At 42.8% G+C, this 140,000-nt stretch overlaps 8 protein-coding genes and 2 long non-coding RNA genes across 13 annotated transcripts in view; 4 read left to right on the top strand and 6 right to left on the bottom strand.

The window, feature by feature from the left end:
* Positions 1-175: 175 nt before the first annotated feature.
* sec63 (SEC63 homolog, protein translocation regulator) lies at positions 176-17,791 on the bottom strand. The gene is made up of 20 exons (XM_071918992.2): positions 17,588-17,791; positions 16,323-16,422; positions 14,242-14,356; positions 14,009-14,121; positions 13,828-13,889; positions 13,680-13,738; positions 13,359-13,409; positions 13,107-13,215; positions 12,010-12,104; positions 11,693-11,825; positions 11,333-11,425; positions 10,715-10,860; positions 10,356-10,503; positions 9,848-9,930; positions 9,549-9,617; positions 9,129-9,284; positions 8,708-8,872; positions 6,805-7,005; positions 4,507-4,611; positions 176-2,914 (listed from the first exon to the last, which is right to left on the bottom strand). The coding sequence occupies exons 1-20, from the start codon at positions 17,709-17,711 to the stop codon at positions 2,777-2,779; spliced, it is 2,265 nt and encodes a 754-aa protein (XP_071775093.1). The 5' UTR covers positions 17,712-17,791; the 3' UTR covers positions 176-2,776.
* Positions 17,792-18,831: 1,040 nt separating this feature from the next.
* On the bottom strand, positions 18,832-23,634 carry LOC144542797 (complement C1r subcomponent-like protein). The gene is made up of 7 exons (XM_078290091.1): positions 23,549-23,634; positions 22,568-22,766; positions 22,224-22,410; positions 21,755-21,846; positions 20,704-20,901; positions 20,492-20,547; positions 18,832-19,192 (listed from the first exon to the last, which is right to left on the bottom strand). Exons 1-7 carry the CDS (start codon positions 23,632-23,634, stop codon positions 18,832-18,834), a joined length of 1,179 nt encoding a protein of 392 aa, XP_078146217.1.
* Positions 23,635-26,120: 2,486 nt separating this feature from the next.
* Positions 26,121-31,883, bottom strand: iyd (iodotyrosine deiodinase). Of its 2 annotated transcripts, none has more exons than XM_071918994.2 (5): positions 31,683-31,883; positions 28,189-28,384; positions 26,939-27,098; positions 26,605-26,761; positions 26,121-26,358 (listed from the first exon to the last, which is right to left on the bottom strand). In XM_071918994.2, the coding sequence occupies exons 1-5, from the start codon at positions 31,881-31,883 to the stop codon at positions 26,176-26,178; spliced, it is 897 nt and encodes a 298-aa protein (XP_071775095.2). In that variant the 3' UTR covers positions 26,121-26,175. The 2 variants fall into 2 exon arrangements, with proteins under 2 accessions (XP_071775095.2, XP_071775094.2); XM_071918993.2 differs by having other exon boundaries at positions 28,189-28,386; positions 31,694-31,883.
* A 2,355-nt stretch (positions 31,884-34,238) lies between these two features.
* Positions 34,239-57,880, top strand: ppp1r14c (protein phosphatase 1, regulatory (inhibitor) subunit 14C). The gene is made up of 4 exons (XM_071919016.2): positions 34,239-34,534; positions 52,518-52,601; positions 53,483-53,515; positions 55,158-57,880. The coding sequence occupies exons 1-4, from the start codon at positions 34,301-34,303 to the stop codon at positions 55,230-55,232; spliced, it is 426 nt and encodes a 141-aa protein (XP_071775117.1). The 5' UTR covers positions 34,239-34,300; the 3' UTR covers positions 55,233-57,880.
* A 10,266-nt stretch (positions 57,881-68,146) lies between these two features.
* On the top strand, positions 68,147-98,725 carry map7b (microtubule-associated protein 7b). The gene is made up of 18 exons (XM_078290043.1): positions 68,147-68,192; positions 83,900-84,025; positions 84,240-84,317; positions 85,073-85,236; positions 86,060-86,177; positions 87,417-87,527; positions 89,439-89,558; positions 91,316-91,464; positions 92,690-92,829; positions 93,200-93,447; positions 94,032-94,182; positions 94,318-94,489; positions 94,628-94,732; positions 94,830-94,880; positions 94,986-95,019; positions 95,172-95,304; positions 95,831-96,018; positions 96,397-98,725. Exons 1-18 carry the CDS (start codon positions 68,147-68,149, stop codon positions 96,405-96,407), a joined length of 2,145 nt encoding a protein of 714 aa, XP_078146169.1. The 3' UTR covers positions 96,408-98,725.
* Positions 98,726-99,116: 391 nt separating this feature from the next.
* armc1l (armadillo repeat containing 1, like) lies at positions 99,117-102,128 on the bottom strand. The gene is made up of 7 exons (XM_071919019.2): positions 102,096-102,128; positions 101,470-101,639; positions 101,230-101,321; positions 100,667-100,850; positions 100,000-100,116; positions 99,718-99,792; positions 99,117-99,522 (listed from the first exon to the last, which is right to left on the bottom strand). The coding sequence occupies exons 2-7, from the start codon at positions 101,620-101,622 to the stop codon at positions 99,328-99,330; spliced, it is 816 nt and encodes a 271-aa protein (XP_071775120.1). The 5' UTR covers positions 101,623-101,639; positions 102,096-102,128; the 3' UTR covers positions 99,117-99,327.
* Positions 102,129-102,305: 177 nt separating this feature from the next.
* mtfr2 (mitochondrial fission regulator 2) lies at positions 102,306-107,740 on the top strand. Its single transcript, XM_071919025.2, has 8 exons — positions 102,306-102,431; positions 102,682-102,862; positions 103,152-103,256; positions 103,973-104,097; positions 104,549-104,757; positions 104,914-105,262; positions 106,282-106,465; positions 106,821-107,740. Exons 2-8 carry the CDS (start codon positions 102,791-102,793, stop codon positions 106,863-106,865), a joined length of 1,089 nt encoding a protein of 362 aa, XP_071775126.2. The 5' UTR covers positions 102,306-102,431; positions 102,682-102,790; the 3' UTR covers positions 106,866-107,740.
* A 531-nt stretch (positions 107,741-108,271) lies between these two features.
* LOC139927030 (uncharacterized) lies at positions 108,272-111,138 on the bottom strand. 2 transcript variants are annotated; one of them, XR_013507438.1, is made up of 6 exons: positions 110,998-111,138; positions 110,052-110,138; positions 109,891-109,931; positions 109,490-109,582; positions 108,563-108,632; positions 108,272-108,355 (listed from the first exon to the last, which is right to left on the bottom strand). It is a non-coding gene; the product is annotated as an uncharacterized LOC139927030 (long non-coding RNA). The 2 variants fall into 2 exon arrangements; XR_011785334.2 differs by lacking the exon at positions 108,272-108,355 and having other exon boundaries at positions 108,367-108,632.
* Positions 111,139-116,658: 5,520 nt separating this feature from the next.
* On the bottom strand, positions 116,659-119,425 carry LOC144542749 (uncharacterized). The gene is made up of 6 exons (XR_013507437.1): positions 119,235-119,425; positions 118,080-118,166; positions 117,920-117,960; positions 117,501-117,593; positions 116,968-117,037; positions 116,659-116,761 (listed from the first exon to the last, which is right to left on the bottom strand). It is a non-coding gene; the product is annotated as an uncharacterized LOC144542749 (long non-coding RNA).
* Positions 119,426-135,631: 16,206 nt separating this feature from the next.
* LOC139927041 (3',5'-cyclic-AMP phosphodiesterase 7B-like) overlaps positions 135,632-140,000 on the top strand; it is a 16,371-nt gene continuing 12,002 nt past the window's right edge. Inside the window, exon 1 of one of the 2 annotated variants that reach the window (XM_071919018.2) lies at positions 135,632-135,688. In XM_071919018.2, coding sequence (XP_071775119.1) covers positions 135,682-135,688 — 7 coding nt within the window. In that variant the 5' untranslated portion in view covers positions 135,632-135,681. Of the gene's footprint in view, positions 135,689-139,869 lie in introns of those variants that run through there. The other variant, XM_071919017.2, reaches the window with a different exon arrangement.

Below are 140,000 nucleotides of genomic sequence, written 5' to 3'. Positions count from 1 at the left end.
AACTTGTGGTTGACTGGCTGTTTACAGAAATCCATATCATTTCTGTTTTGGGTGGTGTAATGGAGGATATTCCCAACATTAATTTTTTCTAAACAAATTTGCACCAACATCCAGTGTACTAGGCCTGTCTGTGTTCACCTACCTTGCCTACTTGGGTGGAAAAAATGAGACCATCTCATTTAAAAGTTTTTATTTGAAATGATTTTAAATACAAATAATATATTTTTTTTCCATTTACAATGACAGTTCCTTTGTAAACAAAAGTGGCAGATAGATAGTCATTGGGTAGTTTGTCCAAACTGAAGCGGCCTGCCGGCCAGTTGCCTGGACCAGGTCTGTCACGGGAGAGATGGCGTTGTATTTAACCTCACTGCAGTTATTTTCCACACAGCGTAAATCACTGATGCTACATTCTATTGCAGAGCGATAAATACTCGGAGTACAATATTACCTGTTAGCATACACCTGCTTTGAACACAATTACAGGAGGGAAGTGCGCGCATGTGGGGGTGCGTGTGTGTCGATGTGGTGTTGGGAGAGCATGCACCCAGATATTCAAACCCTTTCTCTCCCACACATAACGCACTAATGTATATCGCAATAAAAACTATTAACTTTTGAGTGTGGATATTCACTGTGAAAGATTAGTCATTTCTTTCCAAACAGAATTATCAAGTCATCTACATACAGTGAGAGTCCACAGAGCTCTGCAGGGAAGCTCTGAATTGTTTTTCCACTCATACGAGATCAACAGATGTAAAAATGAGGTTAAAATGGAACAAAAAAAAAAAAAGACAAAGACTTATGGTTACATTTGTTACAACTAGAACTTAACTGAGACAAAATCCAAAATTTAAAAGGGTGGAGATCCTCTGGGTTAGCCCAAACCGCTCTGTATTCACCAGATAGAAAGGCAAAGGAAAAAAAAAAAAAAAAAAAAAAAAAACCTCCAGGAGATTTGGTGGAAAAACTTTCCATGACATGAAAGTTGTATTCATAAAACTAAGTTTGCTCTGCTCTAAATGACCAAAAAACAAGAAATTAATCCAAGGTGCTGGACAGAATATGCTTAGTCTTACACTACGAGTAACTTCCAACAGGCGGTTTCTGTTCGCGACACTTGTCAGGATGGGTGCTGTATCTGTCAGGGACTTCATACTCAAGTGCTCCAGCCCCTTCAACACAAGGTCCCAACGCCGAAGCCCGTCCACGGTCACGTTTCACATAGGACTGCTCTGTCAGAAGATCGAGAAACAAAAGCACTCTCTTTACACACTTATTAGAGGCTTTGTCTGTCATGGCATGATGAGTAGTATGTGTCCTAAGACTGAGGATCTATCAGTTACTAGGAAGAGACTATTTTAACTCTAAAACCGACTGAAATGAAGGCCAAAAATACGGTAGATTTTCTTACAAAGACAAAGGAAGAAAAAAAAAAAAAAACATTTAACTGCTCTCCCAAGAACCGTTGGTGCATAGCACCCAAGGACTTCCTCTATAAAAGTCTAAGTTGTGGTATTCAGTTGTATTCATAAGGCCTTTTTGGACAATGAGTATACACTGGAATGTGCTACAACTGTAAAAAACAAGGATGAAGAGAAAGGAAAATACACTTCTCTGAAAAAGCCATCAGAAGTTTGTATACATGTCAGCATCTGAACCCCTTCAAAGACTGAAAAACTCACAACCCTTATGTAGTATGGACAACAACAAGAGTACTTATAATACAACCAAAACGAAACACTGCAAGTTTTGTCATTTTCACCCATTATATTGGGTTGATAATTCATTTGTAGATCCACCTGCTTTCAACCAGCAATTTAATTGTTGGTTTCAGAAAAATACACTAATGTGGATCAAAGGGGGCAGAACAGGCATGATTAGTAAAACTGGCTGGAGATCAGTATCTATCGGTAGATTTACTGCATCTCCTTCAACAAAAAGTAAGTGACTGGCTGGTGTGACAACAGAAAATGAAAACTGACGAGACTCAACTGTGCCCCCCTGTGTTGAAAAGAGCAAACCTCCCAATGGTTGACTTGGTTGTGATCCCCAGTGAACCGGGCTAAAGCTTACACTGCTGCAGTTAAGTGTACAATAGAAAATATCATTGGTGTGGAAAACATTGGTGTTGAGTGATTTCAAAATTATGAGCAAGAATGATGTAATGATTTCCATATGGAGGTCATGTGTTTTGTTTATTTTGTGAACGGAATTTGTTGTTATACATCCCCCTCCCCCGGAAGAAAAGAAAAAGGAAAAAAGAGCCCAGATAATTAGGTCCTCCAGTCCACAGTGTGCCAATCTTTCATACCTGTACAAACACACACACGCTTACAAACACACACACGACATACACCCATATACAAGCGCACACACTGGCTCGCATATTGACACACACACATGCACGCACGCACGCACACACACACACACACACACACACACACTTGGGCCTGGGTAAATATTCACAGAATTCTCTTCCGCTTGCAACGGAAAGCGAATGAATAAGTCTATAAGAGGTCTCTGTAGAAAAGGGAGGGGTGGGGTCACAGTCCATGTCATTGTATAGGTGAAGAGGGGGTGGGGGGGCTCTGTGTGTATAAATTCTCCATGGTGTGTCTGTGTGTGTGTGTGTGGAGGGCACGGCTTGGCGGTTTCCTCGTTCGCTGCTCTCGAGTGCTGTTGTGGGGTAAAGGAGTGGGTGGGTGGTGAGTCCATGGGGGCCGAGTGTGTGCGCGTGCGTCGTTTTCTTGTGTGTGTGTGTGTGTGTACGCGCTCAGTCGTTGTCCTCGTCGTCGTCTTCGCTCTCCTCGATGCCGTCGCTGTCCTCCTGCTCCTCGTCCTCCTCCTCCGTGTCCGGGATGTCCCACTGGGGGTGGTTGTCCAGCATGGCCTTGGCCTCGTGGACCTCCAGCTAGGAAGAACAGAGACACTCGCATTTTAGCCAGAGGTGTGACTGAGTCAGCTTTGCTCCGAGTCCCAAGTCGGTATCAAGTCTTGAGGCACAAATCTCAAGTCAAGTCCCAAGTCTAAATGTAGATTACAGAGTCAAGTCCAAGAAAAGTCCAAGTCATTAATGTCAAGTCTCAAGTCAAGTCTGACTTGAGACTTGACTATTGAGGTTCCTGTCGGTGGAGAAATTGGTATCTCTGCCTCTATGATTTCTCTTGATTGTAAGAAAGAAAGCCGTTGCTCTTTGATTCTGAGGGAATACGATGTTTACTTTTAATGTTTTAGATTGCTGAAAATCTTTTTGCTATTAAATTTCATTGTAGCTGCAGTGGAAATATCTTGACGTGATGTCACATTGTCAACATGCGGCCAGTTATTCAGTGGAATAAGAAAAATACACCACTAAATAACAACATGGACCTAGAAGAACAAGGTACATCACTAACAGCTGCTTTTCAACAGTGTTGAAGTGTTTAAGTGTGGATTTTTTTGCCTTTAAAACTGCTGTATAGACTTAGTCACTGCAGTTTCCAGCGGCACACTGGCTCCACAATTTAGACCATTACAAAGTAACATGTATCAATATTAGCTGATCTGTAGACTGTTAGAATAGGAATAGAATCAAAACGTAAGAGCGAATACAAAACACAAAACTGCCATAAAGAGCGCTCCATTGAGAGAAAGCTGGGCTCATCGATGATGGTTCAACCTGCTGCAAAAAGATTTGTTTTCCAGCAGCTCCAGCTCCACCGGCCACTAGGAGGAAGACACTTAGGTCCGAGTGCACAGTTTACTGACGCACGATACGTGATTTCCAGGCAGTGAAGTCCTTTTATCCGTCCAATTATCAACTTCAGTTATCTCCTGTTGCCACTTGAGGCCACCAAAGTACAAGGTTGTCAAGTGCAGCTTTTAAATAAACATGAAAATGAAAATAACTGTTGACCCTTAAGAATCTAAGCCTACGCACACAGAGAACACTATATTTTCAAGACATCTAAAACTAAATTTAAGACGTACAATGCTTTATTTACTGTATTCAGGACCTTTTAAGGCCTTGAGTTTGATAATATAACTTAAGACATTCTAAGACTTTTTCAGGACCTGCAGACACTCTAAATGCTATTGAGGGCACCATTACGCTTTTGCAGCCAAAACTTATTGATTCTTGACAGGTGGCAGCAACGCAGAACCCGTACTGCAACCTGGCTTAACTCCTTAAACAGGTGCTAGAATTATAGGCTTTTGTATTAACAGATCCACATATTCTCTACACCGTGTGGGAATTAACACCATTGATCAGCCAACTGCTGGTAAATTCTGGCTATGGCCGTTACATCTATTGTTCCAACCACTTTGGCAGGTTAAGTGCCATTATTTTCAGGACAATTAACGTCGATTTGGCTGAAGAAATACTGAAAGTGGTTAGTGGATTCTGGGATGCACCAACTAGTCTGGCCAGTGGCAGGAAAAGTAAGTTTTCTTGCCCTGCTACGCACATGAGCATACACACACACACACACACACACACACACACAAAAGATTTCTTGTCACCTTGAGTGGCTTGATCTGGTCCAGTCCCAGGTAGGAGTCAGAGCGGAGGATGACAGAATATTGGTAGTTGCCTGTTTTGGAGGGGGCAGGGAACTTCAGCTCCACCTGAGGAATACCACACACACACACACACACACACACACACACACACACACACACACACACACACACAATACTGTTAAACAGGATCACAATAGCACCCACTCAGCATTCCGACCATGAGCAATCATATCGTCTGATGGCAGATTTGAACTAGATGATTGCTTGATGTGATGAGTATTGTGTTGCAGCACTAGGCAGGACATACAGCAATGCTCAACCTTGACTGGATCATTATGCTCGATGTTGCCCAAAAGTTCTTTTCTATGCCACCACATGAGGAAACAAGATGGTTGCGGTTAACATCAGTTCATGCTTCCGGAGAGGGGGCAATCCACTCGCCTTTAGTATTTTTATTTGTTATTTAAACAGTGGGAAAGTACAGAGGGAGACAAAGTAGGGAAGGCGCAGGAGAGAAAAGTCGATTCTAGGCCAGTATGGGTGCACACATGGTTCCAGAAATGGGGAACTTAACAACTCAACTGTCTTTGGAAATGACTTTTTTGTTCTTGTGTTCTTTGTAAAACGTGTGTGTACACATGGCCCTGCTATGGACTCCAGCAAAAGACAGGTGTGTCTTCTGTAAAAATCTAAAAAACCTCATCCTGCCACCAAACTCACTCTGCTGGTGATTGTACTAGCTAGCAATGTTCCCTCTAAGCCAGTGGCATCCAACCCTGTGCCATGGAAGAGTCTGCAGGTTTTCATTCCAGTCAAACACTACAGCAGCCGATTTCACTAATTTAGTTACTCCCCTCTGGCTGAAAGTGCTCATCAGTGAAATCAGCTGCTGTAGTATTTGGCTGGAATGAAAACCTGCAGACTCTTCCATGGCACAGGAACGGACACCACTGGGAACACTGTCAAGTACATCTCTTAAAAAAACAGTCAGTGAAAACCCACTGTGACAATGCTGAAATGACATTAAAACAGAAGTCTGCAGAAAATAAATTGGCCAACTGTTGAGAGGTTCCAACAACTTTGGGGTCGCAACTCTCCCGCCATGTAGAGACGAAGCTTCATAACTCCAGGTACAACAACAAGAGAAGACAACAAAACGGAAAACGCAACATCAATACAACATACCAAAACAAGGCAAACTCCTAAAGGATGAAAGCCTTAACAGCAGTCCTGAATAACTCATACATAAAAAAACCCCCAATCAACTGTGACTGATGATGCACAATTACCTAGCTGCAGCCAGAGAGGGACGCGATGCGGTAGGTAATTACAAATGAACGACCACATGATGATTGGGTCCAACTGTAAATATTAGACCAGCATTAACTAAGCCTGTGATTACCATGTTGCGCAATTACACATGGCAAACACCTAATTATCAGCACAATGAGGCTAATTATTATCCAGCATGTGAGTGGAGAATGAGCCATGAACACAGCAACAATTTACTGCCTTGCCTTGTTGATGAAAGCAGCCCCCTCCCCCGGCGCCCCCCGGCCCCAAAAACATGTCTATCACACACACACACAGTTTATGAGCAATCACACAGGCACAAACAACAGCAGCAATTGTTAAAGTGACAGACTAATTGATTACTAGACAGTGAACCGTTATGGAAGACCAGCCTCCCTTATGCATGGCTGCGCCACCTCTTGTCATTACATTCCTTTAGAGCGGGGACAGCTGGTCATGCAGACTTAACACGGGCCTCGTTAAGCTTTTACCTTGCTGTCAATCCTTATTGTGTGGTAGAATACCAGGATCAGAGGTGCAAATCCTTAAGACAAACACACACACACACACACACATACACACACTCCTCCAAGGGAATAATGACACCAGTGCAAAGGGTTGCCTAGCAACAGGATGTCTGAGAGGCTGCGGTGCACGGGAAACAGAAGAAACGCGAACATGCACACTTTTACTTAGCGAGACCTTTCTTCTCCAGACAGATTATACTCTAAGCCACTGTATACCCTCACAGCAATTTAAAACACACACACACACACGCAAACTACCTAACCCGGTCTTGACCATCCCGTACATCACAAGTGCACAAATTGAACACTTCCGTTCCGACAAAGTAGATATTCAATGCACACTCTCACATTTGGTTCTTCCCCTTCTCCCTCTATTTTAACACGTGCACACATTCACCCCGTGTGGCAGCCAACACCCACGTGTGTACGCACGCACTCATCCGTCCATAAGCACGCACACCCTCACGCACGACCTCACCTCTTCTGTGTCTTTGAGCGTGCAGACGTGGTAGGGCATGGAGACGAGGGTCTGCTCTCGGCGGTCAGCGATGTAGAGCCACCACCACTCCTGCTTCTCCTCGGGGAAGTAGAGGCTGTAGACCGGGTGCGTCACCTTAGACTTGGTCTCGAGCAGGGCCCGCTCTCGCCGCTGGATGCTTTGCTGCAACGCCTCCCACTCCTGCCCGGGAGGTGCGGAGAGGGGGAGGATTAGGTTAGGTACAGGCAGTGTTTCCTGTCCATTCATTGCAAAAAAAAAAAGTTCACATATATCATGATAGAAATATCCAAGCATCTCTATCTACTGGAGATGTTGGACGTTAGCTGGGCTGAGCCAAACACGTCCAGTCGAGGATGTCTAGCTTCTCAATGAAAAGTAGAATGTACCCCTGTAGATCTTCTTAAAAACTGGTGCTGAACATACAAATAAACAGTATTAAAGGCAAAAGTTGAATCGGTTGTAAAGAAGCTCACAGACTACTGCAATCACTACATATGGCCCTTAAACAATAGGCTTCTATTGTAAGTAAGTAAGTAAAGTTTATTTATATAGCACCTTTCACAGAACAAAGTCACAAAGTGCTTCACAGGAGTAAAATAGTTAAAATAAGACCATCAAATAGTAAGAAACAATAAAACATAAAAACAAAGGACATAAAAACACACAGAAATACAGACACAAGAGGCTAGACAAAGGCCAGTCTGAACAGATGAGTCTTCAGCTGCTTTTTAAAAGTGTCAACAGAGACCGCAGATCTTAAGTCCAGTGGAAGAGCGTTCCATAGTTTAGGTGCTACAATTTCAAAGGCTCCATCATCTTTTGTTTTGAGTCTGGAGCGAGGGACGACCAGTAAGCCCTGGTCAGAAGACCTAAGTGACCTGCTGGTAATGTAGGGATGGAGTAAGTCGCAGATGTACACAGGTGCCTGACCATGCAGGGCTCTATATGTGATTACAAGAACCTTAAATTGAATCCTAAGCTTGATGGGAAGCCAATGTAAGGAAGCTAAGATGGGAGTGATGTGAGACGTCCTGCTGGACCTGGTCAACAGCCTTGCAGCAGCGTTCTGGACCATTTGTAGACGATCCAGGGATGACTTACTGAGGCAGGTGAAAAGGGAATTACAGTAGTCCAGGCGGGATGATATAAAGGCATGAATAATCATCTCCAACTCAGCTTGTGCGCTAAATGTGAGATCCTTCGTTTATGCATAGTTTTTCATCTCAACCTGATTAATTCAGTAGACTGTGCATAAAGGAAACATGCCGTTTTTTTTACTCTGATTGAGCTAATACACAATTATGCAAGACATATGCCTCAGCACACATTACTGCACCTTGCCACCGACAATGGCAGTACTGTGTGCTGAGGCATATGTCTTGCATAATTGTGTAAAAGCTCAATCAGGGTAAATTTGCAAACTCTGCTAGATTGGGTTTGGCATCGGTCGAGATCCATCAGCGGTGGAAATTCCACTGCCAATTTAAAAGGTTTTGTTCCTTGATTTTTTTTATTAGTATAAAATGCAGCTTCCTCTCTCAGTCAAAGTCATGTTTCTGAAGCAAGTAGCCTAATTAACCCCCCCACCCTCTTTTTTTCCCTCTCTCTCTCTCCCCTTCTTTCTCGCAATTTCACTCTCTCTTGCTCAATAAAATACAAACACTAAATGCTGCTGTGGAAGTTAAGTCTAGTGAAAACTGTCCTGTAACACTGTTCAGCCTGGAGTAATATTTGCCATGTTTATCGTGGTATTATCATGGCAGAGTGACAAGTATTATTGTGGCCTCCCAATATCATGCTGAATGATGATGTCGTTATATCGCCCAAGCTTAATCCTGGTTAGGGTTACACACACACACACACACACACACAGCTGCCTGACCTCCTCGTCGTCGCCGGCGATCTCATCCACCTCTGTGTCGCTCTGTTTGTCGCTCTCCTCGTCTCTCTCGCTGGGAGAGTCCTTGTTGGCCTCGCCCTCGTCCGACTCGCTGCCCTTGTCCGAGCCCTCCTCCTCTTCCTCCTTCGCCGCTGCCGCTACCACTTCCTGCAACGCCAACACAAATATTTGGCATTCAGGATGTAAACAGTGTATTCCTGAGAAAGCTGGATATGCTAAGAAGCAGATGGTGTAGTTTTTTTTAAATGGGATGACAAACTGATAGAGGTGGATATGGACGTAAATTAAATAGATTTTATATGGATTCATGGAAATGAAAACTATGCAGTTCATAAGGTTAAGGTAATTCAGGCATGATAATCGTTTATACCAAGCAGCCGCTCAGCTCTGATTGGATGCTTACGTTTCCTGCCACGTTGCCATTGGCCTGCTTGGCTTTGGTGGGTGCAGGAGTGGCCTTCTTCTTGGTTAATTTCTTCTTCTTGGACTTGGCTGTCTTCTTGGCCCCTTTACTCTTGTTCTGCCACACTTTGGTTTTGGTTTTACTCAAGTCTCCTTGCTGTACACACAGAAACACGCAACATAAGGGATGGGCAGATACTACTTGATTTCTTGAACCAATTCCTGCTGAATAATGCCTATCCCAATCAAATTCCATGACTATTGCATGCCATATAGCACAATTTCAATGCCTAGGACAGTTATGAGTGTCTTCTAAGATTAGGTGGGCTACTCTAATTGTGGCTAAACCTGATCCAAATAGAGTGTGTGTGTTTTATAAATGAGTCTTAGTTGACATGTGTTGTGTGAAGGTCATCCGTACTCCTTCCTCTGTATTGGCAGCCTCCTCTCCTGGACAAGGTGTCGCCTCCTGCTCTTTCTCAAACACCTCCTACACACACACACACACACACACACACACACCCCAAGGAAATCCACATACACTTAATTCATATTTTCCAACCATAAGTACAGTCAATAGTACACTCTAGTGGCCATCCATGGAAGTGTGGGACCAAGGCAATAACAAAACAAATCCATTTAAACCACTTAAAGCTGCTTTCTAGTAACTCAGTGTCATGTCAACTCAAGTCAGTCTCACCAAATACAATCATTACTTACCGCCATCCTTTTTCTGGTTAAGGTGACAGTAACTGTGACAATAGACCCTGCTGTGATGTTATTGCTGTCTTCATCATCAAGGACTACAACGACAGGGGGAGAGAAAGAAAGGAACTGTAAATACATGCACATGACAAATAAACAAGTACAGATTCTATACAGCCCCACAGTGCATCTGTGGTAATGACTTATGAACCAAATTGAGTTTATTTGAATGTGATCTCAGCTCTATGGCTCCCTGGCTGATCATCACTGTATCACAGCAATCCACACAAACTAATAGATCAAAACCCAATGTTCTCCCATTGTGTGACGACATCAAAATTGAACTGTATATGAAAGAGGATTATGGGAGTTGCTAAGCTGCAAAGATTTATGGCTTTAGTAAAATTTTCACAACAGTACAACTTTTCCTTCCTTCCTTCTGAGATTTGGATTGGCCATGCTTAGGCGTTGCTCGCAGGACTACAACATTGTATTGGGTGTGTGTATGCGTTTCAGGACTGACCTTGCAATTTGGTTTCCATGGTGATGTGAGGGAAGCTGCCCAACACAGCCATGACTTCGTCGTACTTCTCCTCCCCCAAGAATCGCAGCATGCTGCGTCTGTCTGAGTCCTTAAGACTCACCAGGTCCTGTAGGCTCCGCACCTTATACTGGAGGAGAGGAGAGGAGCGGAGAGGAGAGGAGAGGAGAGGAGAGGAGAGGAGAGGAGAGGAGGAAACAGAAGGAGAAGGAGAGGGAGTTAAGTAGAGGTGGTAGGATATATGACGCATCACTGCAACTGAGCAAACTTTCTTCATCCCCTTCTCTTTGGGCAGCTCACACTAAATCATGTACACACACACACACACACACAGTAGATACCTTCTTAGAGATGCAGTAGCGGAGGTGCTCCTCCTCAAAGTGGGGCAGCTGGAGCAGTGGTGACTTGGACTCCTGCAGACCCTGCACTATCATCTGGGTCAACTTCATACAATTCTCTATGGACACCAGCCGAGGAGCATGGAAACCTGGGCACATGCATGCACAACACACAGACACGCACATAGATTAGTATTCATACAAATACAATTTTGACTTCAATAACAAGCCCAGACATCATGGTTTTTTATTCGAAAACACTGATGCACAACTTCCTCTGTTGTTGTATATTCACAAAGGAGCACATAGTAATCTTAAATAATCTGGAGCATGATTGTCTGATAAACTGTAAAGCAAACTTAATCTGTGTGTAAAAAAAAGTTCTCTTGAGGATTTGGGCTTGTAAGTGAGAATTTTATGAAAACTGATGACTCCTGCGCACAGTAAATGTGACATGAAACAACACAATATATAGTTCCAATTTCTGAAAAAATAGAGTTAATAGTTTCTCAAGTCAGGCAGTGAGCTACTTTTTCAGCCCTGGCACACCATGCAATTTGGGTCAGCATCCAACATTATTTATGATAGCGGCTGTGTGTGTGTGTGTGTGTGTGTGTGTACCTCCTCTGCTGTTGGCCATCATGGTGAGCTGACAGCCAACGTTGACCATCTCCTGGAGTAGAGCTGGACTCTTCCTCACCACAAACCTCTGGTCTGGGAAAGGAACACACACAGTGCGCATACTTAATCTGTACAACACTAGTTCCTGACTTCCCATGTTTCTTACCAAATAACATTCATGGTCAGAGAATTAAAATGAATGAATACTAGATCAACTGGCCAAAGTGGCTTGTAGTGTTGATGAAAGTTTAACATGCAAACTTTCCATAACCTTTCCAATACCAACTTCCAAACTCTATGTCTTTTCCAGGTTTTCTAAGAAGAAACAGTGAACAGAGTATATGACTGTGAGTGTCCTACCTTCCTCTAAGTCCTCAGACACCTCCATGCGTGCGAGGTGAGCAAGTACTAGGACCCTGGCCTTCAGACTGTAGGGGTAGCAGAAAGGAGGCTCCTTCTTCTTCACATTGATGTTGCCCAACTCACGGATCAACTGCAAGAGGGAGAGGAGAGGTTACACATGATGTTTCTGTGTTTCCCTTTGAATTCTGCCTGATCTCTCTCTCTTCCAGTCACACAGATACAAACATACACACTCAAGCACACGTTTCTTCTGCGTTGAGGTTGACCGCACACATGTGGACACACAAGCACATGATGTTGATGACTAGTACTACCTGTGGCACTTCAATGTTGTCTGTGGGTCGTATGGTGGCTTCTTTATTGCTGCGAGGGTCGAACTCAAAAGCCGCCGTCAGCACCATGGCTAACCCTGGAGGTCACAAAGGTCACTTATAAGTCAAAATATGACCAAGCCGCAACCAACAACTTTGAGACGCGAAACAGATTCATAAATACTCAGGTATCTGTCATTTATAATTACTGGACCATGATGACCTGATGGCCATAACATGGGAAACTATGCTCAATACTACAGAAAGGAAGACACGTAAAGTGGGAGTCAAGCTTGTTTACCTTTTCCATCAATCTAATCTTAATAATATAATAATCACACAATATAGTTTTGTTTTTTTTAATTTGGAAAAATTTTAGCATTGTAAATCAGAATGGGAGTCTATGAGAATTATACCAGATGTGAGATCATGGTTTCTTCCGAATTGAGAAACAGCTGAAAATGGTCACTGTAGAGCATGAGTACAACTACTAGTGTCTGTAACTGGAAAGTTGGCAAACTCAAATTATTTCTTTCGTGCCATTGCAAACCATGACTTTGCACTTCCTCGCTGTATTTACCGGTATACTTCATTAGCCAACAGGTAAGCTGATACGAATTTGACTTGCAATGCAATGCATTCAAATTGAATCAAGTTTATTTACTCTTGCATATTAAATAGAAATGGCAAATAGAAAACATTATGTGTGTGTGGTATTTATTCAGGTATTAAAGTTAGTCAGCCATGGCAACTTTCTTTTCCCACAGGAAATTACCTGAAATGGGAAAGCACATGCAGGAACCAAAATTATGCTCAAGTTGATTTCAAATTTGATACTTGTTCTTGACTGCGAGGACGAACACTAGAGTTTAAAATATAAAATTGCAATTCCTTGCACATCCAAAATCTTGTGTGTGTGTGTGTCTGTCCCGTCTCTCTGTGATAGAAGGATGTACACTATCGCACAACCCAAACCATAACAACCACATGAAGTCTATGGTATGGCTATTTCAAGTTTGTTGTTTGACATGGCTTAACTGGGGCAAAATTTGGTTGTTGTACATTGTGAGTGACACTGCAGTGTGGGAAGGGAGACTTACGCTTCATGTTCATGTTGGGCGTCTTGTACATGAAGTGCATGAAGAGCTGGGTGGTGTTGATGAGGATCTGGTCTCCACTGTAGCGGATGGAGCGGTACCACCATGTGCCCTAAGAGACAAGGCAGCAAAAGAGGGATGGAAGGAAAAGACAGAGGAGTCAGAAATCAGGGGTATAATAGAAAACGAACAGAAGGAACTTTTGGACAAGCTTTATTGCACAGAATCTTATCTCATGTCATTGTCAAGACTTACCACAACAACAGGAAGGATGACCATGAAGGCTAGTCCATACACCAACAGCACCTAAAGAGACAAAAGAGACTGTCAGTCCCTATCAAATCGTAGATGAGACCTACAAAACTATAACCTAGGGTGACACACTATAAAATTTGAGTCTTAGACAGAAAAGGTTTGAGAAGCCTTGCACTAAACAGCATGCTTTTGGCCAGGCCACCCTTGAAGAACGGGTTACTAGTCACAGTGACTCAAAACTAGCTAAATACAATAAATATAAATCAAATCAAAGTAGATTAATCAATGAAATCAACAATGAAATAATCAATAAAAATATACCAGCATAGAGTTCTTCTGGTCCACAATCCAGGCGGGCAGGGCAATACCAAAGCTGGTTGCTAGAGAGCAAGAGAAGGAGATAAATGAGGCAGTGGGCCAAATGGTAGAAATGGATTGTGTTATTTGGCCCAGGGTTTTCTTAACTCACCTCCTGGACCATCCGGGTTGCCGTACATTTCCCAGTTCTGTCGCGACTGTTCATTGGTCAGACTGTGGGAAAAAGGCAGGTAAGCAGGAAGTGAATGAATGGCACAGATGGCAATCAACCAGAATGCACATGTTGTTCGGCTGTAGTTGGATTGTAAAGGTTAAACTGGAATGACACTTACGCAGCATAGGCTTTGGCAATCCTCATGAACGTGGCCTCGTCTCCACCTTTGTCAGGGTGGAATTTGAGCGACAGCACGCGGTATTGCTTCTTGATTTCTGACAGCGATGCACCCTGGACACAGAAATATAAATTACAGAAACTCCATATCACACCACATACCTCTGGTCAAGTCTAACTTAATGAAGAATACAGCAGACTGTGTGTTTTGTGTGTGTAAGTGTGTGTGTTTACCGGATCTAAGTTGAGGACTTCATAGGGATTGTACTCCTGGTACTCCCTATCTAGCTTAGACACCTTGTAGGCTAGCAGCAGGAACACAGCCCACCCAAATAACAAGGCCGCTTTTCTGCAAATGTCAACACACAAACAAGAAAAAAAAAAAGTCACACACATGCAACTGCAATACTTCCGTGTTGTCTGGAGACATCATCTAATTAGGCCTATCTTATCTCTGTGAGACATTTTCGGATGAACAGGTATTTCACGATCACAATCAAAGGGTACTACAGTTTGTAATTATTATAATTTTTGCAATTTTTCCAATCCTGCAATACAAACTAACTTTCAGCATTTTAGGCTACAATCATTATCCTGTAGGAGACAACTGCAAGCTAAGCTTAAACCATTGCATATAAGTAGAGGGGCAAGACAGGTTTGTGACATTGTTGTTGTTATTTTGTATTGGTGCATGCAAGTTGGACTTCATGTTTCCATGACAATGGCAAAACCCTATGGCCTACTCTGCAGCATCTGTTGCCATGACAACCACTCACTAGCCTGAGTTGTCTGAGTGGCTGAACCAGAGAAATACTTGATGCGTTCCTATAATTTCCTATAACAAGGGAAGAAATGCAATGTGGCACAGTAATGCTGATTCATTCCTCTTAATAACCATGTTTTATGCTTCCGGTAGCTTCAATTACAAGTGGCCTCACCATATAAATAAAGGATTCATGAGTTTTGAGAGCAAAACATGGGATGTAGCACAGTCCTAGTGTCTGTCTAGAAATGCAGGAAGGAGGGAACAGGAGTGGAAGAATGAAGACAAACAGCTGGGGAAGCAGAGATGGAACAAGGAAGAGATAGTGAGACAGCAAAGCTGTGACAAGGAGGCAAGTGAGTGAGGGGCGCTATGGGAGGGCAAGTGTAAAAGGAGGGAGAGAAGCAGAGTGAGTTCACAGCACTCCAACAGCAGACCTTCCATTACACACGCACACAGAGTGAATAAACAATGTTGAGATAACTGGGTCACGTTAAAAGAAATGTTAACAGTGCTGGACAATGTTTAGACGAACAGCACAAGCTACTGAGAGGTTTATACACGAAAACAGCAAAATGGAAGACTTGCACGGAAAATCAACCAAAACAGGCAGTTCCACATATGCATAGCTAGAGTATGCCTACACCATGGACAGTGTGCCCCATGCCTAATCTTGACACCACAGTGAGCATATCCCTGTCCAATTGGAAATACATGGGGTGAAGCAGTGAGATATCAGTAGAGCAGCTCCCAATGAGCTCAGTGCTGGGGGGGTGACAGCGCATTCCCAACGCAAGCAGCTCAGCAAACTGACATCCAAACAACAGAGGTGAAGTGACAGCTGGCAACAAAGTGGAAGGGAGCAAACAGCCGCTGAACAAAGTGCTGGAACCCATCATAATACCTCCAAGCGGGTGATTGCCAATCATGTGTCAACGCGGCGCTATGAGCCTCATCCAACTGAAGCTGTGCTAATTAGTTTAGGTGTAGTACATAGCACAGTTCCATAGCCACATAGCCACCAATGGGCAGTGAATGATCCAGGGATATCATCAACTCAAGTTGTTTCAGGTAAATTTTGAGTGAGAATGAGCCTCTCTCAGAGAAGTTGCAGGGTATGGATGCTGTGGGATAATTTGGGGCGCAGGGTGGCCTAGTAGTTAGAGAGGCCATCCTTAAAGCGGATCACCCACTTTCAAGCTCCATGTCAGCAAGCATTCGCTGCTGATTTGTCCTTGAGCAAGACACTGAATCCTTACAGCTGTGTGGACACTGTTCTGTAGCTGACCTCTGACCTCTCTGTGGAGAGGGGCAAACGGAAATACTATTTCCCTGTGGGGATCAATAAAGTATCAAATAACTCTTAATTGATTGTCAGGTATAAGTGACAGTACACAAGGAGCACATGTGAAAGCCCATCACTTATGCATCATGTGTAGATTTGGGTACCTCACATTTATTTTCACCATAAAGAAAACACAACACCTAGTCAAATTCATTTTGCATGCTATGTGTTTGAAAAATCTTGTTCTTATTCAGGAGGGGGACTCACTTTAGTGTTGGGACGATGCTCTGCTGTGACTTCATCAGCCTGAGCCGGTACCACAGACACCTGCCATGGACCCTCCGCTGGCTCTTCAGACGCAGTTGTTCTGGGGGAGAGGGGGAAAAGAGAGAGAGAGACAGAGATAGAGAGAGAGATGGTTAGGGGTCTCACACACCTGCTATGCTACAAGCTACATGCCATCACACATGCATGTATGAGTACAAGTACACACACACAGCACATACTCAAACACAAAAAGAGCATACACAAAGTCACAGTGTTACACTATGCTCTTTGCATACTATTTTCTTCCTCGCAAAACAGTGTCAAAAAACACAAAATTCACATTCTAATATTAAAGAAAATAGCACATGGCTATGTGTCAATATCTGATGCTCAGGCTAGAGGTATTGCCATAAGATTAGGGCAGTACATAGTTAACAATGGACAGTCTTGGACCAAGCATCCACAGTCACACTGGGCCAGTATCGAGCAATACTCTTCTTATATAATTGGTTAAGCCATCTTTTTAAAGATGTGTCATTGTGCACCTCCTTCACTTTACAAAGAACATTTGGCTACCTGGCAAGATGTTGTAGGATCTGGTGCAAGCTTCCTCAAAAGACCTCTAAGGCTTTTACACTGGAGGAAATTCACCGTCCCCTTTGATGATGCTTCACAATTCTCATACTGTGTCAATCATGTACTCTACAGCCAACTTCAATATCCCTAAGAAGTCAACCATGGGGACTATCAACATTTAAAGTAGCTAACGAACGTCTTATCACGCAAGTTAGATATGGCTTGCTGTTGACAAAACAGATTAGTTGCATCAGGATAAGGTCAATAAAAGCACAAGGGGAGCATTCTGAGCCACCGTGGGTGACGTTGGCTTTTGGTGCTGAGCGTTGTAGCTAGCGCTTAGCGAAGTGTTGGCCGAATGAAGTAGGTTAGGTAACATAGATTACTAGATAGCTAATGATATTTGTTAATTAGTAACGCTTGGAAAGTAACACTGACTGACTTGAGTTTAGGTAGCTCTAAACAGCGAAAGAGTCGTGAACATCATCTATGTAGCTAGCAGCTAACATGAACATGTTGGTTAGGTTATAGAACCTTCACTAACGTTATTTAGTTAGCAAGCTAGCCAGCTAAGATTCGCACACTGCCAACTGGTGAGTGTTTACTACTAGCCAAGATGCTAGCTAAACAGTTCACGTTAGATTAGCTGGCGTTAGTTAGCTAGCACTAAACCAGACATTGGGCCTTACCAGCATTCTGATCTCGGGGCCAGAGGTAATATGTGGCTGGGATCACAATAAGTCCGACGAAGGACGTTAGGAAATAGAAAAATGTATTGCCGCTGTCATCGTACTGGAACTGTTGCCCGGCCATTTCGTAGCGGCGCTTGGGTCTCCCTTCTTCTCCACCGCTATGCTTTCCCTATCAAGCCCAATGTGTATGACTTGACAGACCGTCAGCTAACCAGCTAGCATTCAGCCAAAACAGCTCCGATCGGTGTACGTGGTTTACGCCTGCGCAATGTGACCTTTCTTCTTCTTCAGTGTCATTCAACATTTTTGCTTGACTTTGCTGACACCTACAGGTGGCAGATGCAAATACAATACCAGGGTGAGACAGCTGTGCCTGAAATTACTACCTAAAACCTACCTAATACCTAAAAAACAGCCTCCGTTTCTCCAAATATGCAGTAGGCCGGGGGCACAGAGAGGACTAAGCTTGTCAGTTGGCCAAAGCGATGGACCTCCTCTTTAGTGAGTAATGGTTAGCAAAAACTCAAAGAAGAAAATCTAAAAAAAAAAAAAGACATTTGTACTGGTATTGAAATGCCTTTTCTATCTGGTGGCTCGGGAGAGAGAGATGAATTGCCTTAACAGAGAGGAAACCAACAGTGTGTATAATGCCATTGAAGTGCACAGGGGCTGACAATGCACCATCAATTTAATGAGGGATAGGAAACTTGGAGTAGTGTACAGCGATATCTTCATCCAACCTAAATTGGCTCAGTATATTTTCAAGTGTGGGATAAGAGAAAAAAACAACAACTTTGAACCTCAGACTATGTAGCAGTAAGCTTGCAGCTACCGGTGGCTGAATGCAAGCCTAACAAGCTGTTTTTAAATGTAACTGATAAATGTAGAAGAATAAAAACTCCAAATATCAACAAATCCCTTTAACCCTAACAACCAAAACCCCAAAAGATGAATACAGGCAGCACTGAAAGATAATGTCAGGGATTTGTACATTATGAACTATAATGATATCACAGTTATATGGCTGCACACAATCTACCCACAGCCCCTGAGGTCTGTATACATGAGGCTGGTATTGCATTGTTGTTGTTTTTTAACAAGAGGCAAGTTTAAAGAGTAACTAAAGCACAAACCCAAAGCCTGACATCTAATGGTTAAAATCATGCCACTGAAATTGTCATCTGCTATTGGCTGATCTTTGGTGCCAGGTGATGTTACCACCTGTTGTACTTAGTTACTGTTTAATTCTCTCTCATTGTCTTTTTGATCCAGTCTAAGTATCTAGACACTTGTGTGTAGACTCCGTATTTGGGTTTGTCGTCCGTGTCACATCTGCCGTGGATCCAGCTGTAAATCCCCGCCGCCACGAAGTTCCCGTCTCCATCCTTCAGAACGTAGGGCACTCCACTTTCTCCACCGCATGCGTCAGCCTTGCCATCTGACCACCCGGCACAGAACATATTGACTATAAATCTGCCTGCGTCAGCCTCTACATCCCTGTCTGTGTAGCGGTCTATGGATTTCCTACACTGTTGCTGGTCCTCGATTGGGAAGGGGAAATACACAAGCTGCTCGGAGTCCAAAGGGATGCTTGAGAGGAACCTATTCGGACAGAAAAGGAACAGAATGCAAACGAAATATGTGACGCTACTGGCTGAATAGATGTACAGTAATAGGAGACATTGCTACATTTGGTCTGTGGACAATGTAAAGCAGACACTAAATTCACCTTTCAAGTAATTGAAAATCTATAGATATAAAATTGCTCTTGGTCTGACTGTGTTGTAAACATCCTTTACAACATTTGTCCTGCGGTGTACTTGGTTCCCTCTGTAGGCAGGCATGCAGGCAGGACAGAGATGCTGAATGTGAGTGGCGTCGTGAGTTTGATTAAAGCAATGTTATGGTTTTGCTCAGTAGGATGGCTTGGATCGTACTGGGGGTGAACATGGAGAGAGGCCCCTTGATAAGGAGTAGATGCCTTCAGGTCCTCAAACATGACTTTTCCAACAAATGCCTTTAGAGAGAAAAGAGGGGGTTTCAAATGAATGTTGTGTTTCATAAAACATCTCAGAGCAAAGCATCATTATCAGACAAAAACCTCATAACTCCAATTTTTGGTGATTTCCATGTTTTAACAGTTTTACAAGCCTTGGCCTTATGAAACCCTTTCAAAACCTATTGGATAATGTCACAAATGCATGGTGCAAGGCTGTTTTTCTTACTGCAGTTCCAGAAAAGCTGACATTTTGGAGATACAAGGTTATATTCTGTCAACAGCAATAGGTTATCCTCCACTGAGCCACTGACAGCAAATGGGCAATATTGTATATACTGTATATAGCAACAACAAAACAAATCTTATCTGATAACAGGTGCAAATCTTGATCTTCATCACCAAAGTCTGCAAACTTTCAAATTGCCTTTCTAGCTATGCTCCTCCTGGTCACATCATTTTTCAGTGCAACTTAAATAGTGGTTTCCAATTGTTATTATCATCATTATCGGCATCATTATCATCATCAGTCATCTGTCCTACCTTAACTGAATCCTCTGTGGGTTTTACACTTTTTCCTTGGACGGCGTCCCACTCCTCTGTCAACAGAATGGAAGCCGTGGTTAACAGCCACCTGTCTCCGATCACCACAGCAGAAAAATCCTCTTCACCAACTTCCAGCGCAGCAAACCAGGGGAAAGCCTTTTCTGGGGCGTCCTTCCTTCCCGGGGTCGTTTGGTTTCCCTTCAAGGTTTCTACAGGACGGCCACACACTGACAGTGGAGGACAGACAGTAACACAGCAAAGGAAACCAGACAGTGAAATGCTTTGTGCGATTTGGAATGGTCTACTGTTTACTATTACTATTATTACTATTTATATAATTATATAGAAAGTAGATGTACCATACCCGCTCTATAGTCCAACTCTTTAGGTAGTCCTTGTGAGGAGTTGTCCCTTTCTGGAAAAGATGTAGTGACACACTGTCACTAAATTGATTGCAAATAATCTACTGCAGTTCTATCTTACACACACACTCACACACTTCTGCACACATACCAAATATGAAAAGATCGGAGCTTCACTCTTCGGTGTCAGCAGTCCCTTCTGAACGTACAGTGACAGGGAAATACGCGTACTGACACGTGTATTTCCCTTCATCTGTCTTTTTCACACCCTTGATCTGGATGGAGGGGTTGGTCGGGAACACAGGGCTGCTGGAGAAGGTCACCCGTCCTTTCAGGGGGGACTCGGGGTAGAATGTCCCGTGGATAGGGTGGAAAACAGCTACGGTGATTCCCTCTCCTTCCGTCGACTTCCAGATCCAGGATATCTTTCAAATAATATGTGGACTGTCCTTAAGGTTGGCGTGCATGTTCTCAGACAAACTCATAAACACACACACTCCCAAGCTAACAGTAAGTGAACAGAGTTTAATCCTTCTGTCCATAACGCCATAGAAGAGAAACACATGGAAAGGGCTGGAATACAGCCACTGTCCCCTTTAATTCCCTTTGTCTGGGATTAAAGCAAAAACCTTCAGACATCCATTCTAAATCCATTCTACCTCTTTGAATACACAGCTTAAGTGGGACTGACCTGTGTTATTTTGCTGCGAGTGGCTTCCTTTACACACCGTAATTCCACCGTCTCTCCCGGATGGGACAGCACAACCTTGTCGACCAGCATCCTGGACGATGTTTCTGAAAAGCATATGTCTAGTCAGAAAGTTGGACTTTCAACCCTGGTTCTGCCACAGCTCTGTCATCTGAACCACTCTTACCCAGTATGACGAGAGAGGTGGTGAACTGTTGCTTGCCACTGGGAAAGGTGTTGTATTCACAGATGTATTTGCCTTCATCAGTTCTCTCCAGATCTGAAATCTGCATGGAGGCGTTGCTCAGGGAAGGGAAATGCAGTCGTTGCCGGTGGGAAGCTAGGTGACGTGTTCCATACATAGGATGGATCATTGCAATAGTTGTTTTTTCCCCTTCCCCTGACACCTTTATCCAGGACACCTTTCAGATAAGCACAGTCAACTGTATATAGTACTTCACACAGAGATTAGACAGACTTATGTTTTAGTATAAAAGCCTTTTCAGTTGCATCGCAAAACAAACAGATAGATAGATAGATAGATTAATTCCATGCTTACACTACTAACTAACCTCTGGCAGCGGACCCTCAGGTGTTGTACATGGCAGTATGACACTCTGACCAGGCCATGCCAGTTTGATTTCATCAACTTTCACCGTTTTACCTAGAGGGGGAGGAAGAGACCTTTGACAAACCTCAACGTACAGCTGTCTTCAAAGAGTTGATGAGACAGCAAATGTACTTAGATACTTAGATTATACTTACACAGCACAACATAAACACCATCAAATATCTGGTTATAGCCTGCTTTGAGTGACAGGGCAGGCAGTTTTTTTTTGTATGCATACTTTGATTTGTTTCAGTTTATTAGACAAACTAAAATCACTCACCTTTATATATAAATGGCATTGAAATATACACAAATTATGATAAAACAATATTATACTATTATTATTATTACATTTCTAATATATTATTATTATTATTACATTTCTAATTGACCCAAGTTAGCTCTCTAAGAGAAAACATGACACACCATACCTATGGCTCGGTATAAGGCAGAGAAGCCTTTAAACTGCTGCAGCTCATCAGGTCTGATTTCGCCCAATTGGAAGACAAGGCGGAGCTTGTTGCCAGGTGACAGAATGGGTGTGTTGCCAGGGTGACAAACATTATTATAGGTCGCATCTCCACAGAACTTTCCCAGGACTCTTTGCTCATAAACCACCTGAAATGGAGCAAATGGTGTCAACTAAAACCATTGGCAGGTCAATTGGAAACACCTTTTTTGTGTGTTTTACAAATGGTGTAAACAATAATTCATGAGTCATTTGTAAGCACAATTATAAATGCACATGGTACACTTTTTCGCACAGTGTCATCACCGTGAGGGAGTCCTGGCCACAGTTTTTGGAGGGTCTGATGTGCAGCAGGGTGAAGGTGAGCTGAAGCTGGTAGCCTTCAGGCACACTGAGGTCCCACATCTCCAGCTGTTCAGCGAGGTACGGCTGAGGAAACCGAGGCGACTGGACCATCCCACTTAAAGCCGATGGAGACACAAGCCATGGGAACACACACAGCAACCTAGAAACAGGGAAAGATGCAAATACACATTTGAATTAAGACATTTCTTCACTGTTTTCATGATGAATTGATTCCAAATGAATGTTTGAAACTTAACTTACCCAACAATGGCAAAAAAGCAGCCCATACTTCAGTTATGGGAGATATCAGCAAGCAGCAAGAGTGAAAGGCAGAGAACTCTCAACTTACAGCAAACAGATATCCCCCTTTGTTTACTCTGAGGGACAAAATCCAGTGTGTGTGTGTGTGTGTGTGTGTGTGTGTGTGTGTGTGTTTGTGTGTGTATGTGTGTGCGTGCTTGCATGCATGCATGTGTATCGGGGCATATTTGCTCTTTAGTAAGCCTCACACTGCTTTTGGACAAAATGACAGGGTTCATACACATCACACAGGTTATGATAAGATAACCCTTTATTGATCCCAGTGGGGACATTAGGTCATTGGAGCAGCAAAGGTAATAGAAGCCAATAGACAAATTGAGTATGAGCAGAATATTAAAAAAAAAAAACAGCAGTGTCACGCCCTCCACTTCTAACTCCGCCTAGCCTGCAGTCTCTCTTCCCCCTCCCCTTGTGTTCTGTGTGCTTTATTGCAGGAGTGGAGACAGGTGTGCGGGAGTCAGGATACCAGCTGCTTCTTATCATCTCATCAGCCACAGTATATATTCCCTGGTTTGCCATCCACTCATCGCCAGTTTGTAAACTCTGCTGCCAGTCAGTGTTCTATGCCTTGAGCCATTTAGTCATAGCATTTGGTTATCTATTTTCAGTCCTTTGCCTTACCCGTCTCTCTGTGTCCCTGCAGTTCCGCCTGCCAGCCTGACTCCTGCACCTGTCTCCAGTCGTCTCGCCTCGTCGGACTTCCTCATCGTCTCGGCTCCTCTTCCCGCTATCTGGAGCCCACTCTGCCTGGCTTGCCTCCGCCCTTGACCTGCCTGACTCGGCTCCGAGCCCTAAAATAAATAATCTTTGTCTTTACCTACCGCCTCTTGTATCTGTGTTCTGCACTTGGGTTCACTAGCCTAGCCTTAACAAGCAGTATATCACATAAGCAATTAAAAGCAGTAAGAGACTATAAAGCAATAAAGTAATCAAATAGATTGGAAACACACAGTATAATGTGCAAATGTGCCTTAACTTTACATTAACAGCCAGCAGAGAGGGCCATATAAAGTACTGGAAAAGAAACAATGCCCTCATCAAATATATGCAGTGTGCAAAACGCATGTTCATTACTATCTGTTCACTGTATCACTTCATTATTTGCATAATGAACAGGAAAAGCTTGCAGAGAGTGAGCAGATGCATGCAGAAGTGTGTCCACCTACAGTCCAGGTCTAAGAATGCAGAGAGCAGTCCAGGATAGTCTGCATAGTCAGTCATTTTTTAGCTCACTCCTAGTTGGCTGAAAGTGGGGCCGCTTCAGCATGAAGCACTCTACAGTTAGATACCAGTCAGTACAAGGGAGCGCCTTAAAGGCTCAGTGCTGCACCTGGGGGGATGAGGTTGAAGATGCTCCACAGCTGCAGGTTTTGTGGGTTATGTGGGTGGGTTGAGATTAGATCGATGTAACATTAATCGATATAAGCACTTACAGTCAACATGCTGCCAAGCTAAACAAGCCAACTGAGGTCAACAGATATGTACTTTTTCTTTATCTAAAAGTCCAACTGCTGCAGAGGGTTCCTAGCTGGAACAACCTATATGATGAGTTGCAGCATACAAAATGATTCTCTATTTCATATACAGTATACCTTGTGGCTCAGCAGCCTTTAGTTGAAGTTTTAAATAGCAACTGATGATAAAAGTTGTGCAATATAAATGTAGGAGTCACACTAGTCATCAGCGCAGTAAAAAACAAGCACATAACTCAAGATAAGCTGCGACCACCTTGGCACTAAATTGACTGACTCAAGATTAGAGCCTCTGCCATGGCAAACCTATGCTTTACCAAACAAGCTTATCTTAGTTATGCAACAGTCAGACTCATAGTCTTTATAGTTGTGTCCTGCAATGACATCTGTGCAGTACTCTGTCGACCAACAGAGTAACTTATACTAGCTGCTGGTTGCAGCTAACAAATGTAGCTGGTTTGGGTCAATGGAATTGAATTGGGAATATGCCAATAAATCACTTTGTGTAGCTGTGGTTTTTAGTTCCTTTGATAGCCTTGGCCTTACACATGGGTGAGAGTCATAGAATCCACGTTTCCTGTGTTTTTATACTTTTATTATACATATATATATATAAGTTTTTCCACAATAGATGATGAGTCAATGATTTAAATAGACTCCAGAAGAATTAACTTAAACTTCACAATCCCAACCACGGTAAGAAAACCATGTGGCTCCATGGCTCACAAAACTGAAACTAAAAACGTTCTCCTCGTAGAGCAGCCTACCTAATTAACAGTGCCCTATCTTTCTTAAAGCAACAGTCCCCCTAAGGCTACTGCTCCCACTGTTTCTACACTGTCCCAAAACAACACAAATTCTGGTGAACAAAATTCCAAATCTTAGCCACAAATATATATGCCTAAATAACATTATAATTCTAACATTACACAGTATATCCTCCACACAGCAAATATTCCCCACACCACATGCAAAACCCAATGTCCATGTCTTGGCTCCCACACTTTTTTTTAGACTCTTGGCCTTCATAATTCACATAGCTTCCATACAAAAAAATATACAGGTCATGAAATTATCTTGCAGCCAAGTGATTTTCATGTAGTTTTATTCTTTGTTTACATTTCAAACAAATATTCATTCAAACTAATTTTAAGGTGCTAATTTTGTAACAATCTGGCAAGCTCAGTCACCGCACAGCAACGTTGCCAGCCGTCTAGACCTTGGTTTGTTTGGTAAGTGACTAGAGCCTTCAGATGTCTGCACTGACTGTGGTCTAAACTTTAGGGGCCAGCTAGTGGCCCTGTTTGATTGATTTCATTCCCATACCACTGGCCTCTAAATGGCACTGATTGAATACTTGGGCTCCATATACTGTCAGTGAGACAGCACCCAAAGGATGTGCAAGGTTTATACACCCAATTTTTACTCACAATATCTTTTCATTAAGGTTTAGATAAAGGTGAGTTAGAATTAAACAGGAGTTATTTGTATTCCATGCGCTTGATGTTTGCAAGGAATCATGGGTAGTGTTACATAGAGAAACTCCTTGGGAGTGTCTACTTGTGTTCAGATTCCTAAACTGCATCAAGCCAGCTAGAGACACCTAGAATGAGACTATTTCTAGAATGAGACTACAAAGTAGGGCTATTTCACCTTCAAAATAAAAGCATAAACACGTTGAAATGCGTTTGTCAATTAGTTTTACTTTGAAGGCTGTGACCAGAAGTCCTATTTTTATTCTAGCTTTTACTCTATCTTCTTCGCAGATTAATTACATCATACACGCACAATAATGTCATCCAGGGGCTTGCGTTTCAAGTCAGGCACGGTGGCATCAGAGGCGGGGTAACCGACAGGAAGTAGCATCAGCAGCTTCTCATTGGCTGGCCGTTTGAGGAGGAGCCTGAGCTGGGGGCCACAGTTGAGGGGTGTCGACGTCACGGTAACAAGACCCACGTTCTGATGAGCAGATGGACAGAATGAGCACAAATTCAGTCGCTAGGCATAAGACAAACACAGTGGGCGTGTTTGGTTTAGCACTAATTGCATGCATTTTCAAGAGGCTGGCCAGCTGCATATATAGTTCAATATAAACTGTTTACTCTGTCTGACAGACTTTTGGCAGAGACACTCATCACCATTATGACCGAGAGAAAATGGGGATTGACTGGTCTGTGGTTCAGTGGGTGTGATGTGTTCCTTAACCTGTAATGCAGCCAACAGGATTCCACAGGATATGGAGACGCTGATTTCATTGTAGTAGTGAGTCTTTTTCTTGCCATTAGGTAGAATCCCGTAGGTCTGTTTGAAGATGAGGAGCAGGTATGGAGCAACATCCAAGTACTCTTTAATCCAGTTCGTCCTGGAGGAGAAAGGACGGGGTGACAAATGGTAGACACACAGGTTTGAATCAGGATTAGGTTTAGTTAGGTTAGTCTAAAGTTAGAAAGTTAAGGTTAGGGATTAGGGAATGAATGTTGTCAATGGGTTAGGGTTAGTATAGTAATACAAACGTGTGTGAGTGAGTGTAGGTGCTCACCTTAACCTGGCCAAATCGTTGACCCATTTGTCCCCCATCCTCTGGCGGTAGTTGACCTCCTCCTCCTCCTCCACTATCAGTCTGATCTGGTGCTTGGTCTCTGGGTCTGACACCACGACAAACGTCCAGGGCTCAGTGTGCGCTCCACTGGGGGCCGTGCCTGTCCAGGAGGAGGGAGAACACAGGAGGAGAGAGAGAGAGAGAGGGAAGGAGAGAGAGAGAGAGAGAGAGAGAGAGAGAGAGAGAGAGAGAGAGAGAGAGAGAGAGAGAGAGAGAGAGAGAGAGAGCGTATGACTGAAAATTCACAGTCAATATCCAGACGTGGGAACTCGAGTCACATGACCTGGACTCGGATCAGACTCGAGTCTCAATTCTAATTGCTTGAGACTTGACTTGATGCTTGAAGAGAAGACTTGAGACTCGACTTGGTTTCTGGTGACTTGGGACTTGACTTTGACTTGAAAAGGTTTCTAAAGTCTTGACAAAAGATCTTGTGTTTGTGTAAATGACTTAGATTGAAAGTGATGAGATTTGTTCCACCGGACGACTGAATTTAAATTCTGTTTTCTGAATTTGTATGGAATGATTGAATTTATTGAAGGTTAAACTGATTATAGAAATCAAACTCATGATGCTCTTACCAAGTTTTTATCCTATTAAAACCATATTCAGTGAAAAGTCCTAGATATTTAGTTTTCTTTAAGATATTAAATTGATACTGGACTCTTGATTTGTTTGTTCTGACTTGACTTGGTAATCTATATTTAGACTTGATACTTGACTTGAGGTTTGTGCCTCAAGATTTGAGACTGACTTGGGACTCGAGAAAACTTGACTTGGTCACACCTCTGTCAATATCCAATATAATTCATCCTGTTCTGTTTTCATTTAAGTTTCTTGTAAATGAATAAAGCTCTGATTGTCTCTTTTAAAGTTGAATCTCATTTTAACCTTATCTTGTAATGCTTTTTCTTCCAGTCCCTGTAAATGGATGATAGTGCACGAGTTTTGCACTGGAAAAGGCTTCTCCAGTTCCAGTTACTTAATTCAGTTCATGTCGACTTCGATTTTAACCCATCCTGCACCTTCAAAATGTCACGGATAGCTGTAGGAATTGTAGGCTACATACTAAAGGCTTTTTCTTTTATCAGCCAATGACGCCACTCACTGGATGTTTTTTTTAAATACTCATTTACAGATATATTCATTACTTAGTCACCACTGCTGCTGCTGCTGCCAACGCCACTTACCTGCCGTGCGGATGATGTTATCAATGACGTCCCGAGGAACCGGCTCGGAGCTGATGAATCGGACAGACCTGCGCTGGTTCATCACACTGTAGAAGTCCTGGGATCTCTCCAGCATCCTCTCCACAGGGTAACGCGGTGGTGAGTAGGGCACATGGGCAAGGTCCTCCTCCTCGGTGCTGTCCGCCCAATCATCATCCTCTAAAATGATGACAGACAAGTTCAAGTTTAAGTTCAAGTTCACTTGAAGGTGCCAATAGAAGAAATCTACTGCATCGACGGCATTCCACAGTCTATGGGCAACAACGGCAAAAGCAAGATCCCCTTTATGCTTCAGCCTAGACTGTGGAAAGGCTAAAAGCTTTAGGTCAGTAGACCTGAAAGACCTGCAGGAAACATGGGGGTGTAGGAGATCAGAGATATAAGAAGGGGAAAGACCAGTAAGGGCCTTAAAGACTATGACCACGATCATGTGTAGGACCCCTTACAGACTGAACAAGATCAAATGCTTCAACCAGATTAATAAAGTCATTAACAAAGTGGTTTAGACGGACAACAAACATGAATATTAAAGTTGCCAAGAATCAAAATATGTTCAGATTTAGACATGATAGTAGGAAGAAAATCTGCAAACTCAGTTAAAAATTCCACGTTCCGCTTAGGCGGTCTATAAATAAGGGCACAGAGCACAGGACGGGCCAACTCAATTTTTAACAGGTGAACCTTAAAGCTGCAGTACTCATCAACTGGCATAAGATAAGTTGCAGCTCACTGGGCAAAGTTCAACAGGAGGGACAACCTCTACAGTTAAAGAATATTAAAATGCTCTCTTTTCACCCAGAACAAGTGAGCAGCTCTCTGCGGTGCGCTATGACGCACAGCAGATGTGAAGGAGACCAGTGGAGAGAAACTGAATAAACACTTTCACCTCAACAAGACCTTTCCAGTGACTGTACCATCCAGCTACAGGGTGGCAACATCGTCCCTGCATCTGATACCATTTGCCACCAAAACTTCCAAATCCCGCTTATACCCTGTGGACTAAATTTCTGGGGAGAAAATGGAGCAATTATGGATGACTGACAGCTTAGGGGGAACCGGGGGTGGGTGTAGCCATAGACCATAAAAAAATAATGAGAATGAAAGGATGGGCAGATGATAAGGATTTAGATTTCTGTATTGTAAAAGCTACAAGCCATCTAATGTGGCAGGCACGTGACATTTATAATCAAGTTCATTATAAAACACACAGGTTTCTAAATCAACACCACTTCAGACACTTTAGACACTTGAGGCTAATAGTTTTATTTTTTTTTTATCTTCATACTTTTATAGTTTTATATTTATTTATATTGCATTAACTTATATAGCCCATTATATAGCCCATATATTTATTATATTTATATTTATTATATTTTTATATTGTTCTGACAATTGCTGCTGTGACACCTGAATTTACCCTTGGGGATCAATACATACAATCAAGGGCGTAGAATTGGGTAGGGACGGTAGGGACGTGTCCCTACCAATATCAAGCGACTCTGAAATGTCCCTAGCAATTACTTTGATTGACAATAAACGTTGTTTTGTCCGTCAGTGTCTAGTCAATGTTAACAGATCGCGTTCTCTACTACGAGTCCCGCTGCATTGGTGTAGTGCAGAGCCATATAGAGAGAAATATATGGCTCTGGTGTAGTGCATCGGTGTCCCGTGTCGGCATAGCAACGGACGCTTAACGAAACTTTAGTATAACAGCTGTTTTAGAATGTTATTGCGTCACCCGGATAAAAATTGGCGTGACACCGCCTCCCTAACCCCCCAAAAAATCGCTGATTGGCTTTGCCATTTCTTGCTAACGTATGAAATGCTGTGGGCTGTGTACAAGAAGAGCCAAAGCTCCGCCTACCGGCGAGCATGCAAGTGAAGACTCCATCCTATTTTATATTAGTAACAGTTGTGTTTAGCCATTAAAGTTAGTTTATTTAAGTACCATGTCGCGTGCGTCTGTGACGGGTGACGACCGTAAGTAGCCTACATGTCACAAGTGAGACTGAACAATGCTGATGTTGCCACACTGGACAACACTGATGTAAAACAAATATGCCAACAGTTCATTTCTGTTAATGACAGGCGTAGGCATGTGTTTGGCTCCTTCAAATAAGAGCAAGGCAGTGGACACTCAGCTGTTTGTATGTAGGGTTTGGATATAGTTTACAATATCTTATCATTATTATTATTATTATTATTATTATTATTATTTTAAATGTAAATACAGATCGTTGGTTTGAATAGGCAACAGTACTACAGTACCTGCCTTAAAACAAAATGTGCTCTTCAAAGTCCCATTCAGCTGGCAAATTTGAGTAAAGGATTCATTAATGTGCTACACCCCTGTGTCTGTGTGTCTGTTAATGAGTGTGTTGGCTACCATAACTATTTAGATCAGTGGTTCTCAACGTGGGGTCCGGGGACCACCAGCGGTCCTTGAGGGGGTTCCAGGGGGTCCCCAGCAAATTGATGAATTGTTAAACTTCAGCATTATTTAATTTACAAATAGTTAACACAATTACAGAATGTAGAAGAATGACTGTTTTGATCATAGTTTCACTGTTATCTCTCTACCTACAATACAGACAGTCATGGGATTCTGGATCAAAATCATATCTAACAATAAAAGTATTCTCAGATTTGGGTCCGAGAGACAAAATCTCATCAAATGGGGGTCCATGGCTCTAATGTGGACTAAACTAGGGGTCCTCGATATGAAAAAGGTTGAGAATCACTGATCTAGATGATATGAAATGTCGGTCAGAAGTCTATCATAAATGCAAAACGCCTCAGCTTCCAGTGGGGGTTACATCCCCTCCGGACCTCCCCCATTTGTGTCCCTACCAATGTCAAAATCAAACCTACGCCCTTGCATACAATAACATATCTTTGACATTTCTGCAGAATTACCTTACCATGGCCTGTAAAATGTAGTGGCCACTGCTTCCATGATATAGGCGAGTAGTTTCAGAATAAGAAATAGTAACATCTTTGTAATTTCTACAATATTACCTTACCATGGCCTGTAAAATGTAGAGGCTGGCCACTGCTTCCATGGAATATATTCGAATAGTTTCAGATAGGGAACTGAAGGCATGGTGACTGCTTAAAAATGTCATCATAATTTCCTCTGCATAGCCTGTAAAGTGTAGCGGGCGCGGTTTCCTGGAAATATTTGGGTAGTTTCCAAATAATTAATACATGGTGACTACTAGGATATTTCACCAGAATTACTTTACCATGGTCTGTAAAGTGTACTGGGCGCTGTTTCCACAATATAGCCGGGCTGTTTCTGAACAACTGTGTAGTGATATGTGCAGTGTTTCTGTGAAAAGCTCTGTTTGGGGGTATTAAGGTCAATGATCAAATTATCACATTACCTGCCAAGTTAGTCTACCCGGCTGACGATGAAGAAAAATTCAGCGAAACACAGTAAAGCTCTCTTCAGCTTTTGACCTACCGTCTCTTGGTGTGATTTCTGTATCGTCTTGCAAATCCTGGTCCACCCAAGGTCTGGACTCCACTTTCGACCCCCCTTTAGTTTCTGGCCGTGGTACCGTGTCCGTTTTGCGTGAATTGATAAATATGAGGGCTATCATCACGCACAGGACGGCCACGAAAACCGGCGTGAGGACGGACAGCAATGCCATGACCGCGACAGTGAAGCAGAGCAGAGATGCCCACTTGTTGCCAAGTTTGCTCCCGCAGACTTGATCTTACATAACAGTCCTGCTGGATCTGCTGTCGGTCTGGGGAGGAGACAACTTATCCGCTGAGTCACAGTCTATAGGCTACTCTGTGTTTTTTAAGGACATGTGCCTTAAAATTACGAAATATGGTTTGGCTTTCGTAGCCTACCAACTTCAATGGAATTGTGACTACCATGGAGTGAGTAAGCCTAGATATTGACTGAATGTTCATTTCCTCTGAACTATTCCCTTTATTTTAAACTGCCGATTAAAAAAAAAGTTATTTGACTCGTGCCTATAGGTCAGGCAGGACCAAACATCGAGGTGTTCAAAGCTGGCCCACTTTGAAATGTTGATGCACATACAGACGGAGGCACATCATGAAGGTGGGAACTGCTCTAATACATCCGCGGGATTGCTGATAGATGAGGAATTATCTGTGTAACTTTTTTTATTTGCAGTCTACGGTGTGAATGTGCCACACGGCGGCAGTGTAATCTTTCCAAAAACCTCATGACCGTTGAAGTGTGCGTGCGTGTGTGTGTGTGTGTGCGTGTGTGTGTGTGTGTGTGTGTGTGTGTGGTCGATACTGCAAAAATGTCACCATTAACAAGTAATTTAATCGAATATCTTAAAAAGCATTTTCTCTTAAAAATTTGAAAAAGAAAATATGCCACTAGGGTGAATTTCACTTGTTTTTCGGTGCAAATCAACACCTTTCAATAACAGCTTCCAAAGAACATGATCCTGATACTAGTGGGGTAAAATCTGCCTTATTTCAACATATTGCCACTGAGGCTGTTTGTGGAAAATCCCTGAAACCAGGCTGCCGTGTCCCAGCCATGCTGTGATGGATATTCATAGCTCTGCTGGAGAGGAAACATTGCTCAGCTCTCCCATTAGAGACGGGTCCACTTCATTAGTGCGTCTGATCATCTTATATAAGCTTCATTATTATGTAGTGCATCACGTTTCCCACTGCTTTTTTTCTCGCTCCCTCTGGTTCACTCTTGTCTTAAAAGGAGTGAGTCCCATGTGCGCATCTCCAGGCCTATGTTTTAGTTTAGGGTGAAAACTGAACGTTTTGACATTAATTGCCCCAAGAAGATTAACTAATGTCACAAATCAGTCCAAAGTCACCATGTCCAAATGTTGTCCGAGAATACGACTACTTTTAAAAAAAAAAGAAGTAGCCTAATCCTATACTATGCTATCATCATGTCATGTCTGTAAAATAGGTCAAGCAATCATGCCACAGAAAAGGCTAATAATTCAATAGGAGTTATAAAATACCATAAAGGAGATTAAAATACCACATGTTGCCAGACCCACCAGTAGCCTATTATACAGTACCTTAGCTTAGGTGAGTCCAAATTGTATCTTGTAGTTTTTGTTTTTCTAATGCTGAGCAATTAGCAAGCAACCTATGTCCTATACCTGCCATAAGAGATAAGATCACTATGAACTCACTGCCCTATAGGAATATCACAGGAATTTTCATTATAGTGTTATAGTGAGTTTTCGTTAGCCATTGAAACATCCCGAGCTCCTCTGGTCCCTCCTGAAATAATAATAAGATTCATAATGAAGCCAGAAATGTATTTGGGCCCTGATGCAGCAACTAAAAAGTCCCTCTCACCAAAAGTTTCGGCTTCATACAGTATGATCCTATCAGGTTATGACCAAATGATAACACTAGATGGCACACTGACTGAGGCTAGTGTCGGGAAAGATACAGTTAAGACTTCCATGGGAAAGACCCCCTGCTGTCGCTCTCCAGTAGCTCTGCTTGCTCTTCAATGCGCTCCGGCGCACAGCAAAAACACCATTGAGGGAATTTGGTTAGTACACTACAAAAAATGTTAACAAGTCATTTATTTATTTATTTATTTTTTATCTCGTATCGAGTCTTAAAATCTTCTTAAAAAGAGTGAAATAATTTGCCGGCGTGATATCATTTCATTTGTTTCCAATGCAAATCAGCTTGTTTTCAGAATTTTGTTCAATTAAGTGTGAAAGCCTATACTAGTGGAGGGATCTGCCTTATTCTATTGTTCCAAGTTATTGACAATTGTTGAAAACAGCGAAACTGCATTGGAAACAAGTGAATTCATGTCACCCCGCTGGCAGAGTTTCCCCACTTGTTTCAAGAAAAAATAGATTTAAGACTGAACATGAGACTAAATGCCTTGTTTCAGATGCGCATCTTTTGCAGCGTGGACGCTCCGCCCTCTCGGCTGTCTCCGGCGCTGCGCTTTAAATAGCAGCTGTTTAAAAGCTCCTCTCCATTCTCCTGTCCGCTGTGCAGCACCGCAGTCCCCTCTCAGCCCGCAGTCCCACTCATTCACACACATTTAATAAGCACTCAACATCCCGCAATGTCAGCCGCCAGCACCGAGACCAGTGCCCCGCTGCCCGCTGCCGGCGGCCGCGTCTTCTTCCAGGCTGCGCCCGGCGTGGGCTGCGCGGGGTCCGGCCCCATAACCAGGGACGACCCGGTCCAGAAGAAACAGGGCAAAGTGACGGTCAAGTACGATAGGAAGGAGCTGCGGAAAAGACTCGTCCTGGAGGAGTGGATCATTGAGCAGCTCAGCGAGTTGTACGACTGCGAGGTGAGTGGAGCATGGAGGCGTTAATTCACTAAAACCCTAGCGTCCCTGCATGTGACATCATTTGCCACCAAAACTTCCCAAACCTGCACATATGGGCTGAATTTCGGGGGTCAAGTGGAACAGTGACTGACTAGATATCTGGTCAATGATAGATTATTAGACGCAAGTCACCAAACTGTCTTGCACAGACACACTCAGAGGGAACACTGGTCCTTAACACTGACAATTTTACTGTGTGGTGTGATTTTTTTTCTATATGGCTTCCAAATGAATTTCTGTCTATTTTTGCTTGCTCTTTGCTCTCCATTGCATCGTTAAACCATACAAGATCAAATTTTGGACTCACCTAAGCTAAGGTACGGCAGGTGCTTATAGCCTGCCATTTTTTTGTCGCCCATGATCCCCCCTTCCCCCCTCCCCCTCTCCCTGACCGACTTTACTCTATGCCCTTGAGTTGCATCCATGGATGTATTCGACCAGAACTGCAGCTGAACTCAGGCTCTAGTGATTTCAAATGCTTGGAAGCCTTTTGTCATTGCAAAGGCGTCAGAATAACGCACAATCCGTATTTCCCCAGGACCCTTACCTCTTACAGTGAATAGCCTGTGTGTCCTTACTACTGCTGGCTTCTCGGTCTCTCTTTGTCCTCTGTAGCATGGACATTCACTGGCGTTTTGACTAAAAGCGAGGATGCAGCCGGAGCCGCTTTGCTTAAAAGCAACACAAAAGCTGGGTGGTTCATAATGTGGTTCTCCACTGAACCACCGGACCCTGTCTGCCTCCGACACGGTCTATTTTCTCCTCTCTTCTGCTCTCCGCCGCTGAGGCAGAGCAAAAGATGAATGGCTCAATGAGGTCGACAGGGAGTGCGGGAGAAACCGCACGGCTGCGCCTTTTACGCGTCAAGTCGCCACCGTCTATTTCTCCTTCAGCGAGCCTGTCCATCACCCAATAAAACGGGTAATTTGTTAAGATTGAGAAATTGCTACCGCGGGCATGTCATTTTTCCTGTCTTTGACATACATTATTAATGGTAGTGGACCTTTTACATCTGAGAGCAAAAAGGCATATTACATCGAAAACCAAATGAAAGAGCCTCCTGCAGCTACAGTATAGCATTAGATACTCCGTTTTTGTGTGAACCAACACATCATGTGGTGGAATTAATTCCTGCGTCGCTTCTATGGTAATTTTCTGACCTTTTAAACCCTTTTCACCCTTCGCGGGAGGGTCTTTCCGCAGACGATATTGACAACCCAATTATTTTGCGCGCTCACGTCCGCAAGACGCATTCTTTAACATTTAAGGAGGGAAGGAGAGCGCTATGGGGTGTCCTGTGTGTGTGTGTGTGTGTGTGTGTGTGTGTGTGTGTGTGTGTGTGAGAGAGAGAGAGAGAGATAGAGAGGCAGACAGACAGATAAAGAGAGAGACTCCATGGGGTGACTGTGAGTGCATGTGCGTTAGTGTGTGTGCACGCGCGTGCGTGTGCCGTGCCACACACAGTATGCTGCCAGAGCGAAGGGGGGGAGGGGAAGGAGCAGAGGAAAGAAGGGCAGTGGGTTAAAGGAGGATGTGCTGATGCTGTGACTTTCCTCACCAGCCAATCGCCTCCTGTGGCTCTGACCCCCTTCCTTACAGTGAGAGGGTCTGCACTGTACACACACACACATACATACAGTGGACACACACACACACACACACACATACGTCTGTCATCTCAGGCGTAACAGGCATACACACGTGCACGCACTCATTAACATGTCAGAAGGAGATGTATATGATGTGTGTGTGCCCGCTGACATGCATGTGTGTGCATGTAGTTATTCATTTATGCAATATGTGTATGTACACTGTCTCTGATTATCATAAATAGCCTATCTATGGCAATGCGAGCAGAGTTACAGAGGGAAAAAATCTGTACTGATGACTAACAAAGACAAATCACAACAGGACGCTGAATTTAGATCTCAAAGCGTTGTTGTCTGTCTATCGCTGACATCTTTTCTCTCACTGCTGACAAATATATTTTCATTATTGCCATGCAAATATTACTCCCTCCTACAAAGACTGCAGGCAAATAGACTATTCAAACTGCACACACATGAAAAGCTATCATGATCTCATACAGCCCAAAACCTTGATTTCACTATCTGTTACCTATTGAACCATCACTACGAGTTAGTCTGTTTGAAGCCATCTAGCCTTCAGTTGGTGTTTTTATGGCTGCCGTCTTGTTTGCAGACTGCTTCCTCTGTTAATAGTCGCGCTGTGGTTCAGTCCCAGCTTGAAAAGAGCTGCAGCCTGTCTGAGAGAGAGGGCTGGTTTGCATTTCAAAGGCAGCTGAGCTCTTGGCTGGGAGTCAGCCAGTCATCAGCAGGTGCACTTGATCTACAAGTCGTGTGATGCTTTGACACGGATCGACCGATCTATTTGATGTTCAGACGGAGGGCTGTAGTGTAGCGCAGGGCCCAGGGTTGATCTGAGCCAGGCTCGTCTTGGGCATGCAGTCATTCGCCTCGGTCTTGGTCTTCTAATAGATGGTGAGGTTTTGTATTTCTGCCTGAGATTTGTTCAATGCAAATGCTTATTTACATGAATAGTCAAAAACTTTGTGTAACAAAGTCACAAGATGCAATCTCTCCAGTGTGCTCCATTGTGATTGTGTTATATTCTGTGGACAAAAACACTTCAAAGTATCATTATCATTCCATTTTTTTCCCACTGTCTTGGTGTTGGTGTTGAATAAGACTTGACTCTCTGTAGTCTCTTAGTCTTGATGTGAATTTTAACCCTCCCTTCGGTCTTGACTTGGATTTGACTAGGCCTGATTTTGGTTCATCTTGAACTTAATCAAACTGTCATACTGCAGTCCTAGTTTAGATTACAGTCTAGATTTCCCCAGCAGCCTTACATTCATATTGTGTCTGTTACACAACGAATGAGCCAATAATGCATGATAATCCACTGGCTTTCTGGCATTATTTCTTAAACCTTTGCTAGTTTGATAACATACTGGCTGGAATAAGAAAGGTGTTGAATGGGTGTAGAAAGATACAGACTGTCTTTGTCACTTTGGTGCAGCTTTAAGTCTTTGTGTCTGTCATCCATCCATCTATATCTGTCCATCCATTGGGAATGATGACAGCGCAGTGTTTGAGCAGGTGGACTTTACTGCTTTAGTGTTTGGTCACATGACAGTAAACAGGAAGTCACACTCCCTTCATGCCTGTTAACACCTCCGTGCTCGGATGGGAGACAGACACAGGTGTGCGTTTTTGTGTGTGTGTGTGTGTGTGTGTGTGTGTGTGTGTGTAACTGCTGATGAGGCAGTGCTGGTCTGGCTTTAAGGTCAGCTTCTGTATCACTTTCATATGAAAACCTGATACCAGTGTAGAGAACATCACAGAGGTTTGTGTGTGTGTGTGTCTGTGTGTGTGTGTGTGCGTGTGCGTGCGTGTGTGTGTTGATACTGAAATTGTTCGAGTGAAGAAGGGGTCAAATCATATGAGAGGAATGGATTTCTTTTTCTTTCTATAATGTCGCTTTTGTTCAGAAAAATGCTGTGTGTGCATGCGCAACACAAGACCATGACAGTGATAATGCTGTGTTTCCATTTCAACTTCATGCATCATCATCACCATGCAAGTCAGTCCAAACATTATTCACTACACAAAAATCATCTAGCTATCTTAAGGAAGATCAGAATGACAGAATGACAAAATGAATCAGCCAATTTCAACATTTCTTTGTCCACTTTGTCCCGCCACATTTTCCTTTCCCCATCTCCTTTCTTTCTTTCATTAAAAAGGATTTTCTTTCAAGTATTCATTTTCTTTGTATTTGTCTTCGGTGTATAGCATTAAGTCTTCCCTTTACTATTTTCTCTCTCTCTCTCTCTCTTTCTCTCTCTCTCTCTCTGTCCCCCTCTCTCTCTCTCTCTTTCTCCCTCTCCCTTTCTGGGCTATAGGATAACAGAAGGTGAGTTCTGTCAGAGATGGATTTCTCTCTGCTCTCCTGGGAGATGTTGCCTCTGTTCATGTTTGCTGTTCAAAGGACAGAGAGGAGAGAGAGGAAAAGGAGAGAACAGAGGAAAGGGGCGAGTTTTATCTAGAGAGAGAGAGAGAGAGAGAGAGAGAGATACTCAAGTACATCCAGTACAGCCCTTAAGGCAGTGCAGGACAGGAACATTGGACTGGTATTTGCTGGCTTGTTTAGTTGTCAGCATCTCTCTCTCTCTCTTTCTCTCTCTCTCTCTACCTCTGTCTCTACCCCTCAGTCTCTCTCCCCTGTCTCTTCTCGCCCTTCCTCTGTTATGCTATTGACCAACCAAGTCATTGTTTTGGTTCTCCTCATTAGCTAGGTTTAAAGTAACAATCCGTGACATTTTCACATAAATAAATATCTGTTTTGCTACTGTATACCACCGATTGCTATAAAACAATAGTGATTCATCCTGTACCCAGGTCTTTCCCGGGAAAAATCATCTGGCACACAGGAAGTGATGCATTTTGGAATAAATAGAAGAAGAACTTGGTAGTTAACATGAGCAGCGGTAGCCACCATGGCTGAACAGACAAAGAAAAGTCCAAGGAAAAAAACGTCACAGTACCGGTCACACTTTTTTTGATTGATTTTGATTGGGGGTTTTTTGACACTGTTTGATAACCAGGTGATTCAAAAATAAAATTTGAATCGGTAAAAATGCAAAAAGCCTTTACACTACCCGTACATATATGCGACAAATGCGTTGACAAAAACTAAAAAACTAAAAATGTTTTTTTCACAATAGTGAGGCAATCTTATCAAAATTTGCTGTTTCCATTCAGCGCTTCTAGTTCGACACATCATAATTCCCATGAAAATTCTGGTTTGTAAACCCAGCTAATCTCTCACTCTACTGCAGGATAATCCTCATTTCCTCAACCTTCCCTACCTTATTCACTACCTCCAGAAATGGAAAAGGAGGCATATAAGCACACTCACTCATTTTTTTTTTTTTTTTTTTTCTAATTAACCCTACGTTCTCTCTCCATCCGTCCTCCAACCCAGAATGAGCCCATTATGAGAGACTGGGCTGAACTGGTTTAGAGTGGGATTTAATGCTGAGGTCAAGTTCAGGTGATTAAAAGGTAGAATGTGTCAGCATGGTGACGAATCTGTCTGTCTGCACCTCAACACAATCAATAGAGGCTGTTAAGAATAAGACAGCAGATTAGGGCTTCTCTTTATGTGTGTGTGTGTGTGTGTGTGTGTGTGTGTGTGTGTGTATGAGAGAGAGAATTGAGAGAGTGGTAAATCTATTGTAGGCTAGCAGACTCTGCAGTTTGTGTGTGTTGTGTGTGTGTGTGTGTGTGTGTGTGTGTGTGTGTGTGTGTTGCGCTGTCGGGGTGCTTGCTGCAGAATAAGGGGAGAGACACACTGTAATGTCCTACTTTTCCATGGCTCAGCGTCAATAGAGCCCCACTCAATGAAGCTTATTCATGTGTACAAGCACAGACACTGCCAGCAAACAGTGCTCTGCCCTAGGGCCGTGTGTGTGTGTGTGTGTGTGTACGTGTGTGTGTGTGTGTGTGTGTGTGTGTGTGTGTGTAGCCATACATGTGTGGTTTTTGAGCTGAATGAGATATTGCGCTGTTCTGTGGCAGATATGGGGTGGCAAGCAGTCGGGGGTACTTCCCATGAATGCATGAACACATGCACACACATGCAAGGATGCACACACCCACACACCCACACACACACACACACACACACACACACACACACACAGGGTCAGTGTACAGTGTGTTTGGACTAAATGGAGCAAGGGGAAGTGGGAGACACTAGCCCTCAGGCACAGAACATCTTCTCATGGATAATACTAACCTAACTCTAATTCTCCTCTGTCTGCTCTCTCTCTCTCTCTATTTATCTCTCTATTTCTCTATCTCTCTCTGTCTTTCTCTCTCTTTCTCCCTCCCTCTCTGTCTGTGGGCGATCAATGCAATAAGGGGGGTTGGTTTGGTTTCCACACTGATTCCTGTTTTGTGTAGGAGGGTCTGTCTCGGGGCAGATGTATGTGTGTGTGTGTGTGTGTGTGTGTGTGTGTGTGTGTGTGTGTGTGTGTGTGTGTGTGTGTGTGTGTGTGTGTTTGTAGCTAAGGGAGTCTGGGTTGTGTTTCTATGCGCCCCCTGGCATCAACACCAACTTCTAGGTGGAAAAAAACTGGAGCATCTTTGTCTCTTTCTCTCTTTCTCTCTTTCTCTCTGTATCTTTATTTCTCTTTGCATCTCTCTCTCTCTGCCTTTCTCTCTCTCTATCGCTCCCTCTCGCTCTCTCTGTCGCCTCCCTCCCTGCTTCTCTCCAATGACCTTGTCAATAACACTTCCCCCCCCTCTTGCCTGTCCTCTGTTCTTGTTGGGAAGGTGAACCAACATGTATCATGTGAACCTCGTAGGGCAGCGGAGGAAGAGACAACGCTGCAATTCAAGCCAAGTCATTAGCAACGCTCAATAGGGTCAAGAATAGCATGCTGGACCTTATGAGGCTGGCTAGCGCTGGGATACACACACACACACACACACACACCCACACATACACACACATATTGACATACACAGACATTATGTTATCATGTAGGTTACTGTTACACTGTATGCTATACATACCGTATATACTGCACATGCACACATTGACATACATGCACACACACACTCTCTCTCTCGCACACACACACACACACACACAGATTTATTCAGGTACACACACCCATTATTTTATCATCCAGGTTACTGTTACTCTACGGTTTATCAAGAAATTTTCCTCTTTCATTCCTTTTTTGTCCATACAGATGTGCGTTCGTCACCTCTGACAGCTGATGGATGTGATTCATCTCAGCGATCAATTGAACAACTCTCACTGTGACTGATGACAGGAAATGAGCTGACTTGATTACCTCATTATTTAGACAGTGGGTGTTCTCCGTTACACCGATCCTATAAGCTTTTAGTGAGCGTTACACCAATCCAATGTGCTTTAAAAATCCATGGAAGGCAGTGGGCGACTGCACAATTAAGGGAGAAGAGTAAGAAAATAGCAATGGAACAATGGGAGCGTTGGGACAGAGCAGAGAGAGAAGGTGAAAGAATGGGAATGAGAGAGAAGAAGGAGAGAGTAATACATGTAGGCATTAGAAACCAGGATCCAGAATTGCCACCATTAATTCAAGTATTACAAATTGATTGATAGATCCGCCTATTGGGAAACTGATTAATTGCACGGCTGTTTGAGTGACCCTAATGTGTTTATGGATCTGGAAGAAGAAGGTCATTGTTGTGCTTGTTATCTCTACTGCGAAAGGCAGACACTCATCTATCTGCCATTTAGATTGCACAGACAAGAATAGATACTTGCATAGTCAGTGGGAATTTGTGTGTGTGTGAGAGTGTGTGTGTGCATGCGCGTTGACACATTTCATATAGCACCTGCAGACACATGCATCTGCTGCTAAACAAATCAGAGGTGTTGACAAGAAGGCCTTTTAGTACTCCGATAGCTACCAGCTGTTAAAACAGATATAAACACACACACACACACACACACACACACAAAGGTGTCAAATATCTATCTCAAAACCAGGGGGAAAGGTTAGAATGTGTTTGTTCCCCATTTTGTCATCTCTCCAGCCCTCGCTCTCTCTCTCTCTCTCTTCATCCTGCTGTCAGCCTCTCTGCTCTTCCTCCTCTCTCTCCCAGACTGCGGACACCCACCTGTTTTTTTATCCTCCTCTGTGTGTCCTTTCCTGTGTTTCTTCCCTCCAGCATTTATTCTACCTTGACCCCTGATGCTTTCACGTACATTTAGATTTGACATTTTAAGCCTTGCTGTCATCTGCAGCTTACAATGAGTGCAACGGCATAAAAAGCTTCAGTTCCCAGTGTTCAGAGAAGAAATAAAAAAGGCAACATTAAACATGGCATCTCCCACGAATGATGCAGACCCCCGCTGGGCCAATCAGTAACACATATGCCACTTTGTTTTGATCTGTAATTGTAGCGCACACCCCTCGGGCCAATCAGTGTAATTTAGAAAATGAGCAAACACAGTGGGAAGACGCATCATTTCCCCAAGTTTCGTCAAAATCCGATCAACATCGTCTGAGATATCGTGTGTGATGGACGAGTGAAAAACAAGCAAATGGAAGGAAACCAATCCTTAGCCCCTAACCTCAATCTCACTGTGGGAGACAAAAATAAGAGCTAAGGAGAGAAGCAGGTTTTCCTTTTTTTTTTTTTTTTGCTGTCAACATCCCTTTCTCACTTCTTGCCTGTTCCATTTCTTCTCCGTCCACTGTGGCTCCCCAGTCTATTAACCCTGTGTTCTGTGTTTATGGGCTTGGCTGTGATAATATAATTCGGTCATGGTGGCTCTAGATTTCTCTACCGACCCTGGGGAGGCACGTCCTCTCTGTCTGCTGCACAGCGGAGAGAGAGAGGGAAAGAAAAGGAGAAGATAGAGAGACAACAAAATGTCTGCTGCTTGTTAAATTGAATTATCGGGCTTGCAAGTCTAAAATGAATAGCCTAAATACTGTTAAATATAGTCTTTAAGTCCTAAAATACAGATTTAAAGAAAAGGTCTTAAAACCAGAACAGCAACTGACAAGCCATTTCAAGTAATTGATATGAATTTAAAATTTTAATGATATTCAAATAATTTTGGCAAGAAATCAGCCCAGACAAACATAACTATTCAGTTTGAATTGATGTTTTTTTCTTTGTTTTGTCATTTTTATGTTTATTTTTGTTTAGAAAATTAGTCTTTAGATTCAATTCAGCTGGTGTTAAGAGGTCTTAAAAGGCATAAATTTAAATTTAAATTTAACGTGCTGTCAGCTGCAGAGAGATTGGAATTTAAAAAGACTGGAGATTGCCTGAAGATAGAATAAGGGGAAGAGTGGCTGTAAAGAGAAAGACCAGGGATAAAGAAATGGAAAGGCATTCAGAGGGTGAAAGGAAGAGACGCTGAGTTTCACAGGCTGACATTGACTTTCTTGTCTTTCTATGACATCTCCTCCCATCCCAAGGCGGTCCAACTAATCACTGGTTCCATTGTCAACAGACCTAGACCATTTATAAACTGGCTGTTTACAAACACTGACTCACTCTTTCTGCTTGGCTTAGGGAAAAGATTCATAACACGGTCGTCATTCACACGTGTGTGAGAGAGAGAGTGAGCGAGAGAGAGAGAGACTGAAAGAGAGAGCACATTATTGTTTTGACTTTCAAAGTCTGTGGGTGTGTGCATGTGGGTGTGCACCTTACTTGTATGTCTACCTTTGCATGTGCGGGCAGGCTATGCAGTGATATAATGGTAAATGAAAAGCTGGGTAAACCATGACCTGCAGTGATCATCATAAGGCAAACAACCACCATCATTAACCAAAATCAATTATATTTACATAGAAAACATTAATTTTAGACCCTTTCTTTGTATAATCAGTGTGAGGTATACTATGAATTTATATCATTAAGACTCATGTCATCTTAAAAAAAAAGAAAAGGTACTGAGTTTAGGTGGGCTTACCTTTCACTACATCCCTGCTTATACATCTTTATAATAAATTCCTTTCTAATTGTAGTGTGCCTCAGAATTTGAACAAATGTCTTGACTAGCTGGTTAGTACCCTGGCTGGCTGACTGAACAAATTTCGTGACTGGCTGGCTGCTAGTGACCCTGGTGCTATTGATGTTTTCAATCCGGTTTGGCTGGAAGCGTTACTCTGCACTGAGGGCAAAGGTCCCACTGGGCCCCAGCCATCAATACACCGGCCTCAGGGAGGAACCCTCTGCCTCATACAGTTAAATACAGTTAAAGGAATCATGAACCCCTGAATCACAAAAATGTGAAATAGTCTCACAAGTAAGGCGCTGACATTTTGAGGATTGAATCCAGAAGAGAGATCTAAATTAGAATTTTCACTAAATGAATTAATAAGAGGATGAACTGCTTTCTAGTATTTTTACTTTAATATAACACAGTGGCATATTTCACAGCATGGCACATGTACATCAGGAGGTGCTGTGGCAGCCAGTGAGAGCTGTTTTTACATTCTTGGCATTGAGTCAAGATCATTCAAAGCAGGCATCGGACTCCAAGAAGGGTGCACCTTGTCCCCTCTCCTGTTTGTGATATTCATGGACAGGATATCAAGGCACAACTGAGGTCTGGAGAGTGTCCAGTTTGGTGACATTAGGGTGGCATCTCTACTGTTTGCAGATGATGTCATTCTGCAACACCAAATGCATTGTATCAGACTGTGGTGGTGAAGAAAGAGCTGAGCCACAATGCAAATCTCTCGATTTACTGATCGATCTTCTTTCCGATCCTCATTATGGTCACAAGCTCTTGGTAGTGGCCGAAAGAATGAGATCGGGTATGCAAACAGCCAAAATGAGGTTTCTACGCAGGATGCCTGGCCTCACCGTGACAGGGTGAGCTCAGCGATCTGGAAGGACCTCAGAGTTGAACCCCTGCTCCTCCACGTTGAGAGGAGCCAGTTGGTTCAGGCACCTGGTAAGGATGCCACCCAGGTGAATCCCGCTGAAGGTGTAGCAGGCACGACCGACTGTAGGAAACCTGGAGCAGACCCAGGACACGCTGGAGGTACTACATGTCCCAGCTGGCCTGGGGGCACCAAGGGATTCCTCAGCAGCAACTGGGGGAAGTTGCTGGGGAAAAGGACATCTGGGTTGCTCTGCTTGCCTTGCTGCGACTGTGAACCTGACCTGGATAAGCGGCTAGAATATGGATGGACAAATGGGACATTCACCTCAGAATGATGTTCCAAAATTCAGCACATATATAGTGTTTTATTTTTCACTGACTTTGAGGATGAATTCTTCCTTCAAACCCCTCTCTTTCTACCAGTTCCGCTCTCTGATACAGGATGTCCTCTGGAGTATGGCTGAATCAGCTGCTAAAGTTTTTGCTGCGGCAGCTGACTTTATCCAGTGAAGTCACATCATCTGTGCTGTACGGGTTCAGCAAATTGCAGCGCTGGAGGGGGTGGGGGGTGGTGGGACGGTGCTCAAAGACTGTGGGAGGAGAGGCTGGGGAGGGATGGAGGGGAGGGGGAGGAGAAGAAGAGATGAGGGGATCCCTTTCTAGCATCCTACATCCTGTCAAGACTGAAGACTGTTCCAATGGGCATGTGGGAAAATACCTAAAGCGCCTTATAGATACAGCAAACCAGCGTTCCCACACATTTTCCATTTTAAAATCCCATATTTTCAAGACCTTCGTTTTTAGGCAATTGACACTTATCACTCTTTGTTTTATATATCTGACTATAAAGGGCGGATAATATTACTGATCCTTAATAATATACACCATTTGTCTCAAAGGCAAGCAATGTGCAGTTTGGGGGGTCAGTTTCTAGACATTTCCAGACCTTTTTGAGATATGGGAATTTTCTAAATCGTTTTCCATACATTTCCAGACTTTTCCAGACCTTTGTGGGAACCCCAGAAAACTCACTGCCTCTATTTGATCCTTTCTCTTCCTTCTCTCTACCTTTGTCCTCTTGCTCACCTTGAATCCACTCTTCTTCTCAGCTCTTTTACCTGTGTCATCTCCACCCTCCATCTCTCTCTCTATCTCTTTCTCACTGTCTCATAAGATGAATGCATCCCACCTTGAGCTCCCCCTCACTTTGATGTGACACAGCATGGCAGTGCAGAGAGAGAGAGAGAGAGAGAGAGAGAGAGGGAGAGAGAAAGCTGAGCTGTGAGATTTCCTCTGTTGCCTTCTCCTCCTCTTGCTTCCCCTCTGCCTCATCATCACCGTGACCCACTTATCCGTGCGCTCCCTCTCTCCCTCTCATTTTCTCATCTATCCATCCTAATTACTCCTCTCCTGCACACCTCTCTCCTTTCCTCTTCCCTTTTGCAGTCCTTCTATACCTCTCCCTTCACTCCCATGGCATTTCCCCTCTTTCTCTCTACATGCCGTCCCTCCTTTTATATTCCCCCTTTATTTCGTAACATCCACCTGATGAAATCCTTCATGCTGTCTTTTTTTTCTCTTTCTCTTTTACATCATACTCTTTCGTGACTTTCTTCCTGTGTACAATATTGTCTGCTGGGACATTTTTCTTCTTTATCATCTCACGCTGTTATCTATCGGCATTCTCCTTACTTTCTTCCTGTCCTACCATTTCTCTCTCTCTCCCTCCCTCTCTCACTCTCTCTCTCTTTCTCTCTCTCTCTCTCTCTTTTCTTTATCACTTGCATACAGAGCTGAGATGAAAGAAGAGTGGGCATATTTATTATCTTAATCACTGGATACCTTCCATTTGAAACTAAATCAGCCTCTATCTCTCCCTCTGTATGTGTGTGTGTGTGTGTGTGTGTGTGTGTGTGCGTGTGCGTGTGCGTGTGCGTGTGCGTGTGCGTGTGCGTGTTCTATATTCTCTATGCTATGTGGGGGATCTGTCGATGTCAGCCACACTGTGTGTATTATTGAGATAGTCAGTTTCAATGTACCAGTATAGGCAGAGACTGAATGTTCCTGTGCTCTTTGCACCACTGAAACATAAGCATACTCACACACACACACACACACACACACACACACACACACACACACACACACACACACACCTACATGGACACACACACACACACTCTTGAGACTGTCAGGAGAGAAAATCATAACTGACAGACAGCAGCGTCAATTGCCAAGCCTCCATCTGCAGGATCTTCACCTGACAGCTGTCATGATCCTGAGGACAAAACCAATCTTTTTGCTATAGCTACCACCCCACTCTGCAACTGTCTCACACTGATGCTAAACTAAACCTAATGCTACAATAAACTGCAGTACAATTTATCATTTATCATTTATTCAAACCTCAGACTTACTGGCTACCAAATAGTCACAAGGGGCAAAAAGTGTGTAAGTGCAAAAGTTGTATTGCTTCTGCATAAATATTAGAGTACATACGAGTAAAAGCAGATAGACGCTGTAGAGCGTTACAATACAAGCGTATGCATGTTTCATTTTGAATCAGGCCATTCCAGGCCATTCAGGCCATTCCAGGCCAACATTCATTAGCCTGGAATTTCATCTCTGTGCTCCCCTGAACATTTCATTTGCCCAAACAGACTTTATTTCCATGGTGAAACAAAGTTCTGTTGTGGCTTTGACAGCTTTTGTATCAAGCAGCGCAAGCTAGCTGCTAGCCGCTAGCTGCTAGCCGCTAGCTAACCAGTCATTAAATAGATTGTGGATCCTTTTGCATTAGTCCCACAACCTAAATTAGGACTATTTTAGGTAGCACACCTGCGTAATATAATCACCTTGCTATATAGCCCATGAGTAATAGCGCTATAGCAATTATCTCTTCAGATAGGCATCCATTATTAGCCGCTGTTCAAAAGAAAACTGGTAATTCTCGTTCGCAGGTAGGCAGGCTGTGAATAGGAATTAGCAGTGAATCACTCGGCTAAGTGAAGTGATTCTCTGTGACAAGGAGTTTGACTCTGTGTTCGTGTGGACTGTTTGAATAGACACTGCGGTGAGTCACGGGGTCGGGCCGCTTACATTAGGCTTGATTCACCTCATCGCAGACCAAGCAGACTGAAAACGCTGCCGGCTGCTTAGCAGTCGGTGAAAACAAGTCTGACACACGTGCACATATCCGCACACTTTCTTTACACACAACAGACACACTGTCTCTCTCGCTCCGCTGCTCTGAATCTCTCCTTTGCTTGCTCTCTCTCTCTCGCACATACACAAAGTTGCCTTCATTGCAACAAACACTCTTTCTTGTCCTCTCTCTTGCACACACACTTGCCTCTATACTTAAACACACTCGCTCTCTCATTCTCTTTCCTTCAATGTCTGTTTCTCTCAATCTCTTTCTCTTGAACACACACACACACACACACACACATACAAACACACAAAGTTGCCTTCATCCACAACAAATGGTCTTTCTCTCCTACTCCACACACACACACACACACACACACACACACACACACCCATGCCTTTACACAAAAGGACACTAACTCTCTGTTTTTCTCGCACACCTGTATACTGCCTGGCATAATTAGGTTGTTTCTTCATTTCTACCTGGCTTCTGTTTGTGTTTTTGAGATCACATTAAAGGAAAAACAAAACCATCTGCTGCTGTTACACACGTGGGAATATTTTGCTATCCTCCACACGATATATATATTTATTTAACATCGTTAATCCAGAGTTGAGCATGGCTTGTTAAGGATGAGGTTCTGTACGCCTGTATTCGAACCTGTGCCTCTATCTGCTGTATGTTACAAACTTGTGTATCGCACAAAAAGCAGACCTTTCTGTTGTATTTATTTGAATGTATTCCTGTGAGTGTGTGTGAGAGAGTTTGTGTGTGTGTGTGTGTGTGTGTGTGTGTGTGTGTGTCTGTCTGTCCGCCTGTCGCTTTCTCTCTCCTGGCAGTGTGTGCTGTCATTCTGTCACCCTCCACTGATGGCTAGATGGAAAATTGTTTTCCCCAGGGTTGTGGGTGTGACCAGGACTATTTTAGGCCCTCAATCACCAGCAGGCCAACAACACGATGTGTGTTTATCTGCATGTAAGTGTTTGAGTGTGTGTGTGTGTGTGTATGTTTGTCTCTCCATTCCTGTCATTTCACACAATATATTTAACACGCTTATGCACTCTGCCACAAGCCACAGAGAGAAACAAAGCCCTCTGCTCAGCGCTTCTCTCCGGAAGATTGATGGTGGCTAATAAGACGGGTGTGTGTGTGTGTGTGTGTGTGTGTGTGTGTGTGTGTGTGTGTGAGAGAGAGTGTGTGTGAGAGAGTGTGTGAGTGAAGTTTTGCATGTCGTCTGCGTTTGCCCGCAGCCTTGCTCCAAACACAGCCCATGCTTCCTCTAGTCATCACCAATCACTATGGCAGAGGGTGACGGACTGCCTGCTGACAACTGGAAAAGCCGGGGGTACACACACACACACACACACACACACACACATACAGGAGTCAGAATGAGTGATAGATAGATAGATAGATAGATAGATGGGTTTTTTTGCCCTTCACTGACCCAAGAAGTGGGTCAGTGTGCTACATTCCCTCCTGACAGACAGTCACTTCACTGTTAGTCATTCTAATTCACTTATTCATCTCTCTTATTGAGTTAGGCTACCATTTCTCTCCTTATGTAAACCACAGTGTGTGAGCAAGACACTAAATCACAGTCGATTTTCTGCATCTTCTTTCTTATCTCTCATTTTTTGCCATTTATCACCGAGGCGGTGATCTCTGTATTCTGCTCACACCTGCCTCGAGCTTGCAGGTCGCTGCTGTCAGGTGAAAACAAGTTGACTTTTCTGGAATTTAGAACAACAGCCTTCTTTTCTGACTGACAGGCCCATTCGTTCAAGAAATGCGAGTTTGGATTTTGAATGGGTTTCATGGGTCGTAGGTTCATGGGACTTGCTGAACCTATAAAGGTCAGAGGGGGGTGACGTATCCTGCTGACATACATTTTTTCTGAACCTCGTACCTCCAAAATATCAACTTTGCAGTAACAAAAAAAACAGGCGTTTTTAGCCTGTTTTAAGTATATTCATATAAGAGTTTATCTAATGGGGCTTTGAAAGGGTTTCTTAAACCCACGAGATGGGAGAATTTTCTCAACCCATATAGGAGCATGTAATCCTTTAATTGACGCGAAAATCACCAAAATTGGATTTACATGGTTTTCACATGACAAGAGCGATATGTTCCTCACTCTTAACTCTTTCCCTCCCTCTCTACCTGAAGAGTTCAGCTGTATAACTCGACATGGCCGTCTCCCTTTCTCTCTCCCTCCCTCCCTCTCTATCCATCCATTCATCTATCCGTCTTCTATACTCAATTTGAAACAGTGCATCTTTCCTCTGAGGTTTTTACATTAGCATGTAACCTCTGTCCTCTGGTTCCGCAGCACTGGTATGTTAATAGATGACAGGCTTTGATACGTTCCACCATATTCCCTCGTTTCTCTGCCTTCCTTTTCCTCCTTTTTGTTTTTGTTTTTTTAACGAGGGGGATTTCAGAGCGAGACCCTCTCACTAAGACGCGGAGAGAGATTTCTGAGAAAGAGGTCGAGGGGGGGACGCTCGTCTGCGGAAAGACTGACATGCTTAAAATGCTCGTCGTGTAAATGCCTCTTAACGGCTCAGGAATAAGGATGAAGCTGGGGTAGCGGGGTGTGTGTGTGTGTGTGTAGAGCATGTGTGTGTGTGTGCTTGTGTGTGTGTGTGTGTGTGAACGGATGTGTTTGAGCTATGCCAGAGCTAGATAGTGAGTTTTACTGATGTCAAGTGGGATTTTTGACTGCATAAACAAGAGCTGTAAGGTTAGCTGAAGGTGAGGAATCAACATTCTCCTGTTTATTGCTCAAGTGAAAAATGTACAAATGGCCAAAATCATTCTTCTTTGAATCATCCTGATGCAGATACAGCACACATGTATGGCGGACACACCTTGCACCTTGTCTCACGTACTGTAATATAATTGCAAAGATATAATTGTGAGCTAATTCCATATTCTGTGCACATCAACCCACCCACACATAACTGATGTTACAGTGACTGAGCGCTATTGCTGAGAGCTCAGATCAAATAATCCTTCTCTCGCTGCTCCTTTGAATGACAGACCTGAATGCCAACGCAGCCTCGCGGCTAAAACATACACACATACAGACACAAACACACACACACGAGTCCTTTGCACGCCTTGTGTCTGACGCAAAACACACACATATATACACACACGCACACAGACTCGCACAGATTATGTTTATTGTGACCCGTAGGTAACAATAAACCTACAACAACACAAAATCATAGTCATAATCATAATCATCAATTCTATATGAGGTAACATATAAGTTTAAGTAGTTTAAGTATATATATATACTAATAATAGAAAAAACTATATAAAAAACTAATAATAGAAATTTAATACATTTATTTGTACAGTATGCACATGGTTCTCTGGGTTAGAACCTGACTAATTGCACTGATGGAAAGCTACGGAAGTCAGTAATAGAGAAATAATGAAATAATGATAAACAGGAATATAAACAGGTCTAGAGAACTTTGCACTGGTATCCAGAGTATCATTAGGTGTAAACATATAACTATACAGCCAGAACAGAGTTGAATATTGACTATATGACAATATGACAGATGTTGGATACCAGCAGTAGTGCTATTGTCAATTTTGCTGCTATATAGAGCCACCACTCAGAGGAAGAAGCTGTTCTTGCGCCTGGTTGTTTTGGTTCAGACTGAAGAAGGCAGAGCTCGGAAGATGTGGTGACCGGGGTGGGAGGGGTCAGCGCTTCCTCTGCACAAGCCTTGTGGTGGAACAACAAGCTTCAGAGGCACAGGGAGACCTTTGAAGTGGCGTCGAGCAGAGCGCAGCGCCTAACCACCGAGCCGCTGAGCAGCCCAGCCCCGGCAGGGCTGGCGTGGCACGATGACATTTCCATATGATGTCTCCTCCGCTTAGGGCAAATATACGTTTGGGCCTTTTGCAGCTTGGAGACCAGCGTCATCGCTGTGGAAACAGTGTTTTGGATACAGACTTGGATTTGTGTTGATAGGTGGGATGGATTTAGAGAGTAGGATGCAGTGTGAGTAAGTGAAAGTGGGTGACTGTGTGTGTGTGTGTGAGTGCGATAGGAGGTGGTGTTGGTGAGTGTTTATACCTAAGTTGGAAAAAAGACTACATGACAATGGTGATATGTATCCAAATGATGTGTTTCTGACCTGTATGCATCTCTTTGTCATAAAGTTCATATCATTCCAGTCCAAAATATGTTCACTTTGATGAGTTTACCAGTTTAATTTCCAGTTTGCTTCCTCTCCTCTTGCTGGTTTGCGTGTCACTGACTTTTGGGTGTGCCATGGTTTCAGGCTGTCACTAACCAAGAGTGTGTTTGTGTTGCAGGAGGAGGAGATGCCAGAGGTAGAGATAGACATCGACGACCTGCTGGAGGTCAGCAGTGAAGACGAGAGAGCCAGCAAACTGCAGGTACACCTTTGTGTCTGTGTTTGTGCCTACAAGTTTCTACTTAACACACACTATTATAATATACAAAGACCACTGTACAGGTGATAAAAGAGTGAAAGAGTTCTCAAGGAAAAATCCACCCTCTCTTACACTGTTGTATAGCATCAACCCACGCAACCTGCCTTGTCTACTTCTACTTCAATTAGTGTTTTCCTACATTTCCCAGAATGCCTTTCAACAACCCCCAGAGAATGTGCCTGTATTTGTTCCATTCAGCTGTGGGTTATACGTGTAGGTGGAGAGAGCAATAGCGATAGCGATGGTAAGAGCAGCGTGTTTTTTTTCTGGTCATGAAAAAAGCAAGAATCGCACCCCTGCCTCAAAACGCAGTGTGTGGCTGCATTGCATTCTGGTCTACTGAGACTTCTGTCGGTGGAGAAACTGGTACCTCTGCCTCTTCTGTGACAGATTTCTCCCTGTATGATGTCGGTGCAAAATGGTGAGTCTAGAAAGGAGCTCTTGCTCTTTGATTCAGAGGGACTGACACCAAAACGTTGACGTTCTCTGCTGATAGTCAAATTTTTTTCTGCTATCAAACTCCATTGTAGCTGCACTGGAAATATCTCAACATGACGTCATGCCATCTTCGTTTGGACAATTATCCATGGGAATAAGAAAAACACAATCAAAAACAAAATGGACCCAGAAATGCAACATGCATCACCAATAGCTGTTTTTTTTAACAGTGTTAAGGTGTTTTAGGGTGGATTTTTCCTTTAAATTACTGCACAAGTCCAGGAGTCTGTAGTGATTTGAGCACACTGTTTGAACATTATGTCCGATTCCTCTCTCTTGCTCACTCTCTCAATCTCTCTCCCTTCCCTCCTCCCCTCTTTCCAAAGGAATCACTAATAGACTGCTACAAACCAACAGAGGTGAGTATATGCTCATGTTTAGTGTGTCTTTCTCACCTACAGATTATAACACATAATGACCTAGTGGTTAGAGTGAGTAGATAGACGCTATTGACGCCCACGTGCATCATTCCATTTGTACTGTCTGTGCATTGGACCATCGTGTCCCAGATGTGTATGTGTGTGTTTAATTAACGTCCTCAACCCACACACACACACACACACACACACACACAGGAACACACACACACACACACACACAGGAACACTGTACTGTACATTCCCTCAGCGCCAGCCCTCAAGCTATCAGACAGTTATTCTCTCTCTCCACTGTCATTGCTTCATCCTGACCTGAATACAACACATGGGCTGAAAGGACCAGACGCTACACACACACACACACACACACACACACACACACACACACATAGACACACACACATAAAAGGCAATGGAATACAAAAGAGCAACACTGCCATGTCCTGTCAAGGTTTGTCTATGTGTTAGCAAACAGATCTACTGCCTGTACACACACACGTTAAATCTGTTTACTGGTTGAGAGAATGTGTGTGTGTGTGTGTGTGTGTGTAGAGGTGTTGAGTGTTTGGGCTTGGGTGAGATGGGTTAAGCCATTTTGGTGATTAAAGGTAGCACAGACCAATCACATTACCTCAACACACGGCTATCCCTTCCTGCCTGGACTCTCCATCTGTCATCACTGTGTGTGTGTGTCTGTGTGTGTGGGCGTGTGTGTGTGTGCGTGTGTGTGTAGCCCACTGGCATTAGGTCAGCCTGTGACAACTACCACAAGGTCATTGGTATGCTGAGCCAGTGGCCAGCCAAGCTGACAGCCGTTGATGTGTCACATACACACACGCACGCACACACATGCACACACACACACACACACACACACCTAGACACATTGTAATCCCTTGTGGACGGAATAGCGCAGATGCCATTTTGAACGCAAGCCCACAAAGAAGACTTCACCGAGGGATACAGCACAGGGGAATGGAGAGAAAAGGTGTGAATGGAAAAGGAGGAGGAATAAAAGAGACAGAGAGAGAGAGACAAAGTTGAGCGGAAGCAGAGAAAGAGAGGGAGCGATCGAGGGAGGATGAAAGGAAGAACGAGTGCAGTGTGGGAAAGAGGTACGCTGGGATAATAATATCAGAACAGGAGATGAAGGGGAGGAAGTAGAGAGGGATTGAGAGAAGCAATTACAAAGAGATATTAAGAGAGGGAGGATACAGAGGGATATAAGAAGAGAGCTAGAGGGAGGGAGAGAGACAGGAACATAAGAGGAGGAGAGGAACAGAGGGATCGAGGGGAGGAGGAGGAGGAGGGAGGCGTAGTTGTCATTAATTAGGTCACGAGCTGTGTCACCTCTGCTGTAATGATGAAGATGATATTCCACCATCTTCTCCACCACAGTCTCTCTGTCTCTTATCACTGACCTCCAAACACAAGAGAAGAAGAGAGTTGTCTTTCTCTTCCTCCCTCTTACCTTTTCTCCAAATTCAGCATTTCCTTCTCTTCTTTTAATGTCACTCTCAATCAAATAAAAAATAGCTTCATTGCATGTTCAGTCGTTATGGAGACAAATGATCCTTTACCTGTGTGTGTGTGTGTGTGTGTGTGTGTGTCTCCTCCCTTGCAGGACTTCGTCCGTGAGTTGCTGGGCAGGATAAGGGGGATGAGGAAACTGAGCGCACCAACCAAGAAGGGCCTATAATGGCTGTAGTGTCAACCAACCAATCAACCATTACATCATCTTAACCGCGCCTACTCAAACCACTCAACATGGACTGTCATCACGCTCCCACAACAATAACTTCATCGAAACATAACAGCATTAATAAACATTGCGCAACCTGCAAATACGTTACCATAAAACTGCTGCATATAGCACTAGTCATTCATTTCACAATTACATAGAATGGCAAGGTGTATCAGGATAGATAGGTAAACAGAACAGAACTGACATGTTTAATAACAATACGCAATACAGCCACAGTACAATATCAAGCCCTGGAACATGCCACAACACATACAGCCGATCATAGCCGCGCTTTAACATTTATTCCACCTAATTCAACGTTTTAGAGCCATGTTGCGACCTTTCAAGCCGATGCTGTAAACCCAACAGCCATACAAACTCAAACACCAACGGAGAGAACATCTTCAAAGGGAGGGGTAAAAAAAAAAAATGTTTGTACTAGACGTGACATTAGTTGTAGCACTATGTACACACAGTGCTTCATGGTTTTTCATTTCTTTTTTTACTGAGGTGTTTTGGTGTTTACTTTTTTTGACAATGTATGTTGCCACTTATTGGTCATGTAATTCTTCTAGTCAGTTTAGCATCTGGTGAAATGTGGTCTTCAGCAGTTTTTTGGTCCTACTTCAAAGTCAACCTCCTTCTCCCCACTCCTCTGGTGTTTGCGAATTTGAGGGAGCTCTGTGGTTTTATTTTGACAAAGTTCATTCGAAATTTCGGAGCTTTCACACACCAACTCTGTCCTCTTGTGATCTGTAAACTCTGAAAAGAGTGGGGAACCTAGTAAAGACCAACATTTTAGCAAACCAGGCTAAAATGATCTAGAGTTTTGCCATTCACCCACTGTTCTAGAACACAAAGCAAGGCATGATGGGTGTTGCAGTTCTCTGTGCGAGACTACAAGACCTGAATGATTGGCAGCCCTTAGCTTATCATGTCACATGATGTCCATTGTTCTCCCTCCAGCTGTTTCATCAGGAATACATATCAGTTGGTTGTTTAGGTTTTTGGCGAGCTTCAAGCACAAAGCCCAAACAGTTTAGTTGTTCCTCAAACCCTGGTTCACTTACCTCTGCTAACTCGCCTCTCTAATAGTGGTTGACGTTGCCTTGAAGGACATTCAGGATCAGTTCACCATTTTCCAAGCACTGAACCTTAACCACTGACAACCTAAAGGCAAATAAGGTCTTGGGTCAGCGCCTGAGGACAACTTGAACCTTTGACACTCAAAGGCATCAGCCATCCAGTCAGGTCCTGTAGGAAAGGGGAGGTGTGCCAAACCAGGAGTATTAATCCTAAAGGTCAAAGGTCATGGCGACATAAGGGTGACACATTTTCACAGAGATTGTTTGTAATGTTTGTGAAACATCTTCAGGTGGACGCAGGACTCTAGGAAGTTTAAAAGTATAAAGTATAAGCTGATATTTGCTAACTTTTCCAGGTTGCAGAAAATAAGTTATGTTATTGCATAAGCTCAGATTTAGGAGGTGGATTTAGTTATTTATTGTTGTTAATAACCCTCTGTGCACCAACACACTCAACACAACCTGTAAGCTCTGGTACAATCATGACTCTGTAAAGGGGTTGGGCCCGGTTCCATTTCCGAGCAGTCGATCCTGAACCGACCGGAACGGAGCAGACCTCAACCTGCTGTGTGTAAAATACCCTCAGCTGCCAAAGACAAAAGCAGGGCAATGTTTAATTTAACGTAACACTTGCAAAGCACTGGACTTGCATGCTAACAACAGAGAAAACAATGATAAAGAGTATAGATATTATGAAATTATAATCAAGCAAAAAATACTTTTTTGACTTAGCTACCATGTATGACTTTGTAGAACCTTTTTGTGTTGAAACAACGTGGCTGTCACGTTGGAGAGAAACCAGGAAATTAAAAAAAATGGTGCTGTTTTTGTTGTTCTTCCCAGGTTTCGGTCGTATAAAGGCGTTTTCACTGTCGGTCGACGCCAGAGATGAGTGTGTCTGTAAGAATCTGTCTTTATTGATGCAGATATTTAGGGGTGCGTCTTCATAGTCTAAAGTGGCTTCCTCTTTGCATCTCATTTTCTTGATCTGAACAGAGCTGGATGGGTGTCGCCATACTGAGCTAGCGATGGTTGATTTGTTTAGAAAGATCATGTGTTTTCCGGATCAGTGAAGCGGAAGGGAAGTTGGAGAAGAAGCCATTATAGGCGACTGAGATGCATCCAAGCTCTACTGGCGTCCGTGTCTAGGTACTCAACGGGATTTTCTCTGTCGAGAGACTGTTCAGGGGCAATAGGCTGATATTTTATAATTTATGGGATTTCATGAGTATGTGGAGAGTATTTCGAAAGTGTCCATATTAGAAAGCTTTACGTTTGCATGTGTTTTTAAAGTAGCATGTTGAGGGGAACATTTTTTGTTGGCCCAAAGGTTTTTATTTCACGAAATAAACACTTTCCTTTTTATACCTTATTATTATTATGAATAAAATATTCTGTTTTTCTTCTGCGGTTTTGTTGTTTTTCTGTACATCCACGACAAGCGTTCTCGTTTTTAAAATGTAATGTGTGTGTGGTCTTGTTTTTGCTGATAATAAAAATGCAGAATGACTCTGTACTGTTTCAACGAATGCGCTCCCTGTGTGGTTTCTTTATCTACCACAGATAATGGATAAGGGAGTGTGTGTCTGTGTGCTTTATTTAGACTGAGGAGAAGGGTCCCTGTGCAGTACAGAGAATATCCAGATGATGTTGTGTGTACGTGCATATCATGGCTGAGTGTGTGGCTGAGTGTGTGCCATCATTCAGATGCAGTTAGATTTGTGTGTGTGTCTGGACTACATGTGTTTCTCTTTCCTGTGACGGAGCAGTGCATCCTGTACAGTGCCACTGCTTAGTGATTGTAAGGGAACTGGAAAGGGTTCAAGTGAGCACCTGTGCCTGTGTGTGCACTAGGGGCATATTAGAGCACCCTGTTGGCCAGTATGGTCCGTCTCAGGGCCACACAGTGTGACAGTCCAGTCACTGAACAGAGAGCTGTCTGCTTCTGTATAGAGCTCATCAGGCATTACATTATTGCTCACTATGTGCATGAGTAGCCTTGCTCTGCAGTACGTCTAGCTGCATATGGACTCTAGCCTACTGGCCTACTGTACATTGTAACTAGGTAGAAAGTGTTCATTGATCGCTGATACAAGTTTAAGGCTGTTAAAAGGCCATTGCGAAGGCACTGAGAAAGAATAATCGCAACAAAACTTAATGTTACATAAATCATTGATTTGTGAAGGAACAAGTCAGCCTCACTATAAATCATAGCTCATATCTTTATTTATAAAGGGCAGTCGTCTGGAAGAATATAGGCCAGTTGTGGAGGAACTCGAGACGCACTCGGTGCTTGCGCTCAAACTTTTATTCCTGAGAACATCATAATGAATGTTTTCTGATTCACGGACACACATCTCCACAGACCCAAACAGCCTTGCGGGTTTCACTGCAGGAAATATAATTGCACTTGCAGTGTTGCTGCGTGTTGGGAGGGACAGACGGGCAGAGCGCCGCCAGTGAATGTGCGAGCCTGCGCCTTTAAATTCCGTGACCCACTTTTCACAGCTGGGGCTGGCTGGCAGGGAGCGCTCGTGCACACCGCCTTGAATAATTGGGACTGCAAGGTGAATGTGAGGAGAATAGCTAAGGACGGGAGCTACCACCCCCCCCCCTCGCCCTCCCCACCCCCTCCTCCCCCCAGCGTGCCTGCGCCCGGTTCAGTCAGCTGGCTGCACACCAGCAAAGCGCACACCAGCACAGTCCTCAATTGGCATCAGTCATGTTCCACCATGAGAATATCTTGACAGTGAATGGAAGCAGTTGTTCGATGGAAAATAGGAAATTATATGGATGTATGGAAATGAAATGAAATTGGCAATAGGGTAAACCTGCCATTCTCGATGTGCTGTTATTATCAGGTCCAGGCTTATGCCTACACTGTAAGTCTACTGAGGAGAACAATGGCAATACAGCATATCGCCTCATTTGAAATATGTGACTCTACTGTATATTTTATTTCATCCCTTCCCCCCCCTTTTCATTTTGCCACTCTCTCTTCATCCTATATTTTCCCTAGCCTCCTCTCTCCATCCCCCACTCTCTTCCACCGCTTCGCTCTGTTCTCCCCAACCCATCTCCCCCTTTCTCCCTCTCCCCCGTGGATTCAGTGATCCATCATGCCAGTACTTAGGTTTCAGACAGAGAGAGAGACAGAATGGGGATAGAAAAGGACAGATAGATAGATGAAGGGGGAGTTAAGAGAAAGAGAGGTAAGAGATGTGGGGCGGCACCAGCATCATCCCTCCCAGTTAGGTTCCCTGTTCCCTTCAGCTGGCAGATAGATCCCGTCTCGTCTCCACCGCTGTGGAACCTAATTGCAGCATCAGACAAACGCTGGGGCAACGCATCACACTGCTGTAGCCTGCTCACTCATTCACATGACAGGCAGTTTGGCCTCAGCATCACTTATCAACTTGACAGAGAGAGAGAGAGAGAGAGAGAGGGAGAGAGAGAGAGAGAGAGAGAGAGAGAGAGAGAGAGAAGGAGAGAAGGAGAAGGAGAATGCTGGACAATCCTCGTTCTGTCACCTCAGTGACACAGTGCTGTGTTTACCCTGCAGGGTAGACCAGCTGCATTGTGGGTAAAGAGGACACGGCAGGCTGGACTGTCCACACCATCCCTGTTCTGACCTGCAACTGATCTATCTGCAGTCGAGGGAGCTACATCACCAGGAAAAAATAATCCAATCTAAAGAAAACAAAAATAAGTCCCTCAAAGGATTATGTGTTTTGGATATTTTCTATGGCTTATCCGACGGTGTTAGTGTATTGCAACCTCAGGAATATCTGAAGGCTCTAGAATAACCTCCTTTCTTGACTTTATAAATACTGTATAACACACATGCACACATCACACTTGCATGGCATGCACGTGTGTGTGTGTGTGTGTGTGTGTGTGTGTGGCAAAATGTGCAGTTCATCTCCTGGGAATCTCTTTACTTTCACTCCGCCGAGCCCATTCAATGTTCCAGCACTCCAGACATAAATGTTACAACTCTCATTCTTCAAGGATAAATGGCAGATGTGTGCAAGACCACACAGTCTTTGTTGCCGACGTCGTCCATTGCTATTACCACTACTGCTGGAGGCGAAGACGCAGAGCAGATGTGACTGAAGAAAGAGAGCTACTTTATTTAGTGTTGCTGTCTGAGGAAGTGTATCAAGATTAAGTTCAAGGCCTTTATACCTGCATTCAGTTCAGTAACTATCACTGCTGGTGGTAGTTTTCATGGATGAAGGGAGATAGCATCCATCTTGTACATCCACAAATACTGTATTTTACACTTTTCCCTATTAACTAAATAACTTTTCAGGGATGAATGAACGACCCACTCACCACCTCCTTTGTTAAATTTGAACAAATGAGTCATTATTATTGTACATACACTTTATAGTGGCATCAGAACATTAATATAGATACTGTATAGATACGGTAGAAGCTGAACACTATTATAGACACTCTTAATTCTGTATAGGTTCTGTAGCACTGTAACATTACATGCATAACACAACAATAGTAGGGTACTGAGGGTGCACACAGAGTCCATCTAACTAACTGTCCTTAATGTCTTATTAATAATCAGCTAGTCTTAAGTCAATCCAGCACAGTGGCTGCCTGGATTATCCTATAGAAAATACTACATTCTGTAGACTATACTGCCATGACCACCCGAGGGATTAATTGCAGGGATTTAGAATTAATAGCTCTATTTACTCCGGTCGCCACATAGCCATATGTCTGCTAGCTTGTTTGTATATGAAGTGGTTGTTTTTGAGGTTTGTTTTCTTTGCTGTGATTGGCCCTTTCTGTGCATCCTCAGATGGATGAAGGGATACGATTGGTCAGCTGTGAAGGTTCTCAGACCCAGATACAGCATGCATTATTGCTATACAGCTGAGTGTGTGTGTGTGTGTGTGTGTGTGTGTGCGTGTGTGCATGTGAAAGAGAAAAAGAATAAATGACCTCTCTTGACATATCATATGGACATATCAGCTTAGACAGCTTAGTGTAAACAAAACAGTGGATGTGTGTGTGTGTGTGTGTGTGTGGGGGGGGGGGGGTTCGGGGTCCTGGTCGGGGGTCTGTCTGTCTGTGAGGGTGAGTTCAGATCATTCTCCATAACACCATCTGCTTCTGGTTAATCACATTGTAGAGAAAGATAATTAAACAGGTTTTTATCATCATTCCACCAAAACAACACAGGTTATATGCTTTGTCCACAACAACAACAAGCATAAACAACATAAGTTTGCCACAGCAGATTTGGTACTCTGTTATGATTCACACTTGAATTATCTCTGTCAAAAACACTGACCTATATTTCCTCATAACAAAAAGAGTGACCAATGAGAGACCACGGCCTGGTATTCCCGGGCAGGTTAATGCAGCAGGAGCCCTCTGATTCGCTGGTGCATTTGTTTTATGAATGAGATGTGGAAATGAACAGCGAGGCTGGAAGAGCTGGTCTCACTGGTCAAACGATGACATGAATGACATTATGTTGCTATGGAGAGACGGTCCTGTCTGCTGCTTGGAAGGTATTCTGAGGAGAGCGAGAGACAGACAGACAGACAGACAGACAGACAGAGACACACACACACACACACACACACACACACACACACAGACAGAGAAACAGAGATAGAGGGAGATGCAGTCAGTCTTAAAGGAAAAGTAACAAAAGAAACAGAAGTTAAAAACAAGTCCAGGCTCTGTCCCACGGTGCATTTGTGGCAACGGTATAAAGATTATGGTAATGCTTTATTTTATAGCCCTGTAACAACGCATTATGTAATAACATCGCATTATGTAATAACACGACAAAATGTGATACATTTTCACTTCATTATGTAATAACACCCGCATTTTGTAATAATCTGCCGCATTTTGTAATACACAGCTTGAACACAATATGTAATAAATTTCCCTGCATTTTGTTATAAATTATTACATATTGCGGTGGTTATTACAAAATGCGGGAGTTGCACTTTTTTTATGATGAAAAAGGAATAATACAGTGCATTATGTAATAACCAACCAAAATGGATGTCTTCATCTGTACACATTATATTTTTAACAATTAAGCTAAATTAAACTTCCCAAATATTAAATTAGACCGGCGTTATAGTTGACTCTGATCTTAGTCTAAATAGCCACATAAAAGCAGTAACAAGATCAGCTTTTTATCATCTTACAAATACAGCCAAACTCAGGGACCTCATGTCAAAAGCTGACCTGGAAAAACGTATTCACGCTTTTATTTCTAGCAGACTACTGCAATGGTCTTTTGACAGAGCTCCCCAAAAAGACCATCAAAAAGCTTCAACTTATTCAAAATGCAGCTGCTAGAGTTCTTACAGGGACCAAAAGGTCAGACCACATCACCCCGATTCTTAAGTCACTACACTGGCTTCCTGTCAGCCACAGAATTGAATATAAGGCAATGCTGCTTGTTTATAAATCAATACATGGAGTGGGACCAAATACATTACATACATGTTTAAGGAGTACACTCCTGCCAGGCCTCTCAGGTCAAGTGGGAGTGGGCTGCTAGTAGTGCCCAGTGCCAAGATGATGCCCTGCTGGATGGACCCCAAGATGATGCCCTGTTAGATGGACCCCAAGATAATGCCCTGTTAGATGGACCCCAAGATGATGCCCTACTGGATGAACCCCAACATGATGCTCTGCTGGATGGACCCCAAGATGATGCCCTGCTGGATGGACCCCAAGATGATGCCCTGCTAGATGGACCCCAAGATGATGCCCTGCTAGATGGACCCCAAGATGATGCCCTGCTGGATGAACCCCAAGATGATGCCCTACTGGATGGACCCCAAGATGATGCCCTGCTAGATGGACCCCACTTGTTTTCTGTAAAAAAAAAAAAAAAGAAAAAAAAAAGACATGCCCCACAGTAAATACAGTTTAACAGAAAGTCACATACGTCCATCTGGTAATCGATGTTAGGAGAGGAGACCCCAGACCAGCTGTTTGGTGACATTTCTGTAACAATATAGCATACACAAAAAATATGGAACTTCAACACACAATGACAGACTTAATTGAACATACAAGAGCTTTATTGAATGTAATATACAGTATGTTGAGATGAAATATCAAATATGTCAATTTTATAATATAAAATGTAAAATAAAAACCTTCATAATCCTTTCATAAAACAATATAGGGTCTAAATACTTACTCCATAACTACAGGGAACAAGCACCGATAACATTTGTTTTGTCCCCCCTAGTTACGTTATTGTACCCTGTAATTATTTTTTAAGTATGCAGTAATTACAAAAATAGTTACACCATAACTACCTTATGTCTCTCATAATTACAAAATTATTATTGTTATTGTTATTATTATTATTGTATTGTTACCCTGTAACTACAGCATTGTTATTTTACTAGTACCCCATAATTACAAACTAGTTACACCGTAATTAGCAAAATAAAGCATTACCATAATTATTAATGAGCAGCATGTGTGAGTGTGATCTCAGCTGTCTGGCTCTCTAGCTTATAAAATACTACATGCATACATATAAGCACTGCTTATACAACAACGTGCCTCATTACTAAATGCCAGAGTATGTGTTGCTGCATGTGATGTAGCTATTTGGCAGTACATCACTATATCATAGCAGTCCATGCAAAACTGAACTTATTATATTAGCATTAGTATGTTTTGTTTCATCAGCATGGTGTGCTCTCATGAAACCTGGGAATATGATCTCTCCTATCATAATTGCCCACTGACAGACTGTGACACTGGTGTGTTAATGCACCAATCAGATCTTGTCATACAGGAAAGGTTGTGGAGAAAGACAATATTCTTAATACATAAAAAGTATTAGTAGTCATACTAATGCTAAAATTGATAATGATAGTGATTATTTACCATTTTTTCCTCTATATCAAAGCAGCTTGAGTATAAGAGAATAAGGTCCTAATCAGAGACTTTGATGTATTCCATCTGGTCACAAAAACATGCAATTTGTCCCTGGATTGGTGCTTGTAATAATATCCCCTGCTTGTTAAACCAGCCCACTAAATCTGGGAATTTATCTGACCTCTGCCCTGATCTCCACTGGCCCCATGCTCGGGGTCCTGTGCATACACACACAAACAAAAACACACACAAATTAATCCAAATTAATCAGTGAGGAGCAGAGAGGGGTCTTGCCCTCAAGATCAATCAGTTCCTCGATCTGCTTATTCCCTCCATTTCTACCCCTCTCTCTCTCTCTCTCTCTCTCTCTCTCTCTCTGTCTCTCCCTCCCCCTCTCCCTCTTAACTGATTATGGTCTTCCATGAGGAGCCCTGAGCATTAATCAACAGAGGATCAGACTTCCAAATTAGAAATGTCTGACATCTATTCCCATCAAATCATGTCCCTGTTTAGGTCAAGGAGAACCTCAGACCCCCCCTAACTCAAGGGCAGCAGGTGTGTATGCATCCGACACAGACAGTGTGTGTGTGTGTGTGTGTGTGTGTGTGTGTGTGCATGCGTGCGTGCGTGCGTGCGTGTGTGCGTGCGTGCGTGTGTGTTCTTTTATGGTGTGGATTTATTGATGAGCAATCAAGGCATCCTTCCTCTGTAGAGAGGATCCCAAGATCTCATTCCCCTGGGAACCAATTACAGACAATCTGAGCAGGCTGCCATGCTGAGGGCGCCAAATGCATGTGCGCGTGCACACACACACACACACACAAACACACACACAGGACCCTGAACCTCACCTCAGGCCTAACCACCACCTACTGACTTACCCCTCTACCTCTTGACTAACCTCCTCAGCTCCTGTGCAGCCTGACAAACAGACATACAGACTACAAACCAAAACAAAAAACAGAAATCAAGCACACACACACACACACACACACACACACACACAAGCAGACAGTAAACACATAAAAGAGGAGGAGCAGGGGGTATTTTGTCTGGAAAACAAACAGGGAGATGAAAGGGGCTTGGGTTAAACCTCAGAGGAAAGATAAAAAGAGGGGAAGAGAGAGAGAGAGAGAGAGAGAGAGAGAGAGAGAGAGAGGGAGAGAGAGAGAGAGAGAGAGAGAGAGAGAGAGAGAAAATTTTGAGAGCGAGAAATCCCAAGACCTGGGAGAGAGCATTCGGGCAGAGCAGAATGAGTGAAGCTCCCTGTTTTGCCATCAGCATTTTCCCATCCTCTCCATCTCCCGCCCTAACAGATGCCACAGAGGTGCTCAGAAGTCTGTGTGTGTGTGTGCGTGTGTGTGTCAGTGTGTGAGTATGTGAGTAAAATAACCATGCTTCTTCAGACATTCCACCCCATACCTACAGGCCAACATCTCTTGACTCCTCCTCCTCCACCAGAGGAATTGCCAAACAGCTGGTTGCCCTGGTTACAGTTTCCCATGCACCAATCAGCAGCCATCATACTGGGGGTCTAGGGGGGTAAAGCCTGCACATCCTGGCAAATAGCAACGATGTGAACAGAGATTAGCATACATATTCAGCCAGGAACACTAAATCCTTGCTCAAATATCATTGGGTTGGTTGAAATAACGTTAGTCTGTTTTATTTTGGTCTCACTTCTCATTTTGCCTACTTGAAATGCCTCTTTGCAGAAGGATAAGTGTGAGGTGAAACACTCAACACAAAGGGGATGTCAAAAATATTACAAGCTTTCAATGATTTAATAGTAGGGAATGATATTAATGCAATCCATTTTTCTTGTAGATTGATTACTTTTACAATGTGATGTAAAGTGTGCATATAAATATCCAGGCCATTAAACCCCATATTCTATTCCATCAATTAGACATATTCAATATTAGCCGAATGTGATGGTGTTAAAATTATCATATTAATGTGCCAAAAAAAAATAAAAATCTAATGAGATAGGCATTCAACCCCCATAAAAGGAATGAAATTGGTTTTGGTTAGGATTTTTACAGTAGGAATAGTGCTCCCTCTGCTGGTAGTATGGGACAACAGCAGCACTCCCTATAATGTCTCACAATTCACAAGTAACAAATGCAAACTACATGGGATCACAGTGACCTAAAGGGTAGAGAAGTGGGCTTGTGACTGTTGAGTTGTTGGTTTGAATCCCCAAGGTAAGTCTGGGTAGGGGAGAGGAACAAACACTCTCGCCTCCCATAACAATTAACTATCATCAGGGTCCGTCAGCAAGAGAGACCCATACTGTTCCAGTGGAGCTGCTTCGTGGTCAGTTGTGAATGTTATTTCTGCAGGCTGTTGCTGTAAATAAGAATGCATTCTCAGTCAAATGGACCAAATAAGGGATTTGAAATTTCAAGATAAATCTATGCAAAGAGTAGAACTTTATCTTTGCTGCTGAGAAGAGACGACCATGTGTAAAATAAATTGTGTTCATGATTCTGAGTTCTTTATATAATAAATTGTTTTCTGGCAATCTTGTGTTTATTCATACATCCTATATGAACTTACATTCACTCATATTTTCAGGGCACTTCACTGTGCCCTGGGAATCTGAGTCAAAAACATAATGGTCATGTTTCCTTCAAAATAAAAGCTGCACATGTTCTGCCTGTGTTAGTGTGAGTTTCCTCTGGCTGCTCTGGGTTCCTTCCACAGGCAGAAGACATGCAGGTCAGGTGGATTGGAGACTCAAAATTACCTATAGAGAGTATCCATCTGTCTGTCTATGTGTGTTAGTCCTGTGATGGACTGGTGACCTGTCCAGGCTGTCTCCCTGCCTTCCAATGCATGCTGGGATAGGCTCCAGCACCCTGCGACCCTGAAAGGAATTAAGTAGGAAGAGAATATGAATGAATGAATGAATGAATGAATACCTCTGCAGGTGGTTACAATGAACAACACAATAAGGTAGCTGTATTATTACCTAGCAAATATTACATTTGTCAGGTGCAAAACACAAGGTATGATAATGTGCTATGATATTTTCAAGAAACTGCAAGTAGGGCCATTATATCATCAGAGGTAACTTGCTGCCATCACAACATTTTTGGTAAAAGAGGAAAAGGGATGTGGGTTTTAAACTTTCATCAGCTTCCGTAGATCTCATGAACAAAAAAAACTTGAGGGTGTTTTTTTGTTTTTGTCTCCAATTCTCATTAAGTTTGACATTTTTTTTATGCCTTGCAAAGAGCTCTGCACAGGTATCTAATGGGTATTTGGCTAAGGCACTGACTTCATATTAATGTGGCCAGATTGCCAGTAGATGTCAGCATAATACTTTGTATAGGCCCATGATACAGTATGTTCCATCTGTCTACCATACCCCTATTTCAACTTATCAAGCAGTGCATTTTAACAAAAAAATCCTCTTTAGTTCTATTCAGTGAGAAAGGCGATAGGAGCAAACTGGATTTCACAGTTCTAAAAATAAGCAGGCGACAAACAAAGTCTGCAGGTAAATAGTTTAGGTTTATAGCCTCATGAGGTGCAAAAGGTGCAAAATTAATCACTAATGAGAGGCTTCACCCTCTGTGTGTGTGTGTGTGTGTGTGAGAGAGAGAGAGAGAGAGAGAGAGAGAGAGAGAGAGAGAGAGAGAGAGAGAAAGAGAGAGAGCGAGAGAGTAAAAGTTTAATCTGTCCCTTCTTATTATTATTACTATCATTATTATTATATTGTTTATTTTCATACTGCTATGTTGTTATATATCGTTTTTTTTGTGTGTGTGTCGTCCCCCACCTGTCCGGAGGAGGGTGCCCAGCCTGTCGCAGGGGCCATTCCAGGTCCCTTGGGTTCCTGCCGCTGATCCCTCTCAGCTGACGTCAGGAGAAATGGCGGACCAGGATGGCAGCGACGCATCTCCTACCGAGTCCCAAGGTGAGTTCTTATCGACACCAAAGTTTACTTTGACAAACTTTTTTGAGGACGTACGTGTCAAGTAAATGATGAGATCCCGGTCAGCGATGGGATTGTAATTGTTTTTCTAAATGTTTGAACGCTGACGAGAATTAAGAGAGATTGCAAGTAGCGCAAACCGGTCACGGGAATGGGATTAACTATCAACCGACTCACCGAACCGGTTGATTTACATTTATCAAACACGACTTGTTCCCCAAAACTACTTATCAATCTTTACCGTTTTACCTCTGTTATTGTTTTTGCTACACATTTTCAGCTTTTCCTGCGCAGGTCGACACCTGTTGCTGACATTTTGTGAACTTGTTAATGCCCCCTTGAGTTGCAGTTGACGTGACAGGTGAATTTATGGAAATGGCCAGAGGCTTTTCCTGAACGTGGCAGGAGCTGCTGAAGTTTCAATGTGTCTTTAGGCTACACTTTATTGGATAGCCTACTACTGTTGCCTAACGTTTATTGTTAAACGGATATTTCTGGTCTTCGGTTCTGATTGGTTGAGTCATGCTCGAGCCGTTGTAAATACTCGATAAACGCACCTGTGACCCAAACAGTTAATTTAAATAGGTTATGAATACGCCTCCTGAAAATAACTAAACATACCGGCACTTGTACACTTATGCAACTAGCAACAGGTTTGTTTACTGTTCGACAACTAGCCTATATTGTTTGGTGGAAAAATACTGCATATTATAGCCCATCTAATAATTACAGATACAAAAAAAACATTTTTTAATGTAGACGAATGGTGTTACCTCCATAACATAGCCTACCATTCACATTGTGCCTGACAAAGCCTCTTAGCTGCTCTAAAGTCACTGTACATGGTCTCTTGTGGCTTATTGCTTAAGTTTTAGCAACATTTCAGTAGCTTTCTTATGAGTAAAAAGGGGAAAAAATATTTTCCATTATCAAACAGGCCTAGTAAAATCAGAGGAGAAAACTGAAATACTGACATATACTCATGCTATTCCCCCAGTATTTCTTTATTATTAGTTTTCTCTTAGTCTCCAGTGCTGCATTCCAGACGCTTTGAAAAGTCAGAAATTTCAGCTTCACAGGAATAGCACAATGGAACACGTGCTTGCATGTAACAACACAGTGTAGATATTACCGTCTGTGTAGAAATGGTCACTCTTATAGGCACTGGCTGAAATTCTGTTGTTTCATTATTTGAGGTGAATGGTAAGCGGTAAACACTAGAAATTCCTGAATTCTACTTTTTAATCCTTCAAGGTTAGCAAGCACACTTCCAGTTGCTTCACTTGCTGTAAGTGCTAGTTTGACATAATGTTGTTTGATTAGTGTAACCAGGAGAAGTTTGCTTCAGGGTCCAACTAAATTAGAGCTGACTAGTTTAAAGATGAAGATGAAAGGTGACAGATGCAGGTCAAACACTTGAGGCCTATGGTAAAAGTGTATGTGTTTTTTGTGTCATGGAGTTTATTTTCTTGTTGCAAATAAATCATGGAGAATAGTCAGTTACCAATACACAGGGTGTGATGTAGCAATCCCTTGTGCCATAACCCAGGGCAAGCATTCATACAGGAGCCGAATTCAGATTTTAAAAGAATGATGTACTAACCCAGAAATGGTTACGGTAGAGGACATCAGGTTATGCCGATATAGATCTACAGGACCATCAGACAGACAGCATCACTCACTCTCTAACCACCTAAGATGTTGGAGGGTTGAGTGGGTGGCTGTTGGTGCACCTCACACCTAGTTCACAATGTTACTCAATAATTTCAAAACTTGCGATTAGTCTCAACAACAATAGGATAATAGGACAGCTGACCATGTTGGCTTCAAACAGCTTGCTCAGCAGTTTTATCAACAGTCATGGAGTAATGTGACCAGCAGATATAACCTACTAACAAAAAATATACCAGCAAGCATTTTACTACCAAACAAATGGTAACAAACCAATACACCAGTAAACATATCACCACTGTAACACCTGGCGGTATGCTTTCTCCTCTTTCTCTCTCCGCCTTTATTGTCGGCTTTAAGCTCTACCCATGAATGACTAATTCACCTAAAAGTGAATTTAAGGTAACTTTGCTACAAACCCTTGACATCCAACTTCTACGGGCGCACTGTAGCTTTCCAATCCTGCTGGTAACTTGGTATTCTTGAGCATTTTCCTTTCTTATGCCTCATTTATTGTGTCTTCCACTGTGTCTCTGACCACTAAGTCTGGCTTTAAGGTAGTGCTCACTATATCCTGCCCAGATTATCAGCTGTTACCACCAATATGACAATCTCTGCCCTCCCTCAGCTGCCCTACTATATGCATGCACAAAAATGCTTCCCTCCTCATGTTTTCCCCCTCATGGACACAACCAGTTTTAATATCTTCCTTCCTATCAGCTGACAAATTATTTTCTAACCGGTTGCTCAAAGTTGCTGCTGCCAGACACCTTCAGTTTCAGTTTGCCTCCATACATGTACATTTCAACTCCCCTCCTTAATATAGGTAGTTCCAAAATCCCTTCCCATACAAAGCCATACTACTAAGACACTATGGGACCCCAAGCCATTTCCTGACGTACAAGTTAATTAGCACTGCAACTCTAACTGTCCTGTCCCTCCATGCCCTCAATGCCTCTAACTACCTCCTGCCTTAGCTACTGAATCTGCTCCTTTTCATTAGGGTCGCATCATACCACCTTCCTAAGCTTTTGACAGGCTTCTCTAAAACTGTTGGACTCCTAATCTTTGTAGAACCTTTTGTTTGCCAGTTTCCCCTTGACAATGGAGATGTTCCTGGATTTAATCGGCTTAACGTTCATCCTAGCCCAAATCAGGTTATCATTCCATTTGTAACTTCAGTAACCTTTTGGTACAAGGTGCTGCAGTAGTCACAGTAGTCTTATCGTCCATATATGCCCTGATTGGTGGGAGGAGCTGCAGCCCTCCCTACAGCCTTTCCCCACCTAATGATTATCTCCATTGCCACAGTGAAAGCAAGAGGGGAATCCCTTCCATTATGCCTATCTCCAGATGCTGCCAAGCTGTAGTAAACTCTGTTGTTGTGAAACACGTCTGAATATCTTGAAAATGTGCCCTGACCAAATTTTTGATGGTGTGTGGAACTTAAAGGCCTCCCACAATAGGTTATGTGGTCCAGAACAGAATGCATTAGCACGGTCCAAAAAAACACTTAGAGATCTCTTTCCTCCTGCTTGTTGGCTGAATTTGGTATTCTGGTATTCTAGCTTTTGCAAGTCGGGGCATACATGCGACTCTGTAGAGGTGGGGAACGTAACCACCATATCTGGGCACTAATCATGCAATTTACTATGGCAAAAAATATCCAGATTCAAGCTTTAACATACTACTTACATAGGCTACTATTGATTTCTTTATAGAACATCCATTCCCATCTCTTTCTTTCTCTCTGTCTCTCTCTCTCTCTCTCGCGCGCTCTCTCCCTCTCTCAATAGGGCGATGTGTGAGAAGGGTGTGTAGCCCAGCCTATCCGGTTAAAGTCTGAGTGTAGGGTTACAGTGTTACTCTATGCTGCGGGGACAAAGATCAGATTGCTCTTTCATGAATGTGTGTGTTTGTGCTGTATGTGTGTACATGTAGGAGATGAGGCAAAGCAGAGGTCTTTAGAGTTTGAAGAATGTCCTGAATTCCTTTACAATATAAGTATATTTGAGTCCAGTCTATTCTATTCTATTCTATTCTATTCTAAATATTTAAAAAAATTTGAATTCACTGCTGAAAAGTCATGAAAAATGCATACATGTGTAACAGACCTACACAGTGGACATTAGGCACATCATTTGGCCATACAACTGTATTTCAGGTCCAGTATATTAACTGCATTTTATACCACAAGAGGCCTTAAGTAGCCTCATTAACAAGCTGCTTGTCCTCAATCATTTAAGAAGCCTCAAGGCAGACTTGAACAAATGAACACATCTAAAATAAGCTGCTGTTCATATCTGTATCAAAGATCCAATTAGCTGTGGCATCATGAGGGGTTTACCTAAATATATGGTCAGCTACATGAAACAAAGTGCAACTGTAGTGGTTTCTTTTGAGCCAACATGACTGCCAACGGTTACATCCTTAGTCATGCTGCTTCTCTTTGTGAGCCACTATGTCTTGGCGGCAGTAAGATTTTGAGCTGTCATGGTGGTGGAAGTCGTTTAATCCCTGTGTGTATTTAGGTTGGTGAATGTCAGATAAGTGCATGCACACATATACACACACACACAAAGATAAAGGGAAAGGCCATATGGTTTCTGTTCTTAGGTCTGATGTTTGTACTGTTATTGTGTGTGTGTGTGTGTGTGTGTGTGGTGTGTGTGTGTGTGTGTGTGTGTCCTGCCAAACGACGGGCCTTGTTTGCTCCTGGTTTATTTCTCCTGCCCCCTCCCTCACTCCCTCCCATGGCACCCTCTTCCTCCTGTGTGTGTGTGCCAAGTCAAACTGAGAGCTCAGCACATCTCTCTCTCTCTCTCTCTCTCTCTCTCTCTCTCTCTCTCTCTCTCTCTCTCTCTCTCTCTCTCTCTCTCTCTCTCTCTCTCTCTCTCTCTCTCTCTCTCATCCTCAGTGCGTTCTGTATGTGCACGTGCAGGGTCAGTATATTAACTAAGCCCAGCTCAGGTTGCACTACTGCGGTGCAATTGCAACACCAGCTTCATGTGTGTGAGTCATAGACTGATCTGGCACCACCGCTCAGATATTAACACTGATTGCGATGCATGCTTGTTTCCTCTCAATGTCATTCTGTTCCCATGGAGAGCTAGACATGAATGATTTTCATATTTACAACCATGGCATCTTAAAAGACTAATGGGCCTTTAAGTGGGAAACGGGGAGGAGCCGGGGAGGAGCCGTACACCATGTGCTCTGTGAACACACCCCTTGCACTGGGGCAGGTGCAATACTGCATTGGTTGATTTGGTGTGTGTGTGTGTGTATGCGTGTATCATAGTTATGTGTGTACATTATATTAAAGTGTGGCTATAGCCTGTGCCTGCTCCCACTCTGCTGCGTCATCCGTCCACATGCTGCTGTCGTCAGGGAAACCCTTACACCGGTACCGGCTCACTTTCCACCGTTGGATCCGCACTGAATATTTTAACGGCCCCACTGCCCTCTACAACCAATGTGTCTGTAGGCCCGTGTGTGTGTGTGTGTGTGTTACAGGGCAGACCTAGCGAGAGAGAGTCGAGGAGGGAGAAGGGGGGTAGATGGAGGCAGTAGCAGCAGCAGGCTTGACAGCAGCATCTCATGAAGAGAGAGAGAGAAGAGTGAAGACTGGAAATGAGGAGTGCAATCCCACCAGCTCTCGACCGGTCCAGTCTTGTGGATTAAGTGTTCTTTCCTAAGCCAGCCTACAAGAGCTCATCCTCAGAGACTCTCTCTCTCACTCCGATTTTCTCTCTCTTTCTCTCTCTCTCTCTCCTGGCACTACTGTCGCAGGCTGTATGGACATGGCACAGTGAGCTGCGCTTTTTGTCTCCTCTCTCACTCTCTCCTTCGCCATCTCTGCATTCTTCCCATCCCATTAGTTTCATACTCTACTCTCCTTTGCCTCTCTTGCTGTCTCTCTCCCTCTCCATCCTCCACTCTCAATTTCCTTTTTCTTTGCCTTCTATCCCTCCTGCCCGCTTCGCTCTCGCTCTCTGTCTCTCTCTCTCTCTCTCTCTCTCGCTCTCTCTCTCTCTCTCTCTCTCTCCCCCTCCTGTCTCTCAGACAGCAGAGCAGCGTGCAGCCAGAGAAGTGTATTAGCTGTTAGCATTAGCCATTAGCCATCCAGGTCTCCATTGAGAAGAAGACTTAGGGGTGACCCCATACACTGCCGTCCTCCTCTGGCATCCTCCACTGACCTGCCCCTTCCCACCCACCGCCGCAGGGTGGGATGGGCAGGGGTGGGTGAGTTAGCCAGGGGCTAGAGGGTTAGCAAAGGGCAGGCTATGCCAGACACTAAAGGACGAGGAAGAGGAGGAAGAGGAGGAGGAGGCGGGTGCCCACTGGGCAAGGGGAGCCTGAGGAAGGGAGGCAGCCGTTCAGCCATCCCTGCCCTTTTCACCATCACAGAGGAAGAGGAGGGACAGAGACGGAGAGAGGCATGCAGGAGGAAGAAAAGAGGTATGGAGGGAGAAGACAGAGGAAGAGTGATGGGAGTGATGGGTGTGGGGTGGAGGGCACGATGGATTTGCATGCTCCAGTAAGTACTTTCTGGCATTTGAGCTTGTTCAAGCTAGGTTTAACCTCTTACTGTGTGTGTGTGTGTGAGAGGGAGAGTGAGAGTGAGAGAGTGTGTGGGGCATCAGTATCTGGGACAGAGAAGGGCCACTGGGCCAGAGAAATATTTAACCAGCCTCTGGAGAGTTACAGCAATAGACAATGAAAATGTGAAAAATACTCAAGTATCTGAAATGGCGGAGCATGAAATAGAAAAGTGTGTTTGTGTATGTGTGTGTAGAAGTGCTTTCTCCGCCCGATGGCAATGATAGTGAATGAATGCGTGCCAGGACCCGGGATAGTGAAGAAGTAATTGTGTTCCTCTGGCATGCTCTGCCAGTGAGGTTTAGAGGAGGCTGCTGTGTTCTGTGTGTGTGTGTGTGTGTGTTTGTTTGTATGTGTGTACATATGTATTAAGCAGTTGTGGAGGAAAAGCCCCGTTGATCTATCAAACTCAGCCCTCCAGAGACAGCTGACTGACAGGTCAGACGAGAAAGCATGGTGTGTGTTTATGTGTGAGCGTGTGTGTGTGTGTTTGTCAGAAACCAGCTGACAAGGCAAGATTGGGTCAACACAAGGGCAGCAGATGAGAGTGAAGGTGCAGTCCACTTCACAAATGTGTGTGTGGGTGTAATGCATGGGCAAGCACAGCTGTCACTCAGCAAGACAGCATGTGTTGACTGCAATCACAGCAGGCGTAAATGTGCAACACAATAACTTTAACATTTACTTTTACTTGCCATTTGGGGTTGCTTTCATAACTGGAAAATCTGAAAGCCTTTTTAGATAATTTGGTTGCTTATTTTACTATTTTTGCAAAACATTAAAGCAAATGTGTAGTGTTTCAAAAGTAATTCGTTCCCCACTCAATATTAATGAGGGCTGGTGCCGTGTTGTCTTTTGGCCCACGGTCCAGTCCAGTTGATGCCAGTGTCCTGTTCTGTCTGTCTGACTTGGGATTAAGGTCTAAAGCCTTAGTAGTGAACTATAGGGAGTGGAAGGAGCTGGGTGTTATAGTTAGTGTAGTATTAACTATGCAGTACAGAGTGAATCTGAAACTCATTGGACTTGCGGTTTGGCCAAATGTGGGTCAACAAGTATGAGAGTGAATCAAGCTTTTTAGGTTCATTGTAAATGGGGAGCACACTCTCTCCCGAAAACAGAAAACATTCAGAAAACATGTTTCAGCCAACAAGTCCAATCATTGCTCAGATAGGTTTGGAGGGGTTTTACCATGATACAGTAAGAGTTTCTCCTTCACCCCTCTTTCCTCTCTTTCTTTTCAGTCTCCTCTCGTTCTCAGTAATATGAGAAGATTTAATTTGTGTAACAAAGACCTTGATTGAGGAGGGTTTGATCTTTGATTTGGGGAGGCAGGGGGAGGATCAAAAATCATTGTGACCATTAAGTTTTTATAAATGTTCGCCATGTTTCTCTAAGCTCAAATCATCATCACATTAATGAGGCAACCTGACTCCATCTGGCTGACATCATGATTTGTGTCCGCAACAGATTTATACTTATAGTAAAAAAAGTTGAAAAGAATTTGATCTGATGATTTATGGTTTATTGAATTTCTTTTCTCTTAGTCTTGTAGATGATTACCATTCTCATGCTAAGGTCTTTACAGTTTCCTCAAGAGGACAAGCATTCATGTGTAGCGCACTTAAGCCATAAATAATAGAGAGGAATAGACAGAGAGAAGAGAGAAATGAAGAAAGGACTTCCATTATGCATGGAAGATGCTGTATAGTCAACAGACCTTTGTATAGCATTGACTCGCGCTCTTTAATATTTTGTCTTATGATTCAAACTTAAAACACTGAGTTACACTACCCTTTACTTTATTAGGCTCGCTCATTTAGTTAAAGGCATAGTTCACCCCAAAATGCCATTTTGGGGTGAACTATTCATTTTGGTGTACTACCAAGCACAACCTACCAATTAACGTAAAGCTATGAAACACAGAGAAAGGAGGAAAACATCACTTAGTTTAGGAGTGCATTTTAGTGTACTAGCCATCCTGATCCGTCAACTCTGTTCTCAATTCCTTCTCATCTCTTGAGATGAATAGATAGTTGGATCAAACTTAAAATGAATATGAAGTTGGTGACTAACTCCTCTCAGGTTACTACCTTAGAGGAATGTAGAGGGATTACAGAGGATGACAGGAATGAACATGAGAACTTTGTGCCACATCCCAGAAACACAGCGGAAGAAATATCAGAATCACAATATTGGACAGCTGCTAACTGTTTTATTTGACAATGTGAGTGCTAAATGAAAGAGTAACAGTCATCCAGCCATCATCTCAGCTGAACCTTCTATCTGCAGTGTTCAGTAAATGCAGTTTGGTGTACTTAGTAGCGCCCAGACCTCAGGCACCTGTCATCCAGGCCAGAGTGTCTGCCCTGGGGCTAGAGAGGAAGGCCCCCGCCCCTGGCCCCTTGCCTCCACCGGCTGGAGCTTAGCGTTTAGCTTAGCATTAGCGGCGGCTAATCCTCTCAGGCTGCAGGGGAGGCAGGAGGCACACACCCTGCTAGCCCGCTACCCACTGGCTAGGACAGCACCGCACTAATCGCTAACTCTGACCATTTAATCTGACTGCCGATGAATGCAGATAGATTGGGGGTGGGGCACACACACACACACACATACACATGCACACACCAGCAATAGGGGAGGGAGGGGCAGATTAAACAGTCACACTCTCCCTCTGTCTCACTCTGTCTCTCTTACACACAAATACACACGCACACACACACACACATGCAGAGAAGAGGAGGGGGGTTGGAGAGTGGCCACAGCCTGGCTCACACACACAGTCAGTCCTCAGCAACAACAGTGACACCAACCAAAGCTGACCTCCCTCTCTCCCTTCCTGCTTTCCCTTTTACTCTGGAAACAGTTGAGGTTTGGGTGGTCCCTTTTTCAGTGGTTTGGGATTTCTTCTTTTTGCGTTTTCCTGCGTCCCTCCATCGCACCATGGATTTGGGATTTGGGATTATCTTGTGTGCGGGATGTTTTCAGGAAGTAGGAACGCTGATCCCAACCCTCCGATCTGACTAGACGGAGTGGGACGCTAGCCAGAGGGTCAACAGGTCCCATCTTGGGATCGCACCCCTGGAATCATGAACCAAAATCCAGGTAAAGACTTCCACTTCGACCTTGAAACGCCTGTATATTTCATCACTAAGCCAACACTATTTAATAGGATGGGAAGTTAACACTAGCCACCAGCCTAGGTTTAGTGATGGGCTGTAGATGGGAAGTTTGTCTACTCTACCAGCCACTTTGTTAAAACAAAAAAGTTCTCCACCCTCATTAGGAGTCTTAGAAATGCCACAATACTGTTGGACCTTTGTGCTGTTGAATTCCTCTCTGAATGGTAGATGTGTGGGAGTCTAGAGTTTAAAGTACTAATGTAAAGAGACTTACTAAAGAGTTAAAGATGGCTTGGTCTCCCAAATTCTTTCAGCTGAGAGTTTTGGGGATTGGGAGGTTGGGGCTCAAGTGTGTGTGTGTGTGTGTGTGTGTGGGGTGTGGGGTGTGGGGGGCGGGGGGGGGCAGATGGTGGGGGGTTGTAGTGGTCTAAGCCCCCTTTGGAGGTTTGCTGGTTTGAGGGGGAAGCGGTGAAGTGATTTTTAAAACCCCTCCAGGTTCCTGACGTAGGGAGGGAGGAGCTGAGGGAGAAAGAGATGATGTGGAGAAATTTAAGTTAGGTTAGTGACCCTTTTTTCCCCCAAGAGCTGAACTCTGACCTGAAAGGTCAAAGGGCAGAGGTGAACTTTGAATACATAGAGCCATAGGTCCCTTTTCCCCACTGCATAACTACAGCGTTAGCACACAAACTAAAAAACTACTGATTAACCCTTGTAGCTAAATTAGCAGCAAATTGTTTTTTTTCTCTCTTCCAGAATTCCCTCCAAAATGCTGCATGTGTGTGACCTGTTACATTCAGGGTTTAGGCATCATATGGATGGGAGCCGCTACAGCGTTTCATTTAATCACAGCTCCTAGATCAGTCCCAGTTTAAATCCAGGGTATCCAAAGCGTACATCTCTCTGGTCACTTCTCCCAATCTCCTCCTCTCTGTGTAAGCTCTGTTTCCTCAAGACGGTCCTGTTGGAGGGCAACGCTAGCTTAGCCTAACTAAAGCCCTGATCTGCATACAGCCTCATCTGCTGCTCCCAGCCACAGGACGACCTTTGACCCTTCTCTGTGTGTGCAGGGTGACCCCAGTGTCACTGCTTTCTATTGAATTGGTAAACTCTGACTGGGCCACTGGGCTATGCAGAGCCAAGATGGAGCCCAGGATCTGCACCGATGTCTTATTAGTTCAGGCAGAGTGACCCTCCTGTTGCATCATGGCCTCGTTTTCTTGGGTCTGACTGGGAAACTAGCGGCCCATGCAGAGCAACAGTAGAGCTGCTGCAGGGTTACTAAAGAGACGTCATTTCAAGGCATGATTCTGAGAGATTATGAAAATTTGAATCTTAACATTGACTGTTGACTTAGTGCAGATAACATTTGAGAGATGCAGACAGCTGGATTTTAGGTCTATATTCTCTTGTTTTTGTGTGTGTCTGGATCTGTATGTGTGCGCATGTTATGTGTATCTGTGTGCTTTTGTTTATGTCTTTGTGTGTGTGTGTGTGTGTGTGTGTGTGTGTGTGTGTTTTGCACATTGTGCCATCTCAGTATGTCCATAAATGATGATGACGGAGGATGTGGTGCTAAACCCTCCTTAACCCAGTTTGTCAGAAATAGCCATGTGTCACTCACAGGGCTTTAGATAGTGCTGCATCACACACACACACACACACACACACACACACACACACACACACACACACACCTCTGACATAGCATCAATTGACCACACATCCATCAACTGTCCTGGCAATGTGTGCCGTATCACATGTATAGATATACAGCATATCACGTGTAGAGTTTTTATAAGGGGCAGCTAGCTGTGCACATATCCAAATCGGCACATTCCTGTTATCTGCATCTGTAAATTAAGTGAATAGTCTTACAAGCGATATCTTCACACCTAGATGTACTTTCTGTACATATTTATGGACTTTTGTAGACTTGTTGATGTGAATATGCTGCACATAATTACACAATCTGTAGGCTATGTGATGCTCTGTTTTCCTCCATATTCTCATATTCCTCTAATTTGTTAGGCTGTATATTGCAAATAGATATTTTTATTTTCTCATTTCATTCTGAATTAATTTTTTCATTGTCTCAGTCAGTTTCACTGCTGTCATTTTGCACACCTCATAATGAATGTAATCCATTCCTTTTCAAATATTTTTATTCATACATTCTTCTTACTTCGTCTGTATAACCTCCTTTTACTATATTCTTATTTATATTCTATTTTTCTTTGATGTATCCTAATGCTATTTGCTGCTGCAACCCTATTTCCACACAGGGATCATTTTAGTTTCATCATATGTATGTTTTTTTTAAGGATGTTATATTTTTCCTGTTTTGGATATTATTCTATTCAGTAATGTTTCAAAAGTAATAGAATTGTGGGAATCTATGGATTACATAGACATACATGGATTACTTAATCAGTCATAATTTACTGACATGCTAGATGCTTGTAACTGTCCTTTACTATTAACACTCCACTACTTTGGTCTCTAGAAAACCTCCAATATTTCTAAGCATAGTGTTGTACTGTACATCAGCTATTTGTTATTCATTATATGTAACAAATAGTTTTTTCACCCTCTCTGTCTTTCTCCACTTGTCTCTCTCTCTCTCTTGCATCCTCGTCTTTCTGTGCCACGCTTTTTTGAGGAAAGGGAATTGTTTCTTATTTGCACGGTTCAGAGCATTCCCAGCTCTTTTCACTGCGGCGTCTCAGTTTGAGCTGTCAAAGTGTGGAAAAGCCAAGTCTTTCTGCCCTTGGCCTGTCACCACTGGCTTATTGTCGTGGCCCACTCAGCATGTCAGAAGCTCCACTACATCACCCACTAGAAGTTGACTTTGCACTCATGGAAAGGGCTCTGTACTCTGTGTGTGTGTGTGTGTGTGTGTGTGAGAGAGAGAGAGAGAGAGAGAGAGAGAGAGAGAGAGAGAGAGAGAGAGAGAGAGAGAGAGAGAGAGAGAGAGAGAGAGAGAGAGAGAGAGAGAGAGAGAGAGAGAGAGAGAGAGAGAGAGAGAGAGAGAGAGAGAGAGAGAGAGAGAGAGAGAGAGAGAGAGAGAGAGAGAGAGAGAGAGAGAGAGAGAGAGAGAGAGAGAGAGAGAGAGAGAGGAGAGAGAGAGAGAGAGAGTCTTTTTAATGCAAATTTATAGTCATATGAGCTCTTGTGGAAGGCACTCTTTAAAGAGCCACTACCCTGGACTCATCGGTTACATTAAACACACTCAGTAATCTTTGCTTCATCTCATTTACATTGATATAGTGCACTGTCTTAACCTAAACCTGTGTTACTTCAGAATCAGCTTCCCACAACCTTTTGAACATGCACAAATTACCAATGTAATATTTGGTTGCAGCACATTAAAAAGACATACAAGCTCCACTCTTAATTAGCTAGTCTTTTATTTGAGGAGAATGGGTGTAGAGGGAGGAATACATTGACTAGACATTAGTGTAACCTGGCCCAGCCCAGCCCGGCCTTCCCTGTTATTACAATAGCCATTACGTAACCAGGCACCTGTGGCAATGTAGGCTTGTTAATGCTAGTGTACACAGCTCCATAGACTTCCTATAGACTGTGACATACAATACTCTTGCAGGTATGACCTCATGCTTTTGTCTAGCATTGTCTGGGAGTTAAAATGTCCCTATGTGTCAGGGTCGAGACTACATAGACAGTTTTTCGGTTAGGCTAGACGGACAACATTTCCTACAAGCCACATTGTCAAGAATCTGTTTAAATGTCTATTTAAATTTGGCAACAAGATGTTTCTTGGTGATTGAAGGAACAATGCTCAGTCAACTTCTTGGGGAAAGTTACCATTGCCTTCATGGTCAAGGAAGACAGTGTTTGAAGATGTTGGTGTTTCAGGTGAAGGATTGAAGTTTCAAAGTACGAGGAGGTATACGGTCACTTGCAACATTGCATCATCAGAGGCCAAATGCTTGTGAATACATCGACAGGAATGCTGGTGTGGCTAGATTCATATAAGGTGCATGGCTCATGGTATAGTGCAGTGGTTCTCAATCCTTTCTGTGCCTGGTCACAGTGCACCAAATTAACTGATTGTAAATATCTGATGATACAAAAAGAGATCCGAAACATAGTTTTGGGCAACATCATAACTTAAATTTGAGGAAATAAGTGTAAGATTAGGACGATGCAATTGAAGTTTTGACTGTTACATGCAGCAAGTTTGACATTATTTTCTTTACATTTAAATGCAATATCAAAGTGCTCTTGAGCTCATTCCTCAGGGTGGACCAGTTGACAACCACTAGCATGGGAAAGTCACTTCATAACACTGAGAATGGAACCTGTACTTTGCTCCCCTCTTCCACTGGCACCATAAACTGACCCACTGAGCTAACATGACAAGTGAAGAGATAAAGAAATTGTATATAATGGAGTGAGAAAGAGAACTGTATAATGGGAGATGTGGCTAAGGCTCTTTCAGGTAGAGTCCACCCGTTCCTGTTAATGGTTGAGTCTGTCTGTAGGTCCAATCTGGGTCAGGGGGACTGATTTATTTTGGTCTGCAGGTTTCTGGGACAGATTGATCTCTGTGGAGACCTGCCTCTCTCTGGCTCTACCTCACACTTGCACACAAAGGAGGAGTGTGTGGAGGATGTTGCATGCTCATCTTGCATGCTCACCTCTGCATATAGTGTGCACTTTTGGATATTTGTGTGTTGGTGCATGCCTGTCAAGTCTACTTGGTTGATAAAATGTTAATATCATACTGTATTGATCCCTTACAGCAAATTTTTGTTTGCCCCCCTTTTATTTTTGCACATTTAGGACAGACTTATGTGTTTGTGCATTATAGAGTTAGACCCAGTGTTAAGCTCCATGTCCTGTGGAGGAGGCTGACCTGAAAGTGCTGAGTCACCCTGGGCCTGATAGAGTGACATTAATCAATAGGCTAGTTCTGAGCTGGTGGGAAACACTGCAATGCACTGGGACAGATCATATGAGAATAGAGGGAACATAGCCTGCAAAATATCCCTTATGCCCCATTTTGCTGGCTGTAAGACTGCATTGCAATAACCCTAAATGTTGAATATGTTTTCTCCATATTTCTCCCTCTCATACCTCCCCAAACCCATCTTTTTCACTCTTATACCTTGTCTCTTTCACTTGCTTACTTTCTTTCTCACTCTCCCTTGGTTTTATAAGCAACAACACGCACAGCATCATCCTGTCTGTGTTTAGACCATACGTTGCCATGTATCCAATCTTACCCTAATGACCTGTAGTCTGAGTCACTTGATGAGGACACTGGCACCACAACGCTCTGACTCGCACTGGAGGAAAGACTACTTGGATGACTGTTAACACAAAAAGAGGTATTTTCCCCCAGCCAGAGGTGAGATGACACTGGCAGCTCACTGGCAACAAGGCCTGATTTGCATAAGCTATTCAGCAAGTGCTGCTCTTGACTCAGCAGTTACAGTATTTGTGCAAATTAAAAAAAGGAGTTGCTAGGAAGAACAGAATATCTGATGAAGTTCTGTTGGATCGACTGTCAGACTCTTTCACAGAAGAGGAGAATAGTTTTGGAAGGAATTTTTAGGAATTCTTAGTTATATTGGGAATTATATTACATCCTGCATGGGATATAGTAAAGCAGTAATCAGAGGTGCAAAATATGTAGAATATATTAGTAGTATATTGGTGTACATACAATACTTTGCCACAGTACACCATTCTCTTTCCCTATGATATTCTGTCTCACTGATGTGCTTTGTGTTACTCAGTGTTACAGTGCTGTGCTGGTAAAGGTGCTGGCTTGTGTTTATGTGGCTGTGTAGATTCAGTGTTGTGAGATATACTGTAGCCCCTCCAGCAGGCCTGCCAGTGTATCACTAGAGGTGGATTTATGAAGCAATCAAGACCGGAGACTGTGTGCATGTTTGTGTGGTGAATTGTATTTGTGTGTGTATGCACTTGGTTTGGCACATCCTGTTTCATTTAGATTTATGAGGCAGTCCCTTACGGACAAACATGGTACTTCTTCATAAAGGGTCCGACCCATGGCAGTGCTGCTGATGGACGAGCTTCCTGAGAGTGATTTTATTTGGCAATAAAACCTGTTTTACAGCCGGGGATGATTATCCTGATTTTTGCATGAGGCGTCTTCCTGGAAACTTCCTCAGTGATGGATCTTCCTAATGGACACACTCTGTCTTTCTGTGCCGTTGTCTGTATATGTGTTGTTGTCTGCATATAATATTCCCAGGTCATGTGTGTGAAAAGGGTATCCTTTGTCTCCTGTCTTTCTCTTTCCAGCCACCCGTCCCAGCTCCGCGGGCTCCGGACAGACGTACACCCCCACCCTGACCCCGACCCTGACCCCCACCCCTACCTACACCACCACCAGCAACAGCCCCAGCAACAATGCTGCCACCAAAACAGGTACGACATGCTGGTGCAGTGATAACTTCACTTTTGGTCCAAAACAGAAGTTTGTCATTTTTCTTAATCACTGACAAGTTGTTTTTGCTCTTTGCCTTGGTTTCTGAAAGCCATAGCAAGTGCAATTAATAAACTAAAGCACATCTGTCATTTGTCAGCATTAAAAGTTTCTTTGCAAATACAGTGAGATGTTTTTGTTGTGTTTGTGCTGCAGACTCGTTGCTCTACAACAAGATTGATGAGAGACAGCGGTTGGCCCGCGAGCGCCGAGAGGAGCGCGAGAAGCAGACTGGTGTGTATTCTGCAACTTTGTGTGTGTGTGAGAGAGAGAGAGGGACAGGGAGAGAGTGTGTGAGTTATTATTTGGAAGACTTGAGATGCATCCCTCACTCTCTCTCTCTCCCTCTTTCCCACTGTATATCGTGACTGAGTCTGAGTGGTAGCTGTGGTGAAGCGCCCGTGTCCCTAGCCGTTACATAAAGTCCAGGCCCGAGCCAGACAGACACCCCTGTTGCCATGGCGCCCTGGTTACATAATGGGTCGGGCCATGAGACAGGGTTTAGGGAGGCTAGTGTGTTGACAGTGTGTTTTTGTATGAGTGTGTGTGAATGGCATACAGCAACAGAGAGGTCATAGAATGTGTTGGCATGCATGTGTTTGTATGTTTTTGTTGCTGAATTAGAAGTGTGTGTGTGTGTGTGTGTGTGTGTGTGTGTGTGTGTGTGTGTGTGTGTGTGTGTGTTCATAGCATTGTGCTGTGGTCGTACCCCTAGCCGAGGGATTTGCTTTGTGTTGAGGGCTAAAGCCTAGTCACATGACCTACAGCTGACCCATCACACTGCTGCTATAAGCCTATGTGTGTGTGTGCAGCTATGTACACTTGTATGAGTTTTTTTTTTTTACAGCGTGTGTGTCATTGTACGCACAGGTGTGTATTCACATGTGCTTTCACTGAGCATATTGTATCTACTTTTGTACCTATCTCCCTTAGTACCTACACTAATTCATTATTGTGTGTGTGTGTGTGTGTGTGTGTGCGCTCCTCAGCTGCCAGGGAGGCCCAGTGGCAGGAGCGTGATGAGCGAGCCAGGCAGCACTATGAGAAGCACCTGGAGGAGAGGAGGAGAAGGCTGGAGGAGCAGAGGATGAAGGAGGACAAGAGGCGAGCCGCCGTGGACGAGAAACGACGGCAGAAACTGGAGGATGACAAGGTGTGTGTGTGTGTGTGTGTGTGTGTGTGTGTCAGGGGAGTCGGCATACTTGAATTTATAAGTTAACACACACTCCTTCTACACCCATATGCATCAAGATCTATTCACTCTCCACTTACTCACACACACCCACCAAGAGATACACACGCACACATGCAATTTTCTCCTAATTTCATGCAACGCAATGGCTGCACTGTCAAGTTACTCTTCCAGAATCTTCCACTAATAATATCCTCATGAACAGGCTAATAAATATCTACGGCCAGTGAACCATTTACATGCTCTATGCTCCTTCCCTGTAGTCAGTTGGAGTTTGAACTCCAGTGGCAGCTGCTGTCTACACTATCATGGCCCATTTGCACACACACACAGATACACACACACATTGCTGGAATACCTATAGGCAGATAACCAAGATGCTGGCTTTGATAACTATTTAGTTTGTATTTTATTACACATTGCCATCACATAAGTATGTCATTAAATTACACCTTGCCTTGTTCAGTTTATATGCATTAACTCTGTAGTACCACAGTATATATTTACTATCACACATCTATGTATATTATGTTTATGACAGTTGAATTAAATGAAATGCTTAGTAAAAGGGAGACAAAATAGGCACCACAAAATTTGTGTGTGTTCTGCACAGTTTTGCTTTCATTTTAAGCCTGTTTTGAGAATCACAGTCGCTTTTATTAGCCAAGCACAACTAGCGCGCAAGGAATTAACCTGGTTAATTAGTGCTGATACATTATACAACTGCACAATACTGGACTGACACTTGATGCTGATGTTGATGTTGTTGTTATTGTGACTGCAGGCTCGTCATGAGGCGGTGATACGTCGAACTCTGGAGAGGAGCCAGAGAACCAGACAGAAACCCAACCGCTGGTCTTGGGGAGGAGCGTTACACACAAACACACCCAGCACACCAGCCGGTACATCACACACGCTCACATACACACACACACACACACACATACACACACGACACCTGCTCATGCAAATGTGCACTCATGCATTTCCGGCACACATGCAGTGCACGCATACATTATAGATGCACGCACTGCACACTGTCACAGTCGCTACAGTATGTTGAGACACACAACTTTGCTTTTCCTCTTTGGCCTACATTATGCTGATTCATCAAGTCTCCCAAGTGCTTTTTTTCAGTTTTTCTCACCACTGCTGCTGAGATACTGTTGCTGTAGTGAGAAAAGAGTCGATGCTTTCAGGTGTATTGTATGATTTTAATACGTCGTCTCCCTGATGTCTGGGAGTGTGTCTCTTTGGTAAACATGTACTGTGTGTCCGCCTGCGTCTGTGTGTCTGTGTTATTCTGCCATGTTGATGTTTGAACTTTCAGTCACGCTGCCCTCTGTTGTTAATGCTGACTCACACCCCACTCTGCCTCTTTGTCTCTCTCTCTCTCTCTCTCTCTCTCTGTCTCTCACGCTCATTCTCAACTCTCCCTTGTTCTCTCTCTGACACTCTCTCTCTCACTCTCTCTTTCCGTTGTTCTCGATCTACCTCTCTCTGCTCTTTCTCTCTCTCGTTGTCCTTTCCCCTCCTGGTCCAGGTTTTGTCGAGTCGGCTTTCCTCTATCCACTCGACCTTGCTGGGCTGGAGCACATGCAGAGTGCTTTCAGTCACTACCGCAGATACGGAATGACCTCCCAATGTGAATATTATAGTACTGTGTCAGTTAGGCAGCCAGCGTTAGAACGCCGGCTTTAGCACTGAAACTGTATGGCACCATTTTAGCACACTGGCAATAGTGTAAATGTAGGCCACTGTGAATGGCATGAGTAGCGATTTTTTTTGAATTGCACGTAACAATCCAGTATGTGACTTGAACTCATTTCCCCAAAACTAGTAGAATTAAGAACCTTAGGAGCCTCCACTCAAACCATTTTAACTTCATTGGTAGATGACATAGGACCCATCTAGTACTAATTCCTGTTTCTAAGCTTTTTATTCTCCTTTAGCTAGTTTTTCCATATCTAACCTGACTGAACCAGAACTCATAGACTAGAGTAACCCTTCAAAGAGAAACCGCTGGCTCCGGCTCTCTCTTTCTCTCTCTCTCTTACCCCTCCCTGTCTCTGTCTGTACGGCCCTCCATCTTGTGTGTCGTTGATTCGTTTATATTGTGCTGCCTGTTTGTTTGTTTGTAGATGCTGACAGGCGGTCAGTGTCCACGATGAATCTGTCCAAACATGCAGACCCAATCATTACCAAGCGCCTCTCCTCCTCCTCTGCCACGCTCTTACACTCGCCAGACCGAGGTAACAAGAATGCACATTGCACCCAAACATTATTCGTGGCGATATCCGCTGGTGATGGTCTGCCTTTCACTGCACCTGATGTCATTTGTATCTGTTGTCGGCTACAGTCTTGTGACAGTCTCTTCAGCTCTCATTGTTGTTTTTTCTTTTATTTAATAAATGAGATTCAGTGGGAATATAGTGACTTTGATGGGGGAAAACATGGCACCACCCATTTAAGCACCATTTTAAGGGCTAATTGAACAAGTGAAATGATAATATCTTTTATGTATTCTTCGATGTTCGTATGTTGCTGACAGCCTTACGGATGAGAACAACCTCTTCCCCCGCCATTAGCAAAGCTCAGTCCAAACTCCACCTACACCAGGGAAAGACCGCCCACCACAGACCCACAGGTGTTTCTGGGAAACCTTGGCAGTTTGGTCCCTTATATTGATTACATTATACGCAACTCATGCTGCAAGCCGAACAGATCATGGGCTGGAAACTGTTGAGGAGTTTTAAAAGGAAAGAAACTATGATTATCCGTCATACTGTTTCAGTGAAATAAAAAAGAAATGTATGATCCGCTAGCAACAGTAGCAACATTTATTTCAAAACTCAAGTACATTGATTCATATTGTTGAGCTGTATAATCCTGCTCCATCTCTATGCCTTATTTTTATGCCTTATGGCAGCAAAGTTTTGCACCTTAAAACACATTTCACTGATAACATTTTGACAAAATTTTGACTCATAAGTCCTACTTTATGGAATGTTGTGACATTTTCAATATGATTATCAATTCCAGCGTTATGTGTTCGTCAGTCAATGGATGTATATGTGTGTGTGTGTGTGTGTGTGTGTGTGTGTGTGTGCACTTGTGTGTGTTTCATCAGAGGGATCAAGGTTTTTTTTTTTGTTTTTTTTTTCTCTAGCGTGACCCCTTTCTCTAATCCAGCGTAGGATAATCTTTTTGTTTTTGTGGGAACACTGTATGCTGTTTTTATCCCGGCTGAAAGATAGGCACCCACATTTTTAACACTCAGACATACACATAATTATAGACATAACACACAAACATGTACTCACAACAATGACGACGAAACAAACCGTACAAACAAACTGCCAAACCATGAATCGCTTGAATACAGTGTATGGCAGGTTACAGGTTCTTCCTTTATACAGTTTCCAGCCCAGTTGTATCTTTTTCCCCTTAAAACCTGCAACCAACCTGCTTCTTAACCAGAGCTACCAATGCTGAACATTATGCCTGATCGATGAATTGTCTTTCTTCCAAAATGTCAAGTGGCAAATCATCAATCTATCATGAAGATCAACAAATTCTTGCACTGCCCAGCTCTGGTCAATAAGCTACTTTTAACAGTATGAACAATATGCAAATATTCCAACCCAGGTACCTAGAACTCTGCATGGCCATATATAAGACTTTGACTTACTTGCATATAAGCTTTCAGCCCCTCTTTAATTATTGCCCAATTAATTGATTAAATGCTGAGGTAATTCAAAGAGATACAAATGTCAGCCAAACTATTTTCTTGAGATACAGATGGGGTTCTGTCCTTTGTTCTTGCACTGTTTATTTGAATGCGCTCCTCCCTGTGTTTGCTCCTGGTTTGCACGTCACTCCAGGCTGTTTGCTCCTTCTCACATTAAACAGACCGGTGCATGCAGGTGTAACATGGCAGCCTGTGCATGCTTACGACTTAAATTTAGCTCTCACCTACACTGCTGTGATGCACAGTGTGAGGGAAGGAATGGGTAACGAATGCAGTAATTATGCATCATTTCAAAATCTGCTTTGACGGGTTGCTTTGGCTTATCAGCAGCTGGTTAATGTAGTTTTGCAACAAACTTAAGCTTTGCCCACTTTTAACATGTATGTGTGTGTGTGTGTGTGTGTGTGTTCAGGCCTGCGCCGTCTGCCGCTGTCGCCGTGGGAGAACACGATGGTGAACCGCCTGCAGCAGCCCACACACTCCTACCTGGCCCGCAGCCGCAGTGCCATGAGTCTGTCCGGAGATCAAACAGGTAACACACACACACACACACCCCCTGCAAAGAAGGCCCCTCCTGGCTCTCATGGTCAGCAGACCGAGGAAAACACACAGGACACTCTAGCGCGCGTGCACACACACACACACATTCGAATTCACAGCTCATAGTGCTAGACGTATTTATGCCGTTTGTATTTTGGACTCTTGAGACCAGAACAGTTTTGGATGCTAATCAGGATTGGCCCGACTTAAAGCATTACACCGTCTGAAACTTCCCTCACCAGCCTGTATCTGGCACTGAACACACACACACACACACACACACACACACACACACAAAAACACAAGTCTAAACAAGTGAGCTGTTCAGGAAGGTTTCCCCTATTGATATCCTGCCCTGCCTCCCCCTGTTGTTACCACGGCAACAGTGTGAGTTCCCACATTGCAGTTTTAGATGGTTACAGTGTGTCTGCGTGTGTTTTGGTTTCAGTGTGTTATCTTGTGCCTAAAGTTATATACTACTCAAAGATTCATATATCCTAGAAGCTAAGGTCTGGAACAGACCAGTCGATATCTGTGAACATACAAAAGTTTTCTCAGGAAGCCAGAAACCAGACAGATAATTATTGATTAGACTGCCTGAAACCTTAGGAATAATGTAGTGTGTATTAAATGCATTTAGAATAGTCAATTAATGATAATGGTTTACACAGATATTCTTTAAACTGTCTGTGTGTTTGTGGACTGTTGTGATCTGAGTGCCAGACGTCTTTCACCACTTTGCAGCATCTCTTTGTTGGCCAGCAACTCTGGCCTGTTTCCACTTATCACTGCTTTTTGCCAGCTCACTCACTCTCTCACACACATAAATACACTGACACACACACACACACACACTAACAGACACACTCACACTTCCATCTTTTTCGCTGTCTCTCTTTTCCTGTGTTTTACACTCACACATACACACCTAACATCCGCCACAGTGTGTGAAGGTAGAGTTTTTTGCATCTATGTGTGTTGCTGCATGCTTAGTTTCTCTTTCTGGTGATTGGTGTTGGGTCTGGTGTGTCTACTATCAGTAGTCCAGACTGGGATGACTAATGAGTCTGACACCTAGGAACGCTTCCAACACTGGGGCCTTTTACAGCGGGGAATGACTTCACCATTGCCAAAGTGTTGCTTTCTATGTGGATGCCTCAAAGAGTAATAGTACAAAGTGCAAGGATATTATATATTCCATTGAGCTTGTCCTTTTAAATGGGCAGCAGTGCAATGAAAGTTGTTTAAGGGTTGTTGTTTTTTTCATCTATTGTCCATTAATCCCTAAACTGACAAAATAGCCCAACTAAATCCTCATTCTCTCAAAAGCGTAGCCTATTAGTTGATAATACATTCTGGCATACGACGCCTCAGTGATGGTTGCAGTATCCTTCAATAGTTGTGCTTCCAATCAGTAGCGCTAATGCATTCTCTTTCTCTCTCTTCTTCTCTCTTGTTTCTGCCAAACCTCTTCTTTTCATCCTTCCTTCCTCCGCCGGTCTTCAAACCCTTCCTCCTCCTCCTTCTCCTCCTCCTCCTACCAAACCCACGGTGTCTTCCTTCCATTCATTCTTTCATCTTAACATCTTCCTCCTTCCCCGATCCTTCGCTCCGTGCTCCTGTTGACCTAACCCTCGCCGGTGTCCCCCAAATCCTAACCCCCGCCCCGCCCCGCCCCGCCACTCCTCAAAACACTGCGCCCTCCCTCCTCGTACATCACGGTAGCCATGCCTGTGTGTCCTCGCTCAGTGTCCTGCCACCCCATGGGCTCCATGTCCTTCAAGGCCCTGCAGGCCCAGCCGCTGCCCCACTGCCGCAGCCAGGAGAGGAGCCTCTGCAGGGAGACGGCGGCCTCCTCCTCCTCCGTCGCCCGCAGGAGGACCACCGGACCCGTGCAGGTAGGTGATGTCATCAGCCTGCGCCCGTGTTCGACCGAGCCACTAGAGAATACCGCCATTAAGAAGTTGAGACAACCGTAAGCTGTGACGTCATCAACCAGGGTCTTATGTTTACACAAGACATGCTAGGAACCCAAGAGTGTCTGTAGTGTGTGTGTGTGTGTGTGTGTCATTTTGCTGTCTGTTTTCAGTGTTTATTATGAGATTAAATATTGCCTTAAACCTGTTTAGAGTGATATTTGTGCTGCTGACATTGAGAGGTATGGGTGAAGCTGGTTCTGTATGTATGTGTGTGTGTGTGTGTGTGCAGCTGTGTGCACGCACATAAGTGCCTCACTACTTCTTGCTATTCTTTCTCCAGTTCTGCTATTTTCATGTTGATGATGTCCCAGATCAGTCAGACACAATATATCAGAGTGTCTGTCTCGCTCTGCTCTTTACACACACATGCACACGCACACACACACACACACACATTAACACATACACACCGCTGTACCCACTGTCCATCTGTCTGCCTCTGTGTCACAGCTTATGCCATTAAGTTCTTAAAAGGAGGGCATCTTCTGAGCTGTGCATCACACATACAGACACACACACACTCACACACACACAAACCAGTTCTGTACCACTGATACAACCACTTATATCCCATTATGACTTTTAGTTGTAGCTTCACCATAATATCAGTCTTGATGTCTATAGATGGATCAATCTATTGTGAGTTTTGGCTTGGTGTCTGAGATTATTACCTCACCTACAAACAGGACATGATAAACTCCCTGTGAGCTGGTCTGAGTTAAAGAAGGTTGATTTAGTTTTCACTTGTGACGACGATTAGAAGTTTCTTAATGTTGGTGTGACAGCCTTGCACCATTAGTACCAGAGGTTACGCAGTGCAGCGGGCCGTCAGAGGAAGGCCATCTCAGTCTAATCCTGTTACGATCTTCTTCTACTGTGCCGATTACCCCGTGCGTCGCTAAGGACGTAAACTGCAAAACCATTTCGGTGGCATTCTGCTACTGCTGTAAAAAAAAACAATGGTTTGGGTTCATGAAAAAGTTTCAAGCCCATTTTGATTTTTATATATCTGATTCTGTTCGCCTCGCTCTCTCATTCCATTACACACTCTTTATCAATCGCCACATCTTTCTCCCTCTGTCTGGCTCTTTCTCTCTCACTCACTCTGTCTGTCTCCCTCTCCCTCCCTGCCATTGGTCAACAGCAGAAGGACCGTGACTTCGCCAGGAAGTCATGGAGCAACCTGTCACTCCCATTGGCTCCCGCTCTGACTTTGCCCCCCAGCAAGCGCTCCTCATCACCAGGCAAGAAGAAGAGCAAAGTAACAGCACCCTCTCCTGGCAGGTAGGAGAAACACACCCATGACAGCTAATGGCATAATGAGGAGGGTAAGCAGATTTCTGTTACGTGTTAAGGATTGAAAATGGGAAGAAATTGCATAATTAGGTACAATGGGACTGTGAGAGCTGTTTTCATGCCACATTTGTTTAAAAAGTTATGAAAGAAACAATTTTCAATGAGACATGGAAAGGTGACTTTCTGTAAATGAATAATTGGAAAAAAGTCTCAACATCTTTTCATTACTAAACCGAGATGCTACTCCATGAAACACAGTCAAAATGCCACATCACTAGTAACTCCTAGTAGAAACATGTTCCCTGTTATTTTGGCTGGTATCCTGCTGCTAAACGGCTTCTTCTCCTCCTGCACACAGGCCTCCACAGAAGACGACGGGGCGCCCCCCGACCCCCAAGCTGCTGAAGTCTCCCGGGGCAGAAGACCCAGGGAACCTGCGTCCGGTCAGGGTCACACCGGAGAGCCCCCGCCCCTCTCCGCCCCCCAGAGCCCAGGGAGAGGAGGGAGAGCAGGTCCTCAGCCCGCCCCAGCCTCGGCCTCAGCCGCTGGGCCAGAACAAGACCAGTACTGAGGAGACGACACCAGCAACACCAGCAGCAGCCAGCGGTCAGTTACCACTCTCCGACCCGCTTTACCCGACCCATGCGGCATGGGTCATCAGATTGTATTCAGACAGAGCAAAAACGCATAAAATCCAGGTGGTCAGAAACACATTTGGCCACATTAACAAAGGCCCAGAATTACTAAAACCTTTAGTGGGTAGAAAGTCAGCACTAAAGACTTGTGATAGGTGCAAGGCAATTTGCTTGACCAGGAGTTACGTCATGGTTTTGCACATGCTAAAGGTTTTTGCACCCATGAAAGGCTTTTGTAAATCAGGGCATATGCAATGTGTCTCTAATCCACATACAGTGACTATGTAAATCAAAATAAATTTTGCACCCTGATCCAACCAGGAAGTGCATGCAAAACAACAGGTGGCAGAGAGCACAGATGCTAACATCCTTGAACAAGCAAGACGATGTGTTTACTGACAGTTTTTGGAACATAAATATTAGGAGAGGAAATGACATGTAAGGCGAACATCAACCCAGAAATAGTACTACTACACCTCTGATAAAATGGCTCATTGTGCCTATCAGATTGCTATCAGATTAGATGGTGAATCCTTTGATTCTGTTGCCTTCCAGAGTCTATAAGCAGTCCCCCGGCCCACAAGCCGTCGGCGGGCACCACAGACCCAGAGGAGGCAAGTCGGATCCTGGCTGAGAAACGACGGCTGGCCCGCGAGCAGAGGGAGAGAGAGGAGGAGCAGCGCCGGCTACACGAGGAGCAGGAGAGGTACATGGTGCTGTATGTGAATGTGTGTGTGTGTGTGTGTGTGATAGAGAGTGTGTGCAAGGGAGAATGTGCACCTTTCCTGTCTTGACTGCAATTCATTAATATGTATATGTGTGTGTGTGTATCTCGCTGCAGACTAGCCAAGGAGGAGATGGCTCGCCGTAAGGCTGAGGAGCGAGCGAAGAGAGAGGAGGAGGCACAGCGCCAGGCAGAGGAGAGGAAGATGAAGGAGGAGGAGGAGGAGAGGAAGGCAGAGGAAGAGAGACTTCAGAAAGAGAGAGAGGAGGCAGAGAGACTCCAGAAACAGGTCAGAGAGTGGACACACTTTGTGAACTCTCATGCTCTTTCACACACGTGTAGAACTAAAGACTGAACGTCAGCGCTTCAGAGATCTTACAGTGCAATGAAACTCTTGTGTGTGTGTGTGTGTGTGTGTGTGTGTCAGAGAGAGGAGGAAGAGTCTCGGCAGAGAGAGGAGGCGGAGCGACTGAGGCAGGAGAGAGAGAAACACTTCCAGAAGGAGGAGGCTGAACGCTTGGAGAGGAAGAAGGTGACACACGTGTGCACACAAACACACACATATAGACACATTTTTATAATGTTGTACAGAGAATCTAAATGCTGCTTCATCCTCTCTTCTCCACCAGCGTCTGGAGGAGATCATGAAGAGAACAAGGCGTTCGGACACAGCAGAGAAGGTATAGTCCAGAAGTAAACAAGTAAAAAGAAGTTAAGAGATATCTGACTAACCATTGATAGTCCTTGTTTGTCTTGACCCTCTTTGTTTTCTTTCCCATCTCTAGAAAGTTACTCCTAACAGGAATGGAGACGATGCAGGTAACTTTCATCATCCCTCTTTCTTCATTTTGTCAAAGAAAAGAACAGGATTATACAGGCCTGCCCCGGTTCTGCTGTTTGTGCGTTAAAAGACATCCAGTGTGTTTGTGTGTGTGCAGTTTCTGACCGGTCCCCTGGTTTTCTCTCACCAGCAGTAAGCCCTGGCTCTCCAGGCCCATCCACAGTGAGTGTGTCAGCAGCACAACACAGCAACGGCAACGGCCACCAAGCCTCCAACCCCGACCCTGACCCCAGCACCGCAACACTGACCCCTCCTGACCAGAGGTAGGGCTGCATGGAAAAAATATTATCCCATGGACTTTTCGGGGATGTAATTTGTGACATAATTGTTATGTAGTGTGTCTATGACTGTAATGAGGGCAATATCATCATCATATCAAAACTGACCTCTGCAATAGTTTATGCTAAGTGTTTTAAAGTTACCCCTTTTGTGACTTTTTTTTTAAAAATTTTTTTTACCTTGTTCCTTCTTTTATGTGACGCACTAGACATGATTTCAACATTGAATCTCTGCATTAGTTCTCACATAACCCAGGATCTTTATGGCTATGTATAGCCCAGTTTTAGACCAAGCAGTAAATACATTATTGCATATTTAAACAATGCATAAACTATCAAAAATATCAAAAATACACACCAGAGAAGTCCATATGTACAAGATAATGCTTTCTTTTTCTCATATACCCCGGAAGACATAGTCTAAGTCATAGACGTCTACTAAACTTTCACTTTTAAACCCTATGTAGCCTAATTTTAGCCTTTAATGTTACCCTCTCTCTCTGTCTCTCAGGGAGAACGGTGAGTTTGAGGAGGTGATCACACTGCCTCCACACTCCAGGCTGTCTCCCGCTGAGGGAGAGGAGGAGCAGCAGCAGCAGGAGGAAGAGGAGGAGAGAGTTCCCGTCATAGCCTTCAGGGAGAACGGCCTCCTAAAGCCCCTCAGCGGCATGGAGGATATATCAGCCCAACAGGGAACAGGTCAGCCGGCGCCCTCTTCCTACTTCACCTCCACTTCTTGCACTTAATGTCTTCCTATACTACTTCACCTCTTTCTCCACTTTATTCTCTTGGCATGGCGTAGCTATGGAGGCTGAGGTTGCCATACACTCTTGGTGTCATCATCTTGCATAATTAAGCTGTTTGCTCATACAGTTTGATACTGTTATATACCACAAGGGATAGTTACACCAGATCCTGTGTATTAGTAAATGTCTTGTTTCCCCCTTCTGTCTTCCTCTACTTTTTATCCACCTTTTCCTCTTCTTCTTCTTAACTTTGCCCACTGTTCCCATGTTGTCAGCTGAAATGGACAATTGGCTTCATAACAGCTGATGTGTTTACTCTATTTGTTTGTAGACGTTGCCTGATGACCCCGAGAGAACTAGGGTGATGCCACACACCAGAGAGCCAGGAAGAGAGGTGGTCAGAGAGAGAGAGAGAGATGGAGGAAAGCAGAGATGTGGGACTGAAACGCAGGAAGGACTCGCACCATCACGGCCGGACGCTTCCAGAGGTCCACTTTCTCACCCCTCCCTCGCCCTGAAGAGAGCCATTTCCCCAAAGCTGGTCGTCTCCAAAGAACTCTCTAACAAGTATCCCCAGAGGGAAAGTTAACGTTTCCCTCCACCTGTTCTCTGGGGAACTGATCGTCTCTCCGTCTCTCACCGTGACTACGCTTCGTCATTATGTTCTGTGTGCGGCTGTTCTGGTCTACAACCCCCCCCACCCCCACCCCCCCCCCCCCCCACCTTCCCCTATTTCTGAAATGAATGTGTGCTGAAATCGCAGGAGGGCAATGAAGGCCCGCTCCTTGTGACTGTCGTGGGGCGGTGTGTGTGTGTGTGTGTGTGTGTAATAATACCTGTAAACTGAGATCAGCTGTAAAGTCTTCTGTCATGATACTTGAAGAGTTTCTCGTTGCTGTAGAGCGTAGTCCGATTGTCCGAATCAGCGATGTGACGTTATAACTGGAATTCACACCGTGGCCTTAGAATTACAAGGTTTCCTTAATGCGTTCGCTCTCTTTAAATGGAACCTCATAATTCTAAGGTTTAGACATTTCTCTTGAAATGTTACAGAAGAGACGGGATATCGTTGTCGGTTAATTCAAGGCATAACTTTGGAATGTTATCAGTGCATGAACTCTGTTGTAAAATGCCTCCAGGAGTTGGAAAGTCTCCTTTTATGTAACATTTTTACTGCTATGTCTACAGAGTTTAAACCTAGAGGTTAGCGTTGGGGTGGCATGGGTGTTTGGTTTATCATGTGGAGTTGAAGTTAAACAACATCAACAACAAAAAAAAAAACAAACGTACTGTTCTCTCAGTAAACCGAGAATTAGCGTGAAAACTACTGATTTCCTTGTTTAGTTTTATATAATTGCTGTAAAGATAAGATGTGATTTTTTTTTTCTTACTTTCTCATTCTGTCCTCCGTTTCTGTTCTTTGTGCAGATTTGCTTTGATAAAAAGGTCCTGCCCCTACCTTCATTTATTTAGCCTCTAAAATTCCCACTCATGTATGATATGTCTTCTTGTCAGACTTGTCTCATTGAGTCAATGAGCAGCATTGGAGGACTTTGCTGTAGCATAGTCACCATAAATTGGAGGATTATGTACCATAGGAAGGGCAATACAGGGGCCTTCGTTTTGGCCAAGCAACTACAAGATGGATTAAAATAATTTACCAGCGAAATTAATATGAATTCTGAAATAACCTGATCCAGCTGATTGCTCGATTCTTTTGATTTGAGGATTTATTTAAGAATAAATGCTGCTACTTTTGATGTTCCTTTGCCTTACCACATGATGGAAAGAATGAGGCGATTCTAGGACTTGGGTCTGTACCCACAGTCACTGAATATGAGATATGCACTCCCACCATGAGTTTTGACATCATGACCACATGCCCATATTCGCCGGTGGCTTCCTTTTCCCTTCCTTGATGACTTACAAGTCTGTTCATGTGTGAAAGTTCATGTAGTAAATTTGTCAGCGTCACACCATGTTATCATACATGGGGTGTCATGTAAATCCATCGGTCTTTCTCCTAGCTGTTCACAAAGGAAAGGAGACAAGAGGGGATTAAAGTAAGAAATGGAACACAACCATTCTCTTTTAGGATGTCTCATTCAGACTTGGTGACGATCCTCTTCATTAGATCTTGATTTCCATCTTTTTACACAATAGCTCCCATTGCTGCTACTCGCTAGCACTTGGTTCTCAAAGCTTTGCACTTATACCAGTTCCTTTTCTGATATTTTGCAGTATCACCAAAATGGAAGGAAATTTCAGAAAGATTGTCCATGTCTAGGTTATGTACTACTGGTTGTTCATCATGCTGTTACCAATATGTTAATTATCTAAGTTGCAACTATATTGCTGTAACACAGGCAATATGATTTGTAAAATAAGTTTCCAGAGCAGACACCTCTGAATGGAAGAGGTTTAAATGCATAAAGTAAATAAGTTATACATAGATATTCTATAAATTATGTATAAATGACAAAATATATTTTACTAAGACTGACCACAAAGCTTTGAAAACTAACTAGCCTTTTACTTTAGAGGAAAAGGGTTGAAGACCATGGGATGAGTTCTTCCAACCAGTCCCAACAGAAATCGTCTCCCAACTGTTCCAGCTGTACTGTATGGCATGTTAATAAAGAATTCAAATTTTGTCTGGATCGATGCTGTTGTGTTCTTGCAAAGATTCCTTTGTCTGCTATTTTTAGATCCAAAATCACAACGCACATTAAAAGCACAAAGAAATATGTTGTAGATTTATTTCAGAATAAACCAAAGCAACTAGTACAGGACATTTAGACATTCAAATATAGTTACACCTGTATAGAAAAGTAGTGAATATCTGAAACAAAACAAACAACTTACAAAGAAAATGAAGAGTTACAAGCATGGAAAAATAGATGACTTGAAAATGAAGAAAAAAATTATTTACATTCGCCAGTGACATTGGATAGAAAACTGCATTGTGTAACACCGCAGAAATCCCCAAAAGTGGATGGGACTCAGTTAAACTCAAAAAGCAGAGCTAGATCCGAACTAAGTGTTTTTGTGTGTGTTGATGATTTGTAGATATCCATAGGAAGTAATGGCACACTGGTTGAGTTCCTGAGCATGCACAAAAGGCCAGAATCTAGCCCTGTTGTGTACTAACAGCTAGTCATGTCCAATGAAATAACACGAGTAGTCACCAGTGAGGAGTGTATTGGAACAACTTGGGTCTCTGGAATTTCAGTTATATCGGTACTATCAGAGTGCTCCAATTTCACCAGTAGAAGGTTTTGGTGAGGAAACTGGCAGCAGCGTTGAGCCAGCTTCCACTGGAATCATCCTTGGCTGTGGTGCGGGAGATGGCGCGGTCCGCCTCCCTCTCTGGGCTCTCCTCCTCCTCTGGGAGGTAGTCTGGAAGAGCTGCGTTCTGCTCCACCTCCACTCCAGACGGGTTCAGAGGGATAAGAACCTGAAGAACCCGTTATGGAAGGAGAGAGGATGAGGGAAAAGTGTTTAAAAGTGTAATTAGCGATGTGAAATCACACTCAGAATTCATGAGATATTCTCCAGAGGATCTTCAGAATGTATACTATCTATTCTTCAACAGAAAGAGAGAGAGAGACAGGGAGAAAGTGTGTGTTCACATAATAACCCTACTACTCACCTCTTCTCCTGCCTCATTCCTCACCACCTGCTGGGCTGACAGCACCTTGGTAGCAGCGATGGCCGACGCCAGACTCTGCAAATGAAGAGGCAAAGAGGAAGGAGACGACTGGGATTAATGAGCGTCAATCAGAACGGATGCATGGTTTTCTTACTCCTGATTCTTGCACCAAGTGTATCTGAGTGACTGCTAAAACAAACGGTCAATATTAACTAATATTTTGAAAAGGCCTGTAGTGTCCTAAGCAGACAGTGTTAGTACATGGTTGTCTTTGTGTGTTACCTCAGTGGGCAGGTCTGAGCGGATGCGGACGGTGCATCTCTTGGAGGCCATCTGGAAGGTGAAGCTGATCACTCCTTTGACCGCAAGAAGAGCCTCCTCACACAAGCCTCGCTGGTCCTGAATAAAACAAGTAGAGGTGGTGTTAGTACATAGATGGTAACTAAGTACATACACAAGTCTTATAGTGCTCATCACATACTAAAAGACGTGCGTAAGAATCTGAAATCCGGGTGCAGTTCATGACATGGGGCTCAGATCAAAGGGAAACAGACAAGAGCTATGGAAGATGAGGCAATGCTAGTCAAAAGCTCAACACCAGCAACTCGTACAGCATTTGAGGAGGTGGAAATGAAAAGGAAAGAAACAGTGATGAAATGTGACAGTAGTCAAACAAATTTTATCATGATACTGCTGTAACTTACTGGGATCATTGTGCCTATTAAATTACTATCTCCGCTAATCTAGCATCTCTTTGGGGAACCTTATATTAGATACCTTGCCAGTTGCCATACAACTCAGTTCATGGGGGATTATGGTTCAAGCTGTGTGATTCTGTCAAATCTGAAAAGGATATTCATGTTTTGTCTATGCTACAGTATATCAGTGTGTGCTGTGTGGGTTATAGGGAGAATTTGTCAGATACTGTCATATGGGTGTGCCTACTCACAGTGCTGTCCAGTCCCTGGATGTGCAGAGTGACAGACTTGGCCTTCTTGCTGGAGGAGTTAATGAAGAATTGTGACTTCTTCCTCCTCTCCCTCTCTGGGGTGCGGGGTGCAGGGTTGGCAGGCGCACTCAGAATGCCATAAACCTCCTTGGCCAAGGATGTGATGTCAATAGTCAGGCCAACCCTATATAGAAATAAAATGGATGATCTACATTAATCTAGTTAGAGTTAGTGGTGTATTGTATCTAAGGGTGACTGAACTTCAGCTATTGCAGACATGCAGTCATGAAAATACAATTAATAAACATGAAGTGTTTCTTGTTGTTTTTCTACCACCTGTACTACACCATTAAAGGGTTAAATGATCATAACAAAAACAGGAATCACAGAACATTCACTAAAATCAGTGAGGAATGAATGCAGTAGCACTTAAACTAAACATTGCTAAAACTAACATTGGAAATTGAATGTACAACTGTTTAAAAATAATTTAAATAATACACAAACACATGTTCCACCACAAAAGATTGACCAAGATAATGTGAAGACCATCATCTCCTCACCTGTCCACCAGATTCTCCAAGCTCACCATCATACCCAGTTCATTCTTCATGGTGGGGATGTTGGGAGACAACTCGGCCAAGTAGCGCAGGGTCTGAGAACAGAGAGAGAAAAAGTGGGACAAATACACACTATCATCAAATATCATTACTTCCTCTGCAGGCCTGTCTGGCATTAGCTTATTTCTTTACCAGCAAATACTTTGCAGTGTCACTGCCACCAGTAAACCCTCTTCCACCCACCTGCAGAGTGGCGAACAGCACTTCTGGGTTCTGGTGGTCCAGGAAGAGAACCAGTCCGGGAAGACAACCCTGGTCCTGGACTATAGCCTCTCGGTTCTGCGGCTCAGAGGCCAGGTCCCGCAGCTGACTCACCACTGACAGCGCATCCATCATCTTTACCAGCTCAGATACTGAAATGTCAAAGTGACTGCGATATAAATTGTTGCATTAGCTTAACATTACGTCAATGTTTAACTAACGTAACTGTTATTCACTTATTATCAAAAACGTGTTGTGTGTGCATCCAAACTTAGAAAAGCTAGTTATCAAACTCTAGACAACTCTGCTGTGATTGGGTGCTGCTGTGAGCTATCAATAAATTCAAGATGTTTTGCTAATCTTAAGCGAGCTAAATTAAGAATGACATGGATATGCTGTCAATTCGTAACGTTAACGCTAAAAAGCTAGCTAGACAAGCTAACGGCTAGCTAACCGCTAGTTTTGAAACGTTAACTAGCTTGCCAACTAAACTACAAACGCTTCAGCTGCTTCGTTGTCCCATCTGAAACTAACTAACAGTTTGTATGCGGTTATTATTAATTTAAATGCCCAGGATTTTTTTAATAAATTAGGTTAAATTCACTTACGTTGTTACCTTACCACGGAAGAGAGCAGCTCGTGCAGACAAAAATACAAATTTGGTGCAAATTTTTCATGAAGCGCCATTGGTCGAACGGTCACTGGTCACGTCGCACGGTCGCCCACTCCCATTGGTTCACATACCAGTTCCGTATTTCTAGCCAACCAGGACAGGTTTTGCTGGTACGGCTTTATTTGACTTCGCAGACCTTCTGCTTGGACGCGTGAGCAACGAGAACGCAAGTTCAGAGATAGTCTGCAGTTACAGTGTACATTGTTGTTAATAATGTGTATTCCGGACAGATTTAACGACGAGAACACGTTTTGACAAGGGAAACTCCACTGTACGTATACACTAATTTCCATTCATTCTGTATGTTTCCTGGCGACGCGGTTTTTAGTGTTTTGATGATCCATGCAGCTTTTTAGCTTGCGGACATAACGTTACTGCGGTGCCAATATCCTGGCCAGCTGGGTTACTAATTTAACGTTAATCCAAGAGTGATATTCACAGGATTTTGGGGTAAACCACTTAAATATACAAAAGACCCTCTATTTTCATACCATAAGTGTTGTGTATTTTGCTTGTTTCAGGTGTAAAGTATGTGACTCAGTCGCATCCTTCCTGTGGTGTTGGCTTCTCACCGAGTCCGTCAGCAGAAACTTTTGCAGTCGTCAGCTGGTCAATGAAAAAGCCCTTCCAATGTCTTTACTAGAGGATATTCTGGATGTGCTGCGCTGCGTCCTGGAGTATTTTGGAGTGCCTCCAGACATGGTAAGTTATCAGACACAGTCCTATCTTGTTTATGACAGTGATTCCCAAAGTGGGGTGCAGGGACCTCCAGAGGTCCTTCAGATGGTCCCCGGGGCCCCCAACAAAATGAGCAATGGTGCAATTTCATCATTATTTCACTCCCTAGAAGTTAATTCAATGAGAGAAGGTATAAGGATGAACATTTTCATCATAGGTTTCACTGGTATAGTAAAGTTTGGGAGTGACATTTCCTGTGTTTGCGATACTGCAGATCAACAACTGTGTGTTTTATGTGTGTGTTTGCCTCTAGCTGGTTCCAGTGTGGGACAGTCAGCTGTGCGGTCAGTATCGCAGCATTGTGCGGATGATCGGGACAAACCTCCCACTGACACCTACCCCACGTGTCCACTTTCAGGTACAACTAGTGCTTTCAAACACTGAAGATCATCACTCAGAAACAGTCAAGTTCATTTTCACAGTGATAATTGCCACAATAAAGCTGATAAGCATATTAGATTTGTATCAAATGTGTGTCAAATTCAACACAGCAAAACAAGTGGCTGTGTGTAACTGACATGCACACTTGCTTACAACAACACTAACCAGGGCAAAATGTAACCAAAATCCAAATGGTATGTTTGTCACATAATGCTTTCTAAACAGATGAATACTATACCCTAGGTTGATCCACAGTGCTCAGTTGCAATGTCTATGACATCCAGTTGTGCAGCGATGCACCTTTCTCTTTTCTCTTTTCTCTCCTTGCATCCCTCCTTCTGAAGTTTCATGCGCACAGTCTGCTGACAGTTGACACTTTTCTCCAGCCATCGATCAATATGTTACAAAAACACATTGCGATAACATTTTTGGCCGTAGCCTTGCTTTCAAGAGGACTTAATTATATATTATTATTTGTAACATATTTTTAATACTAAGCTATATAAATCAATATACAAATATCTTATAATAGCAGTTTTTGGCAATATCATCCAGCCCTACTAAGAGTTTTATTATATTATTATTTAAAACGTATATAATTATTATCATCAATCAAAAAACATTGTCATCATTTTTATCCATGTATTCAGTGTCATAGTGTGTAATGCCTCCTTGTCCATGTTTTGTCTTCAGATCCCTCTGCACACCTATAGGCCCCATGGATATGTTGACATTACTGTGGATACTCCTGCCATCCCCTCATTTGCTGATGTGCTGTGGGTGGAGGAGGATGAGGGGGACAACTTTGCTAAAATCAGGTAAAAATACAAATAGACACAAACCAGACAAACACCATACACAGGATCCCAGAGGCTTCTTCTTGGTGGTTTTAACCTCAAATTCCAATTCCAGTACTACATAGGGGCAGTGGCACGGTTACCATGGGAGTGGATAGGTTTTACAGATGGAAAAATGAAGTCCTTTGAGTGTGTTTTTAGATGCAATTTGGAGGCATAGGTAGGTTAAGTTTCAATTTAAACATTTTTTGAATCAAGCCGTTGAGCCATTAGAGCTGAAGTTGTCGACTGGAGACAGAAAGACATTGCTAGTAGCCACTAAATATGGGCAAACAACTTAATGCCAGTAGTACTATAATAGGGAAAGTGTTCGCCTCTTTTTATGACAATGAAATCCAAGATGTGCCAGTAGTGTCTGGAACTTTTCCCAGGAATACTATAATATAAAATAACTGCTATATGGTCTCCTTAGGAACCAACTGCCTCCAAAGAAGCAAAGTACTGTAAATTGGAATGGGGTGAGAGACCCAGTGCTGGCCCTGAATCGAGCCCAGAGAGGAGGCATGGCTCTGAGGCAGAAGGCGGAGCCGGATGCCCTGAGGAAGATCACAGCCCTGGAGGACGAGCTGCTCAAACTACGAGCCCAGATCGCAATGATCGTTACAGCAGCGCCGGCTTCAGGTACAGGGACGACACACATAACATCTGTACCTCATTCTCAGCTTCTTTTCACACCTCACACAACTTATCATGTGTTCTGTATACTGCTACTTGCATCAGTTAAGAAAATTTGATAGTTCATCATCCCTCTCTTCCCCCTCTCAACATTTTGTTTAGGTTTGACCCCTTCCCAGAATGCCCCAGACACTCCTCTGAGGTCTCCTCCTCCACCTCCAGCTCTGACCTCCACACCTCGCTGTCCCGCTCCTCCTCCTCCTCCCCCTCCTCCTCTACCTCCCCCCTGCCCCAGCTCCTCCACTGAGAATTCATCCGTGTTGGACCTGATCCGCCAGCGCAGGAATGCGGACAAACCCCATGTCCAGGGGAAAGGTCCGGCGCTGAGTCAGGGTGGTCAGCTCAAGCCCCAGGACTCGGGCCAAACCAGGGGTTCGCAGGCTAAGGGGATCCCCTCCATGCTGGATGTACTGAAGGATTTGAATCAAGTTAAATTGCGCACAGTGGAGAGGTAGGCATTAGTTTGAACAGTATGGATTTGAAGCTGCTGATATTTTGTGCCGATATTCAATATCTTAAAATGTCACCTTTTTGTGCCAAAAAGTTGCAAGGATTCAGTGTTTCCTCCACAGTTGTATTCTTGTTATTGGAAACTCCGAAAAAACTATTGAAAGCCATGCTAATGAAATTCTTTTTAGGTGGATTAGCAGCTCCTTAAGACAGCATGAAGCAGGTTTCATTGCAGGTTTTACAGACTCACCCCTGAAGCTGTGGAGTAAAGTCATATCTTCACCTCCATCATATCAACGACTGGCCAATATCTGTTTTTTATTCAACGACCAATACTGTCCCGATATATCAGCAAACCAATATATCGTTCTAACCCTAGTAGGCACGGTCAATGTGATGCAGCATGTGGTCTACAACCTATAGACCGAGGACATAAATAATTCTTTACAGACATTAAAAGACAACATCAGTATATTTTTGCTTTTGCTTTGATTATATGATTAACATTGATTTGCAGTAGAAGTCAAGACTTCTTCATGAGTCTCTATCTCCTGTTTGTCTCACTTCCAGACATCAGTCTCCTCCATTTTAAACAAGCAGTGTATCTCTGTGTACAACAAAATCAAACACTTTTGAAAAACTGTTATCGGGCCAATAGGCCAGATTATAGTCTAGTACCTCATTCTCAGCTTCTTTTCACACCTCACACAATTTACCATGTGTTCTGTATACTGCTACTTGCATCAGTTAAGAAAATTCGATAGTTCATCATCCCTTAGGCCAGTTTATAGTCTTGAGCCTGTTCACATTGCAGGATAAATTGCGTCGACCCTCAGGTCCATTTGTTTATCTGTTTGTCCCTAAATAAATAAATGAATGAAAAAATTCATTCATTCATTCATTCATTCATTTATTTATTTATTTATTTATTTGATATCCGTCACAATGTTTGGTTTTTATGTGATAATGTTTTTATAGCAATTGTCTCCTGATATTTCCCCTTCCTTCCTCTCTCCGTAGGTCACCAGGGGGCACACCGGTCAGAAGGAGGCGCAGTAAGGGGGGCGCAGCGTTGCTCAGCGACCCGGCGGGTCTTATCGCTGAAGCACTAAGGAAGAAGTTTTCCCAGCATCACCACAACAACTCCTCCGACAAAGAGAATTCACTTGAACTATCTCCATTTGGCAGTCCAGAAACGCCCCGGGTTAGTATTCTAATGCAGTTATTTAATGCAGCTCACACAGTTTCCATATGTATATTGATATATTGTGAATAGTTTTTAGAAACTATTAATGTAGTTTCAGGAGCCCTTTAAGTTTTAGCAAAATAACAGTACCACCATGCAGTACAATACCTTAAAGGAGCAATAAGTAAGGTTTTTACTGGCCCTTTGCACAAAATGACAATAATATATCTGCAGGGGTTTGATAGGATTTTTGATCACTAGCAGTGACTCAGCGATTACTTTGCCAGGTGTTGAGATTAATGCCTTTTAAAACTCACCGCCCAGCCCATACTCTGTTTTAGAACAAAAACCTAACCTGACGCTTCTGCTCCAGGTTCTTCAGCTCACCAGACGCAGCCAGGGACGCCTCCACCTGTGACCTTGTTGAATGGTAACGTCTCATGAGTCAACCGTCCCGTCATCCAGTCACAGCTCCCCCAGACGTGTCTCACTAACAGATTACTGCTGCAGCTGCTGACTTGCCTGTCATTTTCATACTTTTTTTGTTCGTCTGTCTTGTGAGAGTGTAACTCTTGCATAGAACACAGTATTTTTTGCCATGTTGTCATGAGGTATCTCTGTTGTGTCGGGAACTTTTGAATGTATAATTTTTTTACTTGCAGTCATTGCTGTAAATAAGATTTTTGGTATGGTAATTTTGTTTTTGTACAGTTGGGTCACAGTGTTGTTCTCTCTTTGTGTGCAGAGCTCCTTTTTAAAGGAAAAATATAATAATGTAATGAAGCAGGTTAGCTTGTAGCGTGTCATACCTGCCTTAATGTTTTCTGAAATTTCTACTTGCTTACTGAGGCCTTTATTCTTGCTTCAACCAAGTTAAATGAATACATTTCTACTGTGGGTGTTGACATTCATGTAGCTCTATTCTATGCAACTGCTATTTTGTGTTTGTGTTTTACTTTGCTGCTGCCCTGGTTCAAGTGCACTGATCAATGTTGATTGTTCTTGTTTTCATATTTCCCTAATTTTAATTTGTGCCCAAATCCAGTTAACCGTGCTAGCCTTATATTAGGCACTTTGTACTGTATTAGACGAACTAAAACATTTTTTTTTTCAGTAACATATTGATGCATCTTTTCATTTTGGTACGGAGGTTTATTAGTATTTGGGCATTCTTTGATGGTCTGTGAAGCCAATTTTGATGGGGCTGCAGGGTGTCCCATTTTTCTATTCACATTTTGATGTGTGTGTGTAAATTGGAGGACTTCAAAAATAATTAAACACCAAACTAAGAAAGCGCTGTCCCCTTTTCATTGGGAATATTGAATATCTCAGGTTGATGGTTTGACACAGAGCCACATACAGACATTTTACAAGTAGCTCTGGTCAGACAGAATGTGTGTTTGTATGAGTGTCACAAAGAGAAAACTGTTTTCTATCTGCTTTTACAGTGTAAATACCTATAAAAGTGTCCACCAAATAGCAGATGTTCATCTTTATTCCTTTTGCCTTCTGTCCTTTCCCCATCCTTCTATGATAATCGAAATACCAGAGAAGGAAATGTGTGATGAGTGTCCCTGTACTTGATATTCTGTGATGCAAATTTCTCCTGACTGATTCCAATAGAACTAGGTCTTAAACTGGAATCGTGTCGTGTCTATGAATATTTTACATCTGCTCACTAATCAAGTATTTCATTGTTTTCAAAATCAATAAACTAGCAGGCCTATCTGAGTGAATGCTGGTGTCAATGCCTCACTGTTTTGTTTTTTTACAGTGTCTGATGCAAAATCCACCCATATTATTAAAAATACCATTACACTCATGTTTGCATAATTTATTTATTTAGCCAATTAAAAAAAAAAACATAAATTAGAAATTCATAGTGTCTTCTGTGTTAGTTGAAGTCGTCTAGAAAAGATGGGATGGGGGGGGGATTGAGAGAAGAAGATGAGAGATCATTAGAGGGCAACAAAACTGCAGGAGAGCTTTAAGTGCTTCGCTGTAATACTGCATGAGAACTTTACAGACCAGTGGTGGGTTTCCCAAAAGCACATGGGGTAAACATGGTCTAAGAAGCTTTTGGGATCACCTGGCCAGAGATCTTCTCTTGCTCACCATCATAGTTCACAGCTTCTGGTCGACCTCCATGGGTGTCTCAGCACAGGAGTCCGAAGGTCTCACATAACTGCATGGTGAAGATAGTATCTACCTTTAATAACTCAATTACAACTTCTACTGTTTTTCCTAAGTCAGATAATCAGTTCCAGTATGACCGTAGAAATCTGACTATTAGCAATATTTTTAGACTTTTCCATAAGCATTTAATAACTTGGTAGGGCGATGTACATCCTTATAACCACACTGTGAGGGTATTTTCTACTGTACAACACACATCCAACATTTCTGTTTATCTGAACAGATGGTATTAGTCAGTTGAACTGAATGATGCAAATCCAGGAAGGTGTAAATGCAAAGTTTTACTTCACCCGTTGTGGGTCAAAATGAATAAGCAAGGTTCAAGAGTCTTCTGTGGATTCTTTATTCAGACATGCATGGTTCAGTTCAGTGTTCCAGACAAGCAACAAAGAAGTGACAAAGAACGGAGTTGAGGATCCACTTATATAGGTTAAAGTAAACAAAACTATAAATCTTAGCCCATAGCCAAACCTACTTGGCTGCGTGTCCACCTATAGAATCACTTAAAACCACACATAACCATATATAGTACACGTATACGCATACATGCACTGATTACATCATTATGGTACGAAGAGAAGAAGAAAAGACACTCTACTCTGAGAACAAAGAACAGAGTGTGATATTCATATAAAAAGCACAATATTCATCTTACAAAGGTGACATGCTTATGCATGGATGGACGGCTTCCTACCAACCTTCTTGCAACCAGCATTCGGAATATCCAAAATAATGCTCATCAGATACATAAATGTTCATTACATCTGTGACATTAACCTTTCCTCTTACTCCCTTTTTGGACATACACACATTCAATTAAGTCGGAGTATCAACAAGTACTCTTACCCGGCCTGGGACTGATTGACAGTGCCTGGCTGATCGATCTCCATGGGAGTCTCTTCATCCTCACCACAGGGGGATTGGAAAGGTCTCACAGAACTAAAGTACAACATTTGCACAAAGACGAGCAAATCAGACAGATTTATACCATCAAAAGGCTAAAATAACAAGACTTCCCACAGACGGTCTCATCACTTATATTCACTTCATACAAACAAACAACATTTCGGTCATTAGACCTTCATCAGGTAAGCTTAAAAGGCAAATAGGCACCACCACCATACATGTATTGACATCAGCAAGAATATACCGATAGCATCAGAAGGAGATCAGACAGATGTAGATTCAAATGCAGTTGAATTCATATATTATAAACGTAATAGTATAGTGCAACCATCTACACTAACCTGTGAGGGCCTTGTCCACCACCACACGCCTCATTGGCATCCTGCTCATGCAAGAAGCAAACCACATATAATGCAAAATACAGAAAAAAATTATACACAATATAAAATCAGTTTATTTCAAGGTTGAATGTGTACTTGAAACTAGTTGGAGGTAAACTGACGTGTTGAAAGGAAAAGGGAAATGTCTCCTCGCCATACACCACCACCGCAGGATTTCCAACAGCATTGTCAACACACTGGATTGAAATCTGCAGTATCATAAAAAGTGCATTTTAAAAGTTAAAAGTTAAAGGTGAAATGTGTCATGTACTGCCTGTATTACAGTACCATACCTACATACTCCTGAAGTGAATTTAATTCATAATAACTTTGCCCGATTTAGCCCACTTGCTAACAATGCTAACGTCGCTATCAAACTCCACAAACAATTCAATCCACGCGTAAGTACTAATAATAACTTCCAGAGTTGCAGACTTTGACATACTTTACTCCTCACCAAACATATATACGTATGTTAAAACTCATTACACTTTTGTGTAAAACGTTTAAAGATACATACGTGAAACAAAGGTTCAGACATTTTGGTTTTTGATGACGTTATGTTTTTGTTGCGTAAGGTTTCCATACATCATCACGCATTCAACGTATTCAACGTCAATAGCGTACAATTCTACGTAGAGTACGGCCAGAGCTGCCAATTTCAAAATATTTCAAAATATTTCAAATATTCTTATAAAACCCTTTGCGTTTCCTGGGTTATTTGACCTTTTTTCTATTTGGGTCATCCACGTTTTGTTTTTATCACAGAAGGAATAATATAAATATATATAATATGATGTTATGTTGTAAACTAAATTATGCTTTATTTTTAAAATGGCATTCACTGCGATGTCTTTATGGATGACTGGGTTTGGTTACTGCCATATTGTTCAAAAAAGTTTTAGATATTTCTCTTTCCACAGAATCAACTCATTTTAATTCACTTGTCAAATTACATAATCTCAATATACTGATTCAACCTGTGTTCCCAAATAAAGTACATTAAGTTGTCGATTTTTCTGTTAATTAGTTGAAAAAATTGTATCCCAAAAAACCTTATAACCTTACCTCTTTTGTTGATGCCTTTGTACAGAAAGTTGATTATTTTGGCTTTTCCATTGTCCATGTTGGGAGAAAAACCAGGTTATGTGTGAAAGAGAGATCAGTAAAATTCATCGTTGTAGGTTGGATTGGAAATGAAGTGTCAGGACTGACACTTTATCAAAAGTGAAACGTGTTAAGCGAGATCATTTGGTTTTCTCCCCGTCAAACCACAAATGAGAACTGAGAGAGCTGTGTGCAGACATAGCTGTCGCAGTTCTCATTTACAGAAAACCCGACACCCATGAAGTTACATCCCTCTTCTCCTATCATCAATGCATACTCTTCATTCTCCACAAAGTAAGAAAAAAGCACTTGGAAAGGTTGACATGGATTAAGTTTAGTTCTATACAAACCAAAAATTTGGAAAAAAGAATGTGTCTTAGACAAGGCTTTGTGAAAAGGTGTGTGAAAGTGGGCCAATATTTACTTGAAGCTACAACATGCAACTTTTTGCCTTTATAAAGGCAAAAAGTAAGTAGTGAAGTAAATATTAGAAGTAAGTAGTAAAAGTAAATATTGTAGCTTCCACTTTCACAGTAAGTGTATTGTTAGTCCCGCCCTCCTCTCAGTTGGCCCCGCCCTCCTCCCAGTTGGTCCCGCCCTCCTCTCAGTTGGTCCCTCCCTCATCTCAGTTGACCCCGCCCTCCTCCCAGTTGGCCCCGCCCTCCTCCCAGTTGGTCCCGCTGCCCCCTCAGTTGGTCAAGTTCCTGCCCCAACATTTGTCACTCAACTGAATGAGCTGTCTGCCATGAAGCGGCATCTATCCTGAGGGCGAGCGGTTTTCTCTGAGAAGTGATGGTTCGCTGTGCGTTGGGATAGCTTCAGATGCCAACCGAACTTGTGAGGCGGTGTAAAAGTGCTACTGCTTTCCTCCATCGTTGTTGCTATGGCGTTCCTGCCTCACCTTGATAGCCACAACGCCGCTCACGGTTGGCCGTGCCCATATCAAATGGTACATGTCCCAAAACAACGGGGGATTCAGGCATGTACAGGGTCACAAACAGACACAGACTGATACTGTGTAATAAATATCTATTTATTTATTGTTGTTTTAATGACAAAAAGTTGCATACTGCAGCTTTAAGTATACTTAAAACAAACATTACTTTCTAATTTACTTCTTCCTCTCCTACTGTAACATCATGTAAACTGGAATACATCTTTGTATTCTTTCTAGATCATGTGCCATTTCACCTGTTGCAGTGTCCTACTGTGTGGTATCCAGCTATGAAAAATGCAGCATGCTTTGGCTGGACACACACTACAAAATGTCACCATATTCAAGGTCCAGGAGCAAGGTCCACCATATTACATTTTTGACATTTTGAATTTTTTTGAAAACGTGTGTGTGTGTATGTGTTCTTGTTGAACTTTAAGCCTTCAGAGTGAAGACATTTTTGTGAAGTGAGGTCATTTTGGCCGGTCCTCTCTTCTTCAAGGGGCTATTTTAGGGTTTTAGGGTTAAGACTTGGCTTTAGGGTTAAAGTTAGATTAGATTAGATTAGATTAGATTAGATTAGATTAGATTAGATTAGGATTAGATTAATGTTAGGGTAAGGGGTTAAGGTTAGGCATGTAGTGGTGAGGGTTAGGGGATAGGGAATGAATGTAATCAATGGATTTTTAGGTATATAAGCTTGTATGTCAGTTTGTTTGCATGTAGGCTATGTAATTAGGTGATCATGTGTCTAGATTTTTACATATATGTATGTTTGTATTTATTGATGCAGCAATCCATGTGCGTTCAGCTAGCCGATAGTTTCGTGTGAAACTGTATGATCTAGTTCAGTCTTTCTTTCTGAGTAGGTGCACAGGTGCAGGCTGAGGTTCTGCTCAGTTATAGATTCATTTATAACTGGCACACACAGATGAATACACCCAACATTGAAGCTCTAATTCATGAAAGGTTTAAATCATTAACTAACCTCTAACCAGTCAGTCTTTCCATTTCAACGTGGATGTACTGGTTATTTGTGATCACACTGAGCTGTAGGATGTCCATGCCTGTATTACCGACCGGGCATGCAGGGCACATGTCCCGGGGCTGTTGGACCACCAGGGGCCCCAAAAGATTCTGAGTCCCACGTTCGTGTTCAATGCATTTTGCAACCTAGCCAGGTGGAACCCTGACACAGACTGACTTGCCTCAGGCCCCTAACCATAGGCCACAATTGATACAATAGACAATAGAATGATTATGGGGGCCAAGTTACGGCCTTAACATTGGGGGCCCTAAACACGATTTCTATTGATACAGAGGCCCCAACCACAATTATTAAACTGCTACCTATTGATTGTATGTTTATGAGCAATTTAGGGTTAGGGTTAGTGAATATATTTAATATATTTAGTGAATATCCAACTAAGATGCAGAGCACTAATTGTATACAGGGGGGTTTATGTACAGTCATAGTCAAACCTTTTCAATAAATTTCAACATTTAATATTTTTTTTCGTCCTTCATTCCTGCCACCTATCACCTCATCTCCTTAAAGCCACAAACTGCAGTCCAAATATAAACAAGGGGAGCCCCCCCCCGCCTAAATGAAGTTATTATTATTATAACTAAAGTTCAGGAACAAGACCACGCCTCAAGCACACATTCAATTTCCTGCTCCACCCTATTTAAACGCACCTAACCATGACCTTTTCTCTCTCTCGTATGTCTCAGTTCTCTCATCCCTCCCCCCCCTAACCCCTTGCTCTTCTCTCTCAGTGCAGGAACCACAGGGGGATATGATGGAGCCAAGAAGACTCCCCATCAGCGAGACAGTGCCCCCACCCTGAGTCTCAATTCCCTGGTTCCTCGAGCTAACCATCGACCCCAACTCATTCAACCCCCTCGATTCATCCCTTCATCCCTTCATCTCGACCCCTTCATCTCGACCCCTGATTCACCCCTCCACCCTCGACCCTTTTCATCCCTCCATTCTCGACCCCTTTCCCTCAATAAACCATCTAAATACATCTCATAGTGGCGTGGTCTTTGTTAGTGAAAATTAAGGCTAGCCTTGGGGTTGGACAAATGTTTTCACTCTTAAATTGAATAAGTGAGCTCTAGATAGAAGGAATGGCAGTTTGTAAAAATTCGTTTCAGATTGCTTTAACCTGTAAATGGTTTACGTTTGTATTGTTTGTGGACAGGCTAGCACCTTGAGTTAAAGTGTGTGGGTGCGTACCGGGGAGAGTGGGGCCCAATAGGACATGTGTGCCCAGGGGCCCTGTGGTTGGTTAATCTGGCCCTGAGGATGTCTTAGGTCAAACTTTATGGCAGAGGAAAAAAGGCAAAGTGTTTTAATATTTACCAGTGCACAAGGTCTGACTGTATTTTTTTATTATTTATTTTAGGTACATGAATGAATTTTGACCTCTACATTAAACTTAAAAAAAAAAAAAAATCAAGATGGTGGCATGTGTTATATAAGATCCCCATATAAAGAAATACAAAGAACATTCAACCACGCTGCCACACCCGACCCTTAGGTCGGGTGTGGCACACCATTTGCCGCACCATCCCTCCACCCACCCTCACCACAACCCCACGCCCCCGAATACTAAATATTCCAACAACAGGTTAAAGTACTTTTTGTGGATTAAAAAAACAGTTACATTGGACAAGCACACACACACACACACACACACACACATACACACATACACTAAAAACAAGCACTGACATCAGTGTCATCAATACATCTCAACTGTGTTGAAGACCTACAGTGACCCTGAATGAGTGTGTGCCTGTGTGTTTATAAGTGTGTTTAGTTTGTTCATTCGTTAGTTAGTTCGGTCACTTAGCATCATTGTCCCTGTTCGTAATCCTGTCTGTTTCCTTATATTTTATTTGATCTTTATCCTCATGTCTGGTTTCATTTTATCTTTTATGTCTTTTTTTTTTTTTTATCTCGGTTTGTAACCCTGTGTGTCTCCTTATATTCTTATTTTATTTTATCTTTTACTTCACGTCTGGTTTCATTTTTTTTTCCATTCTTGTCTTCTGTTCTATGTATTCAAGTTTATCCTTATTCTTATTCTTTTTGTTATTCTTTTGTTTATCTGTTTGTTCCTTCTTTTTTTCATTATTTATTTATTTATTTATTTGATATGCGTCACAATGTTTGGTTTTTATGTGATAATGTTTTTACAGCAATTGTCTCCTGATATTTCCCCTTCCTTCCTCTCTCCGTAGGTCACCAGGGGGCACACCGGTCAGAAGGAGGCGCAGTAAGGGGGGCGCAGCGTTGCTCAGCGACCCGGCGGCTCTTATCGCTGAAGCACTAAGGAAGAAGTTTTCCCAGCATCACCACAACAACTCCTCCGACAAAGAGAATTCACACCGCCCAGCCCATACTCTGTTTTAGAACAAAAACACCCGTTGCAATTTCAAAAGTAATAAATACAGTACAGCGTAGTTTAAGCAGTCTTCCCTAACCTGACGCTTCTGCTCCAGGTTCTTCAGCTCACCAGACGCAGCCAGGGACGCCTCCACCTGTGACCTTGTTGAATGGTAACGTCTCATGAGTCAACCGTCCCGTCATCCAGTCACAGCTCCCCCAGATGTGTCTCACTAACAGATTACTACTGCAGCTGCTGACTTGCCTGTCATTTTCATACTTTTTTTGTTCGTCTGTCTTGTGAGTGTGTAACTCTTGCATAGAACACAGTATTTTTTGCCATGTTGTCATGAGGCGTGAATACATTTCTACTGTGGGTGTTGACATTCATGTAGCTCTATTCTATGAAACTGCTATTTTGTGTTTGTGTTTTACTTTGCTGCTGCCCTGGTTCAAGTGCACTGATCAATGTTGATTGTTCTTGTTTTCATATTTCCCTAATTTCAATTTGTGCCCAAATCCAGTTAACCCCGCTAGCCTTATATTAGACACTTTGTACTGTATTAGACTAACTAAAACGTTTTTTTTCAGTAACATATAGATGCATCTTTTCATTTTGGTACGGAGGTTTATTGGTATTTGGGCATTCTTTGATGGTCTGTGAAGCCAATGGGGCTGCAGGGTGTCCCATTTTTCTATTCACATTTTGATGTGTGTGTGTAAATTGGAGGACTTCAAAAATAATTAAACACCAAACTAAGAAAGCGCTCTCCCCTTTTCATTGGGAATATTGAATATCTCAGGTTGATGGTTTGACACAGAGCCACATACAGACATTTTACAAGTAGCTCTGGTCAGACAGAATGTGTGTTTGTATGAGTGTCACAAAGAGAAAACTGTTTTCTATCTGCTTTTACAGTGTAAATACCTATAAAAGTGTCCACCAAATAGCAGATGTTCATCTTTATTCCTTTTGCCTTCTGTCCTTTCCCCATCCTTCTATGATAATCGAAATACCAGAGAAGGAAATGTGTGATGAGTGTCCCTGTACTTGATATTCTGTGATGCAAATTTCTCCTGACTGATTCCAATAGAACTAGGTCTTAAACTGGAATCGTGTCGTGTCTATGAATATTTTACATCTGCTCACTAATCAAGTATTTCATTGTTTTCAAAATCAAACTAGCAGGCCTATCTGAGTGAAATGCTGGTGTCAATGCCTCACTGTTTTGTTTTTTTACAGTGTCTGATGCAAAATCCACCAATATTATTAAAAATACCATTACACTCATTTTTGCATAATTTATTTATTTAGCCAATTAAAAAAAACACAGGAATGCAATTAAAATTAGAAATTAGAAATTCATAGTGTCTTCTGTGTTAGTTGAAGTCGTCTAGAAAAGATGGGATGGGGGGGGATTGAGAGAAGAAGATGAGAGATCATTAGAGGGCAACAAAACTGCTGGAGAGCTTTAAGTGCTTCGCTGTAATACTGCATGAGAACTTTACAGACCAGTGGTGGGTTTCCCAAAAGCACATGGGGTAAACATGGTCTAAGAAGCTTTTGGGATCACCTGGCCAGAGATCTTCTCTTGCTCACCATCATAGTTCACAGCTTCTGGTCGACCTCCATGGGTGTCTCAGCACAGGAGTCCGAAGGTCTCACATAACTGCATGGTGAAGATAGTATCTACCTTTAATAACTCAATTACAACTTCTACTGTTTTTCCTAAGTCAGATAATCAGTTCCAGTATGACCGTAGAAATCTGACTATTAGCAATATTTTTAGACTTTTCCATAAGCATTTAATAACTTGGTAGGGCGATGTACATCCTTATAACCACACTGTGAGGGTATTTTCTACTGTACAACACACATCCAACATTTCTGTTTATCTGAACAGATGGTATTAGTCAGTTGAACTGAATGATGCAAATCCAGGAAGGTGACATGCTTATGCATGGATGGACGGCTTCCTACCAACCTTCTTGCAAGCAGCATTCGGAATATCCAAAATAATGCTCATCAGATACATAAATGTTCATTACATCTGTGACATTAACCTTTCCTCTTACTCCCTTTTTGGACATACACACATTCAATTAAGTCGGAGTATCAACAAGTACTCTTACCCGGCCTGGGACTGATTGACAGTGCCTGGCTGATCGATCTCCATGGGAGTCTCTTCATCCTCACCACAGGGGGATTGGAAAGGTCTCACAGAACTAAAGTACAACATTTGCACAGAGACGAGCAAATCAGACAGATTGACAGATTTATAACATCAAAAGGCTAAAATAACAAGACTTCCCACAGACTGTCTCTCTTATATTCACTTCATACAAACAAACAACATTTCGGTCATTCAACCTTCATCAGGTAAGCTTAAGGCAAATAGGCACCACCACCATACATCAGCAAGAATGTACCGACCAATCATCAGCTTTTTATCTTTTTGTACAGCATCAGAAGGTGATATGACAGATGTAGATTCAAAGGCAGTTTATATAAACGTAATAGTATAGTGCAACCATAATAAAACTACACTAACCTGTGAGGGCCTTGTCCACCACCACACGCCTCATTGGCATCCTGCTCATGCAAGAAGCAAAACACATATAACGCAAAATACAGAAAAAATTATACACAATATAAAATCAGTTTATTTCAAGGTTGAATGTGTACTTGAAACTAGTTGGTGGTAAACTCACGTGTTTAAAGGAGACGGAAAATGTCCCCTTGCCATACACCACCACCGCAGGATTTCCAACAGCATTGTCAACACACTGGATTGAAATCTGCAGTATCATAAAAAGTGCATTTTAAAGTTAAAGGTGAAATGTGTCATGTACTGCCTGTATTACAGTACCATACCATACTCCTAATTTATAATAATTTAGCCCCGATTTAGTCCACTTGCTAACAATGCTACCGTCGCTATCAAACGATCACACTCCATAGACAATTCAATCCACACGTAAATAATAACTTCCAGCGTTGCAGTACTTTGACATACGTTACTCCTCACCAAACACTTGTATGTTAAAACTCATTTTTGTGTAAAACGTTTAAAGATACATACGCTTGTTTTCAGATGAGACAAAAGGTCAGACATTTTGTTTCTTTGTCTCTGTTTTTGTTACGCAGGCTTTCCATATACGTCATTACGCATTCAGCGCATTCAACATCAATAGCGTAGGCTACAATTCTACGTAGGTACAGTACGGCCAGAGCTGCCAATTTCAAAATGCTGTTTCAATATTCTTATAAAACCCTTTGCGTTTCCTGGGTTATTTAACCTTTTTTCTATTTGGGTCATCCCTTTTTTGTTTTTATCACAGAAGGAATAATATAAATATATATAATATGATGTTATGTTGTAAACTAAATTATGTGGTAACACTTTACAATAAGGGTACATTAATTAAGGGTTAGTTAATGCTTAATTAATAGTTAACTAATGTGTCTGGTAATCATTTACTAATGGTGTTCATGTTAACTAAGGTATTAATTTATACATTATTTAATAGTCATCTTTATAAACTATTAAATAATGTATAAATGAATACCTTAGTTAACATGAACACCATTAGTAAATTATTACCAGACAAATTAGTTAACTGTTAGGGTTACTGCGATGTCTTTGTGGAAGACTGGATTTGGTTACTGCCATACAGTTCCATACTTCAAAAAAGTATAAAGATATTTATTTTTCCACAAAATCAATTCATTTTAATTCACTTGTCAAATTATATAATCCCAATATACTGATTCAACCTGTGTTCCCAAATAAAGTACATTAAGTTGTCATTTTTTCTGTCAATTTGTTGAAAAAAATTGTACCCCAAAAAAACGTATAACCTTACCTCTTTTTTTGATGCCTTTGTACAGAAAGTTGATTATTCTGGCTATTCCTTTGTCCATATTGGGGGGGAAAAAAACCATCTCATCTGTAAAAGAGAGATGTAAGTAACATTTATTCTTGTAGGTTGGATTAGAGATGTCTATGTTTTGAATCTCTCTCATAGCATAAGATATACCAGAGTGTGATCGAGACTGAAACTAAATGAAGATCATTTCCCTATATATATACCACATCAGTCTCACTTCTCATTTACAGGAAACTTCACCCATGAAGTAACATCCCTCTTCTCTTATCATCACTGCATACTCTTTGTCCTCCACAAAGTAAGAAAAAAACACTTGCATGGTTGACATGGATTAAGCCTAGTTCTATACAAACAAAAAAATTGTCTTAGACAAAGCTTAATCCATGTTTGTTAAAATCCCACTGAAATGAACTCCCATTACTTTTACTTCCTGGAAAACAAAGTATCTGTAATGCTGAACTCATGCTGCACTAGTAGATGTAAATAAAAAGTCCAACCAATATAACCCACAGATTTTTGAACAATCCCACCCCTCCACCCCCCCATCAAATAAAACTGTCTTTCTCTCCCTGACTGATATCCCATTGGTTTACACTTTTGAATGATCGCTCACTGTGTTATGTCCCGCCCCAACATCCTGTTTCAACAGGAAATACATCAAGTCAAGGAAGTAAAGGGTCTTTAAAGTGGCCAATATTTTAAAGCCAATATTTACTTAAAGTAAGTGTTTTGTTAGTCCCGCCCTCCTCTCAGTTGGTCAAGTCCCTGCCCTAACATTTGTCACTCAACTGGATGAGCTGTCTGCCATGAAGCGGCATCTATCCTGAGGGCGAAGCCACATCTGCAAGCGAATTTCTATGAGAAGTGATGGATCGCTGTGCGCTGCCTGTTGGGATAGCTTGAGATGCCAAACGAACTTGTGAGGCGGTGTAAAAGTGCTACTGCTTTCCTCCATCGTTGTTGCTATGGCGTTCCTGCCTCACCTTGATAGCCACAACGCCACTCACGGTTGGCCGTGCCCATATCAAATGGTACATGTCCCAAAACAACGGGGGATTCAGGCATGTACAGGGTCACAAACAGACACAGACTGATACTGTGTAATAAATATCTATTTATTTATTGTTGTTTTAATGACAAAAAAAAGTTGCATACTGCAGCTTTAAGTATACTTAAAACAAACATTACTTTCTAATTTACTTCTTCCTCTCCTACTGTAACATCATGTAAACTGGAATACATCTTTGTATTCTTTCTAGATCATGTGCCATTTTTACGTGTGTCCTACTGTGTGGTATCCAGCATGCTTTGGCTGGACACACACTGCAAAATGTCGCTATATTCAAGGTCCAGGAGCAAGGTCCACCATATTACATTTTTGACATTTTGGATTTTTTTGAAAACGTGTGTGTGTGTATGTGTTCTTGTACTTCCATCTTTGAGAACCAATTTGAGCTTTAAGCCTTCAGAGTGAGGACATTTTTGTGAAGTGAGGTCATTTTGGCCGGTCCTCTCTTCTTCAAGGGGCTATTTTAGGGTTAAGGCTTGGTTTTAAGGTTAAGGTTAGAATTAGGATTAGATTAATGTTAGGGTAAGGGGTTAAGGTTAGGCATGTAGTGGTGAGGGTTAGGGTTAGGGGATAGGGGATGAATGTAATCAGTGGATTTTTAGGTATATAAACTTGTATGTCAGTTTGTTTGCATGTAGGCTATGTAATTAGGTGATCATGTGTCTAGATTTGGACTTACATATATGTATGTTTGTATTTATTGATGCAGCAATCCATGTGCGTTCAACTAGCCGACAGTTTCGTGTGAAACTGTATGATCTAGTTCAGTCTTTCTTTCTGAATAGGTGCACAGGTGCAGACTGAGGTTCTGCTCAGTTATAGATTCATTTATAACTGGCACACACAGATGACTATACACCCAACATTGAAGCTCTAATTCAAGAAAGGTTTACAGTTTTTCACAATTGTTTACACACTAAAATTGGAACTTCGGACACAATCATTGAAACCTGAAACTCATGTATCAAATCCCTAAACCAAGTCTGCAAAACTAGAAGCACATTTTCAACTTTTCACTCAGTTTGCAATTCTCTATCAACTAACCACTGACAGTCACTCTTTCCATTTCTGCAGGAAACTGCATGTAGGGTGCTAGTTTCAACATAAACCTCATCAATTTAACCAGCGCATATTCTGTCACCCACATCCTGTGACAAACTGAGCTGTAGGATGCCTTAGGTCAAATGTTTTTAAAAAAAATTTTTTTATTAAGTTCTAATATTTACCAATGCACAGGGTCTGACTATATTTTTTTATTATTTATTTTGGAGGTACTTAAATTAATTTTGACCTCTACATTCAAATTTTAAAAAAAAATCAAGATGGTGGTATGTGTTATATAAGATCCCCAAAGAAATACAAAGAACATTCAACCACGCTGCCACACCCGACCCCTGGGTGCCACCTCCAGTCCCACCCACACCATCGCTCCACCCACCCTCACCACAACCCCACGCCCCCGAATACTAAATATTCCAATGGAATTAAAGTACTTTTTGTGGATTAAAAAAACATCTACATTGGACAAGCACACACACACACACACACACACACACACATACACTAAAAACAAGCACTGACCAAAGCCACACGTTATTCCTGAATTAAATTTTTTTTCAAATTTGATCTACTCCAGCTTTAGGGGCAAACATTACATTTTTCAGCCAGCTGGCATGAGATGGGGGGCACTAAACATTTTGATAACTTCACCTCAGGCAAATCTGTGAATGCTTGTAAAAGAAAAAGGGGCTCTCCTGTGAACCACAAAGCTAGAATTATCTGACTGGGATCAAAGAAATACAATGTGAACGATGAATTCTTCAATGTACCATGCAGCAGCATTTTGGACAAATCTCAATTCAATCAGGATCTAGGATGAATGCTCAAATGAAAAACTTTATTCATGACATGAAACATGATGGAAACTCCATGGAGGAGTTTATACTCCTGTCACTTAGACGATTGGCTCTCTGAAAAAGAGAGGGAAGTGACGGTTAACTCTGATTGGCTCTCTGGAAAAAGAGGGAAAGTGTTCACCAACTCTGATTGGGTAAAGAGAAAGCATGAATGAATGAATGAATGATTTAGGTAGTCTTCCTGATTGAAATCGCATAATACTTCACTTGTGTTGAGGACCTACAGTAATCCTGTGTGTGTCTGTGTGTTTATAAAAGTGTGTTTAGTTTGTTTGTTCATTAGTTAGTTTGGTCACTTAGCATCATTGTCCCTGTTCGTAGTACTGTCTGTTCCTTATATTTTATTTTAATTTATCTTTATCCTCATGTCTGATTTCATTTATCTTTTATGTATTCTTTTTAATTAAGCAATATTACACGAGAGGGTGAGCTTTACCGTCATTATTGGCACGACAGTGATGCGGTCGCTTGCGCCGAGGTCCGTAAGCGTCACTAAAGTGCCAATAGTGACGGTAATACTCACCCTCGAGTGTAATACTGCGATTATACAACGGTTACCAACAAAATAAAAGATATAATCAAAATGCATTCATATTGTGGGTCAATTCGCTCTCAAAATAAAACACTTTTTGCTAGTGTTATCTCCGTTTCCCTGGAAATACATGGGGTCTGACTAATAACTGGAAAACAATCAGCCACGTTAGAAGACTCCCATGTAATACTACTACTCCAGCAAGTAGGCCGACCCTTAGGACCGACCTAGCAACAGAGACGATTTCTAGTCCCTGTTGAGTCAGCCAGCCAACTTGAGCTAATGCTTTCTAGAGATCGTGAGATTTCCCAAACTGAATAAATACCACACATATAAACACAAAACTGCCTTGCTAGCTCACTCTTGTTGTAACTAAGATATCTGCTGAAAATGTTTTTCTTCCATGGACAGATTTAGCTACTACGTCCGCGAACTTCACATGTATTTTTAAGCTAGTCGCCGAGCTACTCACCGGCACAGCTGATGGAGGATGCCAGAGCGTCTAGTAACATCAAGGCTGAACAGAAGAACGACTAGCACGAACGTTCTCCCAAGAACACAAGTCCTCTTTGCATTCTTGGGTTTGAGAAACGGAGTAACACCGGAATGGCGGAGTAATATTCTTAGTGATGAGCACGGCTAGGTGTGCTGTCATGCTGATCTGGGGCCTCATTTATAAACGTTGCGTACGCACAAAAGAAGGCGTACGCCACTTTCTAAGCAAACTTTGGGATTTATAAAAAAACAAACTTGACGGGAGAATGTGCGCACCGCCACGGAAACTTTTACCCATGCGTGCGCACATTTTGGAGACAGTGGGAAACGGCGACTGACATAGCAAAGCAGTAAAATAAAGCAAAAAGTGGCATTGTACACTCAGTTAACTTCCAGGCCGACTCCACATCAACTTAGAAACCCCTCTAATAATAATATTCCTTGTCTGAAGAAGGTCTAGGCTACAACTAAATAGTGTCTTTGTTGCTTTCGTTTGAAAGCCGATCATTTGTCCAAAAAGCATCTAGATGTCAGTATAGGCTGACATGGTGTGAATTAGTCTCAAGTAAGTGCATTACAGTCTTTTAGCAGAGACCCAGTTTGTCACAATTAAGTTAGTCAATTGGACTGGATGTCTCAAGGTAATAAATAATTATGCGTTATGACGCACGGGGCGCATTAGAGACACCGGTGCCAGGCGCAGCGTCCTCTACAGCCAGCTGTTTACCCCGGTCGCACACTGTCTGATCCCCGAGTCAGAAAACGAGAATACAGAACTTGTCTATGCGTTTTTTATTAAAATCAAATGAATGTGAAATGTTGAGTGCGTGGTTACGTTCACTCTTTCCAAAAACAAAAGGCACATTTACGATACCTGGGTATCGTAGCAGCATCTCATCTTCCTCTCTAACTTTAAGTCAGTGTCACGCTGTGTTTCTGGCACAATGCCACTAAATAGGGTTTCCCCCGTCATCGAGGTGTAACGTTCAAGAGGAGAGAGTTCCGGTATCTCCTCGCCCCGCCGGTGGTGCTGACACAACAGTCCAATGCGCTTCTTGGCGTCAACCTTTATATCGGACAATTTCTTTTTTATTTTTATAAAGGGTTCTCCTCTCTGAGCTGCAGCATTAAATACTGCTGTGACATGTTGCCACTCAACAAACTGTTTCTGGTTGGTGACGCCGAACTGAGGCCACCGGGAACATTTCTCTTTTCCATCTGTTCCGGCTTTGCCAATTTCTCACACACAGAATGGAATGACAAGTACATTTACATACACATCAGTATTCATTCAGGGCGTTTCATTGACCATATATGGTTAATTGTAGGAGTTAAGGGGCGGAGTATGAGGCTCGCGCACGTGCGCAACATTTCGAGTTGATTGTGATTTATAAAGGGAAACCGGCGTAGGACGTGCGTGCGCACTGTGTTATAAATCAGAATATTTTTGTGCGTAAGCACTTTCTGTGTTTCGTCCGTACGCAACCTTTTGACGTGAATCCTACGCACAGTTTTATAAATGAGGCCCCTGATCACGTTCTAAATGTCTAGTTCACCAATCAGATTGCTTGGTCAGAACTACCTGTTGTATAATCCCTGTTTGTAAACCTGTCTGTCTCCTTACATTCTTATTTTATTTTATTTTATCTTTTACTTCACGTCTGGTTTCATTTTTAATCTACTCTTGTCTTCTGTTCTATGTTTTCAGGTTTATCCTTATTAGTGGGCTTGCTGCAAGCAAGCACGCTTATACGCTTAGTCTAATTGTTTAACTGACCACCTGTTTAACTGCCCACCTGCCTAACTAACTAACTAACCTGTCTGACTAACTTGTCTAACTGGTTAACCTGTCTAACTGACCACTTGTCTAACTTACCACCTGTCTAACTACCGTCTAACCGACCACCTGTCTAACTGACCACTTCTCTAACTGACCACCTGTCTAACTACCGTCTAACCGACCACCTGTCTAACTGACTACTTCTCTAACTGACCACCTGTCTAACTACCGTCTAACCGACCACCTGTCTAACTGACTACTTCTCTAACTGACCACCTGTCTAACTACCTACTCGTCTAACTGACCAGTTGTCTAACTGACTACCTATCTAACTGACCACCTGTCTGACTAACCTGTCTGTCCACCTGTCTAACTGATTAACCAACACTGATTATTATGGGATGTCCTATGGTTGTTATGGGCTGCGCAGCGTTATTATGGGCTGTCCTGTGATTGCAAAATCTTAGAACCACTTAGAAAACACCCTAACAACCAATTACAAACACCCTAGCAACCATTTAGTACACCATAGCAACCACATTGAAACACCCTAGCAACCACCTAGTACACCTTAGCAACCACCTTGAAACACCCTAGCAACCACTTAGGAACACCCTAGCAACCACCTAGCACACCACAGCAACCGCATATAAGCACCCTAGCACCCACCTAGTATACCTTAGCAACCACCTAGAAACACCCTAGCAACCACTTAGTACACCTTAGCAACCAACTTGAAACACCCTAGCAACCACCTAGAAACACCCTAGCAACCACTTAGTACACCTTAGCAACCACCTTGAAACACCCTAGCAACCACCTAGCACACCTTAGCAACTGCCTAGAAACACCCTAGCAACCACCTGGTACACCTTAGCAACCACCTAGAAACACCTTAGAAACCACTTAGTACACCTTAGCAACCACCTAGAAACATTCTAGCAACCACTTAGAAGCACCCTAGTAACCACTTAGTACACCTTAGTAACCACCTTGAAACACCCTAGCAACCACCTTGAAACACCCTAGCAACCACCTTGAAACACCCTAGCAACCACCTAGAAACACTGTAGCAACCATGTAGTAGCAACCACCTAGAAACACTGTAGCAACCATGTAGTACACCCTAGCACCACATATTAAACCCTAGCAACCACATAGAAACACCCTAGCAACCACATGGAGACACCCCAGCAATCACCTTTTACATCCTAGCAACCACATGGAGACACCCCAGCAATCACCTTTTACATCCTAGCAACAACCTGTCTACCAAATCACCTGTCTAACTGATCACCTGCCCAGCTGTTCAGCTGTCTAACTACTTACATGTATAACTGACCACCTGTCTAACTGACTTGAGTTGTGTACTACTCACCTGTATAACTGTCCACCTGTCTAACTAACTACTTGTATAACTGACTAGCTGTCTAACTGACTAACCTGTCTAACTAGTCAACTGTCTAACTAATCACCCGTCTAACTGACCACCTGTCTAACTGACTGACATGTCTAACAATCTGACTAACTCACTGACCTGTCTAATTTAGGTATTCTTATAATTCCAGCTGCTTGCAGCAAGCCCACGCAGTTTCTCTATAGGAACTGTTTTTCTAGTTCTTATTCTTACTCTTATTCTTATTCTTATTACAGTCAGGAAGTTATACTAGTTTTGCTCAGTAGAGCCCAAAGTGTTTTAAATGCCTCATATGTTGCTAGCATAGCACTCTGGTGTTAACAGATGGAGCTTTTATAGTCAACATTTCACTCACTACCAATCATGCATACCACCCACCCTCCACCCCAGGGACATGCAGAGAGTTCTTCAGGGGCAGGTGCTCAAATGAAAAAAAGGGACTCTACAGTGTCAAACAGTCTGTGGAATAATCTCTGTTTTAGGAGTGCAGCAATGTGTTGTTGTTATATGTGTTGTTGTTATATATATTTACTTTACTCATCTGTTTTCTTTCTCCCCCTCATCTCTCTGCATTCCTGTCTGCCTGTACTAAATATTAAATTAAAAAAAATATGTCTTTATGATTAATCCTCTATTTTAGTAAATTTCTATCATAATAGTAGGCTACAAGAAGACTCTAAACAAAATGTAGCAATCTTCATATCTTCATTGGATAGACTTTAAGATAAAGTCACTAAATCTATTTTTTTTTGTTGCATGATGAATATGAAGGTAAGTTAGCTTGCCCTGCCACTGTCTGACTCCCCAGTCTGCCTCTCACCTGTTGTCTTGAGTCCCTCTAGCTGCCTTCTGCTTTACTTTCTCTTTTACATTCGCCCTTCTTGCTTTCCAGGGTGTCTTGCAGCCACTCACTAATATGTATAATTGGGCTAAGAAAGCCTAACCCTAACCCAGCATCAAGCTAGCTAGCAATAGTCAATTCGGTCCAAGTTTCAATTAGCTACAGTGATTCATTGACAGCCTACATGCTAAGAAATAATTGCAGGATATGTGATATATCGCCAGGTTTAACTAATGGCTGCAACTATAGGCTATTTATTAAACTAACCGATAACTATCACAGTAGGTCTCCCTGGCTCGTTGTCCTCCTACTGTGAGAAGGACAGAAAAAGGGGCAATGCACTGTGCAAACAATCTCATTTGTGTTTTGCAGTTGCTCAAATAGTTTTGCTTGTATCGCTACAATTGATAAACTATTTGAAAAATGCCCCCAAAAAATAATACATTTATATTGGAAGGGGCATTTTAAGAGAAAAGGGGCAGGTGCTCAAGCACCCAGAGCCCCCCCCCCCTCTGCACGTGCCTGCTTCACCCCACCCCACCCAAGGGAGTAGGTTTGATTTTGACATTGGTAGGGACACACATGGGGGAGGTCCGGAGGGGATGTAACCCCCACTGGAAGCTGAGGCATTTTGCATTTATGATAGACTTCTGCCCGCCATTTCATGTCATCTAGAGCCTTAATTTATAGATAGTTATGGTAGCCAACACACTCATTAACAGACACACAGACACAGGGGTGTAGCACATTAATGAATCCTTTACTCAAATTTGCCAGCTGAATGGGACTTTGAAGAGCACATTTTGTTTTAAGGCAGGTACTGTACTGTTGCCTATTCAAACCAATGATCTGTAAACATGTATTTACATTTAAAAAAAAAATTTAAAAAAAATAATAAGATATTGTAAACTATATCCAAACCTTACATACAAACAGCTGAGTGTCCACTGCCTTGCTCCTATTTGAAGGAGCCAAACACATGCCTACGCCTGTCATTAACAGAAATGAACTGTTAGCATATTTGTTTTACATCAGTGTTGTCCAGTGTGGCACACAGCAGCATTGTTCAATCTCACTTGTGACATGTACGCTACTTATGGTCGTCACTCGTCACAGACGCACACGACGCGGTACTTAAATAAACTAACTTTAATGGCTAAACACAACTGTTACTAATATAAAATAGGATGGAGTCTTCACTTGCATGCTCGCCGGTAGGCGGAGCTTTGGCTCTTCTTGTACACAGCCCACAGCATTTCATACGTTAGCAAGAAATGGCAAAGCCAATCAGCGATTTTTTGGGGGGGTTAGGGAGGCGGTGTCACGCCAATTTTTATCCGGGCTGCAAAAATGGTCCAGGTGACGCAGTGACATTCTAAAACAGCTGTTATTATACTAAAGTTTCGTTACAGCGTCCATTGCTATGCCGACGCAGGACTCCAATGCACAACACCAATGCAGCGGGACTCGTAGTAGAGAACGCGATCTGTTAACATTGACTAGACTCTGACGGACAAAACAGCGTTTATTGTCAATCAAAATAATTGCTAGGGACATTTCAGAGTCGCTTGATATTGGTAGGGACATGTCCCTACCGTCCCTACCCAATTCTGCACCCTTGACCCCACCCCTCCAACTCATCCCACCCCACCCCTGTATCTAAGCACCTAGAAAGCGCTAGCACACCTGTTTTTACAATAGTACTTTTTCAATGCTTCTTGGGCTTTACAGTCTTATAAACCATTTGTCTCTCTAATGTTGAATGCGTCTTCTTACTAATCCACTTGTTTCTCCCTCTTGGAGAAAATAAACTTTGTGTATTCAGTTTTTTTAAAAATGAATTTGTGTCGCTCATGCTCTAATGCTGCACAGTGACTTGATCATCTGTTCCAGTAGATGCCAGCATTGCCCATAAAGTTACTGTTTATTGCTTTCAGGTTTGTTTTCTGCTCATGCAGTCCAGTCTTTAGGGTTCTGTTTTGTGACTGAATGCAGTTTTATTTTTATCATAGTCATTTCAGTCAAAGGACCCTTTTCCTAGTGTTGTGTTTGAGAGAGGCTTTTTATTTGAAATATTAACTAAACCATAAAAAATGTTAATGTCTGAGCATGAACCTTTTTTCTATTCATTGACACTAAACTTTGGAGTTTGATTGTGTGCAAACCAAATAAGAGCAAATTAGATAATTCTTTGTCTGTTGGTACAGAAATTTGTTTTGCGTCAGAACACACAATACTGCAGTAAAAAGCAACAGAAGACAGATATTGCTACAGAATTGCCAGACAGGCAAACCCAGTATCAAATTGACACATGGTGTGCATTATTTTCATTTTTCCATTGCAGTTAATATAAAAACATGAAAGACAACAAGGGGTTTGGACATAGAGTCAAGTGATTCTTCTGTGCTGATCTAGAAAAAGTAAATCAGATGCTGTCCAGTATCAACGTGTTCCAGCAGGAAGTGTTACCTTTATGCAATCAACTCATGCTATCAGTTCAGAAGCAACCTTGATGTATGACAATGATGACAATGAGCGTTGCAGTCCAGTCTCCTTGTGTTTCATCTTCATCCAATAGCACAAAGGTAAAAAAGGGATACTTTTGATTGAAGGAGTTTCAACACAAGTATTCACTCTGGGGGAGTGTGAGTCCACTTTGTGAACGCTCCAGCTGCTGTCTCACCCCATGGTGATCTGCAGGCTAAATGCCAGCTTTAGTGATCTTCAGTGCTTGACTTCTTACACTCGCACTCCCTCACACACACACAGGCAGGGTAGTGACATTAGGTTAATTCTGTTGTAAGCTGCATAGAATGTGCTAATCTGACAGCACTTTCAATTTGCCACTGATCCCCTAATCAGGGATTACGCTGCAATTTGAGGTTAAAAGGTCTGCAGGAACACTCTGACAAGATGTAAGGATAAAGGATAAAGTCAAAAATGCATTATGATCAAGATAAAACAAGGCTGTTTTTCTTTTTCTCAGGGTTTTCATCTGACAGCGACAATAGGAGAGTTGGCAAATTTGCAACAGATACTAAGACACATTGTCACACTCACAAAGGCAGAAAGACAGACAGAAAGACACACACACACACACACATGCACATGCACATGCACACACACACACACACACACACACACACACACACACACGCACAAAGGCAGAAAGACAGTTTGCCTCTCTCTCTCTCTCTCTCTCTCTCTCTCTCTCTCTCTCTTTCTTTCTCTCTCTCTCTCTCTCTCTCTCTCACACACACACACACTCACGCACACACACCCTCCAGGAGTTTTCTGGAACCTGTCTCTTCATTCTAAACATAAACAGTTGTGACAATCAAGTACATGTTTAATACACACACACACACACACACACACACACACACACAATTGTAATTTCCTGCTTCCACTGTTGGTGTTCTTGTCACCAAACACGCTTCACTGACAACACTGATAACACTGCATGCTATGTAGCCTGTACAGTGGATAATCTGCAGTGTAAACCTTGCAATATTTAGTCTTATAAAACATCCGGATCATGAGTTTTGAGAGATTCAACAAGAAGCAGTGTAAACAATACACCTGAATGCATGGTAGGCCAAGGAAAGTCACACATCTATTGACTAGGTTTGTGGGTAGATATGACTTGGTACAGAATTATGTAGCTACTGTATGCTGAAGGTGGGGAGATGGGAGAGGGAAAACCGATGGAAACTGTCAGCCCTGCACATTCTCTAATTATGCTAATGTTGAAATAACAGTAACATTTAAAAAGGAGCAATGACTGATGACTGTGACAAGATATTATTATTTAGATCACCAAACTGTCTTGCACACACAGAGCACACACAGTCCCGTCCTGAATGCTCCCCTGATGTGAGTTTGTTTTTATTTATTTATGATTTATTTTTTTTTATTTTTTTTTTTTACATATGGCTAACAAAATATTTCTGGTAATTCCTACTTGATACTTGACACCCAAGCTGGAAATCCCTCAAGCACCCCGGGGGGTGTCCCGGCCCCAGGGGTGCTTGCGGCCGGGACACTTGCCTTTGTGACTTGACGCCCCCTGTAGACTTAAAAACCTCCAAATTGAAACACTAGTTACTGTAATTGAGGACACTAATTGTAGTCAGACTCTTATCCAACGCTGATTGGTCCGTTCCTCCCAAGTCCCGCCCCTCTGATGCTACAACCAGCCCCTCCCCTCTCGTCTCTCTGCGGCGCACAACCCAAGTCAACATTGAAATAGGCGATACGGCAAGCGGACAGGCGCAGCGGGGCTAGAAGTTCACCTTGCCTTTTGAAGCTGTTGATGCTTGATGCTGTGTGCTTAGAGGGCGAGTGAGGTCAGGCGAAACCGCGGGAGGAGGATGAAGTAGTTTGTTTTAAAACAGGTGTCAGTCAGCCGGGACAGAGCAGAGCAGAGTCACCTCTCGTCCTGTATGGTCGGATCCTGCGCTCTCCATGAACACGCTCGGCAGGCGCGCAGTTCCACCGCATTCACTTGCAGCCGCGATGGTTCAATGTCCTGTTTAATGGTCGAGGTATGTAGACTTACAACTGCATGTCCTCTTCATCCCTACGGACAGACAGAAGTAGGCTTGTACACAGTCACACACTGTTTTACAGAGTTGATTTGAAGTAGTCCGCTGATCAAGCCCTAAGGAAAAACCACATTCCTATAATATTCCAATAGGGACTTGCAGTGTGTCTTTGGTACTCAGTAGTGAGTTTATAATGACCTTATCGTAATTTATGGTATTTTTTATCTGCTATGTTATCATGTAATAGGCTATTACTATATTATTGCTATAATATCCCCATAGGGGTTTATATGTTTTTGGTTCTCAATAGTGAATCTATAGTGATCTTATGGTGCTTTATGGTATTTCAGTTCTGGCTCAATAGGCCTAAGGTACAGTGTTTTGGTGCAGACTCCCTTTCATTATCTATAAGCTGCAGTGATAGGCTACAGTAGGCCTTGTGTATTATTGCAATGTGTCACGTCAGTGTATTGACAGCTTTACAGCAAAGTCGACCTGCAGCCTGGACGCTGCAGAGCGCAGGGAGACCAGGGACCTCAGCTCCGTTTACTCTCCTTTTTAGACTCATAGGAATTCATAAGATACAGCATAGTGAGTAGTATCAAAGTGATGTAAGTTAGGCTATATGAAGATACGGCATTTTAAGGAATCAAAAAACATGAATGAATGCTAATATTCGAGTGTTGTTGGTTATATATTATATTTGGTGATATTGGGGGTTGTTTTCCTTATGCTTTTTACCCACCTTGTTATTTGCCGTTACATCACATAGCAGACAGCTAACCTGGAGGAAATTCTACTGCAGGGTTTTCTTCAGCCTTGTTCCATCTGAAAGACTTTGTCTGTGTGTTAAAGTAGCTGCTTTGGGCTTTAAATGTTCCCTTTGTTTTGACACTGAGGTAGTATAGTCTAGACTAAGTTTTGAAAAGATATGTTTGTGAACTATTTTTCCTACATGCTTGTAGGTATGAAGTGGGAATTCCACTGTAGCCTGTAATGTAGGGGTTTGTGGGTTTGTGGGTTTCTGTCGCCCTCTGTCAAAGTGTGTAGGCTATAACTAATATGCACACACACATACACAAGCACATACAGAGGCAGGAAAGTGTTAGTCTTGATCATGGAGAATATTTACGTGGTTTAAAAGTTCTCTCAGAATCATTATGGCGAGGACACACACACACACACACACACACACACACACACACACACACACACACACACACACACACACACACACACCATAAACTCCATAAAACTAATCGATACCTGCACCACTTTATCCAAAACCTTTTTTCCCCCCATCAGTTGTTTTGATTACATTAAAGACTATGCTTACACAACATTTTATGTATTAAAAAATGTATTACACACTCTCAGAAAACAAGGTACAGACTTGTACGCTGTAAATCAGAATGATACCAAACTTGGTTTAAACAGTTGTCAAATGCTTCCCAACATCTGAAACCATTTTTAGATCTACATTTTTTGCCCAGCTCTGGTGGACATGCAGGAGAGAATGAACAGACCTGTCTAAACAGTTTGACAACAGCAAGCCATGAGCAGACCTTGAGAGAGAGAGAGAGAGAGAGAGAGAGAGAGAGAGAGAGAGCTGTCCAGTCCAGGATGCTGACATGGAAGAAGAATGGGGTGAGGATAGAGCTAGAGATAGTGCAAGGGAGTAGTGACAGAGGACGTCCTGTAAACAGTGATAAACATGTCAAAAACATGTGGGCTGGATGACTGATCAATTTTTGCATCTGGTTTGTCTCCATCCACCCATTTCCTTCCTGCCAGTAAACCATAATGTACTAATTTAGAGGAAAATCCCCCCACTCTGGGTACTATTTTATGTATTATTTAATGTACTATTTATATGACTACTCTTCCCCTGCATGGCAGCACTGTACTGTATGTAAGAAGGGATAGATGATTTGTATTGTATCTCTCTGCTCTTTATCAAATGTGTGTGTGTGTGTGTGTGTGTGTGTGTGTGTGTGTTTGCCTTCATTTTTCTCGAAACTAGCACTTTGTTTCAACCTGATGCACCCAGTCCACTATCACTCCTCTCCGCCGTGCACAGAGAAGTTGAGCCATTTATAAATAACTGACCCCTAACGACTTCTGGGAAATGTAGTGTATTAACTTCTACTGACCTGAGTCTACCTGAACAGCACCACAGGACTTTGGGTAGTAATTAGGCTCAGGAACTGCTCTCAGATCAGGCTACACATTTAATCCTCGGGTCATTATGAAAGAGATGGGCAGGGCAATGTTGGTGTTGATCCAAGAACAGAACAGGGCCATTGATAGGGAGCATTTGTTAGTCAAATTTGATTATTTAAGAGGGATTTTGCTTATGTTAGCAGTTATCATTACACATCAATATCAAAATAATTTCCTATGATTATTGTGGTAATCATTTCGTCCACATTGCCCCAGTCTTCAGGTTTTCATACCAGTCAAACACTACAGCAGCTGACTTCATTGATTCCTCTTTGGTTGAAGGTGCTAATCAGTGAAATGAGCTGCTATAGTGTTTAGCTGGCACATGGTCGAGTCCCATTCCTCTATTGAAGGACTACACCGACAACTGGGAGTTTGACCCATTGGTCATCTTACACAGTATATGTGATGATGAGAGGAGTGGCACCAAAGTCACCTCTGTGTCTCCAGTACAAGGCTCTGCGCATGCTAGCACTTTAGCATACAGGATGTTTAGTATTTGTTGGCGACTAGCTTTATCCTAAAAGTGAGAAAATGAGAACTTCTAGCAGCTCAAACTGGATGGTTAGTTAAATTTACGGACATGTCTAAACCTGCCAGGCTACTTTCAATACTAAAAGATTTCTCTTCCCGCAAGACTTTGAGTGTAACTTGTTTTGTAAGTGAGTGTCAGAAAGTTTTTTGCGCTGTTGACTTCAGTAGGATCATGAAGATTGAAATGTTGTTTTCAGAATTTATGAATCTACAAACCATAGAATAAAACACAATAACATTTCTGGACTATTAAAAGGTTTATCTTCATACTTTGGATAATGCTAGTCGCCTACAGTTACTTAACATACTGTATGCTAAAGTGTTAGCATGTGCACTGGAGAGAACTATCTACCAGAGACACAGAGATGATTTTGGTGCCAATCCTTTCATCAGTTATTGGGTAAGGAGACCAATGGATGCCTTCACTTACACAGAGGACATCTGTGGATGTTGTAAATGAATATGTTGTATTCATTCCAAAATGCTATATATTCATTATGGGAAAAAAATGTTCCCCGGTTATAATTAGGTCAATACATGATGCACAAAGAATTACACTGACTAAAATGTTTCCCCCTTTTGTGAAGGCCCAAGATAGCTCATATCAAGAATAGTCAGTAGTTTTACTTTCATACCAGCAATCCTTTTTTTCAGAGCTGGTGTCACATATTTTGAATGGTCAATATCCATTTTGGGTTGCAACTATTCATATATTTTTCAGTGTTGATGGCTTTCAAAACAAACAAACAAAAAAAACAACAATATATTTGTGTAAAAAAGTTAGACAGCCAATATTTTGAGTGCTTGTGGGAAAATGGTGCAGGCTGGCACAGCAGTGTGAAAAGGGTCCAAGTGTGATCACAATGCCTTTTAACAGAGTTTCTTCCTTTTAGCGAGGTCTGTGGCCTTGTTCACTGATAGCGAAATATTTTGGGGTGTTGTAATATTTAATCTTGGCCTCTCCCTCTCTCTCTCTCTCGCTCTCTCTCTCTCTCTCTCTCTCTCTCTCTCACAGAGGTGTGGAGCGATCTCATTTGAAAGGTCGGAGCAGAATGCCATACGAGTTCGCATGCTGGGTAAGAACCCTCACTGACCTGAAAACAGTCATCTCTGGATGACGCAAACGTGGTTAATAAATGAAGTCAACTGCAAATTAGATTGTATACCGAATGTTTCCAAACATTTGGTAGCCATGGTCCAGGTTTTTACTGACATTTGGCCCAGTATAATATCTGTCTCCAACGTTGGGGAATATTTCTACTATCTGTTTAAGTTCTCATAAATTTTTATAACTCTGAAGAATTTAATGAGCCCAGCTTGTGGCTGTCAGCAAAGTGAAGCTTCTGAATGTTGCAGAATGCTAACAATGTGGACTTGTCTAGAGACTGTGAAATGTAGCTAGTGAACAAAACTACATCCCAAGGCTATTCTCATGCCGAAGCTGTTTAACAGTAAGTTTTCTGTCTAACTGATAAGACGACACGTAGAGGGGGCCAAGTGTGAAGCAATGTTAGATCTATGATAACAGCCAGTTATGCAATAACAAAGGGAAGGCTTGTGTAAATTGCAGCCAAAAGCCAGTGCATACATTTGCAAGAAAGTAAACACACACGCACATTCAGGCTCACACACACACACACATCCCAGCACCATCAAATTAATAATTTTTTTCAAGCACACAAGCATTTATTTATGCGTAGACACACACACACACACACACACACACACACACACACACACACACGTAAACAAGCAGTAATGCAAGTACAAACACAGACACTTCCCGCTGTTTTGTCCAGACCAAGCATTTCATTTACTGGCTGACCCGCTTCTCAAAAAAGACCAGAGAACATGGCCAGTGGCATCATTAAAGGGAATAAAAAATAAGACTTTCTCTCACACAGTCACACACACACACACACACACACACACACACACACACACACACACACACAGACAGAATACGCAGAATATGACTGGGATTCCACCCACTAACTGAGATTTGGGCTCAGTTAGAATATCTGCTTAGTGTGTGTGTGTGTGTGTGTGTGTGTGTGTGTAGGTGTGTGTGTGTGTGTTTGTGTGTGTGTGTGTGTGTGTGTGAGATCATCTGGAGCCAGCAGTCCACTGGCTGGCTCCCAAGTTTACTCATCAAGGCTCCCGCTGACCTCGACATCCCTCTGCTATCTCTCTCTCTCTCTCTCTCTCTCTCTCTCTCTCTCTCTGTCTCTCTCTATCTCTCTCTGTCTTTCTCACACTAGTGCGCACGTGTGCCATTATCGCAGCTTCTTTATTTCTGTCACATGCCTTTTCTCACAGACTCACACAGCACGCTGAACTCCATCTGTTTGCTATTGTTTCTTTGCAGCTTTCTTCACATGTCCCTTATCTGTGAAAAGTCACAAATGTTCTCTCTTCTGCTCTCACCGAAAACTCACAAAACTTCATATGCTATCACAAAGCGTGTGACCCATTTACCTGGATAGACACGAACGCACTCACTCTCATTGTTGAGAAATCAGGAGAAATCAGGGAAAGACTCACTGCCTCTCTCCCTTGGTAATCTTGAATAAATCATTTGGACTCTAGGCTTTACTTGCCAAGCACCAAATATGGGACATCAATACACAAACAGTTTACAACAATAACAGTAGATAGCATCTCATGGAGTACATAGTCATAGTACATTTTCATTGAATCACCCAGCTGTACACTATGTCTCACTGTCTGCCTCTCACATCTCTCTGGATTTCTCACACCCCGTCTCTAGTATCATATCACACTTTCTCCCATCATTTCTTGGAATCGCCATCTTCTTGGAACTTGCTTCTGATATGTGACAGTCAAGGCTGTATGTCCTGTGTGTGTGTGTGTGTGTGTGTGTGTGTGTGTGCATGAGTGTGTGTCTGCATGTGACTCAGAGTTTCTGGAAGGAACAAATCAATAAAAACCTTAATGGGTATAGCACCGCAGCCTCCATGCTTATGTGTCTTTCCTGTCCTCGGATGCCTGCATGTGAAGGGGAACACATAGGTCCTGTCAAGATAATTTGACCGTAAAACCCACTTTCTTTCTTTTTTTTCATCAACGTTAGATTTTTACCAGCCAGATGAAATCCTTGAGGGTGTTTGTGCCCGCTTCATGTGAGGCCCCAAGGAAGACACAGCGGTTTCAGTCCTGAATGAGTGTTCAGTTCAGCTCAATTCAAAGCTTGACTTTTGAATTGACTTTGAAGCTCGAAATGGAATTGATGGGAAGTAGTTAACTTGTGGAGAAAGTAGGCCGATCATTGTGATCATGGCCCAAGTCTAACATGGGGCTAAAGAAAGCCTTTACGCCTTGACCCAGATTTTCCATAAACGTGTCAAATTGTTATAATAGAGCACTATGTAGCCCAATTTTGTTTATAGAGGAAAGCAGGATGATATTTTTTATAAATATGAGTGCATGTCAGTGATTTTAGTCCTGCCTGAATCGGCCATTTCAGTAACTTTGACGGACTGCGCGTGCCTTTCCTGTTAGATATTCCACCCTCTTTTGCCTACAGTTGTTTCTTTGTAAAAAATAACTTCAACGTCCCTGAGTTTTGTTGCAATTATATTGGAATATTGGAAAAGGCTTTTTGTCTAGTTTTTGGATCGTAATGGAGGCACCCAAAGGAGCCTTTGCTTCAACCCAATCCAACCTTACATCAAATAAGCAATCATTTGAAGACACCAGTAAAGAAAATAAGACATAAGAAAATGATGTGAAACTTAATATAGCAGCAAGGGCCAGTTTTGAGTTTTCCTTTCTTTGAAACAACAATAAAACAGTAAATATGTAAAAGGTGTTGATTACTAGGGACACAGTTGCTGTTTGTACAGTGGCACGGCACACTGAGTTTGTGTGCATATTGACTTCTGTTACCATTAACCATTTAACTGGGAAGATTTTGTATGATATTTATGTGAAAATCTGCCATATATTTTAGTGTTTCAAACAAATTCCGTTCTTCTCTTTACATCAAACATCATAGTGGTGTTAGGCCCAAGGCTGGTTAGCCAACTGGACAGGGGAATTCAGACAAAAAAAAAAAAAAAAAACATACAATGAGGCAAAGCTCGTTGAAGCGTTTCTATGTCAGTGAAGCTTTAATGAAGAGTGACTCACAGCATGTGCTTCGCTTTACCTTCAAGCAAACTAACCACACACAATTTTGAAACTCTCTCTAGTATTAAGTACAAAGGTGCACCTGGCTACATTTTATGTTGGATACTAGTTTTACATGTTGGACCTCAGTCAGCTTTATATATGTTGTATAAATGTGTGTATGTTGAATGTGTGTTTTCAGGGAACACGTGTATCTACTTTTGCAGATTTGTCCTGTATGTATAACCTCAAACTCGGTCAGATCTGACTGTGTGTGTGTGTGTGTGTGTGTGTGTGTGTGTGTGTGAGTGTGTCTGTGTGTGTGTGTGGTGTAAACCGAAGCATGTGTGACCTCAAACTCACGCAGCTCTGTTCCCACTGACCATGAGACAGAGGACGTGTCCGTGAACCCAAAGCCCCACTTTCGTTCACACATCGGTTTCTCTTTCTTTCTTTCTCTCTCCCCCTCTCTCTCTTTCATTCCCACTTGCCAAAGGTGGTAGTGACAGAGCAGCAGATTGAGAGAGGGAGAGCGTGAGTGAGAGAGACAGACAGAGAGAGAGAGAGAGAGAGAGAGAGAGTGTGAATACAGAGCAGGGAGAGAGAGAGAGGAGGGGCTTAGACTCCACAACAACACTGGCGGGAGTGAGAGAGTAGAGGGAGAGAGAGAGAGAGAGACGGAGCGAATGCGGCAGTAGGAGGGAGCAGAGCATCAGTGGTCGACTCCGGGACAGAGGGATACGGACGGATTCTCTCCTCTGTTTTTCTGGCATTCCTTTGGTTCACATTTATCTGTGCTCTCTCGCTTTGTTTTTCTTTTCTTTCTGTTCCCCACTGTTTTCAATATCTCTCTCTCTCTCGTTCCCTTCCACATTCCCTCTATCTTTATTCCACTGTCCCTCATCCCCACTGCTTCCTTTTGTCTGTCTCTGTTGTCCGTCTTCATCTACCTACCGCTGTCTCACAGTCCACCTCCCTCTCTCTCTTTGTTACATCCATCCATCTCTCTCTCTACCTCCTCCCCCATTTCTACCCCCTTCTTTACTTTCATCTTTTTCCTCGTATACATTCTCTGTCATACGCACCACTTCCCCGTCATCCATCCATCCCCTTGTGGAGTGAGAGGATGCCAGTGCTGGAGGGGCTCTGGAGCCCAGATCTCGGGCTGCGGGACCCCGGTCTCGGGGTGGGGGTCCGTCCGGATGAGGCCCCCCCCTCGCCGGTCTGGGGCCCCCTGGGGACCCCCCCGGTGACCTG

The sequence above is a fragment of the Centroberyx gerrardi genome, chromosome 18 (assembly GCF_048128805.1).
Source record: "Centroberyx gerrardi isolate f3 chromosome 18, fCenGer3.hap1.cur.20231027, whole genome shotgun sequence".
NCBI lineage: Eukaryota > Metazoa > Chordata > Actinopteri > Beryciformes > Berycidae > Centroberyx > Centroberyx gerrardi.
The sequence above is the reverse complement of the archived record's forward strand: the minus strand, read 5'-3'. Positions and strand labels throughout refer to the sequence as shown.

Bases quoted from the DNA above. Each gene is read 5' to 3' on its own strand.
- iyd (XM_071918994.2), bottom strand. From the start codon at position 31,883: ATGGCATTGCTGTCCGTCCTCACGCCGGTTTTCGTGGCCGTCCTGTGC. The intron at 28,385-31,682 runs GCTGAAGAGAGC...ATCATTTTAGAG, and splicing joins CAAGAGACGGTAGGTCAAAA to GATGATGATTGGGCGGACAG. The intron at 27,099-28,188 runs GTAAGTGGCGTT...CCTCCTGGACAG, and splicing joins TAACATCATCCGCACGGCAG to GCACGGCCCCCAGTGGAGCG.
- LOC144542797 (XM_078290091.1), bottom strand. From the start codon at position 23,634: ATGAGGAAGTCCGACGAGGCGAGACGACTGGAGACAGGTGCAGGAGTC. The intron at 22,411-22,567 runs GTGATGACACTG...GCTCCATTTCAG, and splicing joins GTGGCCAGGACTCCCTCACG to GTGGTTTATGAGCAAAGAGT. The intron at 20,902-21,754 runs GTTAGTTAGTAG...TGGATCTGGAAG, and splicing joins CTGAGGGTCCGCTGCCAGAG to TCGACGGAAGGAGAGGGAAT.
- map7b (XM_078290043.1), top strand. From the start codon at position 68,147: ATGGCGGACCAGGATGGCAGCGACGCATCTCCTACCGAGTCCCAAG. The intron at 85,237-86,059 runs GTGTGTGTGTGT...TTGTGACTGCAG, and splicing joins AGAAACTGGAGGATGACAAG to GCTCGTCATGAGGCGGTGAT. The intron at 93,448-94,031 runs GTCAGTTACCAC...GTTGCCTTCCAG, and splicing joins AACACCAGCAGCAGCCAGCG to AGTCTATAAGCAGTCCCCCG.
- mtfr2 (XM_071919025.2), top strand. From the start codon at position 102,791: ATGTCTTTACTAGAGGATATTCTGGATGTGCTGCGCTGCGTCCTGGAG. The intron at 104,098-104,548 runs GTAAAAATACAA...TGGTCTCCTTAG, and splicing joins GACAACTTTGCTAAAATCAG to GAACCAACTGCCTCCAAAGA. The intron at 105,263-106,281 runs GTAGGCATTAGT...CTCTCTCCGTAG, and splicing joins AAATTGCGCACAGTGGAGAG to GTCACCAGGGGGCACACCGG.
- ppp1r14c (XM_071919016.2), top strand. From the start codon at position 34,301: ATGTCAGCCGCCAGCACCGAGACCAGTGCCCCGCTGCCCGCTGCCGGC. The intron at 52,602-53,482 runs GTACACCTTTGT...CTCTTTCCAAAG, and splicing joins AGAGAGCCAGCAAACTGCAG to GAATCACTAATAGACTGCTA. The intron at 53,516-55,157 runs GTGAGTATATGC...CCTCCCTTGCAG, and splicing joins ACTGCTACAAACCAACAGAG to GACTTCGTCCGTGAGTTGCT.
- sec63 (XM_071918992.2), bottom strand. From the start codon at position 17,711: ATGGCCGGGCAACAGTTCCAGTACGATGACAGCGGCAATACATTTTTC. The intron at 14,122-14,241 runs GTAAACACACAC...TTCTGTGTCCAG, and splicing joins AAGTCCTCAACTTAGATCCG to GGTGCATCGCTGTCAGAAAT. The intron at 10,504-10,714 runs GTATCTACTGTG...CCTCTCCTCCAG, and splicing joins GCTACTGCATCTCTAAGAAG to TATAAGGTGCGGAGCCTACA.
- armc1l (XM_071919019.2), bottom strand. From the start codon at position 101,622: ATGATGGATGCGCTGTCAGTGGTGAGTCAGCTGCGGGACCTGGCCTCT. The intron at 101,322-101,469 runs GTGGGTGGAAGA...CTCTGTTCTCAG, and splicing joins TGCTGTTCGCCACTCTGCAG to ACCCTGCGCTACTTGGCCGA. The intron at 100,117-100,666 runs GTGAGTAGGCAC...TGTTTTATTCAG, and splicing joins TCCAGGGACTGGACAGCACT to GACCAGCGAGGCTTGTGTGA.